We start from the raw sequence: 144179 nt of genomic DNA on the forward strand, positions 1-144179 counted from the left end.
GGGTACCTATTAAAAAATCTATCAGTTTGATCTATGGCAGCGCCATCTAGTGGGCCATCCATAGCGCCATCTGTTTTCCCTCATCATGCTCGAATAGATTCTTCTTATTTTTTCGTTTGATATTAATTTAATTTCGTGAGATATTTGGCCCAGTCACTATCAATGGACCACCTTATATATATATATATATATATATATATATATATATATATATAATGAAGTTCCACTGTTTTATATGTGTACTGTGGAACTTCGATTTTACATTCTCTGAGTTTACAGTTTTCGCGATTCTGCCCATAAATCGTAGCCCTGTGAAAAACCCATAACAACCAGGCCCATTTCACCTTCTCCTGTCTTGACACCCTTGTCTAAATCCCTGTCATGGCACGACAGCACCGTATCCTTTTCAACAACATCTGCTCCCTTCCCACCAACAAGAACCTCTTCCTGCACACACTTGCCACCCACCGCGTGGATGCCTTCCTCCTCAATGAAACCTTCCTCCAAACCCACCACACCGTCCACACTTTGCCTTACCTCCTTCATCGCTCCGATAATCCCCTCCCGATTTCGCGTGGCGGAATTGCCATTGGTCACCACCGCCAGATCCCAGTTCGGCTTCAACCTCTCCTTCCCGACCCCACCGAACACCTGATCCTTAGTCTCTTCTTCCCCGGCCTTACCGTCATCTGCGCCATCATCTATGTCCGCCTTAACGCCCTTATTCCCTTCGACTTCCTCTTCCACATTGACTGTATCTTCTCCTCGTACGTGATCGCCGCCGACCTCAACATCCATAGTCGTTCCGCCGCCCAGTTACAGCGGTGGCATCGGTTCCTCTCCTGATACTGCGGATGCAGGAAAAGATATGGTACGTTAACGGCATCTATCGTCGCCATGCACACTACCTGGTGGCCTAGCGGGAACGCTGTTTTGTCGCCACCAGCTGGTCTGTCCACGGACTTCTCCGAGGTTCTGAGTTCCCGCGGCGTCAGTCCTGTAGAGGTGGAGCTCACGGCAATCTAAACAACTTAGAAGTTGTGACGGTTTGCCATTGGCGCCTGATGTCTAGGGCGTCACACCACTCCTTCTACCCCCTACTCCTCCCTCCCTTCCCCCCTCCCACGCAGTCCCCACGGGCAAAGAAAGAGAGGTGAAGGTGGATGTCAGAATATTCAGTGATATCGGAATTTTTCGTCCTCGTGCAGGTGGGTGTAGGGCACGGGTCAACTTCCATGAGGGCATCACGATTTAACACCCAACCCTCAATGTCATGCTGATGTTCGTCAGCCAAATGAGGCAATTGCGGGAGAGCCTATTCTGCACTGTGTTTTTGAAATAGAGAGTAGGGTAAGACTGACTGCAGGAGGCATGACAGCCTGATGTGGTCAAACCTGATTTACATGTTCCCTGCACCAGGTATCATCCAGTAATTAAACTTCGAGCATGGTTCAGCCAAGAAGGTGCGTGACGGAAGCTGGAAGCCACTGGGGGTAGTCTTGGAAGAAGGTCAACAGTCAGACGGGATCACATTACAAAAAGAGTTGCTGGCGAGTCAGCCAATTGTGTGATGATGCCATCTGAGGATGTACAATGGAAAGGTTAAGAGCATCAACCACTGAATGTGTTTTAAATATTGGAACATATCTCTCATCCAGGCCATCGCAGCTCCAAGGCAAAAATTTGTGCATGGAGTTTTATAGTATGGGGAGTCATCTGGGTGATGAAGGAGAAGCCAGTTCCATTGCCAACCGCCACAAGCCACGAGGTTCCCAAAAAAGGACCATGGAGAAGATGTGGCTGACCAGGGAAAATAAAACATAGCTGGGGAAGCACGCTGGCTCTGACATGTGGAGCTGGATGTGATCGTATTTTTTAGGTCCATGTCCATACCTGATCAGTAGATGGTTTGGTATGACAGCGTCTTCGTAAGTACCATGCCCCAATGGCCCTTACGGCATAGGTTGAGGACCTGATGATGCAGTGTGCTAGGCATGATGACTCTTATCTGTCTGTTGTCTCTCTGTAGTATCACGACCCTCTGTGGAGTGGAGAGCTCCTGCCATCAGGTCCCAAAAGCTTGGAGATCTGGTTAATGCCTTCTTATTGGAAGACCAATATGGTGCAACACCACCACCTGCAGCACCAGATCTTCTGCTGTGTGATGCCAAGCAAGTTGAATGTCTAAGGGGAGCTAGGCAACAGCTTCTTCCGCTTTGTAGTCCATGTGGATGCATACTTCAGGGTCTGTGACGAAATCCAGGTTCTGTCCCAGAGGTAGTCACAACAAAATTCAACATTAGCGTGTTACATTTTGGACCTATATTTTGTATCGTAAATGTAGCTGGAAAGGAATAATGCCCATCATTGGAGGTGATGCTCGCTCTTGGTCAGGTCAAGAGTGGAGGACTTGAAAAACGACAGCAGAGGTTTGTGGTCAGTTAGGAGAGTCAAAATCCTGCCATATAAATAATTTTGGAATTTCTTGGTACCTGATACAATGTCCAGGTCTTCTGCTTTGACTTGACTGTAATTTCTTTGAGCCACATTCAGAGCCTTAGACACAAAAGCAATGGAGCGTTCCATTCAATCAATCACATGAGACGCCACAACCACTATTCCGTAGTCTGATGCATCGGCGGCCAGAAGGAGAGGTTTTGTGGGCTCATAGGCAGTCAAGCAAGTGGACCGTAACAGCTCCCACTATAAATCCCTAAAGGCTGTGTCACGGCTAGGCAACCAATTCCAGGGAACGCTTTTGTGGAGTAGTTGATGCAACAGCTCAGCCAGCTCTGCTGCATGTGATATGAACCAGTGATGGTAATTGGGTTGCCCAAGGAAAGACTTCAGTTGAGATCTCTCTTTAGGTACCGGCAGTTCTTGAATGGCCACCAAGTATTGCGGAGTTATGCAAAGCCTGGAGGCACTGAAGATGTGTTCAAGGTATTCCTCTTGCACAGAAAGTCACAATTATCCATATTGCATTTTAAGTTCACTCAGTCAAAGACGGAGAACAACATACCTAGGATTTTGGGGAGGTCTGCGGCATTTTTACTGGCCACCAGAATGTTATCAAGATAGTTTGCCTTTCCAGGAATGTCCCAATTCAAATGTTCAAAGAAACCCTGTAAGATGGTAAGCGCACTAGCGTTTCCAAGTGGCAGTATGTTGTACTGGTAAAGTCAAAGGCGGTATTAATGAGTAACACTACAAGGGGTTTCTGCATCCGGTGGAAACTGAAAATAGGCATCGCAAAGGTCAGTTTTTGCAAAGACCTTTTCCCCAGCTAGTTTCACCTTAATGTCTTCCACTTTGGGAACAGGGTAAGTGTTTATTACTGACTGAGAATTAACCATTTCTTTGAAATCACCACAGACGCTGAGTGCACCATTGGGCCTTTTGAAAATCAGTTGTTGGAGACAGGCGTCAAGATCCCTTCATCTTGGAGGCACTGAACCTCAGAACATAATTTGTCTTTAAGAGCAAACAGCAATGCACACGACTTAACAAAACATAGGAACAGCTGTGGGCAATAGGGTGACATGCGCCTCAAATTCGTTGACCCTGGTGGAAGACTGAGAAAATAATGATGGGAATTTTTAAGAGTTTGGAGGTGTGTGAGCTGTGGTCTAAGGTGTCGACGGCGGCGGCCACATCGTGAATTTCCGATCCCATGGCGTTGAAGAGATCGAGTTCAGGCAAATCTGACTCACCAGGGGCGGCCGGCAGAAGTCACCAGGGACCACATCAAGCGTCTCTGTGGTTGGCATTAACTTCTTGGAATCTGGAAGCACTGAGTGGAGGAATGATATGTTCAGAGTGTCTGATTCCTCGAACGCAACACGAGTCCTGAGAGTCCATATATACCCAATCGACGGGTATGGCATATGAGGAATGACAAACGTCCGCTCTGTGGTCAGATTTCCCAGAGCCTGACATAAAAGAGGCCATGGGATTCAGCTTCTGGGTTTAACTGCTGGATCAACTGGTAGACCGCTGTAGACCCGTTGGATTTAAGCCATATGGTTATCGTGCTGCTAACAGAATGCAACACACCAATGAACTTCTCGCCAACTGGCTGGTGGCTCTCACTTAGTCGGCTCCAAAACTCACCGAGCACTTCACGGCAGGAAAGCCTGTTGCTGTGTATCACCTATCGTGTCAAGGTCTAGGAAGTGTTTTTCTACCCTGACAACGTAACAGGACCAGGGCATGACATTGTAGTCGAACTACTGGAAGCGCTGTGGCGTCAGTCGGATGTTGCACACAAAGGAGTCAATCTATGTGAGGTGCTCGGTGAGCTCTGGATCCGACTATGTGAGAGCCGCCAGCCTGTTGGCGAGAAGTTCATTGGTGTGTAGCATTCTGTTAGCAGAACGATCACCGCATGGGTTAAATCCACTGGGTCTGTGGCGGCTGCCATGTCGGAAACTGTCCTTCAAACAGAGGTAAACTACCTGGAACAAGAGGCATGGAAGAATGTCCTTCTCCAATGCTTGTCGCCATCCGATATATAAGGTCCATGGAGCTATCCACTAAAGAGGTAGTTAGTCACAGTAACACAAACTTATTTCTCTAATACAACTTTAACAATATCCTCAGTGTATCATGGAGGTAAAATTCAAAATTCAAGTCTGAATTAAACAAATTTCTTCCGCAAGTGAACAAATAGACAAACTTAAGGTTTATGAATCCCGAAACAAATAATTAAGTTTTTCAACCCTCTTTAAAGGTGAGCCAAGTCCACACTTCAGCCTTATTCGGAGAAACAACACATTTTCCAATTATCTGAAAGTAGTACTTCACAAGAGAAGCACCGTCAGTCAAACAGTTCAGAAAAACCTCTAAGTCCGACAATGATAAACGCACAGAGTGAAGTCTCGGTGCGTCTGCTGCTCGTGGTCGTGCGGTAGCGTTCTCGCTTCCCACGCACGGGTTCCCGGGTTCGATTCCCGGCGGGGTCAGGGATTTTCTCTGCCTCGTGATGACTGGGTGTTGTGTGCCATCCTTAGGTTAATTAGGTTTAAGTAGTTCTAAGTTCTAGGGGACTGATGACCATAGATGTTAAGTCCCATAGTGCTCAGAGCCATTTGAACCATTTTTTGAAGTCTCGGTGCTATCTTTTGGGTGAAGAAAACAACAGTAGAAATTATACCAAGTCCCATCTAGCATGTCGCGTTTACAGTACATATGGAAGAGACGGCGTGCTGTCGTAATGGCAATCTTCTGGTCGGTTGCTGGTGTCGATGGAACTGGTCGCTCGTCCTGGCCTGAATAGCTGCTGTGCAGAAGGATACACGTGAGCTTATTTTCGGCAAATAGCACTGCAGATGTAGGGAAAAGTGTGGTTTGTCAACGACCTCTACCGTCGCCATGCACGCCGTCTGGTGGCCTAGACGGATCTCTGTTGCCAATTGCTGTTCTGAATGTTCAAATGGTTCAAATAGCTCTGAGCACCATGGGACTTAACAACTGAGGTCATCAGTACCCTAGAACTTAGAACTACTTAAACATGACTAACCTAAGGACATCACACACATCCATGCCTGAGGCAGGATTCGAACCTGCGACCGTAGCAGTCGTGCGGTTCCGGACTGAAGCATCTAGAACCGCTCGGTCACCGCGGCCGGCCTCCGAATGTTCACTAATATGGAATTACTTTCAGATTGATCCATAGCGGCACATCCAATGAAGCTGGTTACCAGTCTTGAGGTTCATGAGAATGAGAATTCTGTTGTGAATAGACAGTTTTGTCAAAAGACTCATGGACGATACACATGATTTATGAGAGGTAGTCACAAAGTTCTGATTATCACTTCAAAAAAATTAAAGTTACTTAATTAATTTTTTTGTTCGTTTACAGGCACATTACTACATTGAAGTCCCAGCACCACAGCACGGCAGCACGCCGCGAGAAGAGTCAAAATACAGTGTCGCAGCCAACTGATAAAGTGCTGATACAATGGATGTGCACAGCAACAATGCAGAATCATATTCTTAGGGGACGCAGAGGCTTCCAGTGTGGTCAAACAAGTCTGAATGACGAAGAATGAATTCAGACCATATCTGCCTGTGAAAAACCGGAAATTACAAGAAAAGTAGAGGCCACGGAGCTCGAAGACTGCCTTATCACGATCAAGGCGAAAGTGGAAAAACCCGCTGGATACCGCATCTGCTCACACCAATTCAAAACCCACCAAACCGAGGCACCAGTGAAAATTTGTAGCTGTGTCAGGCCATTACAAACGACTTCTTTAAGTATTTAATCACCTTTGACGAGTTCTATGAGCGTGTCGCTATGGCCTCGAGACAAAGAAGGAAAGCAAGCAATTTACACATTTGGGTTGTCCACCACCGTAAGAGGCGATGACATTACAGTCATCTCGCAGTGTGATATTGAGTATTTTATGGAACTGTCATCGTGTGTTGCCAACAGATCATAATCATAATGGGCAAACCGTCACAGGAGCGTAATACCGAAATCTTGTGATGTGATTACGGGAGGCTGTCAAACTGAAGCATCGCGGGAAGCTATCCAAAGTGGTGTTTATGCAATAGGGCAACATTCCTGCTCGTTCTACACTGGACACAGTCACTTATGATGCTTATTTGTGCTATCGAAATTTTGCGTCACCCCTACATTCTCCTGACGTGGTAGCCAGTGTCTTTTCCCTCTTTCCTCGGATGTAGAAACCATCACGTAGCAGGCGTTTACAGAATGCCGACGAGGCGATTAATGAAGTAGAAAGTTTCCTTAACAGCCAGAATTCAGGATTCTACAACCAAGGTCTCCGTCAACTTATCCATCGTCAGGAAAAATGTGTCGCATTAAAGGATGAATATGGGGGGAAGGACTACCACATCACCATGTTTCATGGCTGTGGCTTGATATATGGAGACTTTAATTAGAAATATGACTGCCCAGCCTATTATACCGAACGCAGTGGCACAGTGATTAACACACTGGACATGCATTCAGGAGGACGGCGGTACAGGTACCACAAGGTCATCCAAATTTAGGTTTTTCGTAGCTTACTTTAATCGATTAAGGAAAATGTTAGGATGATTCCTTTCGGAAGAACACTGCCAATTTACTTTCCAAATCTGAGCTTGTGATCCATCTCTAAAGACCTCGTCATTGACGGGACATTAAACTCTAACGTTTTTTTCTTCCTTCACAGAGTGCACCATCGTGTACCTTTATGCACATTATCTAATTTGCAAGGAAATTTCAGCTTCCAGTAGCTGAAAAATCACAGTGTCCGCTAGCTTCATATGAAAGACGTAACATATACAGGTCCTCTGTATGAGTATGACGAGTATATCTGAATCTCTCCCTCTTTTTATGTTTCTCGCAGTAGGAGATGGTGGTATTACGTCCATCCCCTGCATCCTCTTTGCAAGAGATAAATGAAAAATATACTAATAGTACGTACTTCATTTCACAGGCTGTCAATAAGTCGTCTCCATTGTTATAGTATCCTTTAACCATTATTTCTATCAAATGCAAATGGCTGCCAAACAGTGCCTGTACTGCTAAACGGATTCGCCACCGTATCAGGAAATCAGGCAAAGTAAGTCTTTCTTCGGATCCAGCCGATAACGTTCCTTGCGCTTTCTTGGGTTTAGAGGGTGCGCAGGATGTGGAGGCGACAAGCTCTTCCTCGCTCACAGAATGTCGTGGGGAATGCAGAGATGTGGAGGCAGTATGCTCCGACCGGCGAATGAAGCGGAGCCGTAATAGTACACTGCTCTGCAAAGCTTAAGCACGAGACTAATAAAGTGACACAACATATTAACTACTCGGTGAAAATGAATGTAAGTACGGGAGCGTGTTGCCAGAGGTCTCCCAGTCGTGCACGGAAAGCTGGACGTCACAAGGTGTGAACTCAGCGTGATTAAAGCGCCAAATGTTGCTGGCGCCGCAACACGAGGCGGTTGAAGGAACGGGAAAAAACAGTGTGTGTCAACCAGTTACTGTACACTGTCGCGGTGTTCTTCACTACAACATGGCCCAGAGACAACTCTTGAATAACTTCAGACGAGGCAGAATTACCGGGAAACAGGAAGTATTCCAAGTTAATAATATAAATGTAGACCAGATGTGGCTTAAATTCAAAGAAATAATGTCGGCAGCAATTGAGAGATTTATACCAAATAAATGAACAAACGACGGAGCCGATGCTCCTTGCTACACAAAACTGGTTAGAACCCTGTTGCAGAAGCAACGAAACAAACATGCCAAATTTAAACAGACACAAAAACCCCCAAGATTGGCGATCTTTGACAGAAGCTTGAAATTTAGCGCGGACTTCAATGCGAGATGCTTATAATAGTTTCCACAACGAAACTTTGTCTCGAAACCTGGCAGAAAATCCAAAGGGATTCTGGTCGTATGTGAAGTATGTTAGCGGCAACAAACAATCAATACCTTCTCTGAGCGATAGCAATGGAGATACTATCGAAGACAGTGCTTCTAAAGCTGAGTTACTAAACACAGCCTTCCGAAATGCCTTTACAAAAGAAGACGAAGTAAATATTCCAGAATTCGAATCGAGAACAGCTGCCAACATGAGTAATGTAGAAGTAATATCCTCGGAGTAGTGAAGCAATTTAAATCACTTCTGGTCCAAACTGTATACCAATTAGGTTCCTTTCGGAGTATGCTGATGCATTAGCTCCATGCTTAACAATCATATACAAGCGTTCGCTCGACGACAGATCCGTACCCTTAGACTGGAAAGCTTCACAGGTTACACCAATATTCAAGAAAGATAGTAAGAGTAATCCAGGCCCATATCGTTAACGTAGATATGCAGCAGGATTTTGGAACATATAATGTGTTCGAGCACTATGAATTAACTCGAAGAAAACTGTCTATTGACACACAGTCAACATGGGTTTAGGAAACATCGTTCCTCTTTATTCACATGAAGTATTGAGTGCTATTGACAAGGGATTTCAGATCGATTCCGTATTTCTGGATTTCCGGAAGGCTTTTGACACTGTACCACACAAGCGGCTCGTAGTGAAATTGCGTGCTTATGGAATATCGTCTCAGTTGTGTGACTGGATTTGTGGTTTCCTGTCAGAGAGGTCACAGTTCGTAGTAATTGACGGAAAGTCATCGAGAAAAACAGGAGTGATTTCTGGCGTTCCCCAAGGTAGTGTTATAGGCTCTTTGCTGTTCCTTATCTATATAAACGATTTGGGAGACAATCTGAGCAGCCGTCTTAGGTTGTCTGCAGATGACGCTGTCGTTCATCGACTAATAAAGTCATCGGAAGATCAAAACAAACTGCAAAACGATTTAGAAAATATATCTGAATGGTGTGAAAATTGGCAGTTGACCCCAAATAACGAAAAGTGTGAGGTCATCCACATGAGTGCTAAAAGGAACTCGTTAAACTTCAGTTACACGATAAATCAGTCTAATCTAAAAGCCGTAAATTCAACTAAATACCTGGGTATTACAATAACGAACAACTTAAATTGGAAGGAACACATAGAAAATGTTGTGGGGAAGGCTAACCAAATACTGCGTTTTATTGGCAGGACACTTAGAAAATGTAACAGACCTACTAAGGAGACTGCCTACACTACACTTGTCCGTCCTCTTTTAGAATACTGCTGCGCGGTGTGGGATCCTTACTAGACGGGACTGACGGAGTACATTGAGAAAGTTCAAAGAAAGGCAGCACGTTTTGTATTATCGCGAAATATGGGAGAGAGTGTCACTGAAATCGTACAGGATTTGGGCTGGACATCATTAAAAGAAAGGCGTTTTTCGTTGCAACGGAATCTTCTCACGAAATTCCAATCATCAACTTTCTCCTCCGAATGCAAAAATATTTTGTTGACACCGACCTACATAGGGAGGAACGATCACCACGATAAAATAAGGGATACCAGAGCTCGTACGAAAGATATAGGTGTTCATTCTTTCCGCGCGCTGTACGAGATTGGAATAATGGAGAACTGTGAAGGTGGTTCCACGAAACCTCTGCCAGGCACTCAAATGTGATTTGCAGTGTATCCGTGTAGATGTAAATGTGGAAGGGTGAAGTGTCGCGAGTGTAGCCCAGGAGTCTGGTATACTTCACAGCATTTTTTCACTTGCATGCAGAGCATTTCGAACCACAGGCACTGCTGCGTGAAGTGGTCAACCAGGGTCAACTACAGCAGCACATATGCGATACATTGTGCAACAAGAAAGAAGTGATCCACGTGTAACGGCGGGCGCAACTGCAACCATAAGTAACTTGACTGCAAGACACGCAATATAACGCTCAATAGTGCATTATGGTGGTCTCTTTACCCCATGGCCAGTACATCGTGTTCCGTTCACACCCGGACATCGACGGCACTGTTTGTGATGGTGCCAAGAGCATAAGGACTGGACCAACGAGAAGTAGGGTCGTGTGCTCTTCTTGAATCTGAGTAGTGATTAAGGTTGAAAAAATTGTTCAAATGGCTCTGAGCACATGGGACTTAACTGCTGAGGTCATCAGTCTCCTAGAACTTAGAACTACTTAAACCTAACTAACCTACGGACATCACACGCATCCATGCCCGAGGCAGGGTCGAACCTGCGACCGTAGTAGTCGCGCGGTTCCGGACTGAAGCGCCTAGAATCGCTCCACCACAGCGGCCGGCAGTGATTAAGGATGTGCTCTCATATGGCGGCAGGTGGAACACGTAATGCGCCCAGGAACATTGTCGAACATGATCGTTTTGGTGCCGAAGATTTTATAGTGTCGGTAAGCATAATGTCGCATGGGCGTACAGTCTTTCAAAATTTTGAACACGGTACACTCACCGATCAGTATTACTGTGAAATTGTACTTCTTCGCCACAGGCGTCTTTCCAGGGGTGCATTAGACCCTACTTCAGTCTTGTGGATGACAATGTGCGCCCGCTTCGAACAGCGCAGGTGGAGGATCTCACGGAATGGGAGGATATTCGGCGAACAGACTGACCTCCCTGTCTCCCCGACTTAAATCCCACGGAGCACGTTTGGGATGTGTTGGGGAGATGTACTGCAGCAATTCCACATGTACCAATGACCATTCAGCAGTTGTCAATGGCGGTGCTGGAGGAATGGAACGGCCTTCCAGAAGAAATCCTTACCAAACTTGTGGCCAGCATGGAGCACGTTGCAGAGCGTGACTCGCTCTCCGTGGCGGTCACACACGCTATGAAGAACCTTATCCCTCCGGTGACTTCAGTGTGTTTATTGTCTTTGAATAAAAGTATCGTTTCAGATTTTATAGTGTCGATAAGCATAATGTCGTTTTTCTTTCAGTTAACTTCTGCACTATACTGTAGCAATCCTACTCCGCATCTCGTGGTCGTGCGGTAGCGTTCTCGCTTCCCACGCCCGGGTTCCCGGGTTCGATTCCCGGCGGGGTCAGGGATTTTCTCTGCCTCGTGATGACTGGGTGTTGTGTGATGTCCTTAGGTTAGTTAGGTTTAAGTAGTTCTAAGTTCTAGGGGACTGATGACCATAGACGTTAAGTCCCATAGTGCTCAGAGCCATTTGAACCATTTTTTTTGGTAGCAGTCCTTTCTATTTATGGTCTCATCGAGCTATGTGAGCTGGCAGTTACACATTATGCGAAAGTTTTTTTCGTCCTTTAGTTTTTCACACCAGTGTAAAAATGACACTCATTCTTTGTGATTAGTGCTCAAAGCCTACAAAGCTAATCGCACACACGCAAGTAATGAACGCTGAAACTTTCAGTGCGATAGAAGATGCCGTCGGCTCATACATTTGCATGTTAAAAAATGCATAAACATTCTGACAAAAAGTATCCCAACACGTATTAGTTGACATTAATATGGGGTGTGTTTACCCTTCGCCTTAATGACAGCTCGAACTCTTCGGGTGACATTTTCAATAAAGCGTCTGAATGTATGCAAAGCAATTGCATCCCATTCCTCCTCAAGAGCCGAAACCAGAGAAGGTAGCGATGTTGGAAGCCGGGGTCTGGACCGTAGCCAACGTTCTGACCCATCCCAAATGTGTTCCACTGGGTTTAGGTTGGGGCTTCCGGCAACCAGTCCATTTCAATACTTTTATTGTCCACAAACCACTGCCTCACAGATCCTACTTTGTGACAGGGTGCTTTGTCGTACTAATACAAACTAACATCGTCTCAGAATTATTCCTCTACAGTATGCAGTACACAATGCTGTAAAATGTGTTCACACTTTAGTATTTTCTTGCGCACAATAAATGGGCAACACCCTAACCAGGAAATACACAACCATACCGTAATATCATCTCCGTACTTCACTATGGCACTACACATAATGGCACGTAACGTTCTCCAGGCATTCGCCAAACCCAAAACCTTCCCTCGAGTTGTCACAGTGTACAGCGTGACTCATCGCTCCGAATAACTCGTTTCTAGTCGTCCACTGTCCAGTTGCGTCGGTCTTGACAGAACCTCAAGTGTCGCTTAGCGCTGCATACGAAAATATATGGCTTTCGAGGCGCTGCTCCATCATTGTATCCCATTCTTTTTAACTCCCTACGTACAGTCATTGTGCAAGATTGACTGCTGGCAGCACCTTGGAACCCACGAGTGATTCCTTCCGCTGATTTCACGCGATTACGATAGATAGTCCCTGTCGTCAGTGCACGAGGCTTGCCAAGTCTTGGTTTTGCTGTCGCTGTTCCTCCGCGTTTTCACTTCACAATCACTTCAGCAGCATGTGATTTGGATGTCTTTGGAAGTGTTCAAACGCGCCTGACAGATTTGTTACTGAGTTGACATCAATTGACTAGTCTGCATTAGAAATCACAGAGCCTTCCTGACCGACCCATTCTACTGTTACTATTTCTCGACTGACAGTGCAATACTCCCCTTCTCCTTTTATGCTGACGGATCCACCGCCCGTGGCATCTAGAAGCCAATTCCGCATTACAGTAGGGTGTCCTGATACACTGGAGCAGACACTTTGTTGCAGTAAAAGATGTATCAGGCTTACAGTATTTCTTTGATGGCAGATGTTGGCAGAGGCTACAGCAAAGGAAATTCTTCAGTACCCTAATTTTCTGGTCTACTGAAACATGGCTTGGTAACCGAAGGGGTTTACAAGAATGTGTGCACTCTGTACCAACTGCGGGACGTCCTGCAGGCAAAAGGCACTGCTGCATATACTAAAGATTGGGACGTTACGGTGATACTTATTCCGACTATCAGAACTGGAAGAGCCGTACAATTTACGTTGATGAAATTTCTTCTATCACCGCAGATATCTATAGTGGATATCTTCAGTAGTTTAGAATACATGTGTGTGGAACCAAATTGTAAAGCATTTGCCGGCCGGGGTGGCCGCGCGGTTCTAGGCGCTACAGTCTGGAACCGCGCGACCGCTACGGTCGCAGGTTCGAATCCTGCCTCGGGCATGGATGTGTGTGATGTCCTTAGGTTAGTTAGGTTTAATTAGTTCTAAGTTCTAGGGGACTGATGACCTTAGAAGTTAAGTCCCATAGTGCTCAGAGCCATTTGAACCATTCGTAAAGCATTTAGCAAATTATAAACGGTTCGTGTTTGTGTAGTAAGGCATACATGAAGGTAGGACGTCACAGATTAATAGTGTTTTTTCGGAATTTTGACGTTCTGTTGCAAATTAAAAGCATATAGTTATTGGCAGTTTCATTGCCATAATGCATATGAATGAAGTGATAGCGTATCGGATAATAGTGCCAAGTTTCTGGTGGAAGACATTGGGAAACTAAGTTCTAAAATTATATCCAACAGCATTTGCCAGACGTGTATCGAATAAAAGACTAAATTTGGTATAAATTTAACATACGAGAGAAATTTTAGCAAAATGTGTACTTAAATTGTCGACTTAAACAACACAAGTGTTTCACGAGTTTCATGCCCCTTGTAAAAAGATAAATACGAACACATTATTACATAATGACATAATATTTATGAAAACTGTTTTAAGTATCTTTTTCAACGTTTTCTATTAGTTACAACGAAGTAACGCCAAAAACATACTGAACGTGAATTTCAAATGGTTCAAATGGCTCTGAGCACTATGGGACTTAACATCTGTGGTCATCAGTCCCCTAGAACTTAGAACTACTTAAACCTAACTAACCTAAGGACATCACACACATCCATGCCCGAGAAACGTGAATTTCCCGCGTAAAAAATGTCTCTAGCTTTTGTCAGACCATTGCAGAAGCCGTGATTCTCACCAATATCATATGAACAGCTTTTGTGGTCTTACGTCTGCAGTTACTGTTTAAATAACTGATATATTGGTGAGGGCATCTTCTGGAACGAAAACAGGTGTAATTAACAGACAAGCGCATCTGGATTTATGCCAAAGTATTGTCACAGATTCTGTTATCATCCGCTTGTATCTCCACTTGATCTCACAAAACGCTCCTTTTATTTAAGTTAGACGTAGCACATTTTGTTACACTAATATCATAGTGTTTATTTTCACAGTGCTGTACATTACCATGAATTATCGGAGCTGCAGTCTTGATTACAGTGTAGTGCAATGCGATATGAGATTTGAACCTTTCGCGGGGTTGCGGGAAAACACACCCGCGCGATGTAGGAAGACCATCGAATACCACCGACCAACCACTGCTTACGCTTTGGAATAAAAGTATTTACTTAAATTATGAATACATATTACAGTTTCGGAGGAGGTTTATAGGAAGCTATAAATTAACAAAAAAGTAACAAACGCATATCCGATTAGGCAAAGGCAAAAATATTTCCTACACCAATCCACTTGTCGGTCAGCTCGAAAAAATAAACAGAAAGTACCTGAGAGCTACCGCTCGTCCATTTTCTTCTTCTTCTCTTTCTCTTTTCGGTTGCACTTTAATTGCATAATCGTAACTTATTTGGAATGTGTCCCAACTAATCGATGAATTATTGATTGAAGCAGGTGTGTGATGTCTAAATACTTTTGTCTTTCTTAGCGTGCAAAAGATGTCATATCAGGGCAGGGCGTAAGGATCCGTTGACGTCCTAGACGTTTAGAAGTAGCGTAAGACTGGACTGGATTAGACTGAGAAGGAGATCAGCAAATGTTTCTATGGCATGATCTTGGAAAAGATCTTAAGTGTTTTAGGGAAACAACGGAAAACCTGCATCCGATTGCCGGATGGAAATTTTTGGCCTCCTCTCTTTAATACAAACTCGGTGTGTGAATCACTACGCGTTCTCAACCTGCAGAAATTTTTAACTCGCAATTATTCTCTCCAACGTTTGGACAAAGTTGACTAAAACTTATAAGGAAATTCTTAAAATTCTAAGTTATCACTTGCGGGATGAATAACGTAATTAATTGTTGGAGAGCCGATAGCATTGTCTGTCTGAGAAACTGAAACTAAAATTTTTCCTCTTTATTTTCCTGCCTTGGGAAACCGACGTCACCTCTGTATGTGAAACTGAAACTAAAGTTATTCCTCTTTATTTTCCTGCCTTAGGAGACTAACGTCACCAATGAGTCTACATGTTCAATGTATTGCTTTTTATTTCTGGTGCGTTGTCACGTGGAATGCTCTTACAGTCATAGTGATGGGTGTACTATTCCAAGCTTTGAGAAAAACTTTGTTCGAATGATGAACCCAGTCTGTGGGTAATTCCGGGGAAACATTAATCCACGACGTTCCCGCGAGAAAGCAAAATGCTCCCAGAGACGGGAAGTGGGCGGAAGTTACACTACGCTAGAAGAAAGTGTAGGAGGAAAGGTGCGAAATTACATGCCCGTAACAATAACGTCTAGCTACTGCAGTGTTCTGCTGTCTCGATAGTAAAGTATTTAGAATATCCCACAGAAATTAATTTTACATTATAGCTAATTGTCTTGCAGAACACTTAATTTTTCTCTTTCTCGTATCAGTAACACTTCAGAAGCCACAGTAGTAGAAAAAATTAAATATTCTCAAGCTGTGTACCCACATGAATTAAGTTTCGTCATAAATACTATGCAGGTTCTAAACTATCTATGATATCGATCACTATGTCACACAGCAAAGGACAAGTGTTTCGGATAACTGTTTCAGTGTACTGAATTGCTGAAACGCAGTCGCAGATAAAAACTATCGTAGAGTTTTCGAGTACCATCTCGGGAATCGAGCAAGGTGGCGTAGCGATTAAATTCTGGACACGCATTCGGGAGAAGGGTGGCTGAAAACCATAGTCTGCAGTCCAGATTTAGGTTTCCCGTGGTTTTCATAAATCGATTAAAGAGAATGCCGGAACAGCGTCTCCGAAAACAACACAGTCGGTTTAGCTTCCCCATCCGTGACTAAACTGAACTTCTGCTCCACTTCTAATGACTTCATTATCGATGTGATGTTACAACTTAGTATCAGTTTTCATTCATATTTCGGAGACTGTATTCCACACTTTTTTCGCCTGCTGCCTCAGTGTGTCAAAGGACATAGCTAATTACTGTAGACGCAAATCGTAGTGATTCCTATACAACACTTTCTTTACAGAAAACAGTGAACACCAGGGACCACATATATTAGGGAGCACATATCACACTGAACAAAGGTCATACGGGGGGTAGTGACAGTGCTTTAAATACGCAATTTCTCTAATTTTATTGTTGCAGTATGGTTGCTAATATTGCACAGGCAGAATGTTCGAGAACAGTTAAATCGGTAAGTCCAATAGTGTGTTATGAACTCCTCTCTCTCGGCAAGCTGAAATAATATAAAGCCCGCAGGTTTTGCCAGAAGATGATGGGAGTGACACACGCCGGAACGTCGCGCGATTTCGATTAACTCAATCGGGTGGAAACCAGAGATGGTTATATTAGTTTGAATAGTGACGTTACGTACCGTTAAGAAGGAATTTTGATGATAAACTAATTATAGCGTGTTTTCACATCGCATATTAGTCAGTAAAACCACTCAGTTACAGGATAAAGACAGTATTCTCATTTATCTTGTTTTTGTTGGTTGGTTAATTGATTTGAAGGAAGGGACCAAACAGCGAGGTCATCGGTCCCGTCGGATAAGTGAAGGATGGGGAAGGAAATCGTCCGCTCCCTTTCAAAGGAACCATCCAGGCATTTGCCTGAGCGATTTAGGGATATCACAGAAAACCTAAATCAGGATGGCCGGACGCGTGTTTGAATCGTCAGCCTCCCGAATGCGGGTCCAGTGTGCTAACCACTGCGCCACCACGCTCGGTGTTGTTTTTGTCAAGAAATGAATTTTATTAAGGTCTGAACACTCGAGATAGTTAAGCTAAAATTGTGTTCATCATTCATATATTAGCCGGCCGGAGTGGCCATGCGGTTCTAGGCGCTACAGTCTGGAACCGAGCGACCGCTACGGTCGCAGGTTCGAATCCTGCCTCGGGCATGGATGTGTGTGTTGTCCTTAGGTTAGTTATGTTTAATTAGTTCAAAGTTCTAGGCTACTGATGACCCCAGAAGTTAAGTCGCATAGTGCTCAGAGTCATTTGAACCATTCATATAGTAACCTTTAACAGTCATTACTCAGATTATTCTTGATCAGCCCACAGAAATTTTGTGATAAGGTCATAAGTACATGTTATGAACGTCATTTAGTTGGGTGGGATTGTTACATTCTCCATCTATTCTTGATCAGCCCACAGAAATTTTGTGATAAGGTCATAAGTACATGTTATGAACGTCATTTAGTTGGGTGGGATTGTTACATTCTCCATCTCTAATGAACTCGTTGACAACGGATCCCTAATCTTCTTCTTTTTCCATCCTCAGTGGTTGAGAGATTTACCATTCACACTAATTTTATTCCACAACGAAATCACAAATTCAACTGAAGTTTATTTGATTAGTAGTCGTAATACGGCCTCGTTCTGATGCTAATTCACCCTTTTCTTACGTTTGTTAATTATACTCTTTTCCCTAACCGAGGTTGGAGACGCACATTAGTGCTGTGGCGTTCGATTCTACTTAAAGGAATGCACTAATTTTTCATCTCCAATACTTAACTTAAACGGGGAGGGGAAATGATGACGTGCCGTTTCTAAACACCAAACTGCTCATCAAGGTTCTGAAATAAACTAAAATCGTATTACCGTTTACATTGGAAAACCGGTACCAGACACTGTTGATGGTGATTAATCTTTCGGATGGAGCCGTTAAGCTCAGCAATTCCTTCGAATATGCAATGCGCTAACACTGAGTTTCAGCTGATCCCTTCCCTCTTCTTTCCACAATCGTCCTTAACTACGTAAACCCAACACTAAATTGTACAAGATGTCAGAGCAGCCACCCATAAAGAGAGATTTTCACCTAACGCATTACACTGGAGCATGAAACAGTATCGTACCTCAGTACTTCAGTATGCACTGTGACCACACATAAGAATGCTTCACAGCACTTGACCACAGTCTATACTAGACGCTAATTTGTTACATGCATTTAGAACCTAGCTAGGTGACGTTTTTCCACGTTTAATCACTACTGAGCTTCATATTGTTTGTATGGTTTAATTTTGAATCAAAGTTCACATTTATGCAGACCTACGAAGATCTTACTTGTTGCTGGTATGATTTAAGAAACGCTGTAAGACAGATACACACAGTTATAGACCTATATCTTTGACGTCAGTCTGTTGTAGAATTATGGAGCACGGTTTGTGCTCAAGAATTATGACGTTCTTGGAAAATGAACATCTCCTCTATAAAAATCAACATGAAATTCGTAAACAGAGATCCTGCGAAACTCAGCTCGCTCTGTTCCTCCATGAGATCCACAGCGCAGTGGACAACGGCGCTCGGGTTGATGCCGTGTTCCTTGATTTCAGTAATGCATTTTACACCGTCCCGCATTGCCGTTTAATGACAAAAATACGAGCTTACGGAGCATCGGAGCAGACCTGCGATTGGATTCAAGACTTTCTTGCAGACAGAACTCAACACGTAGCTCTTAACGAAATTAACTCAACAGATGTAAAGGTAATATCCGGAATACCTCAGGGAAGTGTGATAGCCGGCCGCGGTGGTCTCGCGGTTCTGGGCGCTCAGTCCGGAGCTGCGAGACTGCTACGGTCGCAGGTTCGAATCCTGCCTCGGGCATGGATGTGTGTAATGTCCTTAGGTTAGTTAGGTTTAAGTAGTTCTAAGTTCTAGGGGACTGATGACCACAGATGTTAAGTCCCATAGTGCTCAGAGCCATTTTGAAGTGTGATAGGACCGTTGCTGTTTACAATATGTATAAATCATCTAGCATAAAGCGTCGGATGCTCTTTTAGGCTATTCGCTGATGATGCAGTTGTCTATATCAAAGTAGCAACGCCAGAAGATAGTAAGAATTTGCAGAGCGACCTGCAGAGAAATGAATGGTGCAGGCTCTGGCAGTTGACCCTGAACGTAAATAAACGTAGCATATTGCGCATACATAGGAAAGGAAATCTCTACTGTACAGCTATACTATTGATGACAAACGACTGGAGACAGTGTCAGCGGTAAAATATCTAGGCGTGACTATCCAGAGCGACCTTAAGTGGAATGACCACATAATACTGATAGTGGGAAAGCAGATACCAGACTCAGATTCATAGGAAAACTCTTAAGGAAATCCTACGCTATTAGGTAGAACTGATAGAGGAGATAGAAAAGATCCAACGAAGTGTGGCGCGTTTCGTCACGGAATCGTTCAGCTGGCGAGAGAGCGTTACGGAGATCCTACAACATATTACTTCTATCCCCCCCCCTCCCCCCGCCGCCAAACACACACGCACACACACATCTCGCGTATTGACCACGAGGAGAAAATTCTAGAAATTAGAGCCAATACAGAGGCTTACCGACAATCATTCTTCCCACACACTATTCGCTAGTGGAACGTGGTTGGAAGGATCAGATAGTGGTACCGAAAGTACCTTCCGCTTCACTCCATTAGGTGGCGTGCGGAGTATGATGCAGATGTAGATGTTATGAAACATGTTTTATGCCCAACCATTATTATGTTATTAGAAAATGACAATATGCTCTATAAAAATCAACATTGATTCCGTAAACAGAGATCTTGCGAAACTTAACTCGCCATGTCGAGCCATGAGATCCGGACCACCATAGACAACAACGCCCATGTTGATGCTGTGCTCTTCGACTCCCGAAATGTATTCGATACACTTCCGGACTGCAGTTTATTGAACAAAACACGAGCTTACCTAAAATCGGACCAGTTTCATGCCTAGATCCAGGACTTTCTTGTAGATAGCTCTCAAGACGTCTTACTTAATGGAGCGAAATTATCAGATGTACAGACGATTTCTGGAGCATCCCAAGGAGCACTATAGGGCTATTAATGCTTAAAATACACCGCGTGTCCCTCCTGAGTCGTCAGGGGCATTTTTACGAAGTTTTGGCAGATATTTGAAGTCTAGTTTCCGCAATTAGTAGTTGGAGTCAGGCCAAACAAATAGTGGTCATCGAGTCTTTCATGCGACGCTCAGTTTAGGCGGGAAGCGTTTGCTCGTTTCCTATAATTTTCAATGCGGAATTCTATGTGAAATTCGACAGAGCAGTCCCAAATTAGTCTAGTTCGATATTTGTTTCAGTGATACTTGTTAACAGGGGCAGATATTGGCAATTTCGTTTTTGTAAACATGAAAAAAATGCGTCTGAAGACTCTTAGGAGGGACATCCTGTATAGAAATGGTCCAGTGAATAACGTCGGAAGCTCCGTAACACCGCTTTCAGAGGAGGCAGGCGTTCATAGGAAGGTTTCAACGTCAGAAGGCGGCAGCGAAATGCATGAAGACCTGCGTAAGATCGATTATTGATGCAGGGACTAGCAGATGACCCTGAACGTAAACCAATGTAACACATTGCGCATAAACAGGCGAACAGGTCCATTACTATTCGATTACACTACTGGCAACAAATTACAGGAAACAGTAACAACCATAAAGTACCCAGGAGCAATCGTCCGGTGCGATCAGAAGTGGAATGACTTCATGAAAGTTATTGTAGGGAAAGCAGATTCCAGGCTGAGTTTCATTCGAAGAATCTTAAGGATGAAATTCATCCACAAAAGATGTGGCTTACTACATTATTGTTCGATTAATTCTTGAGTATTGTTCATCTGTCTGGAACTCTTATAAGCTTTGATTAATAGAAGAAATAGAGAAGATACAACGAAGAACGAAATGTTTCGTAAGAGCAGAAGTTTTACGGAGATGATCAATAATCTCCAGTGTCAAACGCTACAAGAGAAGTGTTGTGCATCACAGAGAGATTTACTGTTGACATTCAGAGAGTGGCTAGTTAGAAAAATTGGAGCTCATAGAGAGTTCATCAACAGTCTTCCTTCTCACGCAGAATTTGTGTATGGAACAAGGAGGACAAGCTGGGTAAATGATAGTTGTGCCAGAAATACCCTCCGCCACTCACCTTAAGGATTTTTGTATGATATACTTGTAAGTGTACAAGGGTCCATAAAGTTCCGCAATCATTTAAGAAAGTCATAACTTGGAAACTATTCGAGAAAGAGAATCTGGGTGGCTTGTAAAACGTTTAGCAGCTATGATAGATCTTTTCCTTTGTCCTTTGTTGCAGATTCGATTTGGAGTGCATCAAGATGGCAACAAGGTAGGAGAAGACGTAATGTGTCATCTGGTATGAAGAATTTAAATCTGTGACCACTGTACCGCGAAATTATCGGCGCCAATAGGGGAGGCATCATGAGCAAAAACGAGAGTAATGAGACGGTTCAAAAAGACTGAAGTTACAGGCAGTACCAAATACCATCCTTGAAGTGGGCGTCCCCCTGTGTCTGAAGCACGACTTGACTGAACACAAGGTGCATTTCGACGCAGCCCCCAGAAGTCTGTTCGGCGACCATGACGCTAATTGCATGAAGCAAGATCAACTTGTGTTACGTAAGCGTAGTGTCTCTTTGCAGCCAAGTTACAAGTGTTCCAAGTGTTGAATCCAATTTTTCGTTCGCTGCGATATGCATTAACGTGTTCCATGTTGGCCTCCATGGACGCTGACGACGAGCACCTGAAAAAGCGCTTGTTTTCAGATCAAGCTACATCCCACATTTCTGGACATGTGAATCACCTCAACATTAGTACTACGTTAATATAATTTCTACTGTCATATCATTCATTTCATCTCACCTCTATGTTGTTCCCTGTATGTAGCGCAGTATTTACATAATATCATGTAAGTAGCATTCACACAAACTGGTTACTTCATCTGTCAACTTCATCTGTAGTATTATATGCTCACTATGTAAGGTTTATCTCTGTGTTTTAATTGTTCATGATGTTGCGTTTATTCTTTATATACATTCTTACTGGGAAATCAAAGTATTCTATATGTTGTAAAAATGGTTCAAATGGCTCTGAGCACTATGGGACTTAACATCTGAGGTTATCAGTCCCCTAGAACTAAGAACTACTTAAACTTAACTAACCTAAGGACATCACTCACATACATGCCCGAGGCAGGATTCGAACCTGCGACCGTAGCAGTCGCGCGGTTCCGGACTGAAGCGCTTAGAATCGCTCGGCCACCGCGGTCGGCATATATTGCAATATCTTTGAGAGAGAACATCTCTGGCACTGTTGTATTTGTGAAACCGCCATCTTTGTATCAACTTCACATGTGGCAAATATTTTTTGGTGTGTGTGTGTGTGTGTGTGTGTGTGTGTGTGTGTGTGTATGTGGTGCTTTGCACAATATGGTGATATGCAAATCATATAAGTGCTGCATATACTTTGCAGTATTTCAAAAATACAATCCTGTAACTTTGCAACAAAATTTCACAGAATTTTCGATGTAAGTACTATAACCACTTAACTTCACATATTTGTTTACTCTGTATGACATTGTTTGGAGGTTACTTATGTTCACATAGGGCGATTCTAACATTGTTTTCTACCGTAGGGCACCAACACACCAAAAATATTTCGCTACAATGGAGAATAAAAGTCGTAAACTGATGATTATGTAAAGTGCATCTTGTGAATCATGTGAACAGCCGTCTGATGATGAACTTGTCGGTTAGAAACCGGTTACGGCGCTATTTACTTAAATAAATTGCATTATTAATAGTGGCTAGTTGCTACATTTTTCTTTATAAGAACCAAACTATTATTAGTATAAGTGACTCAGAAAACACACACATCACACGTGAATACTTCCATGATAGCCTGAATCTTAGTGTTTAGTGACGCCTAAAGCACGATGGGGTGATAGGCCCATTTTTCTGTACAGAGAAACCCATAACGGGAAATGCTTGCTTACAAATGTTGCTGCTACCACCGGTCGAAGAGTTGTAGCCGTTCATCACCTTTCAGCATGACGGTGCAAACCCACATTGCAATTTGGGTATGTGCTAAAGAATACATTTCCTGAGAGATGGATGGTTCGTGATGGTCAATTCGCACGAACCCCTCGCCTTCCGGAGGTCACGCAATTAGACTTCTTCTTCTGCGATCGCGTCAGGGATCGCGTGTACACAACACTATTAAATGGCTTTGCTACCCCTCGTGCACAAATGACAGAAGCAATCAGAGCTGCCGATTTTGGTTCAAATGGTTCAAATGCCTCTGAGCACTATGGGACTTAACATCTGAGGTCACCAGACCCCTAAAACCTAGAACTACTTAAAGCTAGCTAACCTAAGGACAGCACACACATCCATGCCCGAGGCTGGATTCGAACCTGCGACCGTAGCGGTCACGCGGTTCCAGACTGAAGCGCCTAGAACAGCTCGGCCACACTGGCCGGTTGTCGATTTTGCGATGCTGAAAAGTACACGGGCAGAACTCCAACATCGCCTTGATGTTCTACAAGCGATGAGTGGGGCACACTTCAGCCAAATGGAAGAAACCTCCGAGAGATGATTAACTTTTACAAAAAACTATGATGCTCTATCTCTAATAGTTTCCAAATTACAATTTCTTAAAACGACAGCGGGATTTTATGGACGCCCCTGTACAATAACATGTAGCTAAAATGTTGTCTGTCGACGGTTGCCACAGTCTTTGATTTCGGCTATTAGGCTTCAGTTCATCTCGCTGTAATTTGGACAGTTCTTCCGAAAAAAAAATGGAGAACCCACTAGACAGGACCTATTCATTCTTAGAGTAGCGGGAATCTCGTAATAATATTTAAAATTCATTAGTCATAAAGTGTATGGGAGAGGTCATTGAAAAGGCGTCAGGGGCGAACAGCAGCCATGCTGGAGGTGTTGTGCGGTGGTTAGATACGCTCAGTGAACAACAGAGAGAGTCGACAGAAACATCACCGTACTGAGTATGTTCGCGCAAGGCGCCTCCATCTCTACGGCAGCCCCGCCACCGTCACGCCATCGAGACACGTGGCCGCCGCCTCTACCAGTGCTGCAGCAGTCGCTCTCTCAGTGGGTGTCACTACGGTATCCGCCTGCTGCCTGCGCTCATCCGACCTGCTGTTAACCTCGCCGACGATGCCACCTTCAGAGATTCTAGAGGACAGAGATCTACTTCCTGTCCACAACATAACAGCCGATACCATGGGTAGTAGGGGGCAAAACACACTTTTTGCGAAAAACAACTATGGCGACACAAAAATACGGCAGCTGGCTTAGGACAGAGTGGACACGTAAGCACCTTACGACACACCGGTTCAACTGGGAAAATTTCCACGTCAACATCCACACCCCATCCTTATCTGCAGCACCGCAGCGCAGGCCGATACTGCCCATACGTATCAGTTGCAAGAGGTAAACATGCTGCATCGCTGGATGTGGGTAGCGAATGCAGACTCGGTTGAAACTGCCCAGATGAAGATGCGTTAATGCCTGAATTTCAGCTTACGGTGCACAGCGCCTGAACATCAGCAATCATATTGTTTTTCATATCTCAAGTATGGCTAAATAATAGGATACTATATAAGAGACGTATGTACAGTCCCACACGCAAATACTAATAATTTTATAAAGACTTAGTCTCTCAGAATGATCGTAGAAAAACAAAGTGTACAACATTTTTAGGAGAAACATGTTTAGTTCATCAACGAGAGGGCTGAATGAATTATGAGCCACTCTGAGTTACATTATTATATTCTAGCAATACCTATTAGTTTAAGTAATAGTTCAGAAAACATAAATAATCTTTGAAATAAGAGTACCCCGACGGAAAAAATTGCAATGCCAAAAAGTAATTAATGTTCAGTAAAGAAATTTCAGAAATATATTTGTTTTGGTATAATATGTAAGCAATCAACTTTGCAAGATAAGCCACCGCAAATCTGAAACGCTGGTTCATTAATAACTGCTGTAACCACCAGAATGTTGAATGCAGGCAAGATTTCAGTTTGTGGAATGGAGTTCCATGCCTGTTGCACGTGGTCGGTAAATACAGGGACGCCGGCCGGAGTGGCCGTGCGGTTCTAGGCGCTACAGTCTGGAGCCGAGCGACCGCTGCGGTCGCAGGTTCGAATCCTGCCTCGGGCATGGATGTGTGTGATGTCCTTAGGTTAGTTAGGTTTAATTAGTTCTAAGTTCTAGGCGACTGATGACCGAAGAAGTTAAGTCGCATAGTGCTCAGAGCCATTTGAACCACTTGAGCCAATACAGGGACGGTTAATGCTGTTGTGGATGACGCTGGAGTTATTGCCCCATGATGTCCCATATGTGATCGATTGGAGATAGATCTGGTGATCGAGAAGACCCAGGCAACATGCCGACACTTTGTAGAGCATGCTGAATGACAACATTTGTGTGTGGGCGGGCGTTATCCTGTTGGAAAAACACCCCAGGAATGCTATCCATAAATGGCAGTTCAACACGTCGAATCACTAGACTGGCGTAAAAATTTTCAGTCAGGCTGCGTGGTGATGACGATGTTTGGTTTGTGGGGCGCTCAACTACGCGGTCATCAACGCCCATACAAAGTCCCAATTTCTTCACAGTCCAATTTTTTTCACAGTCCAATCTAGCCACTGTCACGAATGATGAAATGATGAGGATAATACAAACACCCAGTCCCCGGGCAGAGAAAATCCCCAATCCGGCTGGGAATAGAGCCCAAGACACCGTGATCCAGAGATAGCAATGCTACGACTAGACCACGAGCTGCAGACCAGGCTGCTCCTGCTGTCATACGAAATCGCACCCCAGACCATAACTCCAGTTGTAGGTCCAGTGTGTCTAGCACGCAGAGAGGTTGATTGCAGGCCCCCAACTGGCCTCCTCCTAATCAACACACAGCCGTTACTGGCACCGAGATAAAACCAACTTTGATAGGAAATCACAAGAGACCACCACGCTGCCCTGCAATGAGCTCTCGCTGGCGGCACTGAAATCGCAAATGGCGGTGGTTTAGGGTCAGTGCGTCAATTCACCACGTAAAGTCTCAAAAGTAACTAACGCTCACGGCCGTTACAGCGTGTATTGAAAGCAAACCTGATTCGCATTCTCACAGTGGTTTCTGCATCCTTCGCATGCAGAAACACGCCTACCAACTTTCGTTTATAGCCCACATCTCCTTCTTGGTGTTGCGATTGTTTTTCGTCAGTTATTTTGCTCATTCAACTAAATATTCCCTACAATATATGACTGTTTACAACCCATCAAATTTCTCCTTTTTCTGAGCACAGAGCACATTCAGTAACGCCATAGGCACCACAGATCTGACCAAAGTCTTCCTGTAGTAGATGACTGTGTTTCAGTGGGCAGTGCCCTATTGTTAATCTCGTTAGTGGCATTTGTTTCCATTTGCGTGCTTCAAATGATTTCTGTCAAGCTCTTGTAGTAGGAATCATCTAGCGTAGATCGTTAGTTTGTACTTCCAGCCTATCGTTCTTCCACTGAAACTTACTTTTTTTTCCTAAAGGGTGAGATAATGGCCTATAACGAAATAGCACACCAACTCACACCTGCTCTCTCACACAGGCACTATTGGCTGCATTCTCTAAGAGCTCATTCCATTGGAGTTTCAAGTGCCACGATATCCATATGAATAATGCCTCTTCTCTTTGCGTTGTAAAAGAAGACCGGCCTTAATTTTCTAAGCCATTTGGTACAATGATCCATTTGTTGAATACTCTGAAGAGCACCAAGGAAATCTGAGTGCATGAGGAAATTCCTGTCTCCATTTCTCCTCATTCGCACCATGGCTTTAAATTTGGCGTAAGGATCCGCATCAAACACTGTAAATTAATTCGACAAACGAACCTCGACAGCACCGTCGTGGAAAACAACCGAGCTGCAAAGTGCTTCAAGTTGCTTGGAATTACCAGTGTAAATAGACCTAAAATTACAGCGAGCATTTAAAAATTTGTAAAATGATTGTTTAAAAACATAATTTGAAGTAGCAGACTTATTGTATACAGTAAAAACCAAAAACAGTCTATGCCATGTTAATAATCACGGTGAATATTTATTCTGACCAAATTAGGACATTCATTTCGAAAAAACTTATATTTTGTGTGCTCGTGGCGTTTATGCCACATCCCTGCCCACGTTTACTACATTTTTGTTGCTGTGTTTTAATGCACACTATTGAAGGCTATGTGTAACACCTCCGCCTGTCGGAACTTCAGGAAACTATAGGGGATTAAACGGGAATATTCCACGACTTGCCACAACAAATTCCACACAGTTCAAAAGCGATGCAAACAGATCACGTAACTACTCGCCGACATAGCACTGCGTCAAACGGCCGTGCAAGCCTTCCGCAGTCAGACAGCAAACAGCTCGGCGCGGGGACGCTATAAACATGCAAGCTCGATGGCCACCCAGCAGCGAAGAATTCGGCGAAACAGCTCAGGGGGCCTGTGTACTGACTTGGACAGCCACATTCTTTGGGATTCGAGGTTCGACGCTGTCGGCTGTTCGAGGAATCCTGTAAACGCGACGGGATAACGCCAAGTCGCCACTGACTGCGATGGCAAGAATAATACCCTGGCTTCAGCTGGCCGCCGCCGCACATTGTCAGCCTGCTTTCTCAGAAGCGTAAGCGGCCTTCAGGCACAGCTGTCTGTGCTGGAGCTGGTGCGCTAACGCTTGGATCCAAGACAAGCTGCGCCCACCAGACTAGGGTGTGCACCCGCGTCTTCTCCAGCCTGGCGTAATAATAAAAGAGCTTTGCTGTAATCCATGTAACTTGCTTTAGCCACCCTCTACTACGGCGGTCTCCTGTCTCCCTCGCACTGCAGGTCGAGCCCACCAGATGGGAGAGTAGTTACGCCGTCCTGACCGTCTGAAGTAACAGTCCCCCAGCTTGTCATGATGGACAGTTGTAACTGGCCCGTTACGATAGGTATCTGCGGATAGCGTATTGCTTCCTTGGTGGACGCTACCTAACGTTCTTAGATAAGAAGATGTTGATGATCCATCGGGTTTCAAAAACTATTTTGAGAAATACCTGTCCGCATCCTACGTCCTGAGGCTCTCCAAAACCTTTGGAGTACTTGAAATTTTTGATTTAAAATTTTTAAGGTGTGATATTCAGCTAAATGTCTCTCACCAGATATGAAGCCAAGACATTTTACTGATGCCTTAAAGATGAAAACGTTGCACCCAGTCGCAGATTCAAATATGGTTCAAATGGCTCTGAGCACTATGCGACTTAACTTCTGGGTCATCAGTCGCCTAGAACTTAGAACTAATTAAACCTAACTAACCTAAAGACATCACACACATCCATACCCGAGGCAGGATTCGAACTTGAGACCGCAGCGGTCGCTCGGCTCCAGACTGTAGCGCCTAGAACCGCACGGCCACTACGGCCGGCAGTCGCAGATTCGGTAAATTAATAACACGATGTGCACAGTTAGAACTAACTCTCACACTTTTCAAACTAAACTCCTCCCGAACAGGCCATGAAGGTCCGCCGTGTCATGCTCAGCTCACAGGCGTCACTGGATGCGGATACGGAGGGGCATGTGGTCAGTGCACCGCTCTCCCGGCCGTATGGCAGTTTCCGAGACCGGAGCCGCTACTTTTCAATCAAGTAGCTCCTCAGCTTTCCTCACAAGGGCTGAGTGCACCCCGCTTGCGAACAGTGTTCGGCAGACCGGATGGTCACCCATCCAAGTACTAGCCCAGCCCGACAGCTCTTAACTTCGGTGATCTTACGGGAATCCGTGTTACCACTGCGGCAAGGCCGTTGGCCCACACTTTTCAAAAGGGAGAATATAAGATCGTTTACACCTGCCCAAACATCCTGTTTCCCCATCGTCGTTTTTATATGACGGACAGTTGTCGAAAGATTCATTCCAAAACAAAATATTGTAAATTGATTTTCAAATAAACAAAAACCAACGGGATTCCTTACTGTGGAAACTACATTATCAATTGCTAAAGCAATCCGTGTGGCACTTGACATTAACCTGTAGGGAGTATTGTTTTTTCGTGACCACTATGTTCCACATATCTTCCTAAACCACTGGACCGATTTCAAGCAAGCTGTGTAAACATACCACTTACTGTGTGTAAAGAATCGCTGTGGTGGTGAGAACTAACTACCAACCAAGGGGGCGAGGTGGGGGTGAAAAAGAAGCCCACGACGCGCGAATACTGGTGTTTCATTCATCCAGTATTTCAGAATGAGAGCACTTAGTGACTTGCAAGAATCTTTACACATCATTTCAAATCTTTACGAAAGTTTATTTCGTTGACGATCCCACAAAATGATGAAAGGAAAATAGTTCATCGCTTATTACATTTTCACTGTTCATGCAATAAAACTTTCGTTGGTGGCATAACGTTTTACTTCATTAACTCTTCACTACTAACTGTATTCGTGACACTTTTTAAAAAAAATAAAATAAAAAATGTCGTATGACACTGGCCTCCCGTCGGGTAGACCGTTCGCCGGGTGCAAGTCTTTCGATTTGACGCCACTTCGGCGACTTGGTGGGTCGATAGGGATGAAATGATGATTAGGACAACACAACACCCAGTCCCTGAGCTGAGAAAATCTCCGACCCAGCCGGGAATCGAATCCGGGGCCTTAGGACTGATATTCTGTCACGCTGACCACTTTTTTTTAATATTTTTGTTTTTCTTTTTTTTAAATGTGTGCCCCGACTGGGACTCGAATCTGGGATCTCCTGCTTACATTGCAGACGCTCTATCAATCTCTTTTTTTTTCTTTATTTTGTTCCGAGTTGTTCGTTGTGTCTGGTCTGGGCGAACATCATATGACATCCGTTCAAGTTGAACGTAGATTCCTTTACTCAGTTTTTTTATTACAGAGGGTCACCGCCTCTCTGACCGAAGCCACCCAGCTACTGGGGGCGGACATTTTTCAGATAATATTCACATATACCATTGAATCAAGAGATATAACGCCGTAAACACCTGAGATATGTGAAAAAACTGCCGCATCATGCATAATGTTTAAATTTATTACTTCTTTGCTCTAACTCTACTCGCAAAAAATTGCGTACAAAGTGTCCACAATGTCGCTGAATCTACCAACAAAATTATATCTTTGAACGACACACAGTTCAGGAGATAGGACGTCATAAACATGGAACTAGACGAAAAAGAAGTTGCTGGACGAAATTCGCTAGAGGTACAGGTGAACTATGTGTACAAATATGTGTGAAATATGTTAAACATAGTGTGTAACGGATATAAGTACATCAGTATTTACGTCATTTGCAGACTAATAACTATAGTTATCACGGGTCATACGTTTTTGGGTTGGGTAGTACCTCGAAGTACATGTGGCAAGAGCAACACATTAACTCATATTTTCGTCTCGGCAACAGGTCAGGTGTTAAAGTGTGGACGTGTGGACGCAAAAAAGTTAATGTATGCTGACAGGCATAGTCCAGCTAGTGGTGTTGTTAAGACTGTGCAGAAAACTATCAGGTGGCAAATTATGTGACATGTTTGTAGGAAGACTGTTCGAAGCAAGTGAAAAAACCATCAACACCCTGTAGTGTGTGCATATTGTGATTCATACACAAAAATGTCTGCACTTACACCCGTTATGTGAAATATATGTGACATATGCATATGTGGGCAAAGCTGCAGGTAAAAAGCTCCTCCTACACCCCTGGATCGATTTCAACCAAACAAGATACACATACTAAATACTATCTGGAAAGAAATACTGTGGCGATGAGAACCTCCTTTTGCGGTAGGGATGACAACATGGAGAGAGAAAGAGGTAGAAGGGGAGGAGGAGATGGAGAGTGTGAGTGGGAGGAAAAAATGGACAGAAAGGGAAAAGGAGGAGATGGATAGAAGGGAGATGGAAAAAGAAGGAGATGGGCAGATAGAGGGAGGAGGAAGAGATGGTGACAGAGGGGAGGAGAGAGAGGGGTAGGAGGATACGGACACAGGAGCGGAAGAGGAAGAGATGGACAGAGAGAAGAAGAAGAAGAAGAAGATGGACAGAGACAGAGAGAGGAGAAGGATGAAGACACAGAAAGGGGGAGGAAGAGATGGACAGAGAGTGGGGGCAGGATGAGACGAACCTGGAGAGGGAGGGAGGAAGAGATGGATAGAGAGTTGGGTAAGGAGGAAATGGGTTTGTTGAGGGGAGAGTGAGGAGGACATATAGGGTAGAGGAGGGGATTGACTTAGGGGGGGAGGGGGTGATGGACAGATAGAGGGGGAGGAGATGGACCGAAAGAGGGGAAGGATTCGATGGATAGAGAGGGAGGGAAGGAGATGAGGAACTAATAGAGGTTTGGAATAAATATGTATCCGGCTACTGCTGAGTACTCAGATAGTTTTTAATGTAAATGAAACACTCGTATTAACTGCTTTTTTTCCCGAAGGACTACTGTATTGGATCGTCCATTAGGGTCAGATTGTCGAATGTTCACCAATATGTCCTGAGACTGGACGTGGTTTAGAAGCTTCCTGCACTCCAGGTTCCGTTCTAAGCGACAGTTCATAGTTTGCTTGGAAGCCTTCTCAATGGATTTTGGAAGAGTCACATTTAAATAACTATCTGGATTTGTGGAATCTTTCTTTGGCTTCATGGAGCAGATGATGGTTCATCTTTTCCGTGAATTGGTGTATTCTCCTTCGATCATAGTTCATTTAAACAGAGTGAGGAACTATTATTTTGAGACAGTGTTTAGGTCACTTATTTCATGATGCACTACATCTTGGCCAGCAAATGAGGGCGCTGACGTGCTGCGCAAATCACCATCTAACGTTGCCCGAGTCTAGTGACAATCTGCCCATAACAGGTGGATCGCAACAATGCAGATGGTGATATTACCTTCTATGGTGTATACACTCCGACTATATCTAGCCACTGTTAAGAGAATCCTCGTGCGAATTAGCTACGGCTGTAGATACCATGCGCAGTAATTCTATCAGTGCAATGGCAACCCTGCGTTACGACCAAAATGTTCTTTGGCTAAGTTCTATATGGTGGCGTAGCATAAGCGCGTTCATCAGTGCATCTAACTATCAGAACGACTATTTCTTGTACTTTTTATCTGCAGTCGTGGAACGCTAACTTATGTTCCCAAAGACAAATGGTTCATATGGCTCTGAGCACTATGGGACTTAACTGCTGCGGTCATCAGTCCCCTAGAACTTAGAACTACTTAAACCTAACTAACCTAAGGACATCACAAACATCCATGCCCGAGGAAGGATTCGAACCTGCGACCGTAGCGGTCGCTCGGTTCCAGACTGCAGCGCCTAGAACCGCTCGGCCACTACGACCGGCTCCCAAAGACAAAAAAGTTCATAATTAAGACAGATATCATTATGTAATTTTTCGTGCTGACGCATTTCTCACGTCGGCAGAGATCGATAAGAATCTATCATGACGTATTCACAATCAGAAGATAGATTCCCACTTTTTGCTGTCAGTCAAGAATTCATTACAATGTAATCTGAACGTGACTGTCAGAGAAGTGACGCTGTTCTGTACAATTATAAAACTCAATCCTGCGCACTGGGCATTGAAGTGTTACACTGCACGTAGTTTAATGGGAAAAATCTGAATAAACTGAAATAACAGGAACGTCACATTGAAGTAATTAGAGATAGGACACTGTCATATTTTGGTAAGGATAATGGAAGGAATCTATCGCTTGCTTTCTTAAGGAAATCATCCTGACATTCGTCTAGTGATTTAGCAAAACCACAAATATAACCTAGCATCATTTATAAGCATGTAGGGACGAAATTTATACATTAATTTCTAGATTCGCAATGTAATCACGTATCGCCTCGAATGTTCCTCTAATCAGACATCGCCTAGTGCAGATTAGATTCCCCTTTTCCCAGCACATTTAACTTTCGGAAAGCTCCACCGTACAAATTAAAAATGCTGTTCCTGACGCCTGTGCTGTGGCCAAAGTGTCAGAAGCGTTTACCATAATGCCAAAGAATTTTCCTGGGCATTAGTTGGTTAAATAGTATAAGGGGCAGTCAAATGAAAACAAGACATATGGAAAAAAGTATGTACACGGTTTGTTATTCCAAAAGTAATAGCCGTAAATGTTAATATATCTATTACACTGTCAGACAAGATGGTCAATGCCTTCATGAAAAAATTTTTACGGCTGGCTACGGAACCATGATTGTACCGAGGCGTGCACTTCTCCATCCGAGCAGATCAACGGCCACGAGTGTCTTCCTGCAGCACTCCAGAAATACGGAAATCGCATGGGGGGAGAGCGGGACTGTGCGGGCCTACATGTTGCCAAGTTTGTTTCGACTACGCTGCAGAAATTTCGATCGAAACTCTTACAAATGGTTCAAATGGCTCTGAGCACTATGGGACTTAACTTCTGAGGTCATCAGTCGCCTAGAACTTAGAACTACTTGAACTTTACTAACCTAAGGACATGACACACACCCATGAACGAGGCAGGATTCGAACTTGCGACCGTAGCGGTCGCGCGCTTCCAGACTGCAGCGCCTAGAACCTCTCGGCCACCCCTGCCGGCGAAACTCTTACACATCATACAGTATCGCTCTCTCCCTAAGCAATATCTATATTTTTGGAAGCCTGAAGAAAGCGTTCGTGGACATCGATTTGCTTCGGACAAAGAGGTGCACGACGGGGTAAAATCGTGGTGTCGTAGGCAACAGGAAACATTATTCCATGAAAGCAATGACCGTCTTGTTCACAGTGGGATAAATATGTTAGCAGTTATAGCAATTACTTTTAAAATAATGAACAATTTACTTATTTTTTTCCATCTGGGTAGTTTTCATTTGACTGCCCCTAATATAGCACGCAAAGTCTTTCCACGCAGCACAAACATAAGGGAAGTCCTGTTAAACTGACAGGAATAAGGGTAATGTCCAAGACTGAGACAAAAAATAATCATTTTAAGCCATAACACTAATTAACCACTAGGCCTAAATGTTAAACATTATCGGGAGCTATATGCAAGTAACCAAGTACCCAAATTACAGAATGGATAGTGAAGACACTTGAAGGGCAGAAGCTATGTTTTTGGCTTTGCAGGACACACAGCACGGTGAATATCCTTAGTAGCTTTTCATTTTCTTAAGCTAGAAATTTTCAACAGTAAAATTACGTTTCAAGTGTTGTCGTTCAACCTCAGTTACACTGATGAGCCAAAACATTATGACCACTGCCCACCGCGAGACTAAATGTCTCCTAGTGGTGTTGCGGGCACGTGACGCAGTAAGGAAAGTATGTAGGTGGAAGAGAGACGAATGGACAATCATTATAGCGAAGATACGGGCCGCAAATGCGGAAATTCACTGATATCAGCGTTTTTGACAAAGGGCACATTGTTGGAGCGCTGTGGCTGGAAAGGAGAATATCTAAAGCGTCAAAGAAGGTCGTCTGTTTGCGTACTACTGTCGTGACCACCTATGGAAAGTGGCTGGAGGCTGATGGAATAACTCGTAGGCCGTATGGTATTGGACGTCGGCTTCTCATCACAAAACGTAGAGGTTGGAGGATCTCCCACTGCGCAATCCAGGATAGGCAGCGATCTGTGGCAGATCTGACGACAGAGAACAACGCTGGTGCAGGCACATGTGTTTCGGAGCCCACGGTTAACAGGCCATTGTTGAACATGCAGCTCCACATCATACGACCCCTACGTGTTCCCGTATTGACCCAACGACGTCGTCAGTTATTATTGCAGTGGGCACAGTATCAATGAGTTTTCACTATGCATCAATAGGAACATGGCGCCTATAGAATGAATCGAATTTCTAGTTTCATCAGCTCGATGACTGGATCCATACACTCTATCATCCAGGCGAACAGCTGCTTGATACATGGACCGCGCCACAGATGCAGGTCGGTGAGAGCAGAATTATGTTGTGGGCTACACTGAGTTGGCTCCCATGGGAACTACGGCAGTGCTCGAAGACAATGACAGCACTCAACTACGTGAACATTATAACGGACCACCTGCATCCCTTCACGGTTGAAGTCTTCTCTGATGGCGATGACATCTTCCAGCAGGATAACTCTCCGCGACACAAGACCAGAATTGTGCTGCAGTGGTTTGAGGAGCATGATAGTGATCTCATATTGATGTCTTAGCTAGCAAACACCCTTGATCTGTACCTATCGGAACACATAAGGGGCACCAGCTGCATGCTCAAAAACGACCGTCCCGTAATTTTGGGGGAATTTAGTGACCTGTGAGTAGACATCTGGAGCCACAAACTTCACGAGACCTATCAAGCACTTGTAGAATCCATACCAAGCAGAATCGCTTCTGTACCGTGTTTGAAAATTGGACCAACACGCTATTAAATAGGCGTCATAATATTTTGCCTCATCGGTGTGTGTTTCTTTACATAGCGCACTTGTATCAGCGAGTCTGATTTCCCAAAGTGAGTAGTTATGACGTAATCCAGGCTGGTGTTAGTACTTGACGGCATTTTTGTGCTGGACCGAAAAGCTTGCAGCTGGCTGGAAATGGCAATAATCGAAGAAACGGGCTTAGTGAAGCATGTTAAATTGAAAATAAACGCAATCGTCTCCCGATCTTTATCAGATTGCGACCACTTTGTAAGAAAATCCATTTAGAAGTTGGGTGGAGACTGTTAGTGGAGTATTATTTTCGACCAGTAGACTGACCAGAAGTCAATTTGAGAATAGTCAGATTTTCACAACGCTTATAGCATTTTTCTCAAAGCTGAGTTTATTTAACGTTGTACGATTAATCAAAGTGAGGCTGCATACCCTTATCAAACCTATTTCACCAGTCAAAAAGTGTAGAATGTCGACACGACTACGCTTTTTAAAATTTATTGCTCTGGCGGTGGCGCAATTACGTCGCAAAGTGTATTGCTGGAACCGCTCGGATGACGGCAGAGGACATGAATTCCGCGACTTCTGAATGAGAAGAAGAGAAACAATATGAAATCTGTGTCAACATGACATGAGCGTGATTTGCGCTCTGTTATTCCTGAATACTCTCTTGATCACTACACCATCTCGTTTGCGCACTAATAACATAACACTGGATGTACCAATAACTCATAAACGTATTGAATAAGGAGACGAAAGTATACTGTATATCTTGCAAGAATGAATACATACTGCTGTAAAGTTCAAGTAATTCTTAAAATCAAAGTAATTCTTAAACTGTAGTCAATCCCCTAAGTGAAACAGACATCTCTTGATTTTCTGGGATCCCTGAAAAGTATTCACTATTTCCGGTCTGGAAATTAATATACCGAACTCAAATAATTTGTAAAACATTGAATTTTTGTAAATAATTTGTAAAACATTGAATTTTTGTGAAAACTAAACATTGGTATATTATCAGAAAAGATTTATTTAAAAAAGAGTCGCTTGTTTGTAAACCAGCTTAAATACAAGCTACAGAGGAAATTCCCCCGATGTATATTGTCATATGCACAATACTTTGAATCGTTACCTTTCTCTTAATCAGTAAGCATTCTCCCACAAAATTCACTGGAAAATATACTGTTGGATAATAGCAGTCTCTGCCAAATAACTGTACGCCATGTATTACTGAAGATCATATGCATATGTCATTATCATCTTCAACGAGCTGAAAAGAAAGAAATAATACGAGTAATGTGATATAATCAAAGGCAGTCACACTGCATTAGAAAACTTATTTAACGTTGATGTCTAATGAGTCCTAGTTGTTGCAACTTTCCCTTTTAAAGGTGGATGTTATGCGCAAATGGACAGTTAACCTACTCATGCCCATTTACAGTAGCATTAGCTACAGGGTGACAATTATTAAACTGTATGAAATAAAATCGCCATAACTTCTGAACGATTGGCGTTAGGATGTTCTAACAGCACTGCTGGCCGCGGAGCATGATGGGAATTAGTACGCGCATGCTCTGGTTTAGCCCACTTTCCTTTAGATGGATTCGTCAATAAGCATAATTAGCGCCTTTGGGGGACTGAGACTCCGCATTCCAGGATCGACATGCATTTTACAATCGAGAAATCTCTTCACCCTCAACGGGTGACTGTTTGGTGTGCATTGTCCAGTCACGGAATAACTGTGCGATATTGCTTGATGGCACGTTGACTACCGTACGGTACGTGAAGGTTTTGGAAGGTTATTTCATCCCCAGTTTCTAAAGTGGACCTGATTTCGACAAGATGTGGTTCATGCAAGACGGAGTTCGACCCCATCGAAGCAGCAGAGTGTTGGATGTCCTGGAGGAGCACTTTGGGAACCTCATTCTGGCTCTGGAATAACCAGAGGCCACAGGGATGGGCCCAATTGGCCGCCATATTCTCCGGATCTGAAAACATGAGACTTCTTTTTGTGGGGCTGTATTAAAGGCAATATGTGCAGCAGTAATGTTCAAAATGTTCTTCAAATGTGTGTGAAATCTTATGGGAGTTAACTGCTAAAGTCATCAGTCCCTAAGCTTACACACTACTTTACCTAAATTATCCTAAGGACAAACACACACACCCATGCCCGAGGGAGGACTCGAACCTCCGCCGGGACCAGCCGCACAGTCCATGCAGTAGTAATCCCAGAACCACTGCTGAAATGAAAACAGCCATTCAGGAAGTCATCGACAGCATGAATGTTCCGACACTTCAGCTGGTCATGCAGAATTTTGCTATTCGTCTGCGCCACATCATCGTCAATGATGGTAGGCATATCGAACACGTCATAACCTACATCCGAATATCTGTAGTGACGTTTACATGATGAATAAAGTGTGTGCACGCCGTAGTTTGTAACTAATTTACTTTTTTTTTCATATAGTTCAATAATTTTCACCCTGTATGTGAGGAAGTTCATTATGTTTGTGATAGGTGACGAACAAATCTAAAGTTTCTTGGATACTGAGCCCAGGAAGTCCCTATTTATACCTCGCAGACAGTGAAGGAAATCAATATACATTGACCCGTTGTTGCGGTTCACAACAACACTGGTTCACGTCGTTTCCTACTCGAAACATAATTATTGTGACGCACAGTTGCAGGACAGGAGTGAGTACCGACATCAAAGGAATTTTACTCCAATAATGATGCAAGATTCTCAATGAACAATATTCACTTGTAATCATAATTGCTGCTGAAATAACTAGTAGTGAACATTGGGTAGCACCAAATACGTCATAAAATCCTGTTCCACTTCACGGTTGGTAAGAATGAGTGTGCTTTTTCTGAATAAAGTGTTTTTCAGTGCAGTTTTCCATGAACTGAGGGAAAACTTAGCAAGCACAGTGCTAAAGAAGGTGATTTGGCGTCTTGAAATGATATCGTGTTCAGAACTATCTGTTGCAGTGGTGAAAGGTGGAGAACTCACACAGCACAAACTAGGGTACTGTGCCCGTCCAAACAACCTAATTTAGATTTTTAGTAGTGTCATGTAAACGTCAGGATAGCTTCTTCAGAAAACTGCTGCGAATCCTTTCTCCAGTCTTTCCCAAATGATGAACCGCTTGTCTCCAAGGCCCTCGGTGTTTACGGGACGAGGAAGTTTAATTCCACTGCTCCTGGTGAGTAGCTGTTGTGGTCTGCCATTTTTACATCTTGAAATACGCAAAGCGGAAATGTAAACTTCTTGAATCTGTCTGATATTAAAGCGATTATGTTATACCTTTGCAACAGCAAAATTATGAAACTGTGATTGTATAAATATCTCTGTGAATGTAGCACCAAGTACATAGAAACAGCAAAGAGAAGACTTGAAAACCCTCACAATTTGGCATTCGAAAAGCGATAGACTCTATACTCATATTCGTTTCACTGTCTGGATCAGAATAGGTGATATCCTAGAGAAAATAAAATTAGAAATGATGATTTATTTCGGGCAGGGATACCCGCAAAGTCTTTGCAGCGCACAGGGAGCCAAACAAAGAATGTAACGCTGCCTATGAGTATGGTGACCTTTCAGTATAATATCTACACTCCTGGAAATTGAAATAAGAACACCGTGAATTCATTGTCCCAGGAAGGGGAAACTTTATTGACACATTCCTGGGGTCAGATACATCACATGATCACACTGACAGAACCACAGGCACATAGACACAGGCAACAGAGCATGCACAACGTCGGCACTAGTACAGTGTATATCCACCTTTCGCAGCAATGCAGGCTGCTATTCTCCCATGGAGACGATCGTAGAGATGCTGGATGTAGTCCTGTGGAACGGCTTGCCATGCCATTTCCACCTGGCGCCTCAGTTGGACCAGCGTTCGTGCTGGACGTGCATACCGCGTGAGACGACGCTTCATCCAGTCCCAAACATGGTCAATGGGGGACAGATCCGGAGATCTTGCTGGCCAGGGTAGTTGACTTACACCTTCTAGAGCACGTTGGGTGGCACGGGATACATGCGGACGTGCATTGTCCTGTTGGAACAGCAAGTTCCCTTGCCGGTCTAGGAATGGTAGACCGATGGGTTCGATAACGCTTTGGATGTACCGTGCACTATTCAGTGTCCCCTCGACGATCACCAGTGGTGTACGGCCAGTGTAGGAGATCGCTCCCCACACCATGATGCCGGGTGTTGGCCCTGTGTGCCTCGGTTGTATGCAGTCCTGATTGTGGCGCTCACCTGCACGGCGCCAAACACGCATACGACCATCATTGGCACCAAGGCAGAAGCGACTCTCATCGCTGAAGACGACACGTCTCCATTCGTCCCTCCATTCACGCCTGTCGCGACACCACTGGAGGCGGGCTGCACGATGTTGGGGCGTGAGCGGAAGACGGCCTAACGGTGTGCGGGACCGTAGCCCAGCTTCATGGAGACGGTTGCGAATGGTCCTCGCCGATACCCCAGGAGCAACAGTGTCCCTAATTTGCTGGGAAGTGGCGGTGCGGTCCCTTACGGCACTGCGTAGGATCCTACGGTCTCAGCGTGCATCCGTGCGTCGCTGCGGTCCGGTCCCAGGTCGACGGGCACGTGCACCTTCCGCCGACCACTGGCGACAACATCGATGTACTGTGGAGAACTCACGCCCCACGTGTTGAGCAATTCGGCGGTACGTCCACCCGGCCTCCCGTATGCCCACTATACGTCCTCGCTCAAAGTCCGTCAACTGCACATACGGTTCACGTCCACGCTGTCGCGGCATGCTACCAGTGTTAAAGACTGCGATGGAGCTCCGTATGCCACGGCAAACTGGCTGACACTGACGGCGGCGGTGCACAAATGCTGCGCAGCTAGCGCCATTCGACGGCCAACACCGCGGTTCCTGGTGTGTCCGCTGTGCCGTGCGTGTGATCATTGCTTGTACAGCCCTCTCGCAGTGTCCGGAGCAAGTATGGTGGGTCTGACACACCGGTGTCAATGTGTTCTTTTTTCCATTTCCAGGAGTGTATATTACTTTCGGGCAGGGATACCCGCAAAGTCTTTGCAGCGCACAGGGAGCTAAACAAAGAATGTAACGCTGCCTGCGAGTATGGTGACATTTCAGTATAATATCTATATTACTTTTTATTGTCATGATTTGCTTCGTCACATGCTACCTTCAGAAGTTTCTTGGCTACACATCCACAACAAATTTTTAATAACTTTAATTATATCGTTTGATTAAGTATTATAGACCATCCCAAAACATATCTTGTAAGGAAATGATTCCACAAGGGTTTGACGTGTCATTTACATTGTATGCATATGCTCATGGAAAAAAGGAAGGAAGAAAAATGGTAGCAGATTAACGCCTTCGTTGTCCACTACGCTAAACCTTAGGGAGAAGTACATGGTCAGACTAGACAAAGCTGGGGAAGGAAATGGGCCGTGTGCATTTCAAACTAACCATCACACCACTTGCTCTAAGTGATTTAGCGAAACAGGTGTGCATGATGACATGCCGTTCATGACATGCATCATGCAGCATGGAAATACGCACATGCATCCTAATAATCCACCCCAGGCGAATATAGGCCGTTGGTTGTTGTACACAACCTCTGGAACACCTATCACAACACGCGTGTGTTAGCGTGGGTAACATATTCTAGTGGTTGTGCACTGCAACCTAGTTAGCTCAGAGTGTCATAGGTTAAAGCACGCAGATCGTAAACTAACAGTAACTGAAAAGAATGAAATAAAATCAAGCGGAGCTAAAATGTAACAGGATCTGTCAAACGCAGATCAGAAAAATGTTTAATGAACATATATTAAAAAAAAAAAGATAGCAAGTGACACAGTGAGAGATACAAATTCAAACAAGTCAAAAAACTCCGGGATTTCCACGCAACAGAGGAAAATGAAAACGGAAGAATCTATTCGAAAGATCAAAACAAAGAAATTAGTGAGGACATAAAATATAAAGTAAAGCGGAATATTGATACAAACAATGTAGAAACTGTCTAGTCTTGGCCGTCAGTAGACTCTGCGGAAATGTAATAAGTACCTATTATGTATGAACTGCTACATATAACATAACCAAAGACCACTTTAAGAAATGAAATACTTGTCGTGTTGAAGGTTTAAGTGAAACTTGTCGAAGACACACTGTCTGTTCTCGGTAATGGTTACGTCAATGTAGGGACGACGCTGACACAGCTGTTGAAGGACAGAGCAGGGAGGTAGGAGATGAGCGACAGCGTCAGAGCATGCAGTAACACATTTGCTCCCTGCTGGTAACGATATGGTGATAAGTACTGAGTAGACCGATAAACGTACAAATGTTCCGATCTGATACCTTCCCATCACATTCCAGTAAAAGACACTTACATGCAAAGAACTTGACGACCACCAGCGGCAGCTTTTGTTAGACCTTTACTTTCTTTCATGCCTTCCTACATTCTTCCATATGCCGCAGAACACGAAACGCGGATGGATGAGATACTGACAGGATCATGTAATCACGTCGAAATAATACAACGAAACATCGATCAGACTCAGGAAGTATCCACGATGAGAGATGGGCTCAATTTTTGTGGGGTTACTGGTTTATTATCGATATTTTTGGATACTGTAATATACCGTGTTCATAAGAACATCGTATTACAAACGTCGTGAGAAGTAGGCTGATGTAGCGGGCTCAGTATGTGTTAATGCTATCTGAAAATCAATGCTCAGAGTGTGATGGAAAGAAAAGTGCAGGAAACGGGTCAGGTGCGTAGGTGAAGACTGCTTGGATGGAATGAGTGGGAAAATCATCTGACCCGTATGGGTTTGAGGAGAGTGGAGAAAGGAGGCCAATTAGAGTATGATGCTGAGCCGCTGTGCACCACAGATTAATGGATATTAAAGAAAAGTCCGAAGCTATTAAAGGGTTATTATTTCAAGTAGATTTATTCTAAATTGTGAGCTCTGAATAACGGGCAGTGGGACACATCATAGGACGAATGGCACCCAAGGATTGTGAAAGCCAACAAATGGGATCCATCCTCTTTCGTAGCTGAACACTGAAAAGCCTTCTATTACTGGAGTTACTTAAGCATATGGATGACAGTTATGTCATTAATACACACAAGAGCCAAAGAACAGGTACACCTGCATAATATCGTGTAGGGCCCCGCGAGCACGCAGAAGTGCCTCAGCATGACGTGGCATGGACTCTACTAATGTCTGAAGTAGTGCTGGAGGGAACTGACACAATCAATCCCGCAGGGCTGTTTATAAATCTGTAAGAATACGAGGTGGTGGAGATCTCTTCCGAAGAGCACGTTGCAAGGCATCCCAGTTATGCTCACTAATGTTTATGTCTGGGGAGTTTGGTGGCCAGTGGAAGTGATTAACCTTAGAAAAGTGTTCGTGGAGCCACTCTTTAGCAATTCTCGACGGGTGAGGTGTCGCATTGTCCTGCTGTAATTGCCCAAGTCCGTCGGAATGCGTAATGGACATGAATGAAAGCAGGTGATCAGACAGGATACTTACGCACGTGTCACCTGCCAGAGACGTACCTAGACGTATCAGAGGTCCCATATCACTCCAACTACACACTCTACACCATTAAAAGCCCCGGTCAGCTTTAACAGTCCCCTTCTGACATGCAGGGGACTTCCATTCTTGAGGTTGTCTCCATATCCGTACACGTCCATCTGCTCAATACAATTTGAAACGAGATTCGTCCGACCAGGCAACATATTTCCAGTCATCAACAGTCCAATGTCGGTGTTGACGGACCCAGGTGATGCGTGAAGCTTTGTGTCATGCAGCCACCAATGGTACACGAATGGGCCTTGGGGCCCAGAGACCATATCGATGATGCTTCGTTGAATGGTTCGCACGCTGACACTTGTTGATGGCCCAGCATTGAAATCTACAGCAATTTGCGAAGGGGTAGCACTTCTCTCAAGTTGAACGATTCTCTTCAGTTGTCGTTGGTCCCGTTCTTGCAGAATCTTTTTCCGGCCGCAGCGATGTAGGAGATTTAATGTTTTACTGTATTCCTGGTATTCTCGGTACACTCGGGAAATGGTTGGACGAGACCACTTCATCGCTACCTCGGAGATGCTGTGTCCCATCTCTCGTGCGCCGAGTGTAACACCACGTTCAAAGTCACTTAAATCCTGATAATCTGTCATTGTAGCAGCAATAACCCATCTGACAAATGCACCAGACACTTGTTGCTTTATATAGGCGTTGTCGACCGCTGCGCCGTATTCTGCCTGTTTGCATATATCTGTATTTGAATACGCATGGCTATACCAGTTTCTTTGGCGCTCCAGTGTGTTATACATCATCTCACATACAATATTTGTATTACTTTTGCACAGCTAGTACTGATATCTCAACCAGCAGATTCTTGTGGTTTTCTCCTCCCTGTGAAGCTCTGAGTTACAAAGTGCCAGCCTTACTCTGGGTCAACCTTTTTGATAAGTTGTGAGATGTTAACTGCCCCTGCCCCTTTCTTTAAGAGAGTAAAATATGAGAAAGAAAGAACGAAATATCTTACTTTTATAGGCTGTAGGCATGTTTTCCCAACTCTTTCTTTGCTATTAAAGATAATAATAGCTGTTGTCCTCTGTTAACAACTTTCGTAATCCAGCCAGTTCACTGAAGACATAAACTCGGTATCTCTGGCTTCTTGAACACAACTTGAGGTAATTGGCCAGAGACATCAAGCACATTTAGTTATAGGGCTGGTACTGGGTCACGTGTTTTGTGTGAATCATTGGTTTTCGCAGGGAAACGAGCAAGGGTACACAGGAGCCTCCCGTGAAAAAACGGCATTCAGTGTTCCTGGAGCCAGCCAGTGCCAGTTCTGTTCAGGTGAGTTCTGCTGACGTTGGTGACCATTGGATCCAGGGCTGTCAGTAACTTGAGGCTGGCCAGGTGTGTTAACGATTTGCGTCTTTTCTGAATTAATTTTTACTTATTTAATGCCGTAACATCATTTATCATGCCTCAAAATTTTAATTTCCTGAATTATATCGATGTTCCTTGATGTAGGTGACAACGTCTTGGTAGACAGTCTTTTGCATGGTTCATAAACGTTGACTGCACAGGTATAGAAAAGCTGCTTGATGGTGTCCTCGGATGGCAAGTACACTCCCTGCGCAGTCTTTTCCCCAGAGAGTAGTGTGAAGAAATGTCTGTGTATGAGTCGTTTCCTAATTTTTTGCGGAAGTTAGTTTCATTTTCCAAATACTTAGCATCTCACACTTTCGGTGCATTTAGTAAATCATGCCAGGTTAAACAGTAAAAGCAGCTGCAATTATGTCTGATTTATAAACGGTTTACACGTATGTATGTAGATGAATTAAGTACCTATGTTTCCTCTACTTTCCACGGTCTTGTTTATGATGTTTCAATGGTGCATTCTTTTGTTTCTTTTCCATTCCATCCCTCTTTGAATGACATAGTCTGTGCACGATGTTTTCATAGTGTCTGGCTGTGGATGTAGCTTCCATCTACTGCTGTGGCACAGCCAAGTCTATTGTAAAGTTTGGGCGAGGCGAAGAGCACTGGTCCGTTTTGGTTGAAGCTCCAGTGTGCTTAGGTTGGCATGGTGCAGAAGGAGTTGTCTCTGGCCACTTCTGCTACCTGCGTAGACCTCGATTTTGCTCAGGCACTCGCCCTGAGCTGTTGGTGAGTTAGGTTGCTCGTGAGAGCTAGTCTACAGTAGTTCGTATTATGGGGTTGGGATTGTGTAAATTATTAAACCATTTCTTTTAAAACCTTAGGTCTTGGTAATCATGTTGTGTAATTATTTAACATAGGGGCTGCTAGGATATTTGCTGTTATTCAATTTTTATAAGTAGTTGCTTTGTCCAGCCAACTTAGCAATGTGGAAGCCTAGTGGACGAACTATAATTGGTTTCGGCTAATATTCTTGTTTTCTCAGTGCGAATATGCTAGTGTTTATATATCCTGCGTTTCCTTTTATTCTGCAATTTCTGTGCCTTTCGTATGTGTGCCTTCATCTATTCGATTTCACATGTTCATGTATAGTTTGCAGAGCCTTCAGTACTCTGAACCCGTTTTCTTTTGCAGTTACTTCCCAGCAATTTTTTTAATGTGAGTAGCACTTTCTCAGTAATAGGCAATTTTTCAGGCTTTTATGCTTTCTGCTGGTCTTGCTTTGTGTAACTTAGACCACATGCTTAACAAACGAATAAGTCTTCAAAACCTTGTTCTTCAGTTCCCTTATTTACCGGTAGCCTTTAAATTAAGTTCCATTTGCGTGCGTGTCAGTTCCGATTTCAATTTCTAACCCTTTCGCGGCTTGTGATGAACCTTTCCGCTGCGTGTGTGTTTTGTGTGACTGAACCACCGTATGTGAGTAGTCCATACTTAAGGTCGTGGTTACTTCGGTATTACACCGTTCCTTTACGTTTGCGGTTTCTTGTCGGTTCAGTATCGATGGAATAGTCTGGTGGGAACATACCTTTCTGGCTCCTTAATGTGTAATGGTATATGTCTTACCTCTTCTCATTTCTTTTTTTTCTGTGTGGTGTTAGTGTGAATGTGAAAGTGCGTGTGTGTTACCAGTTATTAACGCTTCATGAGCCCATGAGGCAACATATTTTGTTAATTTTTGTACCCACTTGCTTAGTAAAGCAAGCACCAGTAACCGATTATGTTTTAGTGCAAATGTTTCGTACTTATCCCTAAGTTCTGGAATTAACAAATATCAGTCCAGTTTTAACTCAGTTTCAGCTTCAGCACAAGTAAACTATCCCACACATGTCGACCTCTGTTCCCTAGGATACATGCTACGCCGCTTTCTTTTGTGTAAACGAATACAAGCCCACTCGTTTTCTTTATCAAGTAGAAAATTGATTTTTATACTGATCGTCGAGGCAGACTGGTTATCTGATTAGCTGAACTATTAGTAATATGCCTAAGCTGTTTGTCACCTACGCCATCCATACGTCCCAAAATAAACAGTTATTTTAAATATGCACAGTGTTTCACTGACAGGGACTTGTTCTCTACTCGTTGATTTTTGATCGATAATTGTTGATCTAAGAGTGTCAGGTGGTTTGGAGGTATTTTCCAGTTAACCTTTAAAATTTATAAAGTTTGATCTACCATTTTGATTCGTTTAAGTGGTTAGTCACATTTCATGCAATTTTAATACCAACAACTCTCTTTCATTTGTCAAATCAGACAAGTATCTATCTTTAACATATCAACAACTATCTTATAGACAACAATGGTGAAAGGTAAAGGTCGGAAGAAATTTGTGCGTCTTTAAAAAGATTGGTTCGCGAGGCATACAGCTACGACCGTCATACAGCAAGATCTTGCATGTTGCCGAGAATCCGAGAAAATTCTGGTCCTTCGTAAAATCGCTAAGTATCACTCGTTGACCAGTCTGGTGCGGCAATAGAAGACATCAAAAGGAAAGATGAAGATTTAAATTTCACGTTTAAGAATTCAGTTACGCAGGAGGATCGTACAAATATACAATCGTTTGACCGTCGCACAGACTGCCTCATTGAGGATATGATAATAGGCATATCGCTGGGCGCAAAATCCCGAGCTATTGGAAAAAAGCGCGGGTGACTCCTGTATATAAGAAGGTAAAAGGACGGACCCGCAAAATTCCAGACCAATAGCCGCAACATCAGTTTGCTGCAGAATTCTTGAACATACTGTCAGTTCGAGTATAAAAAATTTCATTGGCACAGAAAAGCCTAGGTCCACAAATCAGCGGGGAATTAGATGGCAGCGCTCATGAGAAACTCTGTTTGAACTTTTCTCACATGATAAACTGCAACCTATGTATGAAGGGCAACAGGCTGATACCATATTCCTAGATTTCCGGAAAGCTTTTGACACTGTGCCCCACTGCAGACTTCTTAAGTAATAGAACCCAGTGCAGTATTCATAAAAATACGAGCCTATCGATTATCTAACTAGTTTTGCGACTGGTTTCAAGACTTCCTTGCAACCAGAAGTTAACACGTCGCTCTTAACGGAACAAAATCTTCAAATGGCTCTGAGCACTATGGGACTTAACTTCTGTGGTCATCAGTCCCCTAGAACTTAGAACTACTTAAACCTAACTAACCTAAGGACATCACACACATCCATGCCCGAGGCAGGATTCGAACCTGCGACCGTAGCGGTCTCGCGGTTCCAGACCAAAATCAACAGATATAAACGCAATTTTAGAGGTACCCCAAGGAGGAGCGATATTACCGTTACTGTTTACAATTTATGCAAATGATTTACTAGAAAGTGCCGAAAGCTCTTTGAGAAAGTGGCAACCTTAGAAGACGGTATCGATTTGCAAAATGACCTACAGATGATTGCTGAATGGTACAGTCCCGGGCAGTTGACCCTGAACGTAAATAACTGTAACGTTTTGCGTATACATAGGAAAAGAAATCCACTACTGTACAAATACATTATTGATGACAAATTGCTGGGAACACTTTTTACCGTAAATTATATATGAGTAATTATCCAGAGCGATCTCAAACAGAATGGCCACTTTAAAGGCACATTCGCAGGATGGGAGTGGATATATGGCAAAAACGTAGATGTCAGTTTAGAATATAAATAAAGAATTACATAAGATGTTAATTAGTACAAGCGGTTGTATCGACTGTGGCGTGCAACAGCTGAAATATCAGAATAATTACACAGTTCAGTTGTCTTGCCGCGAAGACGGTACCATTTTTTTAATGTGGAAGCCGTCCTGATCGGACGCATATCTGTCATCGCTGCAGATAATTATTTGGCAAACCGCCATTATTCTATGAGACGCAATGTCACTAGGCGTACTAGGCGTACTCATAGTTGCACACAGCTATAAAATTAATGTAAGTGTCTATGTACTTTAATTTAGCATAATATTTTGTGAATTCAGTGATATTATTTAATCTTGTTCAAAAATGGTTCAAATGGCTCTGAGTACTATGAGACTTAACTGCTGAGGTCATCAGTCCCCTAGAACTTAGAACTACTTAAACCTGCCCGATGCAGGATCCGAACCTGCGACCGTGGCGATCGCGCGGTTCATTTAATCTTGTCTTTCATTTATGTCGCAATCCATTGTTCCAATTAAACGGCGTCTTGGCAAGGCTAAAGGTTCCGTGTTATAAATTATATCAAAGATCTCGTGCGAACTAAAGCTTTGGAATTATTCAATGTACGAAGACCGACAAAGAAATATTTTCAGAAAAATCTCTCACGGCCAAACTTACAATGAACGGACCTTACGCAAAGTTTGTATAAACTGATCACATACTATTATCGTTACTTATTATCATTTGTTTGTTCTTCGATGCTCTCAAAGCAGACAGGAAAAGCCACGATAAACAAAACCACACAATACAAGTAGTAGGAAAAGCAGATGCTAGACTGAGATTAATAGGAAGAATTTTAAGGAAATGTAACTCATCCATGAAGGACGTGGCTCACAAGGCGCTTGTTCGAGCGATACTTGAGTTCGTTCATCAATCTGGGATCCTTACCAGGTAGGACTGATAGAAGAGAGAGGGAAGATCCGACGGAGGGAGGCGTGTTTAGTCAGGGGATCGTTTAATCGGCACGAAAGTGTTATAGAGATACTCAACAAGCTCCAATGGCAGACGTTACAGGAGAGGCGTTGTGCTTCATGGAGAGGTTTACTACTGAAATTTCGAGATAGCTCTATCCGGGAAGATAGTCAAAAAATGGTTCAAATGGCTCTGAGCACTATGGGACTTAACATCTATGGTCATCAGTCCCCTAGAACTTCGAACTACTTAAACCTAACTAACCTAAGGACAGCACACAACACCCAGCCATCACGAGGCAGAGAAAATCCCTGACCCCGCCGGGAATCGAACCCGGGAACCCGGGCGTGGGAAGCGAGGACGCTACCGCACGACCACGAGATGCGGGCGGAAGATAGTCCAGGACCTTTACGCAGCGAGTAGGAAAACAAAAGGGGGAGAGATCTTGATGTCCTGGTTAACTTTCTAAAAGTCCCCGAAGCTCCTGGCTGTGAAATTGAGGTTATGACGTTATCAATATGGCTGCGGTAAGAATTGGTAGATTAATTTTTAAACGGTTATTAACTCCCACAGGATTAACATTGAAAGCTCATTTTTGCACCAAATTACAGAGGAATAGTTGAGAAATGTTTATGTAGCAATATCTTTCATACATCTAACATTTCCTCTGAGTTACATTAACCAAAAACGAGAAAAAACTTTCTTCAACCATTTTTGAAGTTTCCTTGTGAATTACTAGGTGGTTATGCAAGACAGTGGCAGTGTTTTTCCATTAGGTACGTAACACATTCTTAGAGCTGTAAAACAATACCAATATCTTTTCCCTATCATTAGTAATAAGGGAGGTACCTGAACTTATTTACCGTAAGGCGTGATTATTCACTAGTCAGACTGCACATTAGAATTTTAAGGAGACATTTTTGAAAACCTTGCTCAGGACTTTCAAATACATGAGATATTCTCAAAGGATAGTCAAACGTCTGTTTTTCTAAACATGTCACACATCTCACATCTCAACGTTTATTTTTACAAAAACAAATAAGGTATCTCTAGATAATATAAACTGCTGATCTGTATTAAAAATTATGTGAATGACGGGGATGCATTCTTTCATATATATACATAGGGTGTACATAAATTCTGGGAAAACTTTAAATTATTTATTGCACAAGAACCAAATATTGTACAGGTGTCATACACATTGCATTTTGGAGAGAAACTCTGAAAGTTTTTTTGCATTTCAAGCATCAGCCATTGCTGCTACATGTCCAAGTAGGAATATCCAGTGACAGTACTCTCAGCGAAGAAGAATGGCCCGTATAGTTTTCGACGTGACAAGGCACAAAAAACATTTACATTTGGGGAATCACTCTCAAATTCAATGCATTCGTGTGGATGCTTTGTACCCCAGATTCGGCAATTATTCCTGTTCACTCTTCTATTAGTTTGAAAAGTGGCTTCGTCACTAAAAATTAAGCGATCCTCATTCACTTGCATCAAAACAAGTGTTCAGTTCCTAGTGCTGTGAAATGTGGGAAAAAAGCTGCAAATTGGCATTTATAAGAAGAGGAACAACACCAAAAATGCAACAGGAGGGTAATATGTAGAAAATCGTCCATGGAACCTGCCACTGAAGATGCCTTGCAGAAACTATAGGCGAAGCGCGTATGGCACGAAAATTGTGTTTCATTCTGTTGTAGTCAGACGGTCCATAAAGTAAAAATTATCAGTATACCGTAATCAAAACGCTTGTCTTTGTCGTCGTCATTGTGCTTCTGCACTAGCTCCTATTTGAATGGTTTCATAGACAGATTCTGTCGCAGGACTTTCCACGCTGTCATTGGAGCCATTTCGAGTTCAGGGGATGCACGATACACCGATTTCTTTGGACTCCTTATAAATGTCTCTCGTAGGAACTCCACATTCACTTTCTCACACTGGGACGTCCGCTTCTCTTTGCCCGTCACAAGCAACCCGTCGTAATGAATTTGTTGTGCCATTGGCAAATGGCCTTCCTTTTTGGTGGCTTCTTACCGTACTTGGTTCTAAACATCCGTTGAACAGTTGTAGGATACTTGTTTTTGTCGAACTCCAACACACGGAAAGCTCGCTCCGCACCTGAACTCGCCATGTTTGCGACTAGCGCTGACTATCGGAAAATTACTAAAGTACACTGTGGCGGTATACATGAAAAAAAAAAACTTTCAGGGCTTCTCTTTAAAATGACATATGTACGATATCTGTACAATGTTTGGTTTGGTTCTTGTGCAATAAATAATTGAAAGTGTTCCCGGACTTTATGTACACCCTGCATATGTATACCAGCTTTTCTACCTGGTTGAGGGTGAGACATAAATAATTTTGGCAAAAATTAACAACTGCAACCAGCGATAATTAATGCATCATCCAAAAAAAAAAATGAACAAAGAGCACACTGAACGCCAATATGGAGTGCCACAAACGATTATGCCTGTTACACTATATAGCTGAATGTCCTCACAAATCTGCTATCAAAAATATGAACCACATCTTAAACGTCTGAATCATCTTTCTCACTAACAGGTAGCGGAGACTCCCGCACACAAGGTTCATCATCATCCTCATCGTCATCGCAGTTGGGAATACTGGAGTTGCTACAAGCACTACCACTACAATATATACAAAAAACAGAACACTGTAAACTGAAACTACGACATCGACAATTTTGTTCACATCCAGTATCACACTCACAAGATATTAAATTTAAGATGAAGTCGGGAACCGGAGGTTCTTTAGTTAAAACTGGCTGCAGACAACCGTTTTCGGAGACCCATCTCCATCAAGTGGTTAGCAAATATTTGCTCCTCCACTGCTGCACCTGAAGATAAACACATTTTGAATGCTCTCTTGCTACAACAGATGTTGGGGGAAGTCGAGCAAAATCCATCTGAGAGGCGATAGGACATGTTGCCACTGCTTTTGGGAAACACTGACATCGAAGAGTATTTAAAGATGTCGTTCCTTTAGGAGCACCATAAAATGCCAACAGAGACTGCTCGCTTCTCGCTTGCTTCTGTTACTAAGTTAGCATTTGCATTCGCATTGTGGAATACTGAACTACGTAGTTTGTTGTAGATTAGGCTGTGTTTGAAGAAGTCGGAATACTTTTCTCTTCCTTTGGCCAAAAACAAAGATAATGTCGTGTCACATCCGGATACAGTATGCAGAAATAGCATTCTTTGACATACATCTCCAAGTGCGTCTTGGAGAGTGGTAATGTGGTAAGTCCGTGAAGGCACATCCCCACAGATGACTTTTGAAAGTAAATGGGCACGTTACCAGGTGCAAGCGTACATCTCCATTCACATCTGCAAATCTCACTTAAGTGCCTGGCAGAGGATTCATTGAACCACCTTTTCTATGATTCTCTCTTATTCCAATATCGAGCAGCGCGCGGAAAAAACGAACACCTATATCTTTCCGTTCGAGCCGGCCGCGGTGACCGAGCGGTTCTAGGCGCTTCAGTCCGGAAACGCGCGACAGCTACGGTCGCAGGTTCGAATCCTGCCTCGGGCATGGATGTGTGTGATCTCCTTAGGTTAGTTAGGTTTAAGTAGTTCTAAGTTCTAGGGGACTGATGACCTCCGATGTTAAGTCCCATAGTGGTTAGAGCCATTTGAGCCATTTTTTTCCGCTCGAGCTCTGATTTCCCTTACTTCATTATGATAATCGTTTCTCCCTATGTAGGTCGCTGTCAAAAAAAAATTTTTCGTACTGGGAGGAGAAAGTTGGTTATTGAAATTTCGTGACAAGATTCCGCCGCAACGAAAAAGGCCTTTGTTTTATTGACGTCTACCTAAAATCCTGAATCAAGTCAGTGACACACTTTCCCCTATTTCGGGATGTGAATGTGAATGACCTCACACTTTTAATTATTTAGGGTCGATTGCCAATTTTCGCAGCATACAGATATCTTTGTTAAATCGTTTTGCAGCTTGTTTTGTTCTTCTGATGACTATACTAGTCGATAGACGACAGCAACCCAAGACGGCTGCTCAAATTGTCTCCCAAATCGTTTATATAGATAAGGAACAGCAGAAGGCCTATAACACTACCTTGGGGAACGCCAGAAATCGTTTCTGTTTTACTCATTGACTTTCCGTGAGTTACTACAAACGGTGATCTCTCTGACAGGAAATCACGAATCCAGTCACATAACTGAGACGATATTCTATAAGCATGCAATCTGACTACAAGCCGCTTGTGAGGTACTGTGTCAAAAGGTTTCTGGAAATCTAGAAATACGGAATCAATTTGAAATTCCTTGTCAATAGCACTCAACACTTCGTGTGAGTAAAGAGCTAGTTGTGTTTCACAAGGATGGTGTTTTCTAAATCCTTGCTGACTGTGTGTCAATAGACCGTTCTCTCCGACGTAATTCATAATGTTCGAACACAATATATGTTCCAAAATCCTGCTACATATCGACGTCAATGATATGGGTCTGTAGTTTAGTGAATTACTCATACTGTCTATCTTGAATATTGGTGTGACCTGTGCAACTCTCCAGTCTTGGATACGGATTTTTCGTCGAGCGAGCGGTTGTGTATGATTGTTAAGTATGGAGCTATTGCATCGGCATTCTCTGAAATGAACCTAATTGGTATACACTCTCGACTGGAATACTTGTTCTTATTAAGTGATTTAAGTTTCTTCACTATTCCAATGACATCTACTTCTAAGTTACTCATGTTGGCAGCTGTTCTTGTTTCGAATTCTGACTTATTTACTTCTTCTTCTTTGGTCATGGAATTTCGTAAGGCTGTGTTAGTAACTCCGCTTTGGCAACACTATCATCGATAGCATTACCATTGCTATCGCGCAGAGAAGGCATTTGTGTCTTGTCGTCAGCATATTTTACATACGACCAGAATGTCTTTCGCTTTTCTGCCGGGTTTCAAGACAAAATTTCGTTGTGGAAACCGTTATAAGCAACTCGCATTACAATCCGCGCCAGATTTCTATCTTCTGTAAAAGATCGCTAATATTCGAGAATTTGAGGTAGTTTAAATTTGGCATGTTTTCTTCGTTGTTTCTGCAACAGTTCTGACCCGTTCCGTGTACCAAAGGGGATTAAGCTCAGTCGCTTGCTAATTTATTAGAAGCATCTCTAGAGCTGTTCCAATAATCAATGCATCAGCATCAGCTTGTGCTTGCCCCTTCAAAATACTAACAAACTCCAGGTGATTTCTTGAACCAGCAATAAATTGTTCCTTTTTTCCAGAATTGTTGAGGAACTTTGATTGGTCCACCGTGCACATCATATTTTCTGCGAAGCGGATGTCAAGTGTTTGTCATTTTGCCTTACGTCGCCTGTGCTCTTCACTTTCTGTGCTAGGCATCAAAGACGACAACGGAGATGTTACCAAAATGTTTTCTCATATATGTACAGTCCATGTAATTCTTTGTAAGTCAGACATTATGGCCAAACAACTCTTCGAAATAAATATCCACCATCTACAACATAGGCACAATCTTGAGGAGGAGAGAGATGCTTGTCGCTTTGGATACAATTATATAATATATGATACAATACAGATTTCGGCGTTTTTCTCGTGTAATAATCATCAGATAAAGATAAAGGTTGAACTGTTAGTTCACGGTTTGAACATTTCTGGAGGTTCTCATCGGTTTTCGCAACACAACTTACTTTGAAGACTAACTGCATGGTGTTTATAGGTGCAGCAACGTCATTGTTGATCTTGACAGTGCTAGTCATATGTGCTGATGTCCGGACCTTGTCATTTCGGTGCAAATGAACTTCCATGGACGTTTTTCTACAATTCTTGCCTCTGCAAATTTTCCGACATTAACTGCATCGTCACAATTAATAGCCTCACTTGCTGTAATACCAGTTGTTAAAGACATGAGCTCAGAACGACGGAAAGTCACCGAGTAAAACAGAAGTAATATCTGTCGTACCACAAGGAAGTGTTATAGGTCCTCTATTGTTCCTGATCTATATTAACGATATAGGAGACAATCTGAGTGGCCCTGTAAGATTGTTTGCAGATGATGCTGTCATTTACCGTCTTGTGAAGTCATCAGACGACCAAAACGAATTGCAAAATGATTTATATAACATATCTGTAGGGTGCGAAAAGTGACAGTTGACCTTGAATAAAGAAAAGTGTGACGTTATTCACATGAGTACAAAAGAAATGCCCTAAATTTCGATTACGCGATAAGTCAGACAAATATTAAGGCTGTAAATTCAACTAAATACTTAGGGATTACAATTACAAATAACCTAAATTGCAACGATCACATAGATAATGTTGTGGGTAGAGCAAACCAAAGACTGCGATTCATTGGCAGAACACTTAGAAGGTGCACCAGGTCTACTAAAGAGACTGCTTACACCACGTTTGTCCGCCCTATTCTGGAGTGTTGCTGCGCGCATCCGCATCAGATGGAACTGACGGATGATATCGAAAAAGTACAAACAAGGGCAGCTCGTTTTGTAGTATCGTGAAATAAGGGAGGTAGTGCCATAGACATGATACATGAATTTGAGTGGCAATCATTAAAACTAAGGCGTTTTTCGTTCCGACGGGATCTTCTCATGAAATGTCAATCACCAGTTTTCTCCTCCGATTGCGAAAACATTCTGTTGGCATCCATCTACATAGGGAGAAATGATCATCACGATAAAATATGAGAAATCAGGGCTAGCACAGAAAAAATTAAGTGCTCTTTTTCCCGCACGCCGTTCGAGGGTGGAACGGTAGAGAGACAGCTTGAAGGTGGTTCATTGAACCGTCTGCCAGGCACTTTGTTGTGAATACCAGAGTAATTACATAGATGTAGACTTTTGAGTGGATAATTCGGGGCAAACCACGCTATTACTTTTGAACAATCGACATTATCACGTACATGTTGTGATTTCCTAAACTGAACGTGCTGGTCGGAGAAGGTTACTTCCATACCACAAAATTCCTCAAAATGCTTAATGAGCGCTGTACATGCATAATCCGTTGCACCCATCCATTCACGGCCGGCCGAAGCGGCCGTGCGGTTCTAGGCGCTGCAGTCTGGAACCGCGAGACCGCTACGGTCGCAGGTTCGAATCCTGCTCGAGCATGGATGTGTGTGATGTCCTTAGGTTAGTTAGGTTTAACTAGTTCTAAGTTCTAGGGGACTAACGACCTCAGAAGTTGAGTCCCAAAGTGCTCAGAGTCATTTGAACCATTTGAGCCATCCATTCACGGTGCATTTCGCTATCCCACGTCTATGCGTCAGACCACCGGGTGATTTGAACGACCTCATCAGTACTTGTTCTATCATAATCTAACCCAAATTACCAGCCTATATTTTGTCGCTACGTCTAGTCGCAAACTGTCCTGCGGTGACAAATTTTTGTAATTCTTCTGGTGTCAGTCTTTCTTCGAGAATTGACATCTGTTTTAGGTATAAATGTGCACACTTCGCATATGCAAGGTGGCCAGCCGCATGGAAAAAAAGGAATCAAATTTCTCATCATTTCTAGATACATTCTCCAATCTCCAGTGCGTTCCGTACGTACAAAGAGCCTCATGATGGTAACCTGTTCATGCTGCTTCCTTCATAAAAGTCTGTAGTTTCTCCATTATCGTCATTCTTGTGGACACGTTGGGGAAATCTTCAGTAGCTTGAACGTTGTCTAATGTGACTGTGTGTAATGTTTGGAAGTTTGCAGATGTAGTTTGGTCAATGTACAGATTCTGCATGAAATGAACAAGGCCGAAGTGAGTGAGAAAATGAGCTCGTAATGAGTGAGCAAATGAATATCTGGTTAGCATTTCGTCAATGCTGTTAGGAGCATATTTAACGGACCATAACCCTCTTTCCACCATGATGAATCCTATTGCACCCATGTATGACATAAGTGTGTGGAATCCGGCAAGTCTCACTACAACTGTTGACAATTCGCCTGTGTTTTCTCTTTCAGCCACTGTTCGTACCTTTGAAAACAAAGGTTGATCAGATGTGACAATGCAGATGCTTTGCTGCGGATGTTTACACTCTTCTACTGCATGTAACAATACACTGTAGATAGCATCCATACTAGTTGGCTGCAGACTGAGGACTATCATACTGACTCACGTGACTACTTAAGATGTGCGGGCCGGCCGCGGTGGTCTCGCGGTTCTAGGCGCGCAGTCCGGAACCGCGCGACTGCTACGGTCGCAGGTTCGAATCCTGCCTCGGGCATGGATGTGTGTGATGTCCTTAGGTTAGTTAGGTTTAAGTTGTTCTAAGTTCTAGGGGACTGATGACCACAGCTGTTAAGTCCCATAGTGCTCAGAGCCACAGAATTCCAATTCGGATTTTTGGGAACTCCTCACCAGGAACAACACATCCACAGAAAATCAGTAAGGAGGCCATTCTTAACGGATTGTAGCTTGCACAAGATACGCACACTTTCAATGCCCTTCATAGTCATCCGACTGACGTTGTCTTTTTTTTTTTTTTTATCAAAACTAGACATGATTGTCTTACTTCCAAACAACATCGCTGTGGCATTTCAGAATGAAGGGCAAATGGTACATGAACTAAGACATAAAACAGCAACGACAAAACAAATGAAATACAACAATTCCCGAGTATACAAGATCAAATGTGCTGAATGTGACAGTTATTATATAGGGCAGACAGGGCGGAATTTTGAAATTCGATACAGGGAACATTGTAGTCATAGCAATCGGACAACATTTGGAGCGCATGAAAAGGATAGTAAACATAAAGTGAGCAATACAAATGAACAAATGGAGGTGCTACATAAAGCTCCAAAAAGTCTCTATCTCAATGTGCTTGAAGAAATTGAAATATACGCTCACCAAATGAAAAACCCGGACCTACTACTCAATGAGCAAAGTGATTTTATGCACAGGCATTATTATGAGGTTTTAGGCTTACTCTTGAATGCAACAGCACGCTCCAATACGAACCAGGTGCAGCGGAACGGCCCTCAGCGTACTGGCGGCGAGCTGACTTGGGCGCGGTGGAAGAGGACATGGCGTGGCGCTGTGTACGTCCTGACATAGGGAAATCCTCTCCACCACCAATTAGTACAAAGAAGAGGAAATGCACCTTTTTCAAAGATTATACAAATGTTTTAATTACATTTTAAATTTTTGTTTAAATTTTTTTTTATTATTGTAAATTATTTCTGTTCATGGCGCACTCAAAAAAGATTAGTAAATGTTATTTCATCAAAAAATGTCTTATTATTAAAAAGTATATCCGCCATGAATATGAGTGGTGATAAAATAACCTCTTAATACATATGCACAATTCCTACAGATAGAGGGCACTTTTTACTTTTACCACTCAGGTTTCTCCGAAATGTGATATAAGGTTTTAACAGATTAAAATTACTTTAGTTATGGCAGCTAACCAGTAGTTCTGTACTGACAGGTTACTCTGTAACTGTAATATATGGTATGTTTGCATTTTAATTCATTCCGAAAAATTTTTGTTAACTGAGATAGTTCTATCAGTAACTATATAATCTCTCTTGTTCATTATATTTTTGAACTTTATCTAACAGATCTGAAGATGATTAGCTAGCCTGAAACCGGTTATCGAAAATAAAAAAAAGTAGCGATTAAAGACTGAAATGCCATATTTTTATTTTGACACTGCCTTTGTTTTCATTCAGTTTATACACATGAATATTGAATTTTCTTACTTCACTTACAGTTGATGCTGGAGGTTAATTTTTTAACCGACTGATACATTTGCCCTTCTGGACAGCATCTGTTGGAATAATACACATTATCCCGGCCATAGATTTGAATGTTCCAAACCCGTCGATCATACGTACAGTACAGTCTGCGTTGTCAAAAACAAACTTCTTCAGAAGATTTTGGTGAACATTTGGTGGATCTTGTAGCAATGCTGATGCTTGGTACCGACGGACTTCTTTGTAAGCTGCAGAAATACCCATATCTACAAGATGGCGAGACCCAGCATGTCTGTATAGGTATACAGCCAATCCTAATTATATGCCAATCCAAACTGTATGTATGAAAGGAAAGATTTCGGTCTGGAACAGAACGTAATAGCATGACAAATGACATCAACTTTGCGTTTCACAGCATCTTCCTCACTATAGCTTCTCTTGCAAATATCAAAAAATGGTTCAAATGGCTCTGAGCACTATGGGACTTAACATCTGTGGTCATCAGTCCCCTAGAACTTAGAACTACTTAAACCTAACTAACCTATGGACATCACACACATCCATGCCCGAGGCAGGATTCGAACCTGCGACCGTAGCAGTCCCTCGGTTCCGGACTGAGCGCCTAGAACCGCTAGACCACAGCGGCCGGCCTCTTGCAAATATCAGAAATAAAAGTGTTGAGTGTTTCTGGAATGACTTCCGTGCTGTTCAAGAACGTCGTATCTGTTGGTGTGTATGTATGAGTCTGTTGTATCACGGACCGTACGTCTTCTTTCGCGAGGACAGTTGCTGTTTTCACTATTCTCATATGTTCTGCTACAAGGTCGTCCTCTCTTTGTGAGTACCAAGCATTTGTGAGAATGCTGTGACGAGTACAGCGAAGGCAAACTATTATAGATGTTTGTCCTGGCATCTCAGTGATCATAATCTTACTCCCAAAGCTACCCTGAAGCTTTTTTCGCAGGGTTTTGAGCACATTTCACTTCTTGAAGGTAGATAATCAAGTATCATTTCGGCGCTCCAGACGCAAATTTTTATCAAAGTTTATATCACATTCCTCTCTACAGAAGAGAGAATGCTGTTTGAGATCAAAGGTAGAGACACTGGCTCTCTGCTTTGAAATTTCTGAAGGAGAGTGTTGAACGAAAGTCGCAATAGGCCTACTGTTCGGACGTGAGTAGTTCCTACGATAGCTCACATGTCCCCGGACTGTTGCAACACTTTCCAATTGTTTGTGTAATACATCTTTACGTTGAAGAATGTGTTTCACTAGAGTATCTTGTGACGGCAAGGCCTTACTGCAACTAAGGCGTACCTTTTCCATCTCCACAATGCGAAATAACTGACCACTTACTCAGAAACCTGAAAAATCAAAAGAATCTTACTTTGTTTTAGTCATTGTATTGACCTGCATTTGAAGTATACGTAGTGTAATATAGTGTCCAAACTCCTAACTGTGAAAGCGATAAAAGCCTTTCAATTCAAATTTCAAAAATACCCTTTTGGCTGTTGTTTAAGAAATTCATGTGACTTCTTGGTGAGGTGCGGAGTAGTCTGAGGGACACTCCTGTGACAAATTAAACACACGTTTCACTATCCATAGAGAATGTTCATTATTACTGGAAACTCTTAACAAAAGATAAAAATATCTGCTTGAGAAAATGCAGGAAAATTCTATCACATAATGTGAGTCTGGCTAGAGAGCAACCGCACCTGAGGGTAAATAAATTCAGATAACTCCCTTATTATTAACACTGTCATTGTGTTGCATAACTACCTCGTTGTTCATAGAGAAATATCAAAAAAATTGAAAAAATGAATTTTTCTCGCTTTAGTTAATATAACTCAGAAGAAATGTTAGATATATGAAAAATATTGCTATATAAATATTTTTCAACTATTTCTCTGTAATTATGTGCAAAAACCATCTTTTTATATTAATTCTGTGGGAGTTAACAGCAGTTTAAAATTTACGCCAGATATTCTTACGGCGGCCATATTGATGACGTCATAACCCCGATTCCACAGCCCGGAGCTTTGGAGAGTTTTAACATGTTAACTAGGACATCAAACTGAGGTTATAGCAAAAGATTTCATCTCTTCTCTATTTTCTTCCAGCTCAGGACTTTTATTGCATAACTTATTGAACTAAGAATTGGACGACATATTACTTCCTCCCGTATACATCTCGCAAAATGACCACGACGAGAAAATTAGAGAAATTAGACTAATACAGAGCCTCACCATCAGTTAGTCTACCTACGCACCATTGGCGAGTGCACCAGGGAACGGAGGGGGAGGGGGGGGGGGGGTGCAGCTAGTAAGTAGCAGAATTGCCATCTGCCACACACCATTAGGTGGTTTGAAGAGTAGGGTGTAGATGTTGATCAGAGATAAGGCTGTCGTCAGGAGTGCCCCAGGAAAGTGTGGTAGGAGCGCTCTTATTGGCTATATACGATACATAAATAATCTGACGGGCAAGATGAGTAGCAATCTGCGGCTGTTTGATTATCACACTGTGGTGTACGAGAATATACCGTCTTTGAGTGACTGTAGGAGGATACTCGTACAAGATGACTTAGATGAAATTTCTAGTTAGTGTGACGAATGGTAGATTGATCTGAGTGTAGAATAATGTTAGTTAATGCAGACGAGTAGGAGAAACAATCCCATCAAGCTCGAATACAGCATTAGAAATGACTGCTTGACGCAGTCGAGCCGTAATGCTGCAAAGCCATATGAAAGAAAAGAGCACGTATTTACAGTAGTAGGGAAGTCGAATGACCTACGTCGGTTTATAGGGAGAATTGTAGGAAAGCAGAGGGAACCGCGTATAAAACAATAGTGCCACCCTTTCTTGAGAACAGCAAGTGTGTTTGGGATCCCCTCCAGGTCATATTAAAGGAAGACATTAAAGCATATTAGAAGCGGGCTGTTAGGTTTGTTGCCTGTAGGTTCAATCAGCACACGAATATTATGGGATGCTTCGTGAACTCAAATGGGAATCCCTGGAGGGAAGACGACGTTCTCACGAAACACTAGTGAGAACATTTAGAGAACAGGCATTTCAAGTTGACTGCAGAACGATTCTATTGCTACCAACTTACATTTTGCGCAAGGACCACCGAGACAAGATAACAAAACTTAGAGCTTTTACGGAGGCATACAGACAGTTGTTTTTCTCTCGCTCTATTTACGTATGGAGCAGGAAAGCAAATGACTAGTAGCCGTTCTAGGTATTCTCCATCGGAGCATGTATATAGATGTAGAAGGTTTTTTTGTCGGTCTAAGCAAGTGCTACATGTCAATATTTTGGATACCGTGTGGTTTTCATTGCTCAGTTTCGTTTCAGTAATTCTGTAATATCATATCTGACCGTACGCAGGCTTAGTTTATGCGATTTATTTGGTGTTCCTTTGTAAGTTCAGCCACATGGTGGCATGAATGTGTGTTGGTGGACAATCTTATGTGTGTAGACTATCATCGTTTGTTGTGCATGCTTAAATTACCCGCGTAGCACTGTAAGAAAGCCGGCATTTTCTCCCTAAGCACGTCAGACAATCGCGTATGCAACGCTTTCTTCCTTTCCCGGTTCCTTCTGCAGCATATACGGGTGTTTTGCGTGATTTATTGTAAAATTATTGTGTTCCTTGTGCTCACTTTTTCTTGAGGACTATGATTCAGTGAATAAGAGTAATGTGTACGTTGTTAATAGGAATATATTTAAGATGATTTCGTCTCCAATCATTTGTTGAAAATTCAATGAAAACGCTCCCCTGCCTTAAGCGATCTTTGTGAACAAACTGAGTATACATTGTGGTCAACCAGCTACTTTTGCACGTCAGGGCCTATAATTGAAGTCATTGTTCCGTTGTGAATTACTTGCATAAATGCTCACCTTTTTCTGTGAGATCTATGAGCGTGTGTTACGTGCATTAATAACGGTCGACAGCCATTGTTTCTTGGGCTCGTGCTTAAAAAAAGAGATTCTATTCGAACGACCCGTGCGGCTACTTGCTAGTAGGCATTAATGTTTTGAGCTACAATAGAATCAAAATTATGCATATCAATTATTTTGCACTGTAATGCTATCACGTTAAGGAGAGGGACATCAAGGTCCTGATTTCCTCATTTCATACACATTATTGCTGTAATATTACCCATATTCCTGGACGAGGTAGCAAAGACAAGTTTGATTACAGTTCTTGGTCAGCGATACTGGATTAAATTAAAGGAAACTCTTTGCCACTTCAGTATCTGATCAAGAGAGTTCGCAGCACATAATTCTGACCACAATTATTGTGTGTCTTTCTCATGGGTTCATTCTGACAACTCTTTTCAGAACATTACGAAGAAAATATATTTATTCTTTGGATAGGGAACCATGAAATTTTACAATATTTTACTGCGAGCTAAGGTGGCATCCGTTGCTTACCTTCACTTCGTTTACCCCAGAGCCTGTGCTGTGATAGTGCCACGCAAAAGAACAAGGGGTGCAATCCCCCTCCGTGAAAAACACGACCACACCATAACACCACCCCCTCCGAATTTTACTGTTGGCACTACACACGTTGGCAGATGACGTTCACCAGGCATTCGCCATACCCACACCCTACCATCAGATCGCCACATTGTGTACAGTGATTCGTCACTCCACACAACGTTTTTCCATTGTTCAATCTTCCAATGTTTACACTCCTTGCACCAAGCGAGGCGTCGTTTGGCATTTACCAGCGTGACGTGTGGCTTATGAGCAGCCGCTCGATCATGAAATCCAAGTTTTCTTACCTCCCGCCTAACTGTCATAGTACTTGCAGTGGATCCTGATGCAGTTTGGAGTTCCCGTGTGATGGTCTCGATAGATGTCTGCCTATTACACATCACGACACTCTTCAGCTGTCGGCGGCCTCTGTCAGTCAACAGACGAGGTCGGCCTGTACGCTTTTGTGCTGTACGTGTCCCTTCACGTTTTCACTTCACTATCACATCGGAAACAATGGACCTAGGGATGTAAGAATTGTGGAAATTTCGAGTACAGACGTATGACACAAGTGACTCCCAATCACCTGACCACGTTCGAAGTCCGTGAGTTCCGCAGAGGGCCCCATTCTGCTCTCTCACGATGTCTACCACTGAAGTCGCTGATATGAAGTACCTGACAGTAGGTGGCAGCACAATACACATAATATGAAAAACGTATGTTTTTGGGGGGGTCCGGATACTTTTGATCACATAGTGTATACAACTAACGCGCAGTGAAACACGCTAATGTTATCCTCTGAGAGGATTTCGAAGTTTGACCGCGTGTACGTCTAATGGACAAAATCGGATTATAATTTCGAATTTGGTGAAGTTAACAGAAAAGCCAAGCGGACAATAACCTTGGGAGTTAATGAAAGTGGTAAAATCATAAAAGAATGAAAGAAATTTTCGGTCACCAGCCCAATTAAGTACATTAATTTGGCAATATATGTTTGAGAAAACTTAGTATTAGTTATTGAAATTACTTTTGTTGAGATTTCCTTTTGAACATCAAACAGGATACAAACTGCCACAGAGCGCTCTGTGCTGTGTGAAGCAGCAGTTACCAATAACATATACACCAGTAACTTATGGGGGGCAAATTTTCACCAAGTTCATACTAATGACAGCCACACTCAAGAGCACTGCTTAATCAAGTACTGAAATGTCACTGCATGAAATGCAGAACTAAATTTAGACATGAGTGTCTTCTATCTTATCTGACATGAAATACACAAATAAAGATGAATAACATCATAAATACACTGTTTAAGCTCCTCTATATATTGCAGTTTTCCTTAGTAACATTAATAGTTCACGTTTTTCTTAATGAGTGGAGAATATGATGGGGAACCATAAACTAGTATAGTTTCACTAGTCAAAGCTCTTTGACTATTACAATAGTGAAGACTAACTCTAAAAGCTAATCATTCATTACACTTTGAGTAGTTCATAAATTACTTTGCAAGACAATAAAATATAACACTTGGCTTAATTATCTTCATAAAACGGACTTTTCATGATGTGTACCTAAATTACACCTTCTTAAAAATTGTGCATAATGTTTCTTCTATCAATACTGTCGTACATCTGTTCATTGAAGATTTATATGTACTTGAACTTTAATTACCTGTGAAGCAGGTATTCTTTGCAATAATATTTGCACACTCTTGCACTGTAATTCTACAAAACTATGTTTTATAATAACTAAGGATACTTTAGCAAAAGCCTATCCAACTTCGATTTTGTGGTTTTAGTTTTAACTTTTACTACTCCTTTTACATTAGACAAAAAATCACTTTTAAACCCATGAATGCAAGAACTGTTCATACAAATTAGGATACTTGGTTTTAGTAGCACTTAGATTAGGACCCTGTGTAGGTTAGTGATCAGGATTGAAAATATTGTTCCGGACCCGGATTTATGTTTCATATGGTTATTATTGAAACAACACACAAATTAACTGGTCCCTGTCCATATACATTACTTAACTGAATGTATGAAGTTTGTGAAGCGGTGGTAAGGCTTGGTGGCAGGTGGCATGGCTGCTAATTGTACTCACGGATCTTTATGAGCGAATGCTCTATAAAATCTCTTCTTGGCGTCGGATTTTCAACATATTAGAGTCATTCCATTATGCCGTCAATACCAAATAATAGCCAGATCCAAATTCGGGGCAAATCCCTTATAATGCAACTTCCAGTTGCCTCTCTTAGCACCGTCGAAGTGTACCGTGTTAGGGCTAACCACATACTGCGTGTCGTTCACACAAAGGAGCCGCTCAGTTCGACTGCCGGACTTACCTACAGCGGTTACATGTTACAAATACACTCCTGGAAATTGAAATAAGAACACCGTGAATTCATTGTCCCAGGAAGGGGAAACTTTATTGACACATTCCTGGGGTCAGATACATCACATGATCACAATGACAGAACCACAGGCACATAGACACAGGCAACAGAGCATGTACAATGTCGGCACTAGTACAGTGTATATCCACCTTTCGCAGCGATGCAGGCTGCTATTCTCCCATGGAGACAATCGTAGAGATGCTGGATGTAGTCCTGTGGAACAGCTTGCCATGCCATTTCCTCCTGGCGCCTCAGTTGGACCAGCGTTCGTGCTGGACGTGCAGACCGCATGAGACGACGCTTCATCCAGTCCCAAACATGCTCAATGGGGGACGGATCCGGAGATCTTGCTGGCCAGGGTAGTTGACTTACACCTTCTAGAGCACGTTGGGTGGCACGGGATACATGCGGACGTGCATTGTCCTGTTGGAACAGCAAGTTCCCTTGCCGGTCTAGGAATGGTAGAACGATGGGTTCGATGACGGTTTGGATGTACCGTGCACTATTCAGTGTCCCATCGACGATCACCAGTGGTGTACGGCCAGTGTAGGAGATCGCTCCCCACACCATGATGCCGGGTGTTGGCCCTGTGTGCCTCGGTCGTATGCAGTCCTGATTGTGGCGCTCACCTGCACGGCTCCAAACATGCATACGACCATCATTGGCACCAAGGCACAAGCGACTCTCATCGCTGAAGACGACACGTCTCCATTCGTCCCTCCATTCACGCCTGTCGCGACACCACTGGAAGCGGGCTGCACGATGTTGGGGCGTGAGCGGAAGACGGCCTAACGGTGTGCGGGACTGTAGCCCAGCTTCATGGAGACGGTTGCGAATGGTCGTCGCCGATACCCCAGGAGCAACAGTGTCCCTAATTTGCTGGGAAGTGGCGGTGCGGTCCCCTACGGCACTGCGTAGGATCCTATGGTCTTGGCGTGCATCCGTGCGTCGCTGCGGTCCGGCCCCAGGTCGACGGGCATGTGCACCTTCCGCCGACCACTGGCGACAACATCGATGTACTGTGGAGACCTCACGCCCCACGTGTTGAGCAATTCGGCGGTACGTCCACCCGGCCTCCCGCATGCCCACTATACACCCTCGCTCAAAGTCCGTCAACTGCACATACGGTTCACGTCCACGCTGTCACGGCATGCTACCAGTGTTAAAGACTGCGATGGAGCTCCGTATGCCACGGCAAACTGGCTGACACTGACGGCGGCGGTGCACAAATGCTGCGCAGCTAGCGCCATTCGACGGCCAACACCGCGGTTCCTGGTGTGTCCGCTGTGCCGTGCGTGTGATCATTGCTTGTACAGCCCTCTCGCAGTGTCCGGAGCAAGTATGGTGGATCTGACACACCGGTGTCAATGTGTTCTTTTTTCCATTTCCAGGAGTGTAGAAGTGCCCTAAGCATGAACCAGCTTTTAACAAACCTTTTCTTTTTATAAACATATTCATATTACAATAATTTACCATTTCAGCATATTCTTTTACTTTTTTCATATATACATTACAAAACTAATTTTCTTGCCATAGATCAAGGAGTTTAAACAACACAGAATACACACTTCATTAATTGCAGATACACAGTTACATAAAATAAACCTACTCCTAATCGATGTGTTACAAGTGGTCTCTAGACTTACGCACCACTTAAAATAACTTATGCTAAGATCAACACTCACACCCATGCCCGAGGGAGGACTCGAACCTCCGGCGGGAGGGGACGTGCAATCCATTACATGACGCCTCTAACCGCGCGGCCACCCCGCGCGGCTCAGATCCATCGTCGCATCTACGGGAACCGAGCCAAAGGAGAGTCTGGAGACCGCCGTAATGTTGGCAAGGCAGTGACGGTTTTCAGAGTACAGCATAACATAATGTGCATGTAGGACAGATCGTATATTCTGTTGGGTATGAAAACGCTGTCCATCATCAGTTGTAAAATCATCAATCAAATTCCTCCGACAGTGGCGTCGTTCCACTATGACATGATACATAGATGGACACTTTTGCACTATCCCATCGTGTGTGCGCGCCCTGACCATAGGTCCTTCAAGGTGGCGGCGAGAGTGGTACGCGAGCGGGAGATGTAAACACGATCGAGTCGGCTGGAAGAATGGCTAGTAAGATGAGTAGACCCAACATGCTCCCAAGAATTCATTAGGCTGAGGTGCTGGAGAATTTTCGCTAGCGCCGCACACGGAGAGTGACGTGGTAGTTGGTCTTGAGGTGCTTGTGTGCAGTTGAAATAGCCTCCCACGGTCAGTGCATCCTGCCGACCCAGGGAGAGAGGCGTGACTGTCTCTGAGAAGAAGGTGGAACGTTCACGGCGGCGACCGAACCAGATGACGCATAGATACTGACGATCGTGGTGCCACTAAACGTGAGAGCCATACCTCTGGCATCAGAGAGATAGGCAACTGCATCAGCGACGATACCGTCACGTAAGAGGATCGCCGCCCCACTACCAGTAGGGGAAGCATGAGAGACATCTGCTATGAAACCCTAGGGAGCACATAAAGTTGAAACATGCACCTCCTGAACGACAGGTACGTCAACGTCTGCCACATACAACGTGTCACGGAGTAAAGCCAGTTTGTGGCGTACGCGAATAGTGTTGACATTGACCGTAGCTATGCGATAAGTCTGGAAAGCTGCCGTCGCCAGTACAGGCGATTCAAATACAGGGGAAGCACAGGAATCTCCCTGTTAGGCCCACACAGATGGACACATCACTATGACAGGGAGAGAGCCGACCCCATCAAAGGGGTTCATCGTTCTCTACACCTCCAGAATGTCCATACTCAGCCCAGACGTCGTCTGCTCAAGACACAGACGTGTCACCGAGCCCGTTCAGTAGAACATTATCAGAGGTGCGCCTGCAGGTCGCGTCAGACACAGAAAAAGGCAACTGCATCAAACACAGGAGGGGGAGGTCGGTGTCCGGATGTGGACGCTGACTGGAGATGGACGCAGGGAATGTCGTCGTGTCGTCAGGTGTCAGGGCGTCAGAGGATAGCACAGTATCAGTAGCAGGGTCGTCATCCTCTGCAGACTTCCGATGGGCGCAGTCATGGGAAGGGGTATGGCGTTGTCTCTTCTGTTTCCTCGGCGACCGTTGCTTCTAACATGCTGTTCCGTGTCGAACGGCGGGCGGCTATCGTCCGACATGTGGCCAAATGGCAGAAAGGCGGAGGTAGGTACAGCTCCATAATCCACAACCCTGCTGACGGTTGTCATTCATTTGTACTGCCTTCGGCAGGGGTGTAAGAGAGACAGGCTAAACGTCCATCGCGTCAAGAGGAATCGACACAGGTACCGACTGATTCAGAAGGGGCGTAGCAGGCAACACCGCCGCAGATGCGTAAGACAGAGGTTACACAGTGGGCGGCGCAGGAGGAGCGACGTCTACAATCGGCGTCTCAACCAGTGTATGTCGGAGACGTTCAGAACGGCTATGGCCTTCCTGGCCACAATCTGGTCTGGTGCGTGATTGGCCACCGTACGTGATGACAGCCCTGCAGCCGGCGATAACCAAGTAGGGTGGCACTTGTTTCTGTAGTGTTTATCTGACGGACACAATTGAGGACACGGTACGTTTCGAAGGTCTTCCACGTTTCAGCCGCGTGACTAATGACGTTCCCGTAAAGTTTAAAAGCGGCTATCACAGCGTCCGACTGTACTTCAAACGGAAGTTCGAAAACCCGCAACGTTCGGAGGCCAAAACCGGCGTGATTAACCACTACAGCTCCTATATGTCCGTAGGAGTATCGAAACTTGAGATCTTTAGCGTGGCGCCGCACAACGTCGGCGCACAGCTCGTCATTCGCCAGATTTCTGCACACAGTAGTACTGAGAATCGAGAAATGTATTCCGAGAAGGTCTTATGGTGGGAGACGCATTTCATCCTGTATAAAACGTTCAACTTCGTACGCCTTCGGTCGTTCGTGATGTAATGGAAAGTTAATTTAATTGTGGCTTGGCAGTGAGAAAACGTCATGATGGTCAATGAGGTCGAACTCTGAGATAAGCCGCTACGCGGAAGTAAAGAAACGCGCACTCGCTCGCAAGCAGCATAATAGGCGAGACGCAAACAAAGCGTGCGCGCCTCACCACAGCCAGAGGCCAACTGACAACTAAGCAATTCAGACACAGTGCTCAGCGCAACTGCAGGGATTATCCTAGTACGCCTCCCGTCAGAGCCAAATTCTCAACTTACCTTGACACTGCTAATGTAGTGCCCCATGCTCATTACCCTCATAACTCGCAGCCTCTCGCCCATTTGATTCACAGCTAACAGGTAGACAGAGGATGAAAGACGAGAGACGAAATGGTGGAAGCTTCCGATTTCGACGACAAGGTGATTAGAGATTGAACATAAACTCCGTCAAAACAAGGACAGGGAACGAAATCGGTTTGTATTCTTTTCATATGAATCCGGACATTTACGTTTATCGATTTAGTGAATGAAGGAAAACCTTGGTCAGGATGAATGGAAAAGAATTAAAACCATGCTTCTTCCGAGTGCGTGCCCAATGTTTTCTAAACTCATTCATTCATTCACGGCCCAGTGGACCGGCGCCACCACAGTTAGAGCTCTCCATTTGTCTGTGTCGTCTGCTATCTGTCTCCAGTTTTCCGTGACTTTCAGCTGCAACAAGTCTTCTCTCACTCCATCGATCCATCTCTTTCTAGGTCTTCCCACTGGTCTACTGCCTGATCCAGTCCATTGCAATTTTGGGCCATCTTGTTTCCTCCATTCCAACTACATGTCCAGCCCATTGCAATCTTTTGCTTCTCATCACTCCCAAGATGCTAGGCTCCTTGTACAGCTCCTCTAATTCTGTGTTATGGTGTCTTCCCCATTATCCCGTAGTCTGATCTCGGACTGGTCCAAATATTTTCCTGATGACCTTCCTTTCAAATGTAAGCAGTTGGTTAAGGTCTTGTTCCCGAGTGCTCCAGATTTGAGAACCATAAAGTACTAGTGACATTGAAACTTTCTGGCAGATTAAAATTGTATGCCGGACCAAGACTCGAACTCGGGACCTTTGCCTTTCGCGGGCAAGTGCTCTACCAACTGAGCTACCCAAGCACGACTCAGGCCCCGTACTCACAGTTTTAATTCCGCAGTACCTCGTCTCCTGGTCTCGAGTTTGAGTCTCGGTCCGGACCACAGTTTTAATCTGCCAGGAAGTTTCATATCAGCGCACACTCCGCTGTAGAGTGAAAATTTCATTCTACTACTGACATTATTAATGTCATATACAATCGCTGCTTTAGTTGTTGAGAGACACTTCTACATTTTAATATAGGGTCTAGAGAATGATGGCATCTGTTTCCCGCCTGCAGTCGTGCTTTTATCTCTGCTTTAGTTGATGTTACTTCTGTAAAAATTGATCAAAGTTATCTGAACTCTTTCACATGTTTATACCAGGTGTGGTTCACATTTAAAACTTGAAAGATTTCAGTCTTTCTTCCTATGGTCATATACTCAGTCTTTTCAGAGCTAATTTGTAGACTGAAATTAACTGACAGGCTGCACACAAGGTACAAACGCAGTCGTAATACAAGTCCAAAAAGAGCAAATCACTGTAAACTATAGTCCAAAAGAAGAAATCAAACACTGTCTGAGGATAAAGCAAAATGCCTAGTATCCAGAAGAGTAGAAGTAGCCAAATCCGGTCCGGTCGTTATTGCTGTTAAAGCGGGATGTTGAACAGTAGCTAGCGCAATCGGGACGAGGGTGACAGAGAGCGATCTCGCATCACCGTGTACGAGTATCTCGATAGATATGAATGCCTCCACCCTGGGCACATGACGCTCCAGATGCCCTAACGGTGACCGTAGAAGGATCACCAACGCCCTCAGTGTTATGTCATTGATAGCAATGGGCGCATTTATGTTAGACGGGTTCAGAAAACCCTCGTTTTTGTTGTTGTTTTCAGAGTCTGCCAGAATTCGTGGTGTTTTTTATTATCCGGCTTTTGATATCTGGTGAGTGTCCTTATTGTTGCTGCTAGCGGGTGCGGAAATCACTCCTCGTTCAGTTATCGTGGATGATAGAAGATATTGCAATAACTACTTCACCATATACAGGGTGTTTCAAAAATGACCGGTATATTTGAAACGGCAATAAAAACTAAATGAGCAGCGATAGAGATACACCGTTTGTTGCAATATGCTTGGGACAACAATACATTTTCAGGCGGACAAACTTTCGAAATTACAGTAGTTACAATTTTCAACAACAGATGGCGCTGCAAGTGATGTGAAAGATATAGAAGACAACGCAGTCTGTGGGTGCGCCATTCTGTACGTCGTCTTTCTGCTGTAAGCGTGTGCTGTTCACAACGTACAAGTGTGCTGTAGACAACATGGTTTATTCCTTAGAACAGAGGAATTTTCTGGTGTTGGGATTCCACCGCCTAGAACACAGTCTTGTTGCAACAAGACGAAGTTTTCAACGGAGGTTTAATGTAACCAAAGGACCGAAAAGCGATACAATAAAGGATCTGTTTGAAAAATTTCAACGGACTGGGAACGTGACGGATGAACGTGCTGGAAAGGTAGGGCGACCGTGTACAGCAACCACAGAGGGCAACGCGCAGCTAGTGCAGCAGGTGATCCAACAGCGGCCTCGGGTTTCCGTTCGCCGTGTTGCAGCTGCGGTCCAAATGACGCCAACGTCTACGTATCGTCTCATGCGGCAGAGTTTACACCTCTATCCATACAAAATTCAAACGCGGCAACCCCTCAGCGCCGCTACCATTGCTGCACGAGAGACATTCGCTAACGATATAGTGCACAGGATTGATGACAGCGATATGCATGTGGGCAGCATTTGGTTTACTGACGAAGCTTATTTTTACCTGGACGGCTTCGTCAATAAACAGAACTGGCGCATATGGGGAACCGAAAAGCCCCATGTTGCAGTCCCATCGTCCCTGCATCCTCAAAAAGTACTGGTCTGGGCCGCCATTTCTTCCAAAGGAATCATTGGCCCATTTTTCAGATCCGAAACGGTTACTATATCACGCTACCTGGACATTCTTCGTGAATTTGTGGCGGTACAAACTGCCTTAGACGACACTGCGAACACCTCGTGGTTTATGCAAGATGGTGCCCGGCCACATCGCACGGCCGACGTCTTTAATTTCCTGAATGAATATTTCGATGATCGTGTGATTGCTTTGGGCTATCCGAAACAGGAGGCGGCGTGGATTGGCCTCCCTATTCGCCAGACATGAACCCCTGTGACTTCTTTCTGTGGAGACACTTGAAAGACCAGGTGTACCGCCAGAATCCAGAAACAATTGAACAGCTGAAGCAGTACATCTCATCTGCATGTGAAGCCATTCCGCCAGACACGTTGTCAAAGGTTTCGGGTAATTTCATTCAGAGACTACGCCATATTATTGCAACGCATGGTGGATATGTGGAAAATATCGTACTATAGAGTTTCCCAGACCGCAGCGCCATCTGTTGTTGAAAATTATAACTACTGTAATTTCGAAAGTTTGTCTGCCTGAAAACGTACTGTTGTCCCAAGCATATTGCAACAAACGGTGTATTTCTATCGCTGCTCGTTTAGTTTTTATTGCCGTTTCAAATATACCGGTCATTTTTGAAACACCCTGTATCTCAGTGAAAGATAAGAGGCTAAAGTATTGCAGAAAAAAAATGCACTTGGCTGATCACCGAACAAAAATGGATGAGTCAACCACTCTGCAACATACTATACCCTCCAACCTAACAGTTCTGACTGGAGTACGGACAATTCATAAAATCGTAATACACACATCACACCAGTCTGGTTGTAAGCTGAAATAGGTGGCACGTTTGCGCATGAATTCACTGCAGTCCTCTCGTCAGAATATTGGGATAAAACGTGGGGTATTAAAATATGTACACCACATCTACCACAACCATATATGTCTTTTTTCTAAAATATAAACCCAAGTGACTGGACAACGTATTTTCCACCTCTGATAGGGCAATTAGTTTAAGTAAACACCGTTTAACTTCCATCAGTGCCACACACTCTTACTCGCAATGACTCTTGACCGTCTGGCTCAACAGCAATACAATATCTCTTAGGGAACTGCGAGCAGTACTACCTAGTGTCCTGGCAACCCTCTTGCAACACTGTGTCTGCTTGTTTGTTTCCCTAAATTCCAAAGTGTTCTGTATCATTCAGTAAGTTATACCTGTCCCTTGCGCTTTTAACAGGAAAAATGAGTCGTGTGTTATTTGCACCAGTTTTTCTCCTTACGATATCTGTCGTTTGAAGGGCTTTAAGCGAATCGGAGCAGACCAAAAGAAAAACTCTTTCCTAGATTGTGCCACATCTTATCCCTCTGCATTTAATAACGACATTTTTTTGGGAAGTGAGACCATATTATTGTTGTTTGGGTTCAGTGCGCTCAAAAACTAGGTTATTAGCGTCCGTAAATGTTTCACGTAAGTGTTGTTTAAAATAAATGTAATAACTCTACGATAAAAATTATCAATAATACATGAAATAATAAGATCCTACGATCACTAATTACTAATTGGAAACAACAAGCCACTCGGGAAATGTTAAAACCTGTACAACAACGTATGGTTGATCAGACAACACGACACACATTCACTCAGATCAATGTCCTCAATTTCTTCTATCTACATCTAGATCCGTTCTCTGCAAATCATTGTAAAGTTCATGCAAGAGGTTACTTTCCGTTTTTCTAGTTATTACGGTTTCTTCCCGTACCACTCGCATATGGAGTGGGGGAAGTTTGTTGAAATCCCTCTGTGCGCGCAGTAAATAGTCAAATTTTCTCTTTTCACAAACAACTCAACGGCCGTGCCCAGGTCGGTACACCGGCTCCCATCAGATCACAAAGGTTAAGCCCCGTCGGGCGTGGTCAGTACTTGGATGGGTGACCGGCCGCGTATGCCTCATGTTACTAACAATTTTCCCTCTGCCATGAAGGCAGAGGGAACCGCAGGGGTAATGGCGTAAAGTCCCTGATCACCAGTGTTTGCGCCAATGTCCTCGGTTCAGTTCCAAATACCTCCGCAGTGCCTCAAGAAATGAGAGCGTGCGACACTGTTGATAGTGATCCGTTCGTCGGATGGGGACGTCAAGCTCGGTCGACTGTTTGGTGATATTCGAGAAGAGTAGGTTATGTACCACCACCGGATTTCATCCTCTCCCTTGCCTCATCATCTTCAACACGACCATACACTACTGGCCATTAAAATTGCTACACCACGAAGATAACGTGCTACAGACGCGAAATTTAACTGACAGGAAGAAGATGCTGTGATATGCAAATGATTAGCTTTTCAGAGCATTCACATAAGGTTGGCGGCGGTGGCGACACCTACAACGCGCTGACATGAGGAAAGTTTACAACCGATTTCTCATACACAAACAACAGTTGAGCAGCGTTGCCTGCTGAAACTTTGTTGTGATGCCTCCTGTAACGAGGAGAAACGCGTACCATCACGTTTCCGACTTTGATAAAGGTCTGATTGTAGCCTATCGCGATTGCGGTTTATCGTATCGCGACACTGCTGCTCGCGTTGGTCGAGGTCCAATGACTGTTAGCAGAATATGGAATCGGTGGGTTCAGGAGGGTAATAAGGAACGCCGTGCTGGATCCCAACGGCCTCATATCACTAGCAGTCGAGATGACAGGCATCTTATCCGCATGGCTGTAACGGATCGTGCAGCCACGTCTCGATCCCTGAGTCAACAGATGGGGGCGTTTGCAAGACAACAACCATCTACACGAACAGTTCGACGACGTTTGCAGCAGCATAGACTATCAGCTCGGAGACCATGGTTGCGGTTACCCTTGACGCTGCATCACAGACAGGAGCGCCTGCGATGGTGTATACAACAACGAACCTGGGTGCACGAATGGCAAAACGTCATTTTTTCGGATGAATCCAGGTTAGGTTTACAGTATCATGATGGTCGCATCCGTGTTTGGCGACATCGCGGTGAACGCAAATTAGAAGCGTGTATTCGTCATCGCCATACTGGCGTATCACCCGGCGTGATGGTATGGGGTACCATTGGTTACACGTCTCGGTCAACTCTTATTCGCATAGACGGCACTTTGAACAGTGCACGTTACATTTCAGATGTGTTACGACCCGTGGCTCTACCCTTCATTCGATCCCTGCGAAACCCTACATTTCAGCAGGATAATGCACGTCCGCATGTTGCAGGTCCTGTACGGGCCTTTCTGGATACAGAAAATGTTCGACTGCTGCCCTGGCCAGCACGTTCTCCAGATCTCTCACCAACTGAAAACGTCTGGTCAATGGTGGCCGAGCAACTGGCTCGTCACAATACGCCAGTCACTACTCTTGATGAACTGTGGTATCGTGTTGAAGCTGCATGGGCAGCTGTACCTGTACACGCCATCCAAGCTCTGTTTGACTCAATGCCCAGGCGTATGAAGGCCGTTACTACGGCCAGAGGTGGTTGTTCTGGGTTCTGATTTCTCAGGATCTATGCACCCAAATTGCGTGAAAATGTAATCACATGTCAGTTCTAGTATAATATATTTGTCGAATGAATACCCGTTTATCATCTGCATTTCTTCTTGGTGTAGCAATTTTAATGGCCAGTAGTGTAATACTACATTATTCACGCACACCAGTCATCTACATTTAACAAGTATATTTACGCACACAGCTCATACTTGACGAAGGAGAGGTGCTTGTGGTGGGGTGAAGGATAGGAAAAAGCTTTCTAATAAGGCGGCTGAACTTACCAATTGGGGACTCATAGCCATTTATGGTATATGACGTTACCTTTGTGAACAGTAGATATGGGACTGTATTATATTCCTGCATTCCTCACTTAATGCTATTCTCGAAACCTCGGTAGTGTGCTTTCGTGGGAAAGCCGACCTCCGTAATGAAGCGTCTGCCAGTTCAGGCTTTTCAGTATCTGCGTGACCCTCTCCCGCACGTCAAACAAACCTGCGACCATTCGAGCTGTCCTTCGCATACACTCAATATCCCATGTTAGTCCTATCTGATGTAAATCCCACACACATTAGCAATACGAGAGCATGCACACCAATAGATGCACAGCACCCGGCTGTTGCTCTCTTTGCGTCTGAGACGACCAACATGAATGTCTCCATGAAGGATCGCACTCTGCCGGTTAAGCTCGTTTACAAGAACGGTGACTGTGCGCCAGTAGCCTTGCGGTATTTCCTAACACTCATGGCTATGAAACAAGGCATTTCAATAATGTCTGCTAACAATCTGGAGAAAATGATCACGATTTCGAAAAGACAGGTTCTTTTGAAGTGCATTGTGGCAGAGGGAGGAAAGCGGAAGTACGACGTCTGTTGAAGACGCTGTCACAGCGTTATAGGTGGGATCAAGCGGTGGTGTGCAAACATGAAGTGGACGGGGAATTGTCCGAACGTTAAACATGACTACGAGCACGGTCCATAAAATCCTACGAAACATCCTCAGTAGCTATCCATACAAAATCAACCATGTTCAGGAGTTTCTTCCTGCTGATATGCCAGCAAACATTCGCTCTGGAATTTCTTACTCGCATGGAAGTGGACAATGAACGGCCATGGAGGATTCTGTGGACAGACTGAGCCCATTTCTACACTCCTGTGTGTCAGACCCACCATACTTGCTCCGGACACTGCGAGAGGGCTGTACAAGCAATGATCACACGCACGGCACAGCGGACACACCAGGAACCGCGGTGTTGGCCGTCGAATGGCGCTAGCTGCGCAGCATTTGTGCACCGCCGCCGTCAGTGTCAGCCAGTTTGCCGTGGCATACGGAGCTCCATCGCAGTCTTTAACACTGGTAGCATGCCGCGACAGCGTGGACGTGAACCGTACGTGCAGCTGACGGACTTTGAGCGAGGGCGTATAGTGGGCATGCGGGAGGCCGGGTGGACGTACCGCCGAATTGCTCAACACGTGGGGCGTGAGGTCTCCACAGTACATCGATGTTGTCGCCAGTGGTCGGCGGAAGGTGCACGTGCCCGTCGACCTGGGACCGGACCGCAGCGACGCACGGATGCACGCCAAGACCGTAGGATCCTACGCAGTGCCGTAGGGGACCGCACCGCCACTTCCCAGCAAATTAGGGACACTGTTGCTCCTAGGGTATCGGCGAGGACCATTCGCAACCGTCTCCATGAAGCTGGGCTACGGTCCCGCACACCGTTAGGCCGTCTTCCGCTCACGCCCCAACATCGTGCAGCCCGCCTCCAGTGGTGTCGCGACAGGCGTGAATGGAGGGACGAATGGAGACGTGTCGTCTTCAGCGATGAGAGTCGCTTCTGCCTTGGTGCCAATGATGGTCGTATGCGTGTTTGGCGCCGTGCAGGTGAGCGCCACAATCAGGACTGCATACGACCGAGGCACACAGGGCCAACACCTGGCATCATGGTGTGGGGAGCGATCTCCTACACTGGCCGTACACCACTGGTGATCGTCGAGGGGACACTGAATAGTGCACGGTACATCCAAACCGTCATCGAACCCATCGTTCTACCATTCCTAGACCGGCAAGGGAACTTGCTGTTCCAACAGGACAATGCACGTCCGCATGTATCCCGTGCCACCCAACGTGCTCTAGAAGGTGTAAGTCAACTACCCTGGCCAGCAAGATCTCCGGATCTGTCCCCCATTGAGCATGTCTGGGACTGGATGAAGCGTCGTCTCACGCGGTCTGCACGTCCAGCACGAACGCTGGTCCAACTGAGGCGCCAGGTGGAAATGGCATGGCAAGCCGTTCCACAGGACTACAACCAGCATCTCTACGATCGTCTCCATGGGAGAATAGCAGCCTGCATTGCTGCGAAAGGTGGATATACACTGTACTAGTGCCGACATTGTGCATGCTCTGTTGCCTGTGTCTATGTGCCTGCGGTTCTGTCAGTGTGATCATATGATGTATCTGACCACAGGAATGTGTCAATAAAGTTTCCCCTTCCTGGGACAATGAATTCACGGTGTTCTTATTTCAATTTCCAGGAGTGTATTTCCAGGGACATGACAATACGCAGAATTGCAGAATAAGAGGAACGGAAAATTCACAGGCACATCAACCGCAACAACTTCGTTCTACAAAGGTGACTTTGTGGTGCAGGTAGACGGCATCGTTTATCGTGGGGCCTTATTTTTTCGATGAAATGAGTCCTGCGGGTCCTGTTACCTTTACCGTCACAGGTAAACACTGTGAGCGTGTTTCGCGCACCAACGTCATTCCAACTCTTCAATAGCGTGGGTGTGTGGGTAGGATCATTTTTATGCAAGATGGCGTTCCTGTGCACATTGCATAGCCAGTGAAGCGGCTGTTGCAGAGGCATATCGGAAACGGTAGAATTATCATCCGGCATTTCCATACAACCTAGCCGTCCAGATTAGCTGAGCTTAATCTGTGTGACTTCTGGCTGTGAAGGTAAAAATTTTTAACGTTTTGCAGCCCTGTCAGCAACTGTGATAAATTATTATGCCCAAAATCCTGCTCAGTTGCGAAATGTTACTGGTCTTTACCCAGGATTCAGCTAGAGTAATCTAGCCTTCTTCAGAAGCATAAAATAAACTAATACATGCCAGAATAAGGCACGGCCAATCATAAAAATCTAAAGCACCATAGTACCATGCCAAGCTACGTTACTTAGCTGAGGAACAGCCACGACTTCACTTCGTGGAAAGCGGTTGGTTAGCCGCGGACGCTACGTTGGAACTGACTGTGGCACGCGGATATGTACCGAGCAAGGCGGCGGATCACACGCATGTGCGCACGGAAAGTCACAAGGGTGACTACATATAGTGGACGGTCGTACATATTATATTTATATTTAGTGTATGTTTCGTGAAGTTATTACAGGTTTCCTAAACGCAACGTTGACCAACTGTGCACAAAGTCATAAATAATGCCCTAAGCTTTACACACTCAGTTAATCATAAATGCGTAGTAATGTGTGCCGTAACATAACAACGTTAGTCAAATTTCGCGTTAACAAAATGACATATTACTCCTTGTATAATGGAAATTATTTTGGTTCCACCTTCTCCTAACCCTAAGAAGTTCTCGCGTTACGCACATATAGCCTTGTTCATCCACCCGTGAGATCGTGCGGAACCATACAACATAGCGGTGATCATATGTGGTATTTAATCCAATAAACTGAACTTAACGTCTAAGTAAATTTTCTATCAGTTAATAAGGTCTCGGTTTACAGTTAACGCTCATCGGGATTCTATCTACTTATTGCCTTGTTCTCCCACAGATTTACGGTTTAACATTATAGGTAATTTCCCAGTACATAACATAAAGACAGTCAATGGCAGGCACCTTTGACTTTCCGTGCGCGCATGCGCGTGATCCGCCGTCTTGGTCGGTACATATCCGCGTGCCACAGTCATTTCCAATTTAGCGTCCGCGGCTAACCGACCGTTTTCCACGAAGTGGGACCCGACTGTTCCTCAGCTAAGTAACGTAGCTTGACATGGTACCACGGTACTTTAGCTTTTTATGTTTGGCCATGCCTTGTTCTGGCATGTATTAGTTTATTTTATGTTTCTGAATAAGGCTAGATTACTCTAGCTGAATCCTGGGTAAAGACCAGTAACATTTCGCAACTGAGGCGAGATTTTTGACATAATTAGCTGAAGGTGTTGTGTTCAATGGTCCAATTATGTACGTATCTAAACTGAAGGCACGCACTAAGCAACGCGTTCTGAAAGTGACCCCCGAGACAGTCTGTTGTCGATATCAACTTGTGGCAGAAAACGGTAGACACCATACTGAACATGTTGCGCCAGTCTCACGACAACTAGAACCCAGTGTCATTTTACTTTTTATACGGTTTTCACTCCAGAAAAATTAAAAACCGATTTATCCCATCAGTCCGCCTTTTGCCGCGGAGCAGCTCGGACTTGTTTACGTCTCGGCTGCGAACGGTCGCGGAAGAAGCGGTGATTACACCGTCGTCACTCGCGTGTGTTACTGTTTGAATCGAACGCAATGGCACACAATTTCCGAAAAACCACGATACAGTTCACGTTCTGTAACGAGTATGCAAGACCGAAGGCTTTCGAAATCGAACGTTTCTTGAGGGACGAAGTGCATCTTAATTACACGGAGATTATTGGAATTCATTTATCAATCGTGAGCAGCACTCTTTACGTAAAGATGATTGACGACGCAGCATGTGATAGGATCATTGAAGCCACCAAACGAGGATTCCAGTTCCGACACTCCGATGGTCATATTGGCGAAGTTTTAGTCGCTCATTCGGGCCTGGGCGTGCGTACGATTCGAATCTTCGAGCTGCCTTTCGAGGTACCCGAATCATTGGTCACTGAATCACTCCAGCCATATGGCAGAGTTGTTAGTCATACGGCCGAACGCTGGGCAAGTTTTAGCACGTATCCAGTGCTCAATGGTGTCCGACAGGTGCGAATTGCCCTTACGAAACATATGCCATCGTACATAAACATCGGCGGCTGTAGAGCTATTGTCATCTATGATGGACAGCCCCGGACATGCTCCGGGTGTGGTGGTGAAGGACATCTTCGATCAGCGTGTATGCAGAGGAGACTCGTGCAACTCCCCAGCGGAGACTTCCAGAATCCGACTACACCAACGTCACTGCCGATGACTTACGTGACGGCACTTCGCGGGGAGGTGACGCCGAGGTCGGAGCGCACCATCGAACCGACGCCGCAGTTGATTGGGTGTTGAGAAGCTTGGACATCTGTTGTTTAAAAGTGCGTACGAAGCGTTCTGCTTCTCCTTTGGTCTGGGGGTGAAACGGGGCACTTGTTCGATGGCGAATGCCATTTCGTTAACAAATGGCTCTGAGCACTATGGGACTTAACATCTGAGGTCATCAGTCCCCTAGACATAAAACTACTTAAACCTAACTAACCTAAGGACATCACACACATCCATGCCCGAGGCAGGATTCGAACCTGCGACCGTACCGGTCGCGCGGTTCCAGACTGAAGCGCCTAGAACCGCTCGGCCACACTGGCCGGCTTTCGCTAACAAAACTGTTCAAAATCACTTGAAGTGAACTGTGGTCCGTTGTCCGACACAAGTACTTCTCGCAGATCTTTCATGCAAAATGTGAGGGACAACGCTAGAATGGTGCTACGTGATGTGTTAGAAGCCATAGGCACCCCAAATGGAAACTTGCTAAAAGATTGTACCACTATGAGCCAAAGAGTGTTCCAAAATGATCCTACAATGTCTGCGTGTATTTGTTGCCATGGGAATTGAGTGTTAGGCCAAGCTGAGAATGTCTGTGGCTGAGCAGATTGGTTTTCTGCGCATGCGCGACAATGCGAGTCATCTGTTCAATTTGGGCTTCCATGCCCTGCCAAGTACAGTGCCGTCGCGCTAACTGTTTAGTGCGAACAATTCCCCAAATTCCTTGGTGGAGCAATCGCAACACAGCCTTTTGCAACACTTTGGGAATAAGCACACGCTATCGTCCACTGTCATTTTCAACTAGGATCACAACCTGTTGAACAGAAAAATCATGCTGACGTGCAAAATATCGGCGCACAGCTGAGTTCTGAATACTGTTCTATGAATGAGGCCAAGACGTGTGAATGTAATGCAACAAAACCTTGAGATCTGGGTCTGCTTCCGTGGGCTGTACAATTTTTCTTTAGTGCTAGATTAAAAAATGGCTCAAATGGCTCTGAGCACTATGGGACGTAACTTTTGAGGTCATCAGTCCCCTACAACTTAGAACTACTTAAACCTAACTAACCTAAGGACATCACACACACCCATGCCCGAGGCAGGATTCGAACTGTGACCGTAGCGGTCGCGCGACTCCAGACTGTAGCGCCTTGAACCGCTCGGCCACATCGGCCGGCTTGTAGTGTAAGGGAAAAGACTCCAGCAATTCAGAGGCCTGTGCATCGGTCTGGCAACAAGATGCACCAAATGCATCAAAATCAGAGTCTGGGCCAATCGGAAGGCCAGATAGGACGTCTGTGTTGACATGCTGCGCCGTAGGTCTGTACGCAATTTCATCCTGATACTGCGAAAGCAACGAAGTCCAACGTTGCAATTTCTGAGCATTGCGTGTAGGAACCGGCTTTGACGGATGAAACAAGGGCTGCAAAGGCTTGTGATCTCTAAATAGAACTTGCGACCATACAAATAGAGAAAGAATTTGGTCACACCATACACAATAGGGAGAGCTTCTTTTTCAATTTGCGCATAACTGCACTGAGTTTGAGTCAACAATTTTGAGGGAAAAGCAGCAGGTCTGTTTGTTCACCGATTCCGTAGGAAGAAGCGTCGACTTGCGAAACTACTAGCTTGGCAGGGTCAAAATGCACTAAACATCTGTCACTGAGCAAGACATTTTTGAGTTTCTGAAATGCGTCGTGACACTTTTGGTCCACACAAAAGGAATATTTTTGCGACGGAAGTGATGCAATGGGGCCGCGATCTGTGCAGCATTCAGTATGAACTGAATGTACGGTATTATGTCATCTTGCCTAGTGCTGACTGCAGTTCAGACACATTGCGAGGAACAGGCAGGTCACGATTCAAGCAAATGAGATTCGAGGGGGTGCACACCCTGACTGTTTATCACATGACCTAGGTACTGTTGTTCAGTCTGGAAAAAGACACTTTTCGAGACGACACTTAAGTCCTGCTTCTGACAACACTCAAAAAAGAGTACGCAAATTGGCAATGTGTTCCTCTGGTGTACGACCTGAGACAAAAATATCGTCAAAGAAGTTCGAAAAAAAAATGGCACTTTTGCAGTCACCTGTTCTAAGTAACATTGAAAAATGGCGGGTGCGGAAGCACTGCCGAAGGCCAAACGCAAATACTTGAACAGTCCTAAGTGTGCATTTACAACCAACACTTTCTGTGATTCTTCATCCAATGTAATTTGCAAGTAGCCCTCATGCAAATCTATGTTAGAAAAGTAACGTCCTCCACCAAGCCTGTCCATACGTTCCTCAGGGCGAGGTAACGGATAAGTATCAACTGCCCTCTGTGGGTTGCCTGTGGACTTGTAGTCAACACAAATGCGAATGCGACCAGAAATCTTAGGCAATAAAACGAGAGGACTTGCCCATTGACTAGCTTGAATGAGAGCAATTACACCATTGTCTTGCAATTCTTTCAATTCACTGGCAACTTTGTCTCTTAAAGCAATTGGAACGGGGTGGGCCCGGAAAAACTTAGGCTGTGCATTGTCATTCAATGTAACATACGCTAAAAAGTTATTAGCTTTGCCCATTCCTTTTGAAAAATAGTTCAAGTAATTCTTTGAACAAGCTATCTACACTGTCTTTTGGTTCAAAAGCAGGCACTGAAACTACATTGTCTGGGATACTAAGTCCAAATAATTCAAAGGCATCTAAACTGAATATGTTCTCTTTGTCTCTTGATTTCAACACAGTAAAATTCACTGTCCTAGTGTGAGATTTGTAAGTGGCAGGCAAACTGCACTGTCCAAGCACTGGAATTTCCTGTCCGTTGTAAGCAGTGAGGTGCCTGCTAGATTGAGAAAGGCGTGGTGAGCCTAACTGTTCATACGTGGCAAAGTTACTGAGGCACCTGAGTCTATCTGAAAGTTCACACGCCGGTCAGCAATTTGTAATGACACAAATAGTTTGTTAGAACGTCGTTGCAGAGCACTATGGCGAGAAGGAGGCTCAACCTCAGTCTTAATTTTGTCAGAACCTGTTGAAGGTTTTGAAAACACAGCGTTCACTGCATGTGCATGAGCCTGTTTTTTTTGGGAGGGGGGGGGGGAGGGAGGGGGGCGGAGCGGGAAAAATTGGTGTTTTTGTGCCGTTGCAAACAAACTGCTTGGACGTGACCATTTTTTTCCACACGTGTAACACGTTGTGGTACGTTATGGACAATCCTGTCTTTTATGGCGAGCAAAACATCTACGGCAAGACTTCCTTAAGTTAACAGGTCTGTGGTTTTCACAAATACGTTGTATAAAAAAGCAAGCAAAGCCTTTGAAAAGAGAAATGTGATTAGTTCGGCGGCTTCCCTCCTGGAATACATGCAAGAGAGTCTTGTACCGCTAGGAAATAAGGGAGAGGATATTATTATGGGTGGAGAGTATCCTCTTTCTACAACACAAATGCACACGTGGATTAATACAGTTCTTTATTTACATGAACTGAATCATTTACTTAACTTGAATAGAGTCCATGTTCGTGACACGAACTCATCAGTAACAGTCACATTATAGTCACTAATCTAGTCGCTATGTACTGTCGTAGCCTGTGATGAACTAAACCCGCTCTGCGAGTAAACAGACAAGACGCCAAACTGGGTGAATGAGTGACTGCGGCCCCCCAGTCAGCAGTGGAGGCCTAAATACAGGCTGTGGAGAGGGCGTTGGCAGCATCTTGATTGTGTGGGTGTCTCTGGCCTCTCTCATGATAGGCGTGTTGATCCAGCGCCTACTAATCGATCTTCGAGCTTCATCTTTATTGATCAGGGAGCTGTAGGCAGCTTATACCAGCACATGTTGGACAATAGTTTCCTAGATCACTATTGTTAATTTTCTTGTAGCTGTTTGAAGTTGGTGTTTTATTCCAGTGACTGGTCACGGTTTTTCTTTCCATAGGAACTTTGGTATAATGTCATTAAAAGAGGAGTTAAATATATTAAAATTAGAAAATATTAAATTTAGTGGGAATTCGTTTTCAGGCTTATCGAAGCATATTGAGTAGCTGTTGGAGTTTTGTGTGAACCAACCTGACACGCAACCAACGCTTCATTTCATCTCAGATACATGCATTGAGGTTTATGTTGAGGTACTGAACAGTTAATACACACCTCTGAACTACGACACAATGATTTTTGTTTTTATGGACAGAATCACTATCGTGTTGATACAGAAAAGACCCTATTCTAATTTATCAAAATGAGGAGAGGATATTATTGTTTTATGATTATCTGCGTTAATTTTTCTTTCACCAGGATCACTATCCCGCTCCAACGTGTCACCCCAAGGCTACAGAATCACCTCCACTAAATTTCCTATAGGCACTCTTTCACTGTTCCAAAAATATCGACGATGGTATAGCCTGCACCACTCTGTGTGCGCACGGAGAGAAAGAGAGCTACCTGCACACGTGTGCCCAACGAGAAAAATATCTCCGTGTTATCCAACGAGGCAGCACATAATGGCAGCCTGGTGGCGGGGGCCGTAGGCGAGCCGGAATGAACGAGACATTCTTTATGGTTGACGACGCGCAGCAGTGACATAAACAGGCGCACACACTGCTATCTTTCTCAAACGGTTTTACAGAAACTAATCGGTAGCAAAAATTGATTTTCACGTCTCTTATAGCCTCATATGTCATCTTCATGATGAAGTGCCCAAAATTTCCATAATCCTCACACTTATTGTGATACTCTCATTGAATTAAGATTCTGCGCGAAATTCGAAAAAAGTTGCAATGAAAAATACGGATCGCTATGATATTGTGTTTGGTCCATATTACACCATATGTTCCTGCGAGCAAAATTTAGCTAAGATATTGAATTTTTCTTTAGAATTGGAAAAAGGTTTCTATCAGTCTGTAGTCTCGAGAACATGGAATTTATGTAGCATGCACAGTTCCGACCGTACAAACGCGAGAATGACATATTCATTACATACCTCATATCTCCTTAACCGTTCGAGATTTCGATGCGAGATCTTGGCAAATGATACCACGCAAAGAGAAGAGTATTTTGCTATATGGTTAACAAATGGAAGTTTCTTATCTACGGCGATATAATAGAAGCTATGGTTTTAATTTTATTTATTCAATGCAGTACTATAATTTCTTTACGATTGTGAATTTGCTAGTACGGAAATAAACATGAAATTACTTATCTTACGTTATAGTAAACCGATACAGTGAGGTTTTCAGGTACTGACCACCGTGCTCGTCTATTGCTGTACTTCCTGTCAGAGAGGTCACAGTTTGTAGTAATTGACGGAAAGTCATCGAGTAAAATAGAAGTGATTTCTTGCGTTCACGAAGGTAGTGTTATAGGCTCTTTGCTGTTACTTATCTGTACAAACAATTTGGGAGACAATCTGAGAAGCCGTCTTAGGTTGTTTGCAGATGACGCTGTCGTTTATCGACTAATAAAGTCATCAGAAGATTAAAACGATTTAGAAAAGATATCTGAATGATGCGAAAATTGGCAGTTGACCCTAAATAACGAAAAGTGTGAGGTCATCCACATTAATGCTAAAAGGAATTCGTTAAACTTCGGTTACATGATAAATCGGTCAAATCTAAAGGCCGTAAATTCAACGAAATACCTAGGAATTACAATTACGAACAACTTAAATTGGAAGGAACACATATGAAATGTGGGGAAGGCTACCCAAAGACTGCATTTTATGGGCAGGACATTTAGCAAATGTAACAGATCTACTAAGGAGACTGCCTACACTACGCTTGTCCGCCCTCGCCGGCCGTGGTGGTCGAGTCATTCTAGGCGCTTCAGTCCGGAACCACCCCACTGTTACGGTCACAGGTTCGAATCCTGCCTTGGGCATGGATGTGTGTGATATCCTTAGGTTAGTTAGGTTTAAGTAGTTCTAAATTCTAGGGGACTGATGACCTCAGATGTTAAGTCCCATAGTGCTCAGAGCCATTTGAACCATTTTGTCCGCCCTCTTTTAGAATACTGTTGCGTGGTGTGGGATCCTTACCAGTTAGGATTGACGGAGTACATAAAAAAAGTTCAAAGAACGGCAGCACGTTTTGTGTTCTCTCGAAATATGGGAGAGAGTGTCACTGAAATGATGCAGTATTTGGTTTGGACATCATTAGAAGAAAGGCGTTTTTCGTTGTGACGAAATCTTCTCACGAAATTCCAATCACCAACTTCCTCCTCCGAATGCGAAAATATTTTGTTGACACCGACCTACATAGGGAGAAACGATCACCACGATAAAATAAGAGAAACCAGAGCTCGTACGGAAAGATACAAGTTCAAAATGGTTCAAATGGCTCTGAGCACTATGGGACTCAACTGCTGAGGTCATTAGTCCCCTAGAACTTAGAACTAGTTAAACCTAACTAACCTAAGGACATCACACACATCCATGCCCGAGGCAGGATTCGAACCTGCGACCGTAGCGGTCTCGCGGTTCCAGACTGCAGCGCCAGAACCGCGCGGCCACTTCGGCCGGCTGAAAGATACAAGTGTTCGTTCTTTTCGCGTACTATACGAGAATGGAATAATAGAGAATTGTAGAGGTGGTTCGATGAACCCTCTGCCAGGTACTTAAATGTGATTTGCAAAGTATCCATGTAGATGTAGATGTAGAATAAGATACTCTGTTTCAAGATTCTGTCGCAGTAGCTACTGCAAGGTGAGTCTGTGCTGTTTATACTGTTTTTTTTTTTTTGGCAAAAAAGCAAAATTAAATCTGTGAACAAGAGAAATGTAGCCGTTTCTCATAACTGATGAAGTTTCTTCCAATGAGAAACGGTTAACAATTCAAACAAAAATAAATCGCCAATTCTGTTGCAATTTTGGCGGACTCCTGTCACCCACCGTATTTTTAATAGTGAACGACTGGAAAGGAAACTTACCAAAAGATTTTCTCCATGTTTTTCATCTGAGAAATATGAAAATAATTCGCATCAAATAGTGTACTATATTTCTTTTCCTGTCATTCAGAGTGAAGTTGTGAACTTATCCACCATAATTATCTTTCAATGTGTTAATGACAGATTGCATATATTTGTAATCTGTTTTAACCTCAAGGAACAGTTGCAAGCGTTGCATAAAGTCATGACTATAGTGTTTCTGTAACATTCTTATCCACAGATGCACAGGCATCAAATTTGTTATTTCTAGCAGAACAGTAAAGCATTTCTGCTGCAGAGTGGAACTGACCCAATATACCTTTTTCGTAATTTTGAAGCTGTCAACACATTGACGACTTGTCAACTATTCTTCAAACTCAATATTATTGATGAATTAAAAAATATTTTTAGTAAGAAAATCCAAAACCTCACTCTGTACACGGATAGGAATGGATAGATAGTACGAGAGTTGTACTTTTTCAAAAAATGGTTCAAATGGCTCTGAGCACTGTGGGACTTAACAGCTATGGTCATCAGTCCCCTAGAACTTAGAACTACTTAAACCTAACTAACCTAAGGACATCGCACAACACCCAGTCATCACGAGGCAGAGAAAATCCCTGACCCCGCCGGGAATCGAACCCGGGAACTCGGGCGCGGGAAGCGAGAACGTTTCCGCACGACCACGAGCTGCGGACTGTACTTTTTCACATATCGAATATAACTGAGGTGTAGAAAGAAAATGCTTTGGTAAGTTTCATTCCCAGCTGTTCATTATGAAAGATGCACTGCGTTACAGAATTCCCTGCGATTGGAACAGAATTGGCGAATTATTTTTATCTGAGTTATTAAACTTTTTTCGCGAAGAGTCGTCATCAGTGAAAAGAGAGAAGATTAACAAGTCAGGCCAAAATGAATCGTTCCCTTTGTTGGAATTTCAGAGTAATCTTGTAAACCAGTGTCTTTTCAACAAGAATCAGATGGTACTGAAGCTTAGCAAATGATTTTCTTTCTGCACCTTAAACCCTCTGAAACAGTGGTTCATTAAGTTAGGAACTGAGGACAAGTAAGGTCAATAGCTTATCAATAAGTACATCCTCGATACGAAAATAAACGAGTGATTTCTTCACTTATGTTGTCGCAAAAACACATAGTAAATCTCGTTTCATGACCTATCGATGACACTTAAAAGTTACATTGTTTCGTTACTTTATGAATCGCTTGAGAGAACGCATTGAGTTTAAAATAAATTATAAATACATGTAGTCTCTCTTTAACACGTTAAAAGACAATTATGGTGGGAAATTCACCACTTTACTCCGAATGACAGGAACAGAAATATAGTACACTATTTGCTGCGAATTATTTTCATGTTTTCAGATGAAAAACATGGAGAAAATCCTTTGGTAAGTTTCCATTCCAATCGTTCACTATTAAAAATACGGTGGGTTACCGGAGTCCGCCAAAATTGCAACAGAAGTGGCGATTTATTTTTGTCTGAATTTCTAACCATTTCGAATTTGAAGAAGCTTCATCAGTTATGAGGAACGGCTACATTTCTCTTGTTGACAGGTTCAGTTTTGCTTGTTTGACAAAACTCAATGTAAATTGCACAAACTCACCTTGCAATAGTTGTTGCGACGGTATCTTGAAACAGCGTGTCCTGTTAAATAAGCAGTAGGCATCAGGGTGGTCGATACGTTACGGAAAACCTCATTGTGTCGGTTTTCTGTAATATAACATAAGAAATTTCGCGTTTATTTTGATATTAGCAAATTCTATTTTCAATAGTACTCAAGACTCTTATGTAATTCAGTAGTGGTTTGAAAAAATAAAATAAAAGCTTCTACTATATCACCATACATAAGAAAGTTCCGTATGTTAACCATAAAGCAGAATACTGTCCACTACGAGTGGTATCATTTGCCAAGATCTCGCATCGAAATCTCGAACGGTTTAGGAGATATGTTATGAATATTTCATTATCATTGCGTGCGGTCAGAGGTGTATGTGCTACATAAATTCCATTTTCTCGAGATTGGATACAGATACAGATCTCCTCCCAAGCATAAAGAAAAATTCAATATCTTAACTAAACTTTATTTGCACCAGCATATAATGTGATACGCATCAAACGCAAAATCATAGCTACCTACATTTTTCATTGCAAACTTTTTCGAATTTCGTACAGTGACTTACTTAAATGAGACTATAACAATAAGTATCACCATTAGCGACATAAGAGTCACCTCACCATGAAGCTGACATATAAAGCTATAAGTAATATAAAAATCAAATTTTTTTGTGAATAATTTCTGTAAAATCATGTGAAAAGACTACGGAGATAAAGGAGCGCACACGACGTTCTGCCCGCATGGCACTGCTACATCCTGACTGGCTGGCAAACCAGCCTCCTCTGTGTGCACCCGTAGGCGCATATACACTATGTGATCAAAAGCATCCGGACACCCAAAAAAAAATACGTTTATCATATTAGGTGCATTGTGCTGCCACCTACTGCCAGATACTCCATATCAGCGACCTCTGTAGTCATTAGACACCGTGAGAAAGGAGAATGGGGCCCTCCGCGGAACTCACGGACTTCGAACGTAGTCAAGTGGTTGGGCATCACTTGGGTCATAGTCTGTACGCGAAATTTCCACACTCCTAAACATCCCTAGAGCCACTGTTTCCGATGTGATAGTGAAGTGGAAAAGTGAAGAGACACGTACAGCACAAAAGCGTACGGGCCGACATCGTCTGTTGACTGACAGACACCGAGGACAGTTGAAAAGTGTCATAATGTATAATAGGCAGCATCAATCCAAACCATAACACAGGAATTCCAAACTGCATCACCATCTACTGCAAGTACTATGACAGTTGGGCGGGAGGTGAGAAAACTTGGATTTCATGATCGAGCGGCTGCTCATAAGCCACATATCACGCCGGTAAATGCCAAACGGCGCGTCGCTTGGTGTAAGTAACGTGAACATTGGACGACTGAACAGTGGAAAAACGTTGTGTGGAGTGACGAATCATGGTACAGAATGTGGCGATCCGATGGCAGGGTGTGGGTATGGCGAACGCCCGGTGAACGTCATCTGCCAGCGTGTGTAGTGCCAACAGTAAAATTCGGAGGCGGTGGTGTTATGGTGTGGTCGTGTTTTTCATGCAGGGGGCTTGCACCCCTTGTTGTTTTGTGTGGCACTATCACAGCACAAGCCTACTCTGATGTTTCAATTCGGGGATGGCGATTGCATCTTTCGAGACGATCGAGCACCTGTTCATAATGCAGGGCCCGTGACGGAGTTGTTACACGACAGTAACATCACTGTAATGGACTGTCTTGCACAGAGTCCTGACGTTAATATTATAGAACCCATTTGAGATGTTTTGGAACGCCGATTTCTTGCCAGGCCTCAACGACAGACATCGATACTTCTCCTCAGTGCAGAACTCCGTGAAGAATGGTTCAAATGGCTCTGAGCACTATGGGACTCAACTGCTGAGGTCATTAGTCCCCTAGAACTTAGAACTAGTTAAACCTAACTAACCTAAGGACATCACAAACATCCATGCCCGAGGCAGGATTCGAACCTGCGACCGTAGCGGTCTTGCGGTTCCAGACTGCAGCGCCTTTAACCGCACGGCCACTTCGGCCGGCCCGTGAAGAATGGTCTACCATTCCCCAAGAAACCTTCAAGCACCTGATTGAAAGTATGCCTGCGAGAATGGAAGTTGTCATCAAGGCTAATGGTGGGTCAACACCATTTTGAATTCCAGCATTACCGATGGAGGGCGCCACGATCTTGTAAGTCATTTTCAGCCAGGTGTCTGGAAACTTTTGATCACATAGTGTAGCTGCGCTGGACAATGCGGCCAGTCGACACGCAGACAATCGGCTTTCTTTCTGTTCTTACACTAGCTGGCGTCATCTTCCAGCGATCAGTATTTTTTGGGTAGTAACAAGACAAAGAAGAAAGTCTGTATGTGTCACTGCACTCTGTACCTGAAATGCAACAGAAGTCATTTGTACTATCTGACGATGACATCCAACGTACAGTAACCAGTACAGTTTGGTGGTCACTAATAACTTTAGCTTCTTCACCCTAGCAGGGGACAGTTGGGTTTTAGTATTTCCATGGCCAACGTTAAAACAACACAAGAAAACTCTCTACCGGAATATGGAAACAAAAGGACTCTCAGAGTTTGTACGGTCTCGCGGCACACATGTCGCATTCGGAGAGTTATCAGTGAACATGTGGATTGTTGTAATGATTTAACTGACGAGTGGTTTGGGCTTTATGGATCTTTGGAGAAAGGCAGCGAGAAGTAGTTACCCTACACTAAAAAACTGGGGTAAGTGTAAACATTTTACTGTCTGATGTGAATCGGGAAAAATGAAGTAGAATATTATCCTTGCTCACATGATTGTCCATGACGAGGAATTCGCGCACTAGAAGCAACAGGTCTGAGATCTTGATGAGGTTCTAAAGTATTATGGGCTCAAAAGTATACAGATGTCAGTAGATAACAGTTTAGCAAACACTCTGACACCATTTCTTTGCAGAGACGGGAAGACCAGTTGCCCAGTTTGTAATATATTGTGGTGGATTATCCTCAAGGAAATCTGTTCCTTGCTTTATTGTGGTGGATTATTCTCAAGGAAATCTGTTCCTTCCTTATACTTTAAATTTGTGAGCATGAGACTATGGCTGCTTATTTGTTAAATGGATGGAATCTAGTACGCATTACAATAGTTGAATGAGCAGTCCTGTATGTAGTACAATACACAGTGTGACAATTATTGAACTATATGAAATAAAATTGTCATAGCACCTGAACGGCTTGCGTTAGGACGTTTAAATTGCACGTTTGGCTGCGGGGTATGACGGGAATTAGTATGCGCATGTGTGGGTTGGTTTAGCGACGAAACCCACTTTCATTTTGATGGCTTCGTCAATAAGCAAAATTGGCGCATTTGGGGGACTGAGAATTCGCATTTCGCGATCGAGAAGTTTCTTCACCCTCAGCTGTTGACTGTGTGGTGTGGAATGTCCAGTCACGAAATAGTCGGTGTGATATTCCTTAGCCGGTCAGTGGCCGACCGGTTCTAGGCGCTACAGTCTGGGACCGCGCGACCGCTACGGTCGCAGGTTCGAATCCTGCCTCGGGCATGGATGTGTGTGACGTCCTTAGGTTAGTTAGGTTTAAGTAGTTCTAAGTTCTAGGGGACTAATGACCTCAGTAGTTAAGTCCCATAGTGCTCAGAGCCATTTGAACCATTGGTATTCCTTGATGACACGGAGACTACCGAACAGTGCGTGAAGGTTTTGAAACATGATTTCATCCCCATTATCCAAAGTGACCCTGATTTCGACAACATGTGGTTCATGCAAGACGGAGCTCGACCCCACTGAAGCAAGAGAGAGTTTGATGTCCTGAAGGGGCACTTTGGGGACCGCATCCTGGCTGTGAGGTAGCCAGCAGCCACTGGTATGCGCCTCGATTGGCCGCCATATTCTCCGGATCTGAAGACATGCGACTCCTTTTTGTGGGGTTATATTAAGGACAATGTGTACAGCAATAACCTCCAACACTATTGCTCAGCTGAAAATAGCTATTCAGGAGGTCATCGACAGCATCGATGTTCCGACACTTCAGTGGGTCATGCAGAATTTCGCTATTCGTCTGCGTCACGTCATCGCCAATGATGGCAGGTATCTCGAAGATGTCATAACCTAAATCTGAATATCTGTAGTGACGATTACATGTTGAATAAAATGTGTTCACGCCCTAGTTTGTTAATAATTCATATTTTTTTTCATATAGTATGTAAGCGTTCCTGCGATATTACGTTGCGGGGACTACTGGTCCTAAAGCCCATAAAGTAAGGAAGGTTATGTTTAACGGCCCGTCGACAACGAGCTCGTTGGAGACGGAGAACAAGCTCCGTCTGAGGAAGGGCAGGGAAGAAAACTGTCCGTACCTTTTCAAAGAAGTGTTTCTGGTATTTGCGCTGAGCTATTCGGGGAAACCAAGGAAAATCTAAATTTGTAAAAACCATCATCTTCCCGAATTCTGTGATTGCAGTAACTTACCCAAGAAGTAAGTGTACGCCACGCTTACCTGATAGGATAAGTCGATTCCTGGATGGATATAATTTTAAGTTGTTTTAGCGCTTCGTAGAAGAGCACCCATAGTCAATCTTCCACTGTTCGCCGATTTTGAAAGGAATATAATTATTTGTGACAGTGAAGGAGATGGAGGCGTTTAGTAAGTGTGAAACTGACAGTCACGGTGTGGTAATGGGGCTGTAGCCAATCTCATGCAGCGTATGTGCAACGTGAGTATATAAGCATCGACGTGTAGCCAAGGGATTAGTGTGGCATTCGTGTCTTTCCAATATGTGTGCGGTAAATGCGGAAATGTGAACTATGGCGACATTACCAAATGTTTCCAAACATGACCGACATGTTATTACTCTTTTCTTGACTGTTAAAGGACAAACACGGGTAGACATCCAGCAAAGGGTGAATAATGTGTATTGGACAGCATCTTGTTGAAAACCACCGTTGCGGAATGGTGCGACAAAGGGTGCAACTACTTCATGATAACGCACGTCCCCTATTGCAAACGTCGTAACGCAAAAGTACTCAAGTGGGAGACACTCGGGCACCCGCTCTATAGTCCTGATCTCTCCCTATCCGATTATCACTCCTTCGGTCTCCTAAAACAAGCCTTGAAGGGTCGACGATTCCTGTTGGTCGAGGATGTGCAGCAGGCAGTTACGGACTTCTTCACGCAGGGCACAGTGTTTTACCAAAAGGGAAATTGGTGCGTCGGTGGGATGATTGTCTCAATGTTCACGGCAATTTTGCCTGACGGATATATCGATGTTGGACTGGACAGCCTCGACAGGAAACTTCATGATCCCCCTTATAACATCTGTGGAGGTGAGGCACTGAGAGGTTGATTTTTTTACATTGAAAATAAATTTACGACGAAGTGTTTACTTCAATAGATTGTCTGTGGATGGAAACGATCCCCTCCCTAATCGCAACAATGAAAGCTATGCAAGATACCCTTTCTACAACCATCACAACCTTTTCTTTGGATTCAAAAAATTTTCCGGTCAAAAATTTCATTATGTGAAGCCAGATTGCAAAGCCGTTGAATGGGACGGATGTTCAAAAACGCACACTCCAAACCCATGCCCAAACCACTTCTGTAGGCAGATGCACTGTCCTGCTTTTGTCTTTCATTTGAAACTAAGGCTCTTTGTCAAAGACTAATTTCATCCAACGGGTCCAGAAGGCGCGCTAGATATTTTTTTCTCTATGCAATCGGTAACAAACACCTCTTTTACATACCACAAAACACTGGCCATAACCATTCCCTTAAATCAACTCAACTTAACATTGATCAGCCAGAACATTATGACCACCTATATGTAAAACACTCGGTTTTTTGCCGCATCAATTCGGGATAAAATCTTGAACTTTCAACGATAGCCTCCACCTTCATCGTCAGTAGCAACTGCCTGTCTTCAGTGCTGCTATGGTGGCCTTATATAGCCAGTGGACGGCTTCTGATTGCATTACATTCGGCTCCCCTCTGTCCGGCTTTATTTTATCGTTACGTTGACCGAACATTACCATTACAAATATGCGCTGAAAAAAAAAATAGAAACGACGCGCTGCAAAGGCTTGACCTTGATTGATAGAGTTGTTCCATATTCCCCTGAGGGATATCGTGCCAAATTCTGTCCTACTGGCATGTTAGATTGTCAAAGTCACGAGATGGTTGGAGGGCCCTGCCCATAACGCTCAACAGTTCTCAATTGGGTCGAGATCCGGTGACCTTGATGGCCAAGGTATGGATTGGCGAACACGAAGACAAGCAGTAGAAACTGTTATGTTGGCTGAAGAGCCAACACCGTGTTACTAGAGGAGGCCGAAATGCACGCGTTTTAGCTCACGCAGGCAGGCGTGAGGAGGGAAGAACTATACTGACGTGAGGTCTGGAACATGACAAGGAATTAGAATTCAGAAAGCGGTTGTAATTAGTTTCATACTTAACTTTAATCCATTGATGATGAACGTCGCTCTTGACGGTACATGAGTCACAATATTATCTGTTCAGAAAATATGACTTATAGTAACTGAATATGGCGCCTTGCTAGGTCGCAGCAAATGAGGTAGCTGAAGGCTGTGCTAAACTGTCGTTTCGGCAAATGAGAGCGTATGTAGACAGTGAACCATTGCTAGCAAAGTCGGCTGTACAACTGGGGCGAGTGCTAGGGAGTCTCTCTAGACTAGACCTGCCGTGTGGCGGCGCTCGGTCTGCAATCACTGATAGTGGCGACACGCGGGTCCGACGTATACTAACGGACCGCGGTCGGTTTAAAGGCTCCCACCTAGCAAGTGTGGTGTCTGGCGGTGACACCACAGAAACTCTCCCCGTGTGCAGGCGGGCATTTAGCTGAAATGTAAGTACAGGATGACTTGCCATGAAGGACAACAAAGCGGGTCATAGAATATCGGCGACGTACCGCGCTGCTGTAAGGGTACCGCGGATGACAACCACAGGAGTCCTGCTGTGAAATTAAGTGGCTGTCAGGCCGTATGGCTGGCGACAATCAGGTTGGTATCCAATCGCTGCCCGGGGCGTCTCCAGACATGTCTTCGGCCGGGAATCTCATTGACTGGAGTAGAACTGTCTTCAGTGATGACTCTCACTTCGAACTCAGCCCTGATGACCAGCGAAGACGCGTCAGGAGACAGCGGTGGGATACCACACTGATTGTCGCCCGCTATGCGGCTCGACAACCATGAGTTATGGTCTGGGCTGTCATTTCTTTCCACAGCAGGAGCACTTTGGTTGCCTTCTGTGGCACGATTACAGGACAGCGGTACGTAGACGATACTCTGCACCCTGTTTTGTTGCTCTTCATGACAAGCCATCCCCAGTTTGCATTTTAGCAAGATAATGCAAATCCGCACACGGAAAGAATTTCCAGCGCTTGTCTTCGTGCTTGCCAAACACTACCTTGGCCAGCAAAGTCGCTGGCTCTCTCCCCTATTGAGTACGTTTGGAGTATTGTGGGCAGGGCCCACAAACCGTCTCATTATTTTGACGATCTAATGGGCCAGTTGACAGAATTTGGCACGATATCCCTCAGTTGGAAATCCAACAATCACCAAGCCAAATAACTGCTCTCATAAGGGCCAGAGGTGGAACAACGCGTTACTGACTTGGGCAATTTGTGACGCTCTTATTCTTGAATAAATTATACAATTTTTCCGAAATTATGAGCATTTGTTAGCACATACAATGCATCACATCTACCGATTTCTGTCCCATTAGGGTAATTCCTTCCTTGTGCATCTTTTTTTTTAATTTTTGTCTTGGAGTGTACTGAAAATAATTACCGACTGAAATGGAATGACCATGTTAAATGTACGTCTAATAACAGAGTAACTAAAACTGCAATATAATATAACTAACCAGGAAAGGGAAACGTTGGACTTCCTTTAAAGAGATGACGTGAACAATTTTGACGCGGAACAAGCCAAAAGGCTCAATCCTTGAAGACGATGATGATGATCATGTACAGCAAATGAGGTGCGTCAAATGTTTCTACAATATATTTCATTTATTACTTTCAGGCAAATCATTTCACATTTGTCCGCCTTGTTTCAATTTTTTTATTTTTAAGTTTTGTTCGGAAAGCATAAAATATAATATTATATTTAAGTACTGATCGGTATTCTGTAAGTATTAAGAGAAGAGGAAGAAGAAGATATTTTAATTTTTCGACACGAAAGAAATACAATACTGGCCATTAAAATTGCTACACCAAGAAGAAATGCAGATGATAAACGGGTATTCATTGGACAAATATATTATAATAGAACTGACATGTGATTACATTTTCACGCAATTTGGGTGCATAGATCCTGAGAAATCAGTACCCAGAACAACCACCTCTGGCCGTAGTAACGGCCTTCATACGCCTGGGCATTGAGTCAAACAGAGCTTGGATGGCGTGTACGGGTACAGCTGCCCATGCAGCTTCAACACGATACCACAGTCCGTCAAGAGTAGTGACTGGCGTATTGTGACGAGCCAGTTGCTCGGACGCCATTCACCAGACGTTTTCAGTTGGTGGAAGATCTGGAGAATGTGCTGGCCAGGGCAGCAGTCGAACATTTTCTGCAGCATGCGGTCATGCATTATTCTGCTGAAATGTAGGGTTTCGCAGGGATCGAATGAATGGTAGAGCTACGGGTCATAACACATCTCAAATGTAACGTCCACTGTTCAAAGTGCCGTTAATGCGACCAAGAGGTGACCGGGGCGTGTAACCAATGGCACCTCATACCATCACGCCGGGTAATACGACAGTATGGCGATGACGAATACACGCTTGCAATGTGCGTTCACCGCGATGTCGCCAAACACGGATGCGACCATCATTGTGCTGTAAACAGAACCTGGATTTTTACGAAAAAATGACGTTTTGCCATTCGTGCACTCAGTTTCGTCGTTGAGTACACCATCGCAGGCGCTCCTGTCTGTGATGCAGCGTCAACGGTAACCGTAGCCACGGGCCACGAGCTGATAGTCCATGCTGCTGCAAACGTCTTCGAACTGTTCGTGGAGATGGTTGTTGTCTTGCAAACGTCCCCATCTGTTGACTCAGGGATCGAGACGTGGCTGCACGATCCGTTACAGCCATGCGGATAAGATGCCTGTCATCTCGACTGCTAGTGATACGAGGCCGTTGGGATCCAGCACGGCGTTCCGTATTACCCTCCTGAACCCACCGATTCCATATTCTGCTAACAGTCATTGGATCTCGACCAACGCGAGGAGCAATGTCGCGATACGATAAACCGCAATCGCGATAGGCTACAATCGGACCTCCAACAAAGTCGGAAACGTGATGGTACGCATTTCTCCTCCTTACACGAGGTATCACAACAACGTTTCACCAGGCAACGCCGGTCAACTGCTGTTTGTGTATGAGAAATCGGTTGGAAACTTCCAACATGTCAGCACGTTGTAGGTGTCGCCACCGGCGCCAACCTTGTGTGAATGCTCTGAGAAGCTAACCATTTACATATCACAGCATCTTCTTCCTGTCGGTTAAATTTCGGGTCTGTAGCACGTCATCTTCGTGGTGTAGCAATTTTAAGGGCCAGTAGTGTATTTCAACACTTTGTGCACCAGAGTAACTTTTTATGCGTAAAATTGCTAGGACTTGAAGGGATGAACCTTTAGACATTTCATTTACATAACTAGCAGTAGCTGTTCGTGAAACATTTATTTTTCCCTCAAATCTTTATTTAAGTTTTGATTCATTACCCCGAATACTTTCAAGAAATTATTATTGTTTTCTGAATATGACGTACGCTGGGGATTTGATATCCCATTTGTCAATTTCTCACTCTTCGTTTGACTATGATAATTTGGATAAATATTCGTGAGTAATTTCGAGGGAGTCTTGTTTTGGTTCCGTTCAGGTATACGACCAGTGAGCAGCGCACTTCTGGGCAGATAAATAGAACGTGACGCAAACGAATGGCTAATGTCCAGTGCAGAGTAAGAGCATCCTGGGAGTGGGAGGCTGGGAGCAGCGCGAGGCACGAGCAGAGTGTCGGCGTGCGGCAGGACACACGGCTGAGGGCGTCGCGCCGGAACCGGAAGCGGCCGGCTGAATGCGGCACTTTGTGCGGCCTGGGGACCCGCTCCGCTGCGCGCCGCTTCCTTTCCGCTTCCCCTCTCCCACGCCGAGCACACCTGTCACGCACACCCCCACTAGACACTCAATTCTCGTTCACATCCCGACTCACGGAACGCGTTTTCAAATTCCACACCTTTCTAAAAAGTCGCCTCACGCTAATCACGATATCTGCATCTACACGGATACTCTGCATATCAAATTTATGTGCCTGGCAGAGGGTTCATCGAACCACCTCCACAATTTTCTATTGTACCAATCTCGTATAGCGCGCAGAAAGAACGCATACCTATATATTTCCGCACGAGGTCTGGTTCCCCTTATTATATCGTGGTGATCGTTTCTCCCTATGTAGGTCGGTGTCAACAAAATATTTTCGCTTTCAGAGGAGAAAGTTGGTGGTTGCAATTTCGTGAGAAGATTCCGTCTCAACGAAAAACGCCTTTCTTTTAATGATGTCCAGCCCAAATCCTGTATCATTTCAGTGATACCCCCTTCCATATTTTGATAATACAAAACGTGCTTGCCGGCCTCTGTGACAGAGCGGTTCTAGGCGCTGCAGTCCGGAACCGCGCTGCTGCTACAGTCGCTGGTTCGAATCCTGCCTAGGATATGGATGTGTGTGATATCGTTAGGTTTAAGTAGTTCTAAGTCAAGAGGAATCCTGACCTCAGATGTTAAGTCCCATAGTGCTTAGAGCCATTTGAACCATTTGAAAACGTGCTGCCCTTCTTTGAACTTTTTCGATGTACTCCGTGAGTCCTATCTGGTAAGGATCCCACACCGCGCAGCAGTATTCTAAAAGCGGACGCACAAGCGTAGCGTAGGCACTCTCCTTAGTAGATTTATTACATTTCCTACGTGTCCTGGCAATAAAACGCAGTCTGTGGTTAGTCGGCCGCGGTGGCCGAGCGGTTCTAGGCGCTTCAGTCCGGAACCGCGCGACTGCTACGGTCGTAGGTTCGAATCCTGCCTCGGGCATGGATGTGTGTGATGTCCTTAGATTACTTTCGCTTAAGTAGTTCTAAGTTTTTATGTGTTCCTTTCAATTTAAGTTGAATTTACGGCATTTGGATTTGACTGATTTGTTGTGTAACCGACGTTTAACGAATTTCTTTTAGCACTCATGTGGATGACCTCACACTTTTCGTTATTTAGGGTCAACTGCCAATTTTCGCATCATTCAGATACCTATTCTAAATCGTTTTGCAATTTGTTTTGATCTGCTGATGACTTTATTAGTCGATAAATGACAGCATCATCTGCAAACAACCTAAGACGGCTGCTCAGATTGTCTCCCAAATCGTTTATATAGATAAGGAACAACAAAGGGCCTATAACACTACCTTGCGGAACGCCAGAAATCACTTCTGTTCTACTCGATAACTTTCCGTCAGTTACTACGAACTGTGACCTGTCTGACAGGAAGTCACAATCCCACGCACATAACTGAGACGATATTCCATAAGCACGCAATTTTACTACAAGCTGCTTGTGTGGTACAGTGTCAAAAACCTTCCGGAAATCCGAACATAAACGTCAACAAGCATCTGCTTTTGAGTAACAATTCTAGCTTTCCCCCAGTTGAATTTCTTGGTGCTCCCATCAAAGCTTGACGCTACTGAAAAGCCAAAATGAATGTTTCACGACAGAGACTTGCAAGAGGAAGGCGGCAGACACGGCCATTCGATTCACTTTATATTTGGCAAGTCGCTTTCGTACAGCGTAAAATGGTGAATTCTAATGTATTTACTCCCCTTAAAGTTTATGACACGTAATCATCTCCGAATTGACAGGATCGATAGATAATTGAAAACTGAACAATTTTGATAGTCATATGTGGGGTTTGCAAAAGCGTATTTTCCTAGAGATAAAAAAAATGAAAAAAAAACTGTTAAGACTGTGGCCGGCCGGTGTGGCCGAGCGGTTCTAGGCCCTTCAGTTTCGAAACGCGCAACCTCTACGGTCGCAGGTTCGAATCCTGCCTCGGGCATGGATGTGTGTGATTTCCTTAGGTTAGTTAGGTGTAAGTAGTTCCAAGTTCTAGGGGACTGATGACCTCAGATGTTAAGTCCAGTAGTGCTCAGAGCCATTTCAACCATTTTGTTAAGACTGTCGGATAACCCAAAAGCTAAACGCTGTTCAACAAAGGCGCCGCTGGTGTAGCGAAAGTGGTTAGAGCGACCACTCCCGAAAAGCGGGAAATCCGGTTTCGAGTCCCGGCCCGGCAAAATTTTTTTTGTGTATATGGCTAGTTTAACAATACCCAATGTAGCTGACGTTGAAACATTTCGAAATTTGGCGAATATATTTATAAAAATATTTCGACAGCTGTAGGATCATCAAATACAAAACATTCAATTTGGTAACCTGCAAATAAAGTTCTGTAGTACGTTTCGTTGTGAACAAGTATCGTGCTGTCCGCTGCCTGTGGTCCCTCGTGACGAATTCGCAGCAGTATTATTCGGAACACTTTTCATACAACGAGGCTTAAAATTTTAATTTTTTACTAATTCAAGTCATTTTAGATATTTATTTGTCTACCTTGTAATTATTCCTTATTGAATACTTTAATATCTCTCCTATTCCTGCCAATTTCGATACGGAAAAAACACAATCAAAAGAACTTGCAGGATGTAATTGACAATATAGCACACGTTCTGTTCCCCATAGCCGCGCTATGGTTGAACAACGATTGCATAATGGGTACATAACCGGTTGTCGTAACAGTCTCTTGATTTCTGGGATAATATGCGTTTTCGGACCTACCTCGCGATCATGTCAGTTATGAGCCGGTTTTGTCTCATGTACTTGAGAGTTGGTTTCCTGAAAACCGGGGGAGTGATGAGCCGAAATATCATAGATGCTTTTATTTTAGGCTGTACACAAGCGACCAACCAAATATGAGCTGAATCGATTGGTCGTGTCTGAGGCGTTCCCCTTGCCACACATCCTGAACACTAAACAGAACCGCGCGACCGCTACGGTCGCAGGTTCGAATCCTGCCTCGGGCATGGATGTGTGTGATGTCCTTAGGTTAGTTAGGTTTAATTAGTTCTAAGTTCTAGGTGACTGATGACCTCAGACGTTAAGTCGCATAGTGCTCAGAGCCATTTTATTAATAATGTCTCACACTCGCTAAACTGCTCATAATAATTTGCAAGGAGAAGTTTCTACGCAAACCATTCCCTTATTTCATAAAATCACTTTAAAAAACTTAGTCCAAGCCACATATAAGAATAATTTGAAACATTTCGCAATTAGTTTTCCTTTTGAAATGGTGAAAATAGCGTCTTTTCCCATCCAACAGTAAAGCACTCGACAGTTTTGTCTAACAACAGTTTTCCTTTTATCTTTTCGAGATCTCTTATCCTTTTCCTCCAATGCCCAGGTCTTCTGCCTTTCTTATCTCTACTTTCTTCTCACTTTGTGTTTTCTCTTTCTGTGCATGTACCTACCCAACTATTGTTTTTGTGACACCCCTGCTTTAATCCCTGATACTATTCTAAGTTTAGATTCATATATTTGCTCTACCGTTTTAATATATTGATACTGTTTTTTGCTGACTGCGCTATGATTGCACACATCCATAGGTAAGGTTGCTAACGTATGCCAATGCAGTGGTAATAAAGTTGATGTACTACTTTGAAAACGTAATTTTGGAAAAATTTTAAGAAATTATCGATACCAGAATGTGTTGGGTAATGAAGTCCTTGTCCACAAGAATTTACACTGGATCGGCGTTTCTGACGGTCAGTAGGAAAACGGGCGTCGTTGTCCACGGAGGCGACAGACGCACAGGAAATAACGCAGGTACTTTGCAACAAAAAATACTTTCACCGAACTCCATTAGTGTTTCAGAATGGGAATGAAAACAATTAATAGAATTCTACGTGAGGTTTGCGTGAAGGTGCTGTTCTTGTATATCACGTACTGTATGCCCAGTCCGGAGGAATGCGACTGGATCAGTATAGCTTGCGAATTTGAAATTACTGCAAATTTTCCAAACTGCATTGGTGGCGTTGATGGTAGTCAAATCAGGATTAACAAACTAGAAAACAGTGGTTCAGTTTGTTTCAGTTATAAGGGCTACTATTCGTTAGTCCTGATGGTAGTAGTGAATGCAATTTATAGTTGTATTTTTGCGGACGTTTGTGCTAATGGTAAAGATTGTGATTCATGTTTATCGAAAGAAACTTTTTTGTTGAAAATTCGCAGGTAAACACACTGAACCTCCCTCCCCCCCCCCCCCCCTCCCCACAAGGGCACTCCCGAATATTCAAGGGGAATTGTGTATTTGTAGGAAGTGACGCGTTTGGAATGCGTAATAATTTAATAAATCTCTATGGTAGCCGAGAACTTGACCTCATCAAGCGTATTTTTAATTGTTGGTTAAGTAAAGCGAGACGATTTATAAAGTGTGCATTCGACGTATTGGCCAATAAATGGAAGATTTTCCACCACCCTTTCAATGCCTCTGCAAATTTTATGAAATGTCATAGTGAAGGCTTGTAATTTTCTACAAAATTTCATCCTTAAAGAAGATGGACTTAATGCCATGTGTGCTGATACGACTATAGATGTTGACTCTAGCGTTTACATGTAGCACGATGTGATGGGTCAGCGAACGCTATCAGAAGTCAGTTAGTTAATTACGTCGTTTCTGAACATGGAAAAATTCCGTGGCAGAATAAGTTCGCCCGACGTATCCATACGTTATGTGAAACAGACAGTAAATATAATACAGAGAAGGAATGAGTTGTGTATTAACAGAAATTAGAGAAAGTAAGTTTGCGATGAAATTAAACTATATCCCTGTATCATTTTTCTCCGTAATTCCACAGCGTTTGAAAATCTTCTTTAAGGTGTGGACGCACATCCTTCCAAGCTACCAAAGTCAGTCGTCTATATTTATATGCTTCGATTGTGTTATCCCACAGGACTGGTCGTCCGTCCACAATGCAGTCAAAACTTCACAATCAATACTGAATTCAGCACTTATCGTGAAAACCGACAGCTAGCATGTAAAATGGCTCAGACGCAACTAATGACTCACGGCGTCAGCGTGTTGTCGGCTCTTGGACACACAAACATGTTATACCATGTCTAAGTGACAAGAGAGTTTGTCCAGTCCGACATGCTGAAACCCACTCGGACATTTTTCACGCAGGAAGAATACACCGAAACAAATGTACTGCTAAATATGTAGCTGCTAAGTCTCACTGAAAGTCTGTTTTCTGAAAAAGCGTTAAAGTTACTCATTTCTGTCACAAGAAAACCGCTTGTAACAGCGGTTTGTACAGCCCTTTCTGCGCAGTGCGCGAAATGGCGAATAAGCACACGCAGCCGTGACAGGAGAACGTAGCGCCGGGTTGTACTAAGTCCAGAGTGCATACACTTGAATTTTAAGCATATAAACATACCAAAGATATCTCAAGTCACTAATTTTTTAATAACCTGCAGTTAATATCGACAGTTAAACTGTTGCAGAGTTCCCGCTCCCGGGTTCGATTGCGGCGGGGTCAGGGGTTTTCTCTGCCTCGTGATGACTGGGTGTTGTGTGATGTCCTTAGGTTAGTTAGGTTTAAGTAGTTCTACGTTCTAGGGGACTGATGACCATAGACGTTAAGTCCCATAGTGCTCAGAGCCATTTGAACCATTTTTTGTTGCAGAGTTGTAATTGTTACACAAGTGCTTAGCAGAGGAAAGAAAATCGAGATAGTGTATGATGTTACATTACAGACGACTTCAATCAATCGTGTTTTAATTTGTTGACATTACATATTTTATAAAAAATTCCTGTAGCACAGTTATGATAATTTTTAAATATTTTTTCCTACAAACAAACAATTTCTTGTTTATTCCTTGTAGTCCTCACAAAAATGCGAAGTGTTTATTGAACGTCGAAAAGAAACATTTTTCCTACACCAGGTACACCTGACAAAAATTAGTGCATTCGGAAACTTCACAGTAATTATTGGTATTTTATTTAGACAGAACTGCAATAGAATAATATATGGTCGTGGCCGTTTTCTGCATATTGTGATGCCTACCAGGCATATTTGATGATGTTCGTTGAAGTGTTGTTTTATCAAGAGGCTAAATCACACTTTTAGTCCTGGGGAACCCGGATTATATTTCGTCGTCCTCCTAAAGAAAGAGGTGTCATTATATGCGGGCCAAGAGTCCAAGTAAAGCAATGAATTATTTTCTGAAAATTGTAAGAAGAGGTTTCGGATGTAACAGTGAAAATTATTCTCTCCTGTTTTTCCACATTTTGCTACGTTGTTTACAAGACCTCTTCAAGAAAACAGACCCTTTTCTTAATTTTTTGTCCTAGTGTGTCTTGATGTTTCTGAAGATAGAGATAAAGATACCGAAACAGTGACCCGCTGTTACTTATCTCTGTCAGTGTTGTATACGTACGTGTCACAGAGCATAGCACATCATACAAGCCACTCTATTTTTTGTTCGAAATGATAAAGTGCGGTTGGTACTACATCGGACTTACGTTTAGTTGAGTGAAACTTGGTAACTTTGCAACTTTGCAACCATCTTTACCATATAATTTCCTAAATCTGTTTAACCATTTCGAAGAAGCCTGGAAATCAGCAATGTTCATCTCACTTGCAATGTAGAGCGACCAGTCTCCTAGATCTCCCACGGTAAGTGTGCACTGACTCTCACGAGAAGTTCTAACTCTTTCGAATAGTTTTCCTTTCACACTTTTGCAAGATTCATTTTAGCGCATATTTCGCTCTTCGTGTCAATATTTCTTCCATTTGCGAGTATATAATTCATGTTCAGATCTTACGAAAGCAAAGTGGCGTGGCACATTGCTTAAGTTGAAGCGTTTTCTCGAAAGTTCATTTAACGACAAAATATGCGGCCTTTTATTTCTCAATGAAACCTATTACTGTGCATGTTGTCTTTCATTTGGAAGGTACTCCGTTTTTGTTCTGGACTTTAATTAGCAGAAAAATCATCTTTCGAACTACAGTTCACGGAACCGTCGAGTTACTTCCTGTTTCTCCTGATGTTTCCACACTTTCTAACCAAATTTCGACGTAACTGGAATGAATGTCCAGTGACAATAAATAACCATACATATGTCTTTAGGAGAAGTGGGTGATTTCGATTGCATACCAGTACCACGCTCTTCACGTGGCTTCTTTGCAAGCAAGAAAACATTAACTGGATTCCACGTTACTGTAAAACATTGGAAGCTGCACAAAGACAGATGCCATTAGCAGGCATATACCAAGAAATCACAAAGTAAATTCATTCAGTTTTATCTCCATTGCTAACACTGTCATACAGCAAAGGCAACTGGGAGTATTATGGATATTAAATGACTTGCAGATTCGATCAAATAGTGACTATGAACAATTGCGTCAGAGAAACTGTCAACAGAAAATAAAATTCACTTCACAAATTACGGTCGAGTTGTGCCGTGTTATCTGTTTACTAATGTTCCGTCAACAAAGGACATGTGTTCACCGTGTTGCGCATGCGCTATCTGCTATAACTGTGGCAGGGGTGTGCGTGTCTCCAGCCCCTTGGCGAGCTACGATTTCAGCAAATTTCAACATTTTTTAAAAATACTTCCAGTGTGTCTTATCAGCAAAAATTTCGACATTGTGGTTTTTTCCCTGTATGCTTCGTGTATAAAAAATTTCAGGGCAGATTTCGACGGCAAACCGTCGTGATGCCGGCTCTGCAGTTGGAAAACGGAGCTGCATCCGACAGCAGGGTCGGTCGTTTTGCTGTGACGTCCGGTCAACAAGCTCTCATATGGAACAACGTATCACTAAAAACGGGTGTGAATCTGTCCCACCGGCAGACGGTGAAAATTCTTGTCGTGTACAAGGGCCCTAAGGGTAGACGTAGTGGTGGTGATGCACAGTTCGTGGTCATTAGGATGTGAATCACTCCAAGGGTTCGCTAGGAGTCTGGCGCCACAGAAACAGTCACGAATCACTTGATGCGGTTTTCCGTCCTCTTTCGACAAAATACGGCAATAGAAACAAATTACGACAAAAAACTCAAATGTAGGTTAGCTATCTGCGCTACTTAATTTGCAAACACGACTTTTTTGACAGAGAGAAAGAAGAGCCAAATGAAATTTAACTCAATTTTTTATATAGTTTGTTTATCTTGATATACTCTCAAGAAACACAAAGCACTTACACATATTCTGAAATGACTTCTCACTATATAACAGCGACGTGACGTATGCAATATCTAAGTTACAGATTATTGTGGTTTCTGTAGCGCTACCAACCCAAAACTCTTGCACTGAAGAGCTTCAGCGATACCTGCTGTTTGCTAGATCATAAAAGACGTCTGCACTGAAGCATCCCGAGTGCATCCATTTTATGCTTTCTTCAAAGGGCATGCAGCTGAACATCTTGAAGAAGAAAAAAAAAAGTTTCCTAAAATGATTATTTGCCGAAATCTTAAACATCATCTTTCTAATGCCTACACTGTGGTAATAATTTTCAAAGTTCAGTCATTTATAAGAATCATTAGTTTGATTTAGATGGCCTTTAATTAATGCCAGGAGAATGACAAATAAACATAAAATCTCTACAGACTATCATATTTGTGAAGACTGTATTCGTGAATGCAAGTTAAACTATAAAAACAACAAAAAATACTCCATAATCAGTTATTGAAATTTATATTTATTTGTTACGATTCATTCTCAAGAATTAATTCCATCTTCATTTGTAGCCTTGGTTTACGTTCGTCAGACTAGTTACTATGTACATAAAAATGTTAAATTTTAAAGTAATTGATATTACCACTGAAGAAAGTAATATGACGTTAAATTACTAGCAGAAATAGGTTGCTTTTGAAGAAATGCTGTATAAATACTCATAGTTTTGTCCCCGTAACACTGTGCATTATCCCGGTGACCTCTCCACCCGAACTTCACTCTTTTTTAGGTTATAATAATTGGTGCCAAAAATGCGACTGGGACTGTGCCTGCTGTGTTCGGATGCGGGATGAGTTGGCATCCCTTCGCTCCCAGCTTCAGGCAGTGTTGGCTTCGGCCACACAGATTGAGGCTGTCGCCAATGGACATCACTGTGGGGGTCCGGATGGGGGTTTTTCGGGAACGGCCAGCTCGTCCCACGCATCCCCCGATCGGACTACGGCTGTGGCTGCCCGGGATACTGCCCACATTGAGGCTGACCCCTCACCCGTGTTAGAGTGGGAGGTCGTCTCGAGGTGTGGCAGGGGGCGAACAACATTCTGGAGGGCTGAACGGAAGGCCTCTCCAGTTTGTCTGACGAACCGGTTTCAGGCTCTGTCTCCGGCTGATACTGACCTTCGGCCAGACATGGCTGCTTGTCCTGTTCCAGAGGTTGCCCCTCAGTCTGCAAGATCCGGGCGGTCGCAGAGGGTGGGCTTACTGGTAGTTGGGAGCTCCAACGTCAGGCGCGTAATGGGGCCCCTTAGGGATATGGCAGCAAGAGAGGGGAAGAAAACCAATGTGCACTCCGTGTGCATACCGGGGGGAGTCATTCCAGATGTGGAAAGGGTCCTTCCAGATGCCATGAAGGGTACAGGGTGCACTCATCTGCAGGTAGTCGCTCTTGTCGGCACCAAAGATGTGTGTCGCTATGGATCGGAGGAAATCCTCTCTGGCTACCGGCGGCTATCTGATTTGGTGAAGACTGCCAGACTGCCAGTCTCGCTAGCAGGATGAAAGCAGAGCTCACCATCTGCAGCATCGTCGACAGGACTGACTGCGGACCTTTGGTACAGAGCTGAGTGGAGGGTCTGAATCAGAGGCTGAGACGGTTCTGCGACCGCGTGGGCTGTAAATTCGACTTGCGCTATAGGATGGTGGGGTTTCGGGTTCCGCTGGATAGGTCAGGAGTCCACTACACACAGCAGGAGGCTAGACGGGTAGCAGGGGTTGTGTGGCGTGGACTGGGCGGTTTTTTAGGTTAGATGGCCTCGAGCAAGTACAGAAAGGGCAATAGCCTCAAAGGGTGCCGGGCAAAGTCAGGACATTTGAGGACCAAGCAGCAATCGGTATTGTAATTGTAAACTGTCGAAGCTGCGTTGGTAAAGTACCGGAACTTCAAGAGCTGATAGAAAGCACCAAAGCTGAAATCGTTATAGGTACAGAAAGCTGGCTGAAGCCAGAGATAAATTCTGCCGAAATTTTTACAAAGGCACAGACAGTGTTTAGAAAGGATAGATTGCATGCAACAGGTGGTGGCGTGTTTGTCGCTGTTAGTAGTAGTTTATCCTGTAGTGAAGTAGAAGTGGATAGTTCCTGTGAATTATTATGGGTGAAGGTTACACTCAACAACCGAGCTTGGTTAATAATTGGCTCCTTTTACCGACCTCCCGACTCAGCAGCATTAGTGGCAGAACAGCTGAGAGAAAATCTGGAATGCATTTCACATAAATTTTCTCGGCATGTTATAGTCTTAGGTGGAGATTTCAATTTAGCAGATATAGACTGGGACACTCAGATGTTTAGGACGGGTGGTAGGGACAGAGCATCGAGTGACATTATACTGAGTGCACTATCCGAAAATTACCTCGAGCAATTAAACAGAGAACCGACTCGTGGAGATAACATCTTGGACCTACTGATAACAAACAGACCCGAACTATTCGACTCTGTAAGCGCAGAACAGGGAATCAGTGATCATAAGACCGTTGCAGCATCCCTGAATGTGGACAGAAAATCCTAGGAATTTCTGGTCTTGCGTTAAATCAGTAAGTGGCTCGAAACATCATATCCAGACACTCTGGGATGATGATAGTATTGAAACAGAGGATGACGCGCGTAAAGCTGAAATACTAGACACCTTTTTCCAAAGCTGTTTCACAGAGGAAGACCGCACTGCAGTTCCTTCTCTAAATCCTCGCACAAACGAAAAATTGGCTGACATCGAAATAAGTGTCCAAGGAATAGAAAAGCAACTGAAATCACTCAACAGAAGAAAGTCCACTGGACCTGACGGGATACCAATTCGATTCTACACAGAGTACGCGAAAGATCTTGCCCCCCTTCTAACAGTCGTGTACCGCATGTCTCTAGAGGAACGGAGGGTTCCAAATGATTGGAAAAGAGCACAGGTAGTCCCAGTGTTCAAGAAGGGTCGTCGAGCAGATGCGCAAAACTATAGACCTATATCTCTGACGTCGATCTGTTGTAGAATTTTAGAACATGTTTTTTGCTCGCGTATCATGTCATTTCTGAAAACCCAGAATCTACTCTGTAGGAATCAACATGGATTCCGGAAACAGCGATCGTGTGAGACCCAACTCGCTTTATTTGTTCATGAGACCCAGAAAATATTAGATACAGGCTACCAGGTAGATGCCGTTTTCCTTGACTTCCGGAAGGCGTTCGGTACAGATCCGCACTGTCGCCTGATAAACAAAGTAAGAGCCTACGGAATATCAGACCAGCTGTGTGGCTGGATTGAAGAGTTTTTAGCAAACAGAACACAGCATGTTGTTCTCAATGAAGAGACGTCTACAGACGTTAAAGTAATCTCTGGCGTGCCGCAGGCGAGTGTTATGGGACCATTGCTTTTCACAATATATATAAATGACCTAGTAGATAGTGTCGGAAGTTCCATGCGGCTTTTCGCGGATGATGCTGTAGTATACAGAGAAGTTGCAGCATTAGAAAATTGTAGCGAAATGCTGGAAGATCTGCAGCGGATAGGCACTTGGTGCAGGGAGTGGCAGCTGACCTTTAACATAGACAAATGTAATGTATTGCGAATACATAGAAAGAAGGATCCTTTATTGTATGATTACATGATAGCGGAACAAACACTGGTAGCAGTTACTTCTGTAAAATATCTGGGAGTATGCGTGCGGAACGATTTGAAGTGGAATGATCATATAAAATTAATTGTTGGTAAGGCGGGTACCAGGTTGAGATTCATTGGGAGAGTCCTTAGAAAATGTAGTCCATCAACAAAGGAGATGGCTTACAAAACACTCGTTCGACCTATACTTGAGTATTGCTCATCAGTGTGGGATCCGTACCAGATCGGTTTGACGGAGGAGATAGAGAAGATCCAAAGAAGAGAAGCGCGTTTCGTCACAGGGTTATTTGGTAAGCGTGATAGCGTTACGGAGATGTTTAGCAAACTCAAGTGGCAGACTCTGCAAGAGAGGCGCTCTGCATCGCGGTGTAGCTTGCTGTCCAGGTTTCGAGAGGGTGCGCTTCTGGATGAGGTATCGAATATATTGCTTCCCCCTACTTATACCCCCTGAGGAGATCACGAATGTAAAATTAGAGAGATTAGAGCGCGCACGGAGGCTTTCCAGCAGTCGTTCTTCCCGCGAACCATACTCGACTGGAACAGGTAAGGGAGGTAACGACAGTGGGACGTAAAGTGCCCTCCGCCACACACCGTTGGGTGACTTGCGGAGTATAAATGTAGATGTAGATGTTGGTGTCATTTTATGATGCAACTTTTGCTCTCCAAAGACTACAACAGAACTAAGCAGTATCGGTTATCACTTCATTGTACTGCACTGTTGTAATATTCAGAATCAAAAATTACACATAGAAAACATCTATGGCAGATTGTAACGTGGAATATACGAGTCACAATGCATCGCATTACTTGAGAATTCAATTCCAGACAGCTATTAGCGGACGCTGGGTCTGGAACAAAGTCGACGTTCTGATAAGCACCACGTAACCGCAGAGTTAGACAAGTTACATATAAAAGATTACAGTCTAGTATCTTACTCAAGCAGAACTAACATAGGAAAAGGAGTTTTTACATGTATTAAGCCAGAACATAAGTTCAAAAATACTGAGACAAGTAGATTTTGTAGTAATCAGTTCATAGAAGTGTGTATTCGTGAATAAATACTGAAATATAGTTCACTTTTAACTGTAACTGTATATAGATCCCCACCGGGAAATTTTGAATTGCTTATGAGGAATCTGGATTCTGATATCTGTCAGACAGCAGCAAGAAGTTAATAATCTGTGGTGACTCCAGCGTAGATGTTCTAAGGGATTCTGACAAGATAATCTTATTTGAATCCTACAATTTCATCTCGGCAATTAACTTTTCAATACGAGTGGGTAAAGACAGTAAGACCCCAATTGATAATGTTTTCTTTGGTGAAGCTCAAAGCAAAAAGAAAGAAAAACTGTCTACCCAGTAACAAATGCTCTCTCTGATCATGATGCACAGTTTCATAGGATAAATAAGATACTGCAATACAGTATGGATACACCTCAATGGAAGTCAGTTAGAATAGTTGATGACTCTAGGAAAAATGTTTTTAAGAATAGTCTGCAGGAAATGGAAACGAGCGTATGGCACTGTAGGCCGGGAGGCCCCATATGGGGAAGTTCGACGGCCGAGTGCAAGACATATTCCAGTTGACGCCACATTGGGCTACTTGCGTGCCGGTGATGAGGATGAAATGATTATAACAACACAGCACCCAGTCCACGATCGGAGAAAATCTCCTACCTGGCCGGGAATCGAGCCCGGGCCCGCTTGCATGGGAGGCAAGCACGTTATTACCCAGCTAAGCAAGCAGACAGTTTACAGGAGATGACCTGGGATAAAATTTATAATGGACTAAATGCTTACATAAAATTTAATCTATTCCATCACAAATTCATACCATTATTTCAAAATAACTTTCTGCATAAGCTAATCAAAAAGGACATTAAACAGCTGTGTTAAGAAAGGAAAAGTGAAATGTATCTCTTGGCAGGAGCAAGTAGAGATCCTGCTGTAATTTTACACTCCCGAAACTACTGAAAATTAATAACAAAGGTTACCAAAAAATCAAGAAACATGCATATAAAGTTAGAAATCAGTAATTCCAAAAAAGACTTAGCGCTGTTTGGAACGCAGTGAAACGAGAGACAGAACGATCATCCACAGAATAGGATAACATCACTGTCGAACTGCATGGAAGGACAACAAATCATGAGTCGCAGGTAGCACATATTTTAATAATCATTTCTTAAATACAGTAAAAAGCATAGCGACAAACAGTTCAACAGATAACACACAGCAATACGTGGAAAAAGTAGCCCTCATAAAATTCAATCAAATCAATGTATCACCAATTTCTCCTTCTGAAATTAAGGAAATTTGCACATTATCTCAAAAAATAAATCTCATCTGGTTTTCATAGTGTTTCCAATATAATATTAAAGATTTGTTCTCATATAACACGCCTGGTCTTATCTGAAATATGTAATGCATCATTAGCTCAAGGCATTTTTCCAGAGAGACTAAAACATGCCATTGTTAAACCCCTCTTTATGAATGTTGATGTGAGATGTGTAGGAACTACAGACCTGTTTCACTGCTGACATCATTTTCCAAAATCTTTGAGAGGATAATGTATTCTAGAATAGTATCTCACCATAGCAACAATAATATCCTCATAAAATCACAGTTTGTGTTTCAGAACAGTTGCTGTGCTAAGAATGTTATTTATATGCTCACTGACAAAATTCTACAAGCATTAAATAATAAAATGGCGCCGGTTGGTATTATCTGGAACCTATCTAAGGCTTTTGACTGTGTGAATCACAGTACTGTTCCAGATAAATTAAGTTTTATGGGACTGATGGTATAGCCGACAAAGGGATAATATCGTATCTAACGAAAAGAATGCAGAAAGTCATCCTTACTAGTTCATCTAATATAGTCCGGGAACGTAATTCTGACTGAGGAGAAATCACGTACGGGGTTCCCCAAGGCTCAGTTCAAATGGTTCAAATGGCTCTGAGCACTATGGGACTTCACATCTGAGGTCATCAGTCCCCTAGAACTTAGAACTACTTAAACCTAACTAACCTAAGGACATCACACACATCCATGCCCGAGGCAGAATTCGAACCTGCGACCGTAGCAGCCGCGCGGTTCCGGACTGAAGCGCCTAGAACCGCTAGGCCACCGCGGCCGGCCCCAAGGCTCAGTCTTATATCCACTATTGTTCCTTATATATGTAAACGATCAACTGTACAACATAGAACAAGCAGAATCAGTTCTTTTTGCAATTGAGTCTGGTATTGTGATTAAACCAAGCATACATACACTACTAGAAGAAGTGGAAAACAATGTTCTTAAAAGTTTCATTGACTGGATTTCTGCAGATGGTCTCACTCTGAACTTTAAAAAGATGCAACACATCTAGTTCTCCACATCTAGGGGTACTACACCAACGATAGGGGTAACACGTGATGAGAATATAATAGATAGTGTGGAAACTTAAAAATACTTAGGTGTCCATACTGATGAGAATTTAAACTTAGTGGAGCCATATTTTCACCTAGAATCATTGCAAAGCTTGGGGAGAGACAAATTAGTAAGCTGACATATTTTGCATATTTTCATTCAGCAATGTCATACGGAATAATATTCTGGGGTAACTCATCTTGTAGAAGGACATTTGTTGGTCATTCTGACAAGTAGGTAGTGTCGGAAGTTCCATGCGGCTTTTCGCGGATGATGCTGTAGTATACAGAGAAGTTGCAGCATTAGAAAATTGTAGCGAAATGCTGGAAGATCTGCAGCGGATAGGCACTTGGTGCAGGGAGTGGCAACTGTCCCTTAACATAGACAAATCTAATGTATTGCGAATACATAGAAAGAAGGATCCTTTATTGTATGATTATATGATAGCGGAACAAACACTGGTAGCAGTTACCTCTGTAAAATATCTGGGAGTATGCGTGCGGAACGATTTGAAGTGGAATGATCATATAAAATTAATTGTTGGTAAGGCGGGTACCAGGTTGAGATTCATTGGGAGAGTGCTTAGAAAATGTAGTCCATCAACAAAGGAGGTGGCTTACAAAACTCTCGTTCGACCTATACTTGAGTATTGCTCATCAGTGTGGGATCCGTACCAGATCGGTTTGACGGAGGAGATAGAGAAGATCCAAAGAAGAGCGGCGCGCTTCGTCACAGGGTTATTTGGTAACCGTGATAGCGTTACGGAGATGTTTAATAAACTCAAGTGGCAGACTCTGCAAGAGAGGCGCTCTGCATCGCGGTGTAGCTTGCTCGCCAGGTTTCGAGAGGGTGCGTTTCTGGATGAGGTATCGAATATATTGCTTCCCCCTACTTATACCTCCCGAGGAGATCACGAATGTAAAATTAGAGAGATTAGAGCGCGCACGGAGGCTTTCAGACAGTCGTTCTTCCCGCGAACCATACGCGACTGGAACAGGAAAGGGAGGTAATGACAGTGGCACGTAAAATGCCCTCCGCCACACACCTTTGGGTGGCTTGCGGAGTATAAATGTAGATGTAGATGTAGATGTAGATATTTATTCCCTCATACAGTTTGCTGTAAACAATCCACTACGGTTCAAAAGGAACAATAATAATCACAACAGCACAAGGGAGAATGACATTCAATACTCCACGTTAAGATTGTCTTTAGCACAAGAAGGGATGCACAATGCTGCAACCAAAATTTTTGTTCACTTACCCAGTGACACAAAATGTCTGACCGGCAGCAAAGTAAAATTTAAAAACAAATTGTATAAGTTCCGTAGAAGAACTTCTATCACTGCAATGTGTAAAAGGTGGAATTACTAACTCACATTTGTATATTAAAACAAATAAAAAATCTAAATGTTCATCACGCAGCCACATTTACAATTAATTTGCGATATGAATGTAAAATGACTCGCTCTACATCGTTACGATTTACAGTGCAAAATTATTCATGGGGCACGAAACTCACTAAATAACTAACTAATCTAACTCACCCCAAAGGTGTTACACGGCGATCACATCGGAGCTCTGACCTTGTCCATCTATTTCGCAGATCTTATTGCCCACAAACTATTGCGTTATGGCTGCTGCTTTACCTGTTGACATTACACGTGATAGCAGGTAACGTTCGCCGGCCGGTGTGGCCGTGCGGTTCTAGGCGCTTCAGTCTGGAACCGCGTGACCGCTCCGGTCGTAGGTTCGAATCCTGCCTCGGGCATGGATGTGTGTGTTGTCCTTAGGTTAGTTAGGTTTAAGTAGTTCTAAGTTCTAGGGGACTGATGACCACAGATGTTAAGTCCCATAGTGCTCAGAGCCATTTGAACCAAGCAAGTAACGTTCTCCAGGAATTCTGCAAACCCAAACAGTTCCATTGCATTGTCGTAGGGTACAGCGTGATTCATCACTCCAAATCACTCGTTTGTAGTCATCCACTGTCCAGTGGCGATACTCTTTACATCACTTCGAGCGACACTTAGTCTGTCTACAAACCGGGCAGGTTATGAAGAGCTGCTCGACCAGAGTGGCCGATTATTTTTAACTGCCTACGCACAGTCATTGTGCTAGTCTTACTGCTGGTAGCAATTTCGAACACGAGTGGTTCCTTCCACTGATTTCATGCGAGTTTTTGCAGCCACCCTCCGCGATGCTCAACAGTCCGTGTCCAGTAGAGCGTGAGGTCTGTCTGGTTTTGGTTTAGCTGTGATTGTTCCTTCGCGTTTACACTTCAGTCACATCACCAACAGTGAAAGTAGGCAGTTTCAGAAGGCTTGAAATGTCCCTGATGGATTTGTTACTCAGGTTACAGCAAATGACTAGTCCACGTTTGAAGTCACTGAGCCCTCCTGAGCGACCCATTCTTCTGTTATTGCTTCTCAACCGACAACAAAACACTCCCAGCCTTCTTCTACAATGACGGATCCGCCTCTCGTGACTTCTAGTGCTCAGTTACACATTACGTAGGGTGTCCAGTTAATTTTAATCATGTAGTGAATAGACCCACTTCAATCAAAAAGCGAGGATGATACTTATCACTGTAATTAATATACCTATGAGTGAGGGCTGTCTCACATTTCATCTGGATGAAAAGAGAATTGCGCTCTGTTAAACGGATTTGGAAAAATTAGAAGCGAACAGCTTCACACAATCAGACGAACTGAAGCTTTCGAAAAGTGATGCCACAGAAGAAAACTAAAGATTAGATTCGAAAGTTGAATAACTAATGAGGAGATACTGAAAGGAGTTTGGGAGAACAGAAGAATAGGCAAAAAATACGCAAATACTCCGTTAACTCAAATGGGAATCCCTGGGCGAAGAAGACGTTTGTTTCGCGAAACCTTACTGTGAAAGCTTAGAAACTTCCTGGCACGTTAAAACTGTGTGCCGGACCGGGACTCGAAGTCGGGACCTTTGCTTTTCGCGGGCAAGTGCTCTACCAACTGAGCTACCCAAGCACGACTCAGGATCCGTCCTCATAGCTTTATTCTGCCAGTACCTCGTCTCCTACCTTCCAGACTCTGCAGAAGCTCTCCTGCGAAACCAGCACTCGTGAAAGAAAGGATATTGCGGAGACATGGCTTAGCCACAGCCTGGGGGATGTTTCCAGAATGAGATTTTCATTCTGCAGCGGAGTGTGCGCTGATATGAAACTTCCTGGCAGATTAAAACTTCTGTAAAGTTTGGAAGGTAGGAGACGAGGTACTGGCAGAAGTAAAGCTGTGGGGACGGGCGTGAGTCGTGCTTGGGTAGCTCAGTTGGTAGAGCACTTGCCTGCGAAAAGCAAAGGTCCCGAGTTCGAGTATCGGTCCGGCACACAGTTTTAATCTGCCAGAAAGTTTCATATCAGCGCACACTCCGCTGCAGAGTGGAAATCTCATTCTGGAAAGTTTACAAAACCAGCATTTGTGAAAGACTGCGGAAAAATCCTACTGCCAAGATGCGAAGACAAGGGTTCGTATGGAGTAATATAGATAGTCGCATTTTCTCGCCCGCTTTCATAATGGAGCGGGAAAGGAAATGATTAACAGTAGTACAGGGTAACCTTTGCCGTGCACCGTATTATGAAAAATAGTTCAAAAGCACTATGGGACTTAACTGCTGAGGTCATCAGTCCCCTAGAACTTAGAACTACTTAAACCTAACTAACCTAAGGAGATCACACACATCCATGCCAGAGGCAGGATTCGAACCTACGACCGTAGCGGTCGCGCGGCTCCGGACTGTAGCGCCTAGAACCGCTCGGCCACACCGGCCGGCCCGTATTATGACTTTCAGAATATATATACAGAAATGCAACTCTCTTTGTAATAAATATAACGTTGTGGGGCGTTACATGCTAAGCCTGTTTGACACAAATAATCGCCCAAAATTGCTCGTGAATATAGACAACGTAAAAGGCACAGCAATAAAAAAATATAGTACATCCTTTTATAGGTTTCCATTTCACTCAAGATTTATTATTGTAACAGTGCATATGGAGTACATGGAATGATTACATTTATGGATCAATAGCACAGGCTGTTCTGAGGTACATGCCAGGTATCCACTCATACTGAAGCACCCATATTTGTACGTAGTTGCGCCTCCATGGGCAGCAATACAGGCGCTAACCCGGCAACCAGTCAATCGTACAGATGCTGAATATTGTCCTGAGATACGATATTCCACGTATACTTCACCTGTTTACGTAGTTCTGTAACAGTTGTTGGTTGACGAGTCTCACGATTCACTTCTCGTCTCATCATATCCCACAGTGCTCGACTGGAGACAAGTCCGGAGATCATGCTGGCCAAAGAAGTTGCTGCACGTTTTGTAGAGCACGTTGAATTTCAAGGGCAGTGTGTGGGCGAGCATTATCCTGTTGGAACAACACATCATCTTCTTGTTGCAAGAACGGTAAAATAACGGGTGTGACAACACTCTGCACGTACTGAGCGCTAGTTGGTTTCCACTCCCGCAACACCAAAGGCATACAAATGCTAAGTCATGTACGTAACAAATTTGGCTGATGTTGCTCTAGGTGCTCCTTATCTATGCTTCAATGTCTCCTTTCCATTTCTACTCCTATGGGAAGTAGGTTGTTCTTAGCTCCACAGTATGTTTTCCAAATAGTAAGTAGCAAGTAAAACAGGTTTCTGGCTAAGTTCCTAGCTGTATGGTGAGCCCAATGACGGATTTTCAGATTTATGAACGTAAATTAAAGTTTCATCCAAGACTGACCGTGTCTTGTGGCGAATCGTGACCGGCACAGAACTTGGCGCACCATTCCAAAATGGTGATTTTCGACAGACATTCTGCTCCATACACATTCTTCGTTCTCCAATGGATGTCTACCGGTGTTTCTCCTGAAGGTAGAGCGTGCCGTGGTGATATTGGTATGTTTACGGCAGGATACAGGCGCCAGTGCAGGCAACCCTTGCTTTGAGCACAGTACTGCATGCCATGCATTACGCCAGAAACTGTGACGTCGTTGCTATCCTCTACGAGCCACATGTTTCACAACTTATGGCGTTTAGAAACGTGAAACCAAGTGTGTTATCACTAATTGTACCTCTAGTTGTCATTTCTCAACAATAAACATCATGCGCAGGACATCCATCATTCTAATACCGCATTATGTAAGAGGTGGACCGGTTCAAGTAAGGTACAACTCAAGAAGGGGTTGAACTATCCACCTTTAGGAGTGTCATCAATGAAATATGGGCCAATGATGTGTTGTCATACAATACCACACCATACATTAACACTCCACTGACGTAGTATGTCAATCACATCACGATTACCGGCAGCGCGAGGTGCACGCTTGAGTCTCAGGACGTTCGCCAGCTGTGCGCTTCCTTTATTCCAAGCGTCAACTTCGCTTCGCAATTTCTCGGCATGTAATTGACGTATTGCGATGCAACCAACGCTATTATTTTTGTGATTCTTCATGCTACTGATGGCATACGAAGTAATAGGGGGTGTCCATTTAAAAGTACACAAGTTTCTGTTGAAAACAGTGTTTTTTTACGTTTTAAAATTTCGCATTGTATTTGGTTTCCTAAGCCCCTGCCGTACGTTCATGCTGGTGAAAACCGTTTTTTAATATCTATAGTTCCAGAGATATTTGAGGTGGCAGAGGTACGTGAAACATCCTATATACCCATCCTACCAGATCTCACCCCACCTCTCCTAGTCAGGTCTCCCTTCCTCTCCACTCCTTTCGACCCACATCCTAAATCTTAGTCCAAAACAGCATCCCTCATCACTCCCAAAACTCTTGTTCAAACATCCACCCTCGCAAACACCTTTTAATGCACTACTCTGGCTGCTACGTTCCCATAATATCCCTCTTGCTGGTAGTGTACACCCACTCATCACTTCGTTCGGGTTTGTCCTCATCTTAATCAGTCAACACATAGGCTTTTACCTTTTAACTTATGCAACTGTGCATCTGTCTTTTATAGTTTGTGAAACATTCGTTTGCCATTTTATCTACGTCAAAATTTAATTTAATTAACAAGTCTGCCTCTTATATTTTAATTTATGCAACCGACTATCTATCTTTTTATTGTGCCAAACATTCCTTTTATGAACCACCATGCCCAATTTTATAATACGTCTTTAAATTTTTACTCTCATATGGCTGAAGAGAGGTGGCTTGTATCCGCTGTCAGTTCACCGCCTCCCCATATGGGGCGAGAGGGATGAAATGTCAATAAAGGGAAAAAAAGACTGTGGTGATGAGTCGGTATATGCGCCGAGTTTGGATTCATTCGTAGTTTATTTGTTTCATTTTCCACGTATGGTATATTGTGTATTATTCTGACCGTATCTCAGCCTTGTGATTATATTATCGTTTTAATCTAAACTGAGAGAGAAACGGCAACCGTTTGCGGAAATCATGAACTTTTGGTCTTTGTATTTTCCTGTTTCAACTTTTGAATGCTGTTTCTCTGAGTCGTATACAGGGTGAATCAACTAAAACTTGCACCGCAAATATTGCGGAAATGGAAAGTGCTATTGGCGTGAGATTTTTACAGAGTGGATTGGTAGTCAGGGGCTTGCATTGCTAGCCAAGAAATAAATTGTAATAAAACTTGGAATGTGCATTTTTTGCGCAAACGTACACCTTTTTAAATGTAAGAATGCTTATTGACATTCACGAAACAAAAGTGTGGTAAATTAGTATAGCAGTGGTGTTTGTTGCACGATTCTAGTGCGAGTCGTGTACAAGATATCGTATTTTGAAAAGTTTGTACACTGACTCTTGCTTGTGCCATTTAACCTGCTTAGAACCTAGGTACGATGTTGTTATGTTTGCTTACAGCGTTCTTGTGTGTTCCTTGACTGCACTTTGATTTGCTGGTCAGTTAGTGTGTGACAGTCCAAGCAGTAGGTAGTGAGCGGACGATGGGATTTACCGGTGCAGAAAAAGCAGACATGCTCATGGTGTACGGAGAGTGTAGAAAGAATGCAGTTCGTTTTTGAACAGCGTATGCAACAAGACATCCCAATAGACGTCGACCATCTCGGCAGTTATCTATCAACCTCCTCAACCAGTTACGTGAAAATGCTAGTGTAACACTTAGACAACGGAACAGAAGGAAACAGGTGACGACAGACGTGGAGGAAATTAAGGGAAGTGACCTACGGATTCTAGATCGGCATTGGTTCCATTCCTATCGCATCTCTCTCTAAGGGCTGCATGGAAACAATTATATGAATCCCGTTAGATGCTGTACATGGGCATTAAGGCAGGATACTCCAGATGTATTATGTATCTTGTTTAGTGATGAAGCCACATTTACCAATCATGGTCAGGTATACCGCCGAAATATGCACTTTGGTCTATCGACAATCCCTGTTGCCATCGTCAAGTTGAACTTCATCGTCCATTGAATGGAAACTTGCGATGCTGGATAGTGAACCATTGGCTCATAGGCCCGTTTTTCATAGACAGAACACTGAACGCGCACAAGTATTGCAGACTCCTAAAAGACCATTTTCCACAGATGCTACAACATGTTCCTCTGCAGACTAGGAGGAACCTGTGGTATCAACATGATGGCTCTCCAGCCCATAGTGCACGAAGTACTACAGCATGTCTTCACGAATTGTTTCCAAATCGTTGGAGTGGATGCAAAGGGCCTGTACCTTGGCCAGCCAGTTCCCCAGATTTCACGTCTGTAGACTTTTTTCTGTGGCGAAAGCTGATACACACTGTCTACAAGGACATACCAACTACATCTGGTGATATGCAACGATGTATTACTGAGGCTTGCTCGGACATCCCTGAAATGTTAGCATGTAAATAGCAGTCTTTCCAAACCAGGCTAGAAGCGTGTATTACCGCTACCGGTCATGACGACCAGTTTGAACACAACATGTGACGGTCAATTGTCTCCTTACTACATGATTGATTGACAAGTCATCCAGTAAACAGGTGTTTAAATACACATATTAAAACTACTAAATATAAAACTAAATGAAAAGTCAAATAGTCTGCTGTAGCTGTACTTATTTAAGTCGATTATAGACCCACACAACCGGCTTGGTTCAAATGGCTCTGAGCACTATGCGACTTAACTTCTGAGGTCATCAGTCGCCTAGAACTTAGAACTAATTAAACCTAACTAACCTAAGGACATCACACACATCCATGTCCGAGGCAGGATTCGAACCTGCGACCGTAGCGGTCGCTCGGCTCCAGACTGCAGCGCCTAGAACCGCACGGCCACTCCGGCCGGCCACACAACCGGTTTCGCAATTTTTAAGTAGGTCTAACATCTTTTGGTGTATATAGATGCTATAGTATAGTGTGTAGTTATAGAATGCCGCAATGCAAGAGTTGGCGTCGCTAGGCAAAGTTCTCAGCGCTCCTCAATTTCCGTCACCGTCTCAGTACCCGGACGGCAGCCACAACGCAAGTTTGACAACACAGGGGGCGCTCATAATTTATGTTTTCATCTGCTGTGTTGGTGACACACACACACATAAGTGTGTCGGCTTTTGAACCCAGTACTTTCCTGGATAACATTTATGAGGGGCATTTTCTGTTGTTTGGCATAGGTTGATAAGGACATATTTTAATCGGTGAAGTGTTGACAGTTCGTGGTTTTAACATAGACTTGACATTCTTCATTGATGGTGGTTTTTATCAATTGAGGGGGCTGAGAACTTCGTCTAGACACGCCGACTCTTACTCTGCGGCATTCTGTAACTACCCCCTACACGATATAACATAGCTCTTATATACACCATAAGATGCAACTTAGAAGTCGTGAAACCGCTTGTACGGGTCTACAATTGACAAACAAATACAGCTACAGCGGAATATTGGACTTTTTATTCAGTTTCGTATCTAATAGTATCTAATCTATACAGGGTGTTACAAAAAGGTGCGGCCAAACTTTCAGGAAACATTCCTCACACACAAACAAAGAAAAGATGTTATGTGGACATGTGTCCGGAAACACTTAATTTCCATGTTAGAGCTCATTTTAGTTTCGTCAGTATGTACTGTACTTCCTCGATTCACCGCCAGTTGGTCCAATTGAAGTAAGGTAATGTTGACTTCGGTGCTTGTATTGACATGCGACTCTTTGCTCTACAGTAGTAGCATCAAGCACATCAGTACGCAGCATCAATAGGTTAGTGTTCATCACGAACGTGGTTTTGCAGTCAGTGCAATGTTTACAAATGCGGAGTTGGCAGATGCCTGTTTGATGTATGGAATAGCACGGAGCAATAGCCGTGGCGTGGTACGGTTGTATCGAGACAGATTTCCAGAACGAAGGTGTCCCGACAGGAAGACGTTCGAAGCAATTGATCGGCGTCTTAGGGAACACGAAATATTCCAGCCTATGACTCGCGACCGGGGAAGACCTAGAACGACGAGGACACCTGCAATGGACGAGGCAATTCTTCGTGAAGTTGACGATAACCCTAATGTCAGCGTCAGAGAAGTTGCTGCTGTACAAGGTAACGTTGACCACGTCACTGTATGGAGAGTGCTACGGGAGAACCAGTTGTTTCCGTACCATGTACAGCGTGTGCAGCCACTATCAGCAGCTGATTGGCCTCCACGGGTACACTTCTGTGAATGGTTCATCCAACAATGTGTCAATCCTCATTTCTGTGCAAATGTTCTCTTTACCGATGAGGCTTCATTCCAACGTGGTCAAATTGTAAATTTTCACAATCATCATGTGTGGGCTGACGAGAATCCGCACGCAATTGTGCAATCACGTCATCAACACAGATTTTCTGTGAACGTTTGGGCAGGCATTGTTGGTGATGTCTTGATTGGGCCCCATGTTCTTCCACCTACGCTCAATGGAGCACGTTATCGTGATTTCATACGGGATACTCTACCTGTGCTGCTAGAACATGTGCCTTTACAGGTATGACACAACATGTGATTCATGCACGATGGAGCTCCTGCACATTTTAGTCGAAGCGTTCGTACGCTTCTCAACAACAGATTCGGTGACCGATGGATTGGTAGAGGCGGACCAATTCCATGGCCTCCATGCTCTCCTAACCTCAACCCTCTTGACTTTCATTTATGGGGGCATTTGAAAGCTCTTGTCTACGCAACCCCGGTACCAAATGTAGAGACTCTTCGTGCTCGTATTGTGGACGGCTGTGATACAATACGCCATTCTCCAGGGCTGCATCAGCGCATCAGGGATTCCATGCGACGGAGGGTGGATGCATGTATCCTCGCTAACGGAGGACATTTTGAACATTTCCTGTAACAAAGTGTTTGAAGTCACGCTGGCACGTTCTGTTGCTGTGTGTTTGCATTCCATGATTAATGTGATTTGAAGAGAAGTAATAAAATGAGCTCTAAAATGGAAAGTAAACGTTTCCGGACACATGTCCACATAACATATTTTCTTTCTTTGTGTGTGAGGAATGTTTCCTGAAAGTTTGGCCGTACCTTTTTGAAACACCCTGTATATAAACAACCGTTTACTCTATGAATTGTCAATCGATCATGTATAATTATTTTAGCTCTGTTTGCCCCAGTTTTAAAATTATCGGTGTCTCGTTACTGGTCAGAATCCCATAAGTAGTGTGTACACTTGTGTTGTTCTTTAGTGGGTCCTACTGCAGGGATTGAAGGATTGTCGGTCTGGAAACTTTTCACAATACAATACCTCGTAAAAGACTCACACTAGAATCCTGCGACGAACACCACTAACATTCTAATTTACCCTAATTTTACTTTGTTAGTGTCAATAGGCATTGTTCCATTTAAAAAAGTGTATGTTTGCACGAAAAATACACTTTCTAAGTTTATTACAATGTGTTTCTTGACTATCAGTACCAGCCCCTGACGATCAGTCCATTCTGTGAAAACCGTACATCAGTAGCACTTTCCAATTCCACAATATTTGTGGTACGAGTTTTAGTTGATTCACCCTGTGTAGAGAAATAATCTAGAATTTTCCTAGATAGCGTCGGCAGTGGTGTTGCTGATTCTCGATCTCGCGGCCCCGTGTTCGATTCCCGCTCTGAACTGGGTGTGTGTGTTGTCCTCATCTTCATTTCATCACCATCGACGAGCAGGTCGCCAAAGTTTCGACAACTCAAAAGACTTCCACCAGGTTGCCGAATCCCGGGAAGATGAATCCCAACCATAAGTACCAAACGCACATTTCATTTCATTTTATTTCCAGGATAGCTGTGGACAGATGCTTAAGAACAATTCATGGATTGGCTAGTATATTATACTTAATTAATGCGCGTAATTGTTCCCAGTCTGATGGATCTCCCTGTCTCGAAAACTAGTGCTATCCTCGTTAAACTGCGTATCCAGGTAAGCAGACTCGCATATCGTCATGTTAGCAGTAACACGAATGTAATGAACATTCGAGGCAGTTCAGCTCATATTGTTTACACATGTCGCGCAGCATTTCTTCTGAGTCCCAAAATGCATTTCTTCCTAAAATAAATAAGACTGACGCCACAGGAACACAGATTTAGTAAGAAGGACAGTGGCATGTCAGGTGTAAGGTTTGAAGGAGTACTTGAAGCGTACTTCGATATGTTCAAGTGGATGAGTCCCGCTAGTGAAAGTCAGGAACGTCCGTGTTCACACATGCGGTTACCATTTGCCACTGACATTCAACACAGTGAATATTCCGCTAAAATTACGCTTTACATTCTCTACCTATGCAATACCGGATGATGAAAAAACCAACAATTGCACGCATTGATCCGACCGATTAAGCACGTTATAACTATTTACAGAGTTTCGGATACCGTATCTTCTGTGACTTGTGAGTATTAAGACAGATTTCTTAATGATTCTTGAGTTCGTCCCCGCACTTGATTTCGCATTTGAAATACGTGAGAGGAAATGTAGTAAATCTGTTCTATTTCCGATGATACCTTAAATTAAATGCTAGAATATGAAAGAGAAAGGAAGTAAAAGGAAGGTAACATGGTTCAACATATTGAGAGGAATGTAAGTCAATAGTGTCTACAATTGTGTAGGCGGAAAATTCTCATTAATTTATGACTCAAAATTCCCAGACTCGATGCACAATCACTTTCGGTGAGATATTCGTTATTGGTTTATTGTGATCCTTTGCGATGTGACGTTGGTTCTGTCAATAGAGGAATCGCAGCAGTGGTCTGCGGCCTAGAGTTCGTACTCGACAGTCTGTCGGTGCGGTGGCTGCGTGAGAGAACGAGATGGGTCTGCGTGACGTGGCGACGTCTGACCTGTCGCGTACGCAATACTGGCACGCTTCCCACGAAATACCGCTGAGCTCCAAATGCCAGGATTCCGTAACCTCCCGAATGCGGTGTAACCCATCTGACCGTTCTACTCACCACCTTTGCTCAATACTCCAACAATGCAGCTAACTGCAGTGGAACGCGTTGAAAAAAGTCATTCCCAATTCAGTCAATAAATTAATGGCTTTGTTACTCCCGCGTGGAAATAAGAGACGTGTTCAGGTTGCTATGACATAGAGGCAAAAGTTTCCCAAGATATAAGTTATGCATATACACTATGTGATCAAAAGTATCCGGGCACATGGCTTAAAATGACTTACAAGTTCGTGGCGCCCTACATCCGTAATGCTGGAATTCGGTATGGTTCTGGTCCACCCTTAGCCTTGATGACAGCTTCCACTCTCGCAGGCATACGTTCAATCAGGTGCTGGAAGGTTTCTTGACGAATGGCAGCCCGTTCTTCACGGAGTGCTGCGCTGAGGAGAGGTATCGATGTCGGTCGATGAGGCCTGGCACGAAGTCGGTGTTCCAAACCATCCCAAAGGTGTTGTATAGGATTCAGGTCAGGGCTTTGTGCAGGCCAGTCCATTACAGGGATGTTATTGTGGTGTAGCCACTCAGCCACAGGCCGTGCATTATGTACAGGTGCTCGATCGCCATCCCCGATTGCTCCTGAACAGTGGGAAGCAATAAGGTATTTAAAACATCCACGTAGCAATGTGCTGTAATAGTTCCACGCAAAACAACAAGGGGTGCAAGCCCCCGCCATGAAAAACACAACCACACCTTGACACCACTGCCTCCAAATTTTACTGTTGGCACTACACACGCTGGCAGATGACGTTCACCGTGTATTCGCCATACCCACACCTTGCCATCAGCTCGCCACATTGTGTACCGTGATTCGTCACTCCACACAACGTTTTTCCACTGTTCAATTGTCCAATGTTTACGCTCCTTACACCAAGCGAGGGGTCGTTTGGCGTTTACCGACGTGATGAGCAGCCGCTCGACCATGAAATCCAAGTTTTCTCACCTCCCGCCTAACTGTCATAGTACTTGCAGTAGATCCTTATGCAGTTTGTAATGTCTATGTGATGGTCTGGATAGATGTCTGCCTATAACACATTACGACTCTCTTCAACTGTCGGCGGTCTCTGTCAGTCAACAGATGAGGTCGGCCTGTATGGTTTTGTGCACTTCACTGTCACATCGGAAACAGTGGATCTAGGGATGTTTAGGAGTGCGGAAATCTCGCGTACAGACGTATGACACAAGTGACACCCAATCTCCTGACCACGTTCGAAGTCCGTGAGTTACGCGGAACGCCCCATTCTGCTCTCTCATGATGTCTAATGACTACTGATGTCACTGGTATGGAGTACCTGACAGTAGGTGGCAGCACAATGCATCTAATAAGAAAAACGTATGTTTTGGGAGTGTTCAAATGGCTCTGAGCACTATGGGACTTAGCTTCTAAGGTCATCAGTCCCCTAGAACTTAGAACTACTTAAACCTAACTAACCTAAGGACATCACACACGTCCATGCCCGACGCAGGATTCGAACCTGCGACCGTAGCGGTCTTTTGGGAGTGTCTGGATACTTTTGATCACATAGTGTAGCCTCATACACCTATTACAACATACATCAGGATTACTACCACTGGCGTGTCTTATATGCAGCAGTTGCTTTACTTTTATTTAAAAGTCACTGCTTATACTAAATGTACATGGGAGAGTAACATAGACGAAAGAAACCTTGTAGCTTGTATTAGGTCTCTGAATGTAAACTTGTGATTGAACATAATTGTTAAGACAATAATAACTGAGCGCGAAGACGTTTCATTATGGGATACAGAGGGAGATGCTAACTCACAGGGGAGGCCACGACGTCGAGATCATAGATTTACTTCACATTTCGTATATCTTTAGTAGGCCATTAAAACAATATAACACGCACTACTCTGGTATTTCCGAGAAAATCTCAAGAGAAGGTGTACACCTCTACTATGTATATCTGTGAGTAGGTGCCGGGCGTTAGAGTTCATGGTGATGAAGTGGTCGCCGGTGCGGTAGCTCAGTGTGTTCGGCAACAGAACTAGATGCTCTCTGCAATAAAACAAAAACTGAGTAGAGAGATCCATGATGAACTTTGATGGTTGTCATGTGATGTCCACCACGGCCAAATGCAACGAACACATAAAAATGAAAGTGGTTAGCGTTCAAGCTTCATAAGACGAACGTGTATGAGGCAACTGTCCGGCTCTCGCTCAAACTTAGTTTTTAGTACACTCCTGGAAATGGAAAAAAGAACACATTGACACCGGTGTGTCAGACCCACCATACTTACTCCGGACACTGCGAGAGGGCTGTACAAGCAATGATCACACGCACGGCACAGCGGACACACCAGGAACCGCGGTGTTGGCAGCATTTGTGCACCGCCGCCGTCAGTGTCACCCAGTTTGCCGTGGCATACGGAGCTCCATCGCAGTCTTTAACACTGGTAGCATGCCGCGACAGCGTGGACGTGAACCGTATGTGCAGTTGACGGACTTTGAGCGAGGGCGTATAGTGGGCATGCAGGAGGCCGGGTGGACGTACCGCCGAATTGCTCAACACGTGGGGCGTGAGGTCTCCACAGTACATCGATGTTGTCGCCAGTGGTCGGCGGAAGGTGCACGTGCCCGTCGACCTGGGACCGGACCGCAGCGACGCACGGATGCACGCCAAGACCGTAGGATCCTACGCAGTGCCGTAGGGAACCGCACCGCCACTTCCCAGCAAATTAGGGACACTGTTGCTCCTGGGGTATCGACGAGGACCATTCGCAACCGCCTCCATGAAGCTGGGCTACGGTTCCGCACACTGTTAGGCCGTCTTCCGCTCACGCCCCAACATCGTGCAGCCCGCCTCCAGTGGTGTCGCGACAGGCGTGAATGGAGGGACGAATGGAGACGTGTCGTCTTCAGCGATGAGAGTCGCTTCTGCCTTGGTGCCAATGATGGTCGTATGCGTGTTTGGCGCCATGCAGGTGAGGGCCACAATCAGGACTGCATACGACCGAGGCACACAGGGCCAACACCCGGCATCATGGTGTGAGGAGCGATCTCCTACACTGGACGTACACCACTGGTGATCGTTGAGGGGAAACTGAATAGTGCACGGTACATCCAAACCGTCATCGAACCCATCGTTCTACCATTCCTAGACCGGCAAGGGAACTTGCAGTTCCAACAGGACAATGCACGTCCGCATGTATCCCGTGCCACCCAACGTGCTCTAGAAGGTGTAAGTCAACTACCCTGGCCAGCAAGATCTCCGGATCTGTCCCCCATTGAGCATGTTTGGGACTGGATGAAGCGTCGTCTCACGCGGTCTGCACGTCCAGCACGAACGCTGGTCCAACTGAGGCGCCAGGTGGAAATGGCATGGCAAGCCGTTCCACAGGACTACATCCAGCATCTCTACGATCGTCTCCATGGGAGAATAGCAGCCTGCATTGCTGCGAAAGGTGGATATACACTGTACTAGTGCCGACATTGTGCATGCTCTGTTGCCTGTGTCTATGTGCCTGTGGGTCTGTCAGTGTGATCATGTGATGTATCTGACCCCAGGAATGTGTCAATAAAGTTTCCCCTTCCTGGGACAATGAATTCACGGTGTTCTTATTTCAATTTCCAGGAGTGTATATACTGTCGGAAGAAAGAGAAATTTTTCAAAATGTTAACGAGGTTTGTTCTCTCTTAGAAACTCTGAACATTCTCTGTAAATGCGGGAAAACTGCATTCATTCGATGTAGTAAATGCCGTTTTAATTTATGTTTTCCATGTATGTATGACAACTAGCATCCCGCAACGTGTGATATCGGGAGCGCATCCGACGAGTAACTGTACATTACTCGTGCGGTCTGGCACATTGTGACTTACTACATTACTGAATAACGTCGTTCGCATCATCATTTATCGAGGTTTAACACGGGCTTTCCAAGCCTGTCCCTCGTCCTTGAAAATTTAATTAAAAATGGTGAATAGTCAAATAACATATGAAATTCATTACAACTTCATGAAAATGCATGTGGGTCTCTTTTTTATTATATTACATCTCAAATGTCATATAAATTAAATAATGTGGCCAGTGATGAAAAAAATATCCATAGCTGGATTCGAACAGTTGCCTCGTCCACGACACTCGTGCCGGGCGCTAGAGTGTTCATGGTGGTAAAGTGGTCGCCGGTGTGGTAGCTCACTTGACCACAATGTTTTCTTACAGCGAGCTCCTTCGCACAGATACATCAGTTACAGAATAGACGCGTAAAACTTCTCTTGCTATTGTCTCGGAATTGCTGGAGTAGTGCACCCTACTACTTGCACATTATGTTGTATTAACGGAGTTCTAAAGGTGTACAAACTATAAAGCATATCCGTAATTCCAACGTCGTGACCTCCTCTTGTTAGAAATATAGTTCTTGGAGCCTTCCGTACAGAAACCACATCATATATCCAGAAAACTGAGGAAACTGGATGGCAGTTGAAGGAGCAGTACGTCTGAACAGTGGCAACTGGTGCCACGGCACCAGGCAATGAGAAAAGTCGTTGGCAAACCGCCACCGTGTTACAGATGGTGACGAACTCCGTTGAAATGTTATTAAATGATTCTCTTAGGAACATTGGCTGAAGTGTAGCCCTCACACAGGGTATCCTTACAGCTTTACACACTCAGACGAAGCAGAGATTGCGAGACAAGTAAAGAATGGCTTCCAAGAATCTTAGCAGCAGCAGAATAAGTACCGAGAGCATTGGTACATCCCGAAATCATTCATGAGGTATAACAAAAAGTTCTATGTTATGGCTACATCTCTCTAGAAAAGCCCTTCGCGAATATCATGGCGGAAAATCTCCTAAGAAATGAAAACAGCAACTTAGTTAAAATTATCCTCTGCGTACTTGAACAGGGGGATTATATTACATTGTTTTGAAAAATATAAATTCTTTATTGTGCCCCTGTCGTAATAAGCTCCCGTTGCATTTAAATTGTTGAATGCGCACTCCACACCGTGACTCGCTTTTACTAAGCCTTCATTAAAGCTCTCCTCTTACGTACGTAATCGCTTTGGGGATAAGAGCACATATGCTATGTGTTAAATGGGTTTGCTTCATTGTCAACTAAGACATGAGGTAAAGCTATGTTCGTACCTGGTAGCACTTGTTTGTGCATACGTTGACAGAATAATTCTCCAGTTGTCGCGAGAGATTACAAATAGAAAATATGCCACTGTAACATTTTACCATACGCACTTCAGTCTACGGTAATAAATTTGTGGTTTGTATCTAGTACAGATTCCCGTAAAAGCAAGAAAAAGTACACTTGTCGTAACAGAATATGTTTCCTGAACGGAGCACGCTTTAATCCGCATATCACTCCCATAGATAAGTCCAGATCATTTAGAGAATCTACATTTTGTCCAAAAACAGTTGACTGCATTCACCGTAAATCTGACTTTTGCAAACTACAGATATATTTCCCAGTGTTTGTCACATATCACTAGTATCACGAAATGTTACACCTCCAGTATTATTGCACTTATGCTCCTTCCTACCTGTATTATTTAAAACCCTAAATGATCAGCAACTGTTTGAATGATGCACCAGTTGCCACACACTTTTCCGGCCATGAGAAGTTGAAATCGAAATTCTAACTGCTGTTATTATATCACTAGCCCCACTTGATCCCTTTCATCTTGTTTTTCTGGAGAGGAGATGTCCGCAGCTCGTGGTCGTGCGGTAGCATTCTCGCTTCCCACGCTCGGGTTCCCGAATTCGATTCCCGGGGGGGTCAGGAATTTTCTCTGTCTCATGATGACTGGGTGTTGTGTGATGTCCTTAGGTTAGTGAGGTTTAAGTAGTTCTAAGTTCTCGGGGACTGATGACCATAGATGTTAAGTCCCGTAGTGCTCAGAGCCATTTGAACCATTTCTTTTTGAGAAGAGATGATGAAAGAGTGGATAGGCCTCAGAGATAATTTTAGAAGAGAACTAGAGAAAAATTTCCTGTTTCTTAAAGGCACAATGTCTCTCAAGTCATAAAGACTATACCACTGAAATCCTAGAAGACATCGATGCTGACTGCTGATGGGGAGTGTGATGATACAACTGCATGTTCAGCTTCTGACGCCTCGCCTTCACTTGCTCCGACGTCGTCAAACAATAATGAATATACTACGATTAAGCCATTAATGCAGGCTGAAAGAACAAAGGCACAGTCACGTCTTCGGTAAACTATTGCAGGCTGGAAAGGAGAAATTGAAATGCTTTCAACATTTAGCGAACAATTCTCATATCGAGTTTCTAATGAGTCTTCGACCATATCCGGAAGGAGGTTACAACCATCATAAGTTAATGGTACAAGCAAAGTTACAACAAGTTCTAATAGGTTAACGTAATACTGTATCGTCTCCAGAGCAGTTTTGTTGTTTATTATACACTACTGTTTGTCAAATTTGTAACACCTAGGACACTGGTGATTAAAATAAAATTCAGTACACATATTAGGGATATAACGATAGATAAATGATTAGAATTACGGAGCTGTACATGCACTTTGACCATGAGAATTTGGTATAATGCGAAGTAACGACGTGCTGCAGTCAGAGTTTTTAGACGTCGTGGCATAGAATCAGAGAAGACCAGGATATGCTGCTGGGGAACACATTACCATGCTGAAACTTCCTTGGCAGATTAAAAGTGTGTGCCGGACCGAGACTCGGACTCGGGACCTTTGCCTTTCGCGGGCAAGTGCTCTACCAACTGCGCTACCCAAGCACGACTCACGCCCCGTCCTCACAGCCTTACTTCCGCCAGTACCTCGTCTCCTACCTTCGAAACTTTACAGAAGCTCTCCTGTGAACCATGCAGGACTAGCACTCCTGAAAGAAAGGATATAGCGGAGTAGCCACAGCCTAGGCGATGTTCCCAGAATGAGATTTTCACTCTGCAGCGGAGTGTGCGCTGATATGAAACTTCATTGGCAGATTAAAACTGTATGCCGGACTGAGACTCGAACTCGGGACCTTTGCCTTTCGTGGGAAAGTGCTCTACCATCTGCCAAGGAAGTTTCATATCAGCGCACAGTCCGCTGCAGAGTGAAAATCTCATTTTGGGAACATCCGCTAGACTGTGGCTAAGCCATGTCTCCGCTATATCCTTTCTTTCAGGAGTGCTAGTCCTGCATGTTTCGCAGGAGAGCTTCTGTAAAGTTTGGAAGGTAGGAGACGAGGTACTGGCGGAAGTAAGGCTGTGAGGACGGGACATGAGTCGTACTTGGGTAGCTCAGTTGGTAGAGCACCTGCCCGCGAAAGGCAAAGGTCCCGAGTTCGAGTCTCGGTCCGGCACACAGTTTTAATCTGCCAAGGAAGTTTCACATCAGCGCACACTCCACTGCGGAGTGAAAATCTCATTCACGGAACATTACCATGCTGTTCGTAGGCGCGGCCACAAAGCACGATAGTGGTTCCAGGAGGACCAGAACGAACAAGTTGCCGACTGATTATATCCATGACATGTTCTACAGGCGACATGTCCGATGAACACGCTGGTGGCCAGGGAAGCAGTGGCACTCGTCGTTCTTCTAAGAAGACTTGCACGTTATTCGCCACATGTGTCTCAGCATTGTCCTCCTGAAATATGGCACGTTGAACTGCCTGTAGGAGGGGTGGTTCCTCGGGCTGTAAGACATCCCTGATTTAGCAGATTGCATTTAGTACATAGGAGGCAACACCACGTGTTATAACCAGTAGCACCACAGTCCATCACATTTGGCGTTTGTTCACTATGTTGCGCAAATGTGTTCACGATGGTAGCTTCGAACATGTATGGTGTCATCACTGTCAGATAAACTGAAGTGGCTGTCCCGAAATTACATCGTTTTTGCATTCAGCACGCCGGTGACGTTATTCATATGCTCATTACAGGGTTAGACGTTGGTGGTCTCTGGTCAATGGAAGCCGTGACACCAGCCCAGCCCTCAGCAAACGTTGTCCAACCGTCGACACCGAAACAACATTGTGGACGAGGCTGTTCTGTTGGTTCGGGCGATGGCGACAAGATGGCCGTCATCCAGTGCTGCGGTCGCACTGTTTGGCCCGGTACCTGCTCGTCACTGTGTACGACCCTCTTCTGTCCATTGGTTCCTCATGTGCATCATTGTCGTAGCAGTGTGCCCTGTACGATACGACAAACCCGTTTTCGAAGACCATTCTGCACATTTGGGCTCACTCACACGTTGATATTGCACCTTTTGACGTATACGAGGTATACCGACATTACTTGCACGTCACCGCATCGTTTGACGGCTCTGCATCTACTGACCATGGCGTAAAATTTACCTGTCGGCTCACACAAAATTGGGCACTGCTGAGCCTACGTGCACCCTATCGGGCTATAGCCTTAATCACTTATTATCGTTTCACTGTGCTAGATAATCTCGAAGTTTGGAGTAATTCAGACCATTCGCTATGCGTGCTGCAATTTGCATAAATTCACTCAGAATTGTTCAAAAGAAAGATTGTATACATAGTATTCTATTACTAGTGTTGTTCAGCAGCAATCATCGAATAACGCTTCCTTCAACAATTACATTTTTAATTTTGATCCACTAAACTGTACGTAATGTAACAGCTTTTACTTTTAGTGAAGACTAGAGAAATAAAGAATGAAGTAAATGGGACTTACAAAGTGCGCCTATTATGTTAACTCAAGATAGCCACGGATAGTTCTTCTCAAAATTTTATATGGCGAAACTTCCTACTTGTGACTATGTTGAGTCGCGCAATATCTGCAAAATGTTCAAAAGTTTCTTTCCTCACAAGTAGGTAACTGTCAAGCCGCTTGAGGTTATTGGTTGATTTGGAGGAAGGAACCAAACAGCGTGGTCATCGATCCTATCCGATTAATGAAGGATGGAGAAGGAAGTCGGCCTTGCACTTTCAAAGGAACCATCCTGGCATTTGCCTGAAGCGATTTAGGGAAATCACGGAAAACCTAAATCAGAATGGACTGGCGCGGGTTTGAACTGTCGCCCTCCCGAATGCGGGTCCAGTGCGCCACCTCGCTCGCTCCGCTTGACGTCATTTTTGAAGATTGCCACTGTGTGACGAATTTACAGATTTATCCTTTTTAGACATACTTCGTACTCCGATTCTGTTTGGGCTGTCAAGGGAAGGAAGGAAGGAAGATTGGAGTTTAACGTGCACTCGACAGTGGAGTCACTAATGACGGGGCACAACTTCGGATTACGAAAGTGTGGGGGAAGGAAACAGGTCATGCCATTTTCAAAGGAACCATTCCAGCACTTGTCTGAAGTGATATAGAGAAATCACGAGAAACCTAAATCAGGCTGCCCAGATGAGAATTTGAACATGCGTCCTCCCGAATGCGAGTCCAGTATGCTAACCACTTCGCCATCTCGCTTAGTTTTTACGTTGTCGGCGTTTTGTCAGAGCCGGCCGCTGTGGCCGAGCGGTTCTAGGCGCTTCAGTCCGGAACCGCGCTGCTGCTACTGTGGCAGGATCGAATCCTGCCTCGGGGCATGGATGTGTGTGATGTCATTAAGTTAGTTAGGTTTAAGTAGTTCTAAGTCTCGGGGACTGATGACCTGAGATGTTAAGTCCCATAGTGCTTAGAGCCACAAGTTGTGTCAGAAGACAGAAGACAGAAGTTGTAATCGTGTGTTGTGCGATAAAAATGAACTACTACTGTTAGGTACAGTCTTAAAAAATTATTAGGTACAGTCTTAAAAAATTAAGCTTTGCGAAATACGCGCAAACACACACACTTACTTAATGTAGACCCAACGTAAATGAATTTTGCATAGCCTGCTATTCAACATGAAACAAAAGTAATTAATCCTAAAAAACTAATCCAAAAATTATATAGTGTGCTTTCTTTCAGACTATAGCCCAAAGCAGTGAAAATGAGATACTACCTTTGTCTATAATCACGGAATAATTTCTTAAAGCACTCAGATCAGAATATAACTTCAAAACAAAATTTCTTTCTACTATTAGAACTGAAAAGCTCCTCCCCCCCCCCCCCCTCACACACCGTCACATATTGTACAAAATATCTCACTAAAATGCCGGATCATTGTGCACTGAATTCAGAAATCATTTATGTTGCACAACAGCAACCGATCACTCACCTTTCTCCATCTGAAACGTAATTCTATGCAAGGAACGGAGGAATTATTTCTAACTTTGTGCAACAGTAAAATAAAATTAATTAAGTAAACAGTTCATGTCATATTTAATAAGGTGACCGCCTCCAATCGTCATCAGCGATTTAGTCCAGTTTTATGATATATTCAGGGGTTGGTCAGAAATGAAAATGTCAGATGTGGGAGCACCAGATGGCCGAGCGTTTAGAAGACATAGATTTTTGCCACAGGTGGGGCGAGGCGTAGTTTTCAGGCAGCCGTTGGTGCAACGGAAAGAGCAGAGACCCAGTATGGAACTTTTATTTTATTTTTAATTTTTATAATACTTACTCTGCAAATAAATTGAAACAATGTTCAGTGTGCTCTATTTATTAATATTTTTCTAAACTATATGAAAACATAATGCGAAGGAAAACTTGCTATTGGAAATAAGTTTCCACATATGGATTATAAGGCGTTCAGGAGAACTTCACATACAAAATTAAAAGCTTTTATTATTTTACAACTGAAGTTTTAAAAGTGATGGGGTGCTATTCATGGTAAAAATAAGGAAAGCAGTAATTTTCTCGGAATCTTGTAAACGTTATATACGCCACAATTTTACAATTACATGCGTGTCTTAAGTTTCTATAGAAAACCAAACTTGGTTTACATTCATAAAAGGTTCTCTCTCATGGCAAAATTTGGCAACAAACCACGCGTAACGCATCATTTCGCCAAATATTAGCAAGAATAACTGGTAAAGTACGATGGAATGTGTTTTGATGCAGTCTTCTCCGGCTGTGATTTCTTTTTCTCCTTCGATGAGATTCGAGCAGTTTTGGATCGTTTTGATCAAATTCTTTACCTGAAGATAAAAACAGGACTCGCAGGGCTGCAGTAGTGCAGGGGAATCATTTTAATACTGCACGATGGCAATCCTCCTACATCTCGACAAATCTCGTCGTCTATTTATGGATTTGTTTGTCTTTCTCACGAGTCAATTATCACAAGAAATTTGTTCTCCTGTACACAGGGGCACATCACATGAATCAAAAAGTTTGTGTATGAAGTTGTTGTAAGTTTCCAAATTTAAAAGAGTTAATGACGATATTCCCATTTTTGCAGCCTACTTTTTGAATTCTCGATTCGAAAGAGACAGTACTCTCTTGTAGAAAGTTTGTAGCATATTGTGCTGTATACGAGCGGGTTACTTCGGTCCTTTTAGGTTTATTTGCAGTGCAAATAAAGCAACAATTGAAAATAAAAAAAATCCGCCCGGGGATCCGATTCCACGACCCTTCGATTCCCGTTCTGTACTCTCTCCGCTCGCCAACAACTACGTAGAAACTATGCTAACATGAATGGCTAATACCTCGCCCGATCCTCGCCAAAATGATATTTTTTCTAAACGCTTGGCCATTTGGAGTTCTCACTTCTGCCACTTTCATTCCTCATTATCCCTGCATACACCACAAATATTGACGAAATCCGTGACGTCGAGTAGGCGCGGTCCGTTTGTAAGTATTTACGCGACGAAGCCGTCAGCACTAAGTGTGCAGATAAGCTGGTATGGAAGCATGTAGCTAAGTTACGTAACATACCGGTACTCAAATGACTTGGGTAGAGCAAAATAATTTGAAGATAAGGTTATACATAGAACGTATGTTTATGTATGTATGTGTGTGGTGTCGTACACTCTGGACACCACACAGGTATTCTACCTCCAGAGGTTGGCAGCATCACATGTAACTGCCCCGCCAATTCGCAGCCGGCTTGTAGACACACCTTCTGCCGCGTGGACAAGTAGTGCGACCAGCAAGTCGGCTTAAGAAGACGCCCTTCGCAGTGTAACTAGTTCGCCTCTCTGTCAATGTGATTGTTTATGCCGTGCCTGTATAAAAAACTAGTGTGGAATACTATTTTGACTTGCAGAAGAAAGTTAAATAAACAACGTTACATACATATTACGTGTGCTTATAATTATTTTGCTCTTTGTCACAACACCGACATATCACTCGGCGTCTACTCCTGAAGCAACAGTAAGTACGACGGCCGAAGCGGCCGTGCGGTTCTAGGCGCTTCAATCTGGAACCGCGAGACCACTACGGTCGCAGGTTCGAATCCTGCCTCGGGCATGGATGTGTATGATGTCCCTCGGTTAGTTAGGTTTAACTAGTTCTAAGTTCTAGGGGACTAATGACCTCAGAAGTTGTGTCCCATAGTGCTCAGCGCCATTTGAACAGTAAGTACGATCCATATTTCCTCCTAAACCACCGTACTTATTTCAACCAAACGTGGTTCAAAGTCACTTAGTGTCTGGAAAGAATCGCTTTGGGGGTAAGAACCATCTACCTAACAAATGGGAATGGGCTGGGGATGAAAAAGCAGTGTCGCCTACGACGCAAGAATAATTTAATCGTCCAGTATTTCAGGATGAGAGCACTTAGTGACTTGCAACAAACTTCACAGATAATTTCAATCCTTTATGAAACTTTTTCTCACTGACAAAATTTACAAAATGATGAATGGAAAATGTTTGTCTCTTTCCACATTTTCGCTGTTCATGCAGTAAAACTGCCACATTAAGCATGACGTTTTAATTAATTACTTCTTTACTACTATCTCTATTCGCGACACATTTTGCAGACCACTGAATGTACCAGAGAAATTTTACCATTGTGCAGCACACAGCTCAGGAGATTTGAGTTCATAAACTCGGATGTATAAAAAACTGTCGCATTGTGTACGTCGTTTTCATTTATTACGTCTTTACTACTAATTCAGTTCGCAACACATTCCGCAGACAGTATTTACATATGCCACTCATTGTACATACAAAAATATATCATTATACGTCACATAGTTCAGGAGGTATCACGTCATAAGCCGTGAGATGCGTGAAAAACTCCCACATCATGCATGATGTTTCTGTTTATTACTTCTTCACTACTAACTCCATTCACAACACATTTTGCAGACAGTAGCCACATATACCAGTGCATACACCCGCAAAATTATATCAATATACAGCTCATAGTTCAGGGTATACAACGTCATAAACTTTGTACTGCAGGGCGAAATTCGCTACGGATACAGATGCAATGCGTTTGCAAATACATGTAAACTATGTTAAATACATATAAAATGTATGTGACATATGTGTACATGCGCAAAATTATGGATAAAAAACTCCCCCTAAACTTCTCGAACGATTTCAACCTAATTCGGTACATGATTAGTTACTATCTGGAAAAAAATACTGTGGGGGTAGGAACTATCAGCCTTCTATTAAGATGGACGTGGCAAAGTGGAAAGAGAAGGAGGCAGGAGACGAGCAGATAGCAAGGGAGAAGGAGGAGATGGACACAGATAGGGAGGAGGAGGAGATGGATGAAGAGAGGGGGGAGTAGGAGATGGACAAAGAGAGGGGGAAGGAGGAGATGGACAAAGAGAGGGGCAGAGCAAGAGATGGAAAAAGAGAGGGGGGAGGAGGAGATGGACAAAGAGAGGGGGGAGGAGGAGATGAACAAAGAGAGGGGGGAGTAGGAGATGGACAAAGAGAGGGGGAGGAGGAGATGGACAAGGAGAGGGGGAGGAGATGATGGACAAAGAGAAGGGGAGGAGGAGATGGACAAAGAGAGGGGGGAGAAGGAAGTGGACAAAGAGAGGGGGGAGGAGGAGATGGACAAAGAGAGGGGGGAGGAGGAGATGGACAAAGATGGGGGAGGAGGAGATGAACAAAGAGGGGAGAGGAGGAGATGGACAAAGAGAGAAGGGGAGGAGGAGATGGACAAAGAGAGGGGGAGGAGGAGATGGACAAAGATGGGGGACGAGGAGATGAACAAAGAGGGGAGAGGAGGAGATGGACAAAGAGAGAAGGGGAGGAGGAGATGGACAAAGAGAGGGGGGAGGAGGAGATGGACAAAGAGAGGGGGAGGAGGAGATGGACAAAGAGAGGGGGGAGGAGGAGATGGACAAAGAGAGGGTGGAGGAGGAGATGGGCAAATAGAGGGTGGAGGAGGAGATGGTCAAAGAGAGGGAGAGGAGGAGATGGACAAAGAGAGGGGGGTGGAGGAGATGGACAAGGAGAGGGGGAGGAGGAAATGGACAAGGGGAGGGGGAGGAGGAGATGGACAAGGAGAGGGGGGAGGTGGAGATGGACAAGGAGAGGGGGGAGGAGGAGATGGACAAGGAGAGGGGGGAGGAGGAGATGGACAAGGAGAGGGGGGAGGAGGAGATGGACAAGGAGAGGGGGGAGGAGGAGATGGACAAGGAGAGGGGGGAGGAGGAGATGGACAAGGAGAGGGGGGAGGAGGAGATGGATAAGTAGAGGGGGAGGAGGAGATGGACAAGGAGAGGGGGAGGAGGAGATGGACAAGGAGAGGGGGGAGGAGGAGATGGACAAGGAGAGGAGGGAGGAGGAGATGGAGAAGGGGAGGTGGGTATGGACAAAGAGAGGGGGAGCAGGAGATGGACAAAGAGAGGGGGGAGGAGGAGATGGGCAAAGAGATGGGGGAGGAGGAGATGGACGAAGAGAAGGGAGAGGAGGAGATGGACGAAGAGAGAGGGGACGCAGAGATGGACAGAAAGAGGCGGAGCAGGTGTAATAGAGTGGGATGGTTGGAGAAGGTGGACAGAGAGAGTGAGAGTAGGAGATGGGCAGAGAGAGGAGGAAAGAGGAGATTTACTAGTAGGATATATGAATAAATGCTGGGTACTGAGCTAGTACATTTATACATTCTCCTCAAGATAACACTGTTGACTTACAAACCCCACATGAATGCAATTAATTCCCATTAAAATATATCATTGGCAGCACACCACATAAAATTAATTACAGTGTAAAGTAAAATCCATCTAGAAATAACGAGAAAATAAAATAGTAAGTATTTTTATTGCAAAACTCTTGATACTAAGCATGTCATTGCAGCCTTTTACCACTTTCACTGTGAGACGTCTGTGTTAAGTTATTACATGTAAAGTGATTCTTCATTAACTTAACTAAGCAGTTAAAATATATTCCGTGAATGTCAAATTCTGTTAATATTGACTACATGAATTTTTATCTAAGATTAATGCAAATCATTTTTGATCAAAATATTTCGTTCTTGGAACTGAACTAGCAAAAAGCAACTGTTCACATCGAAACTATACCATGTTTTGACCATGTACTATGTACTCAGCAACACACATTTGTGTGCACGAGCACACACACACGCACACATACACACACACACACACACACACACACACACACACACACACACACACACCTGCACACAAGCTTTCTCTTACCTCACTAATTTGACAACCTTTGTGGTAAGAGTAATCACACAAATCTTTGGAAGTTGATGACTGATCTACAGTACTGGTTGCCCATGCCGCTGTTCTTATTGTAAACTTACTGGAACATTTGGGGGGCTCCAGGACTTTATCCTCCTCTGTGTGTGCCAATCATGCGGCCAGCATCTCATCTCTGGACAGTCAAGTGAGTCCACCATTGTTGCTTGATGTATATCATTCTACTTGGAACGCCATTGTCCTCTGTGCTGTCCGTGACACTCAATTATCTCCGACATCAGTCAATACCTTTTGAAATCTTAACTTCCATGATGGAAGTGGCCGTGTGATGTGGGGCGTCGTCATGATGCAGCATCCACCTGTCTGTCCTTGCTGTCGAAAAGGCAAACCAGCATTGTTTTGATCTTTGATTGCTCATTGGAGCTTTTTTCGGTCGAGGGGATGTTTCAGTGTGCCACTCTGCATGTTACCTCCTATTCTCAGGGACGTACTCAAAAGTCCAGAATTCATCACTTGTGACCACACGACTGAATCATTCATGGGCATTGGAAATCCTCTCAAGAAGATCAACGTACACGTTTCTTCGACTGTCCTTCTATTCAGTTGTGAGGTTTCTCGCCACCACTTTGGCACAAACCTTTTGCATGTGCAAAACTTCGGTCAAAATTTGATATACGGTGAAAATGTTTAACAGGTTAGGCATCATCCTTATTGTTAAACATCGGTCATGTCTCACAAATGCATGCACACTTTCGACGGTTTCGTCTGGTTTGAAGCTAAATGTCTCCCTGAACAAGGTTCATCTTCAGCGTGTTCTCGGACTTCCAAAAACATTTAAGCCAGCCAAAACTTGTGCTCTTGATAATAAGTGTTCCCCATAGGCCTGTTTCTACTTTTCAAAGATTACCTTCGCAGATGTCTTAAGTTTAACACAAAACTTGATATCATATCGTTGCTCT

Source organism: Schistocerca americana, chromosome X (genome assembly GCF_021461395.2).
Source record: "Schistocerca americana isolate TAMUIC-IGC-003095 chromosome X, iqSchAmer2.1, whole genome shotgun sequence".
Taxonomy (NCBI): Eukaryota; Metazoa; Arthropoda; class Insecta; order Orthoptera; family Acrididae; genus Schistocerca; species Schistocerca americana.